The 119,671-nt window shown below is 39.9% G+C and overlaps 3 protein-coding genes across 8 annotated transcripts; all 3 read left to right on the top strand.

Moving 5' to 3' along the window:
- Window positions 1–8,095: 8,095 nt before the first annotated feature.
- On the top strand, window positions 8,096–68,518 carry kif6 (kinesin family member 6). 6 transcript variants are annotated; one of them, XM_028566654.1, is made up of 23 exons: window positions 8,096–8,268; window positions 10,201–10,310; window positions 11,422–11,496; window positions 16,494–16,641; window positions 16,867–16,976; window positions 18,753–18,882; window positions 22,039–22,245; window positions 22,865–23,008; window positions 23,457–23,543; window positions 31,021–31,124; window positions 32,850–32,955; window positions 35,528–35,687; window positions 43,371–43,565; window positions 49,713–49,815; window positions 51,886–51,941; window positions 59,820–59,870; window positions 61,428–61,512; window positions 61,667–61,802; window positions 62,940–63,016; window positions 65,063–65,149; window positions 65,272–65,376; window positions 66,663–66,778; window positions 67,962–68,518. In XM_028566654.1, exons 1-23 carry the CDS (start codon window positions 8,209–8,211, stop codon window positions 67,976–67,978), a joined length of 2,469 nt encoding a protein of 822 aa, XP_028422455.1. In that variant the 5' UTR covers window positions 8,096–8,208; the 3' UTR covers window positions 67,979–68,518. The 6 variants fall into 6 exon arrangements, 5 of the variants coding, with proteins under 5 accessions (XP_028422455.1, XP_028422454.1, XP_028422458.1 ...); XM_028566653.1 differs by having other exon boundaries at window positions 16,494–16,655; window positions 18,761–18,882; XM_028566655.1 differs by lacking the exons at window positions 8,096–8,268; window positions 10,201–10,310 and having other exon boundaries at window positions 11,431–11,496; window positions 18,761–18,882.
- A 3,847-nt stretch (window positions 68,519–72,365) lies between these two features.
- On the top strand, window positions 72,366–82,680 carry kcnk17 (potassium channel, subfamily K, member 17). Its single transcript, XM_028566310.1, has 5 exons — window positions 72,366–72,578; window positions 75,030–75,144; window positions 75,781–75,947; window positions 76,429–76,601; window positions 82,362–82,680. The coding sequence occupies exons 1-5, from the start codon at window positions 72,366–72,368 to the stop codon at window positions 82,621–82,623; spliced, it is 930 nt and encodes a 309-aa protein (XP_028422111.1). The 3' UTR covers window positions 82,624–82,680.
- Window positions 82,681–103,064: 20,384 nt separating this feature from the next.
- kcnk5a (potassium channel, subfamily K, member 5a) lies at window positions 103,065–117,720 on the top strand. Its single transcript, XM_028566775.1, has 5 exons — window positions 103,065–103,606; window positions 113,806–113,917; window positions 114,282–114,448; window positions 114,558–114,726; window positions 114,847–117,720. The coding sequence occupies exons 1-5, from the start codon at window positions 103,421–103,423 to the stop codon at window positions 115,794–115,796; spliced, it is 1,584 nt and encodes a 527-aa protein (XP_028422576.1). The 5' UTR covers window positions 103,065–103,420; the 3' UTR covers window positions 115,797–117,720.
- The last annotated feature ends 1,951 nt before the right edge of the window (window positions 117,721–119,671 follow it).

Below are 119,671 nucleotides of genomic sequence, written 5' to 3'. Positions count from 1 at the left end.
ATACACCTTCAGGAACACACCACACTATACTGTGTAATCCTAAATTCTCCTCAACTGGCAATTCATTAAATTCTCCTGTGTAATTCATCAAGGTCTCCCGAATCTTCTCCACATTTTGAAATGAGTTGTGCTGCTCCTGAGTTTTTCCTTAACACCTGGAACTATGTTTTGCAAAATGCAAAGCAAAGATACTGGTAGGAAATGTGGCGTTAAAATGTATCAGTTAATTTTGGTAATATTGCCATTTAATACTGACAAGAAAATGTGTCAAGTTCAAGCATTTCTTTTTGCACTTCCTTTTTATTTCATCTTTCCCTATGTGACCCCTTTGACAAACAATTACTTGGCAAAGGCATTGCCATGTTATGGGATGTTATTAAATATAAAATAAGCCTTTCTCGTCCTACTCTGGATTGCATTTTACATTAAGATTGCCTCGTGGAAATAGAAAATGCTATTCTGCCTGCAGTGAAACAGGACTCATTCAGAGTGCAGGAAACACGACACAGCAAAGCATTTGTAAACAAATCATTCAAAAGCATATACTTCTCCATTTCATATTTGCTTGACTGTTCTTTATACTGACAGGAAAACAAATATGCTGACAGATAAAAAAAAAAAAAAAAAAAAAAAAAAAATCCATCCCACAATGTTACTTGGTCTTTGACTCTTGGAAAATCATAAACAGTATTTGAGGAATGCAGACTGAAGTTTGATATGCCTGGTTCTAGCTAGCATAACAGAGGGCAGAAGCCTCAGAGAATAACACATAACCAAAGCCCTAAAGAATTCCCCGGGACACAGCTAGTGACCAGAGAGCTGTGCCCTGGCGGGGAAGGCAGGAGAGCTGCTGAAACCTCAGACGTAAATAGCATGGACACCACTGCTGACTGCCTGAGATAGACACTCAGCACTTTGGTTAGCGCTGCTTCTGGCCATAACTGAAATTAGATTAAAATATAACTATATGCACTTATACTGAAAGCGATATACAGTACAGGCCAAAAGTTTGGACACACCTTCATTCAATGTGTTTCTTTATTTTCATGACTATTTACATTGTAGATTCTCACTGAACGCATCACAACTATGAATGAACACATATGGAATTATGTACTTAACAAAAAAGTGTGAAATAACTGAAAACATGTCTTATATTTTAGATTCTTCAAAGTAGCCACCCTTTGCTTTTTTTGATAGCGCTGCAAACCCTTGGTGTTCTCTCAATGAGCTTCATAAGGTAGTCACCTGAAATGGTTTTCACTTCACAGGTGTGCTTTGTCAGGGTTAGTTAGTGGAATTTTTTTCCTTATTAATAAAAAAGCAAAGGGTGGCTACTTTGAAGAATCTAAAATATAAGACACGTTTTCAGTTATTTCACACTTTTTTGTTAAGTACATAATTCCATATGTGTTCATTCATAGTTTTGATGCCTTCAGTGAGAATCTACAATGTAAATAGTCATGAAAATAAAAAGGAAACGCATTAATACAGTAATCAATATTTTGTTCTGTAGTGAAACAAATGACATAGGGCCCTATTTTAACGATCTAAGCGCACTGTGTGAAGCGCATGGCGCAGGTGCGTTTAGGGCGTGTCCAAATCCACTTTTACTACTTTGACAGCGGAAAAAAGGGTCCGTGCGCCGGGCACATGGGTCAAAAGGGTTGTACTTAATGTGTCTTCATTAATTCATAGGTGGGTTTTGGGCGTAACATGCAGTAAACCGATCAGAGTGTCATCTCCCATTCCCTTTAAAAGCCAGACGCATTTGGACCTTGGAGCATTGCTATCATGATGGCGCATAGGCACCGTAATATTTTTATTTATCTTTTGCATGTTTGTGTGCTGCTGCGCTTCCCTGTGTGTGTGTAACAAGCATAGACTTTGTAACAAGCACAATGTGCACAAGCCTAGGCGCATTTTACTAATGCACTGTTAAAATAACAATGAAATGCTGTGCTATTGATTTGAGCATTGAGCAATCACTTCCCGCTGCCTCAAGATAGCAATACGCCAAGAATGCACCTGAACACACCTCCGTGTAAGACCAGCACGCCCAAGGGAACAAAGATGGGCCCAGGTGCATTTGCTATTTAAACGATGTGGGCGCTGGATGGGAAATTGACAACTGCGTCGGTCTTAAACTAGCAAAGTCACTTGTGTCGGGATTCGGGCTTCGTGCTTTGGGCTGCGCTGCGCCGGGTGCGAGATAGGGCCCTATGTGTAATTATGTGAGAGGAATCATTAGAGATAAACCCACAGCGATATGTCATTAACTCTGTAGTTGCCCTGAGCTCTACAGTCCATTTTAGCATCTTTCAGCTCGTTGTTTTTATTTAGCGGCCCGCAACTTTTCTGTTTTGATTGAGTCTCACAGCTCTCATTAACCCTGCTCCAAGACACAGCAGAAAGGGAACGATCTATGCTTTTAACTCATTCAACATTTTATTGATGACAATAATACCCCCCAACTACTAATATTGTCAACATTGTTATAATTATTACGAGAGAATATCTCCTTTTTTTGTCAATTATTTTATCGTATAAATTCCAGTCCAATCTCTTTTATTTTTTTACTTCATATTATAATTTAATATAATGATTTGACTTGACTTATTGTTTTGCTCTGTTGGCTACTGGAAAGCATGTTATTTTTTGTTTCTAATATAGCAAAATAATTCACTTCACTTCTCTTCACCAATCATTTGCTCTTCGTGTGAAAAATAAAAGTCAAAAGTATGGGCACTGGAACGTATTGCTTCTATGTGAAACATTTAACACCAGTGGTGACATGGTAAAAATAGAACACATACACTCTAACTTACATGTGCAGGTCATTGTATGTGCTGACCCACTTTCACCACAGCTACTATAACAGTTATTCACTCTGAAAATAACTTTCTTACAACCATTCCTTCTCTGACTCAAGCACTTTGCAAATGCCCTGGTGTTAAAAATTAACCTTTCCCAGGCTGACTCAATATAGCTACGTAAATGTTGTGTATGCCGATGTAACTGCAGCCATCTCCAATGCAGTTGAGATGGTAAGAACTGAATATGAAGGTGGCGTTATGCGTATGCATCTTTTTTATGGTAACTCTGTTTGTTATTCTTGCAGTCAACATGGTGACCACGTTCCCAGTGTTCAAAACATGATTTTCCATCCACCTTTAGGAATGAATATGTGTATGCATTAGGGGTGTGCAAAAAAATAATCAAGCTCTACCGATTCCAAATCAATCCATAGAATTTTTCGTTTTGTAATGGCGTGTATATTGTCCCTGAAATGAGTTTAGCTCGAAGATATAAAGTAATATCGAACTAAATTTCATTTGTTGTTTCTTTTCTTTTAAATGGTATGTCTACTGCAATCACACAGGAAAAGTAACTACATTTACATACTGTTAATCGCTTTTTAACCGAGAATTGTGCACCCCTAGTATGTATATTTTGTGTATGTGTGTGTGTGCATGTGTGTGTGTGAGATGACACTCAGTGGCTTACAGTATAAGCAAGGTATCAAAGCAGCAAAAGCTTGTCTCTAATCGTCCTTTTGGTTAAAGGAGCATCTTGGCATTCTACCACTAAGCCTCTGTGGCCACCCTCAAACAGAACACACACACACACACACACACACACACACACACACACACACACACACACACACACACACACACACACACACACACACACACACACACATATACAGAGCAACATATCATCCTATGGAATCTATTTAACCTCAACCACTAAGCCACAGAGAGGCAGCTACTTAACTGAAGCATCATCTTCCCCTACTCTGTAATAATGGCCTGGCCAAATCTAAACCATTCTGTTTGAAAGCAACGCCAAGATGCTTTCCTAAGGGATTGATTGGCCAGGAGCTGTGAAGGGTACAGTGTTTACAGCTTGGTAGACTTGGGTTTTCTGTTCATACCCACACGCGCATATAAATGATGGCACACATGCAGAGAAACACAAATACTCCCATAAACTGCTTGTGTACTGCTCTACTTGGTTGGCAGGCTACTATTGGTGCTGTAAGCAAGTAGTGGCAAGTACTGTTAGTGTACTGATTTATCAAATGGGGCTGGAGATGAAGAAGATGACAAGTAAAAATGCATGCTGAATGTTATTCAGGGGTGACTGGGTAATGTGACGGCAACATGTGTGACATCTGTACAGAAATGACAAATGTTCCTTCTTCTATCTGCTTTTCCTGTTATGATCATTTTCAGATCGCCACCGCATGACACTTTGGCATACTGCAGCACGTTTGATCCTGTTGTAATAATCCAAACAAAATCACAACCATGAGCTAAACCGAGCAGTCTGTCCGGAGAGCGCTGCACGCACCCGCACACAGGCTGAAATCCTCTGACACTGAGCACACCTTTTTGATTAACTGCCAGGCCAGCGTTTAGAGACAAAGGTGTCAATTGTTGGTAAAGATGACTGAAAAAACTGGTTTTTGTCTTTGCTGCCGGAGCACAAGTTGTTTTTGCCTTTACGGTTCTACAAGTTTTGAAATGTAGTTAAAGCAAGGAACGTCAACCTGTATCTGTATCCACAGTATTTACTGTAGCTCGCTCCTTTTTAGAGTTAATGAAGCATGTATTGTGTGATGTGTGTGTCTGAGTGTGTGCATGCATGCATGCTTGCACATGCCATCATGTGTAATCATCATGGTGACATTTCCATTGTGACAATTACTTTTTTCACCTGATCTTCCTGTGAACCCTACACCGAAGATAGGACAGATTAAAGAGGAACAAGTGTCAGAATAACGAGAAATCATTCTTTTCATTTCATTTGCTTTGCCAGAGGAAAGAATTCAGTGTGGTTTGCATGCATGCACAACTTTGTCACAAGAGTAAAAATGTCCTGCATCCAGATTTTGAGCTGTTTCCGTGTGTTGGACTCATGCAGTACAGTTGGTTGCCTCCTTTGGGGTAAAACCACAACTATGTCAGCTACAGCTAAAGACAACACTTGGACCAAAACAGGATATTAAAAGAAAGTTCACAGCTCTCTAACAAGCCTAGTCCAGCCCTTGGTTGGTGTTTACTGCATGCACTTTTCGGTCAAGGAAACAGATTTAACTACACTGTATAATTGTTTTGTAGAAAGCGGACGTGGCTGCCTCCTCCTTGGAACTCATGGGCTCAAAGGTTGCATTTTGTATGCTTATGCACGGCTTACACCATGTGATACAATCTTTAAAAAAAGATAATGTCAGCACAGGGTTGTCTAACTAACACCACTGTGCAATATTCCAGATGGCATACTGTCACATCACTACCTCCAGTGTCCACAAGTGCAAGAAGTACTCTATTTGGACCCGCTGTAATGCACGTGGTTCATACTATGGAGCCGGTTGAGTTATTGGCAACCATATGACATATGGAACATATAGCGACAGTACTCCTTTCTGAAGGACTTTCTGTGTAAAGAATAGACAATACAGAGGATACTTAAATTCATATGCAATATCAAAAACAAAAAAACACAAAGATATTGGACAGAGACCATGGCTGAATACATTTAATAACCTATTCGATTAAACTGAAAAGCATCTGTTTTCACATTTAGATTACGTGGCACCATAATACTTTTTGCTCTCGGCTCCAAGGTTCTGCCAGTTGTAGCTTGAAAAGTCAGGTAAGCCTGAAAAAAAAAACGCTTTTACTACTGTAGTTCTATTCTCTGAAAATTACCTACAGCATATTTGTCTTAACATGCATCTGGTAATAGCTGGTGTGCAAAGCTGATGTGTATCAACATGGGTTGCAACGAAACTGAACTGGAGTCTGTTTTTAGACAGTTTAGTCTAGTTAGTTGTTCATATTATGCGTTGCCCACGAGCTGCGGATCTCCAATGTGGTTGCACAGAGGGTGTGTTACAGCCTGCGAAAGCCCTGTGAAGATGTTGCCTCTATCAAGTTGTTTTACTGCTCCAGGGCTCTACTAACACAGCTTTTGTTCAGCCATGCAAGGCTAGCAGTACCTGCCCGATGGCTGCTCGAACCAAACGTGAACACCAACATGTCAGCAACAATCCTCTGAAAGAATGCACTGCTTACAGAGCCCCCGTCCATTGCAACTATCCCAAACACACACAGTCTAACCTGAAGGGATGCAGGACCATGTAAAACACATCCTCTCATGAAACCGTTTTTGTTGTCCAAATAAGTTATTTGTGGACTTTATACCTCATTTTAAAAGTAATAAAAATGTTTTGCTCTGGGTATAGGACAGGTAAGTATTAGGATAGACGTAGGGGACAAGGCTTTCATTTGGAGTATTTAGATTTTTTTTTTTATCTTGGCTATTCATAATTGTGGTCTACATTACACATTTAGATGTTGACAAGCGACAAGAGTAATACTGTAGAGGCAACCACAGATTGTATAATGCCACACATTCTTAATAGCAAACTTGGTATATGATTATGTACACATTTAAATCAAACTGTCAACACACACACACACGCACGCACGCACACACGCACACACACACACACACACACACACACACGCACACACGCTCACACACACGCACATAGCACACACACACACACACACACACACACACACACGGACAACAAGAAACCACACAAGAAGTATTTTCTGTGGCACCAAGGAATGCACTGAAACAAACATGATACATTCTCCTGAATGCCACCGTGAAACCATGCAGTCTTCCCGGTACGCTGTTTGGTGTCCAGCTTGGGAGTAGGCCTCCTGGTCGGCTATATTTGGGACACATACAGGGTTCAGGTGAAATACCAGAAACAGAAATTGGAGATAGGGTCAAAGCCACCCACCAACCCCCCTCCCCTCCTCCCTCATTCCCAAATACATGACATGGCTCTGTTGAAATCAGCTTATCAGATTAGTGCATTTCTGTTCCATATGAGAGAGAGAGAGAGAGAGAGAGAGAGAGAGCATGTTGTGCTTTTTCCTGGTGGATGCTTGCACTTTTATTTTTTGGGGCTTTTCCGCCTTTAATTTGATAGGACAGCTTGGTGAAAAAAGGGGAGCGAGAGGGGGAAAACATGCAGGAAATCGTCCCAGGTCAGACTCAAACCCTGGACCTATGCGTCGGGGCATAAACCTCTCAGTACATGTGTGCCTGCTCTACCCACTGAGCCAACCCAGCCACAGATGCCTGCACTTTTATATAGCCTCTGCCAGTGTTCTTTGTAAGCATCATACTGTGCAGGTAAGAGGTAATATATGTGGTATTATTAAAAAAAAACTGGCAAAGTCAACTTCAACCACAACAGTGAAAGTTGAAGCTGTGCATCAACAGGTGCAATATTACAGTATTATTTGCTGCGTTTCTGTGTCCATGAATGCAAACTTGCTCGTAGATTGAAAGACTACTGCATTCCACCTCTTTTAGCCTCACATCATGCACAAAACACACACACACACACACACACACACACACACACACACACACACACACAATGCTGCAGTATGGTTTCTCTTATTTCTCATTTTAACACACTCTGGTTTCTCTAATCTTTCATTTCCTAAACAGAATTTGGGCTTGTGGTGGATCAAAGGAAATGGTTTGCTGCTGCTCATGTTTTTAGTTTATGTTTAAAGGTTTTTATGCAACATCTAGCTACTGTACCTACAGACACAGCCATATATCTACAATGTCGATTGTGGTTGCACCTATTATGAGAAACTGCCCTTATTAAGCCAGACAGTAACCTGCCCTTACAGTATGTGTGGGGAGTGCCTACAGTACTGCTGAAAACACTTGTGAATGAGTCACTGAACCCGCAGTGACCTTTTCTCTTAGACATACAAAACAACTGCTTGGTTACATCAGAAGAACATAGAACAGCTATGAATCCCTGTTTTATTTTTTAACCTCCAGCTATTTCTTGCTATTCACATATGCTCCATCCTTCACACACTCGTACCTGGACATCTCTGAACTGGCTCTGACTCCTACCATCAGTCATTTGTGAAAAAAAGAGAGAATGAGAAGGATAGAAGGAAAGGTTGCTTTACTCTGATGAACCATCTTCAGAAATAGAGACGATCTTTGTCAGTGGAGGGGACCGCTGTCACCTAGCAACCGACTACAACAAACATCAAAGAGCCCAGCGCCGACACCAGCGAGCTACAAGGGACACCAGCAAACACGCTTAGCAACTTCCTTTCCATTTCCAGCCTTAAAAAAATGGTTAAACAGACGATACAGATATATGGTCGCATTAAACCCACCGGGAAAACGACAACGGTAAGTTAACAACTAAAACGACATTTAAACTCAACCCAGTGAATAACGATATAGTATTAAGCTAGCTAGCTAATGTTGGCGTTTTTACTAACCACGTAAAATAAATACGGTAGTTATCCCATTTTAGAACGGCATTTTATCACAAAACAACAGGTTTGGCCTGCTAAAAAACACACCTGTCTCGACATAATACTACTCAAGTTGCGTTGACGTTATATTTTCTACAATTATCATAATGTTTCCACAACAGACATGCCATTGCAGGATAAATCATTCAAGTAATCAGTGGACATTTTTCACAGCAGACATTTTTGACTTGTCATAGTAGGAAAAGCACAGCTGAACTTGATAACCTTAACGATGGCTCAGTTCCATCAAGTGTCCCAGTAAGCTATTTCAGTGAGTCAGCATGCACAATACCAGGGCCTCTCCTAAGTGGAATGCAGCCATCATTAATGGGTTTGAATACACCTGTGCTTTTCCTACTATGACATGTCAACATGTCTGCATAAGGTCTATAACTTACAATATACAGTACCAGGCAGGGCCCTGGAACTTGCACACCTGAATGGAATGCAATCAATGTTTTTACTTGCACCTGTGCTTTTCTTTCTATGAGGTGCCGAAATATCATCACTTTAAATTCCGAAACATGGTTAAGTGACCATACTTTATGTATCTACTGCTAAATGGGTCTTTTGGAGTCAAAAACGTATTATGTGCTAAATCAAACGTTTTTCTTTGTTTCACCCTCCATTTTATTTCTGGAAAATGGAGATGCCATTTTCAGACCATATTTGATATTTGATTAAAGTGGTTGTATTAGGTTCAGTTCAAGAAGTTCCCAGTGACTACCAATGCAGGGTTATCCACATAATGAATGTGTATTCTGTAAAGTGCATCACAGTCATCCAGTTGAAACATACTCAGCCAGTATCAGATTTTAAATGTAGGGCTGGTGTCAAATAGTGGCAAGCTTATACAATAATATCAACCAACCAAAGTTTTTTTTGCAATGAAGTACACGCATGCATACTAATGTTCAGTTACGATCAGATAAGGGCCCTCTTCATTGGATGCATGTATAAAAAAGTTCATTTCCATAGCAGCACTATTCCCCTCCTTAAACCCCAGTTTGTTGTCTGAGCACAACAGCTGATGGAAGAGGGTTTCTGTGGCACTTTAGCTTGAGCTGACAATATCCAGTAAAATTAAATGAGCACAGCTACCTCCTTGGGGCTTTTTTCTATTTATTTTTTTTTAGATCTGACAACAGAACAGTTCAGTAGGCGATACTGCTGACTGAGTGACAGTTTAAAACAATCCAATCATTTTTTAAATCTTTTATTCCTTGTACCCTGGGGACTTGTAATTGCATCAGTGTCCATCGGAAACATATGCCAGAACATATGTCGAGAGTGTAGTTGTTTACATTGACCCAGCCAGCCTTACTTTAAATGTCCTCCACAGTTAGAGCTCTTTCTATATTGGTTTAATGTTCTACAGTCTCCCCTGAGGCTTTGGGGAGCGGAGGTTAAATTGCAGAGCTTGCCTACAATGCACACTGATCGTGGTTGCTTGTTTCTATTGCGTTCCGCGGGATATACTTCGTAAACTCCAGCTTTTTCATTTCCAAACCACAAGTAGCCAAACTTATATTCTAGACCTAACATAATGTATTGTTTTTTTGTGTTTAAATTGGGCTGCATGTATGGTACCACATACCCTAACAGCATACAAGTCAAACAACATAGGAGAACTCTTTGAGAAGAGTAGATGGATGCCTGTACAGTATATGGCTACCCTGAAATACTTCACAAATGATCTCTTGCTGTGAATTAACCCTCTACTTTGCCCTGTGATAATAAACAGCAGCCTGTAAGCCTTGCTCCAATGTAGGACTGACTGTACTGTTGTCTCTGGCTCCCTCAGGTGTACTCTGTGGACAATGATGAGAAGACAGGTGCTTCTTTGGAGTTTGTGGTGCCCAAGGACTTGGCTGATGGCTTTGTTAACAACAAGAGGGAGTGCTACAAGTTCAGGTAGAGTGTTAGGTAGCTGTATTTGTATCTATAAAACCTTCCATATGCTTCAGTTCTCAAATTAGCCAACTAATTCGGCCTAAGTAAATTTAACTGGTGGGGTCTTTAAATTCCACTATAATAATGTTCTCTATCTACAAATGGCCGTATATTTGCTGTTCTAAATACCTTGGACGGTGTTTCACTTTTCTGTGACCAATTTCCGATCTGTTTAGTCTTTAACGTAAAAACAGCAGCAGTTTCTTTTATAGAAATGAAAATAACATCAATAAGAATTTGAACTGCATTCACTCTACATGCAGTGGCTTTATAATGTCAGTATATTTAGCTACAGTCATAAGTGAGTGCAGAATTCCCAATTAATGGCCTTCTCTTGTGTATGCTAAAATTGTAAAAAGCAAGAGTCTTGTAGATGACCACTTCAGCTCTTGATTTTCAATTATGCTTAAGCTAGAATCTGCAAGAGTGGTGTAACTGTAGAGTTGGGAATAAATAAAAATAGCATACAACATCGAGGATGGTGTGTTGCCCAACAGAATCTACGCTCTCAAAGTTGCATGAAAACTTTTCCCATGAATAATTCATCCACCAGTTCTGTCAGTGCAGAGCCAGAACATCTGTTTAACGCTGGTGGTGAAAGCTGCAGCCTTATATACCCTCTGGGCAGGGCCCATGCCACGCTTCCAAGCCCTAAATTCACAGTTAAGGAGTCAGAAAGCATTGGACACTGAGAGCCTTTTAAAAAACCACATAGTCTTATAATAGCCTGTGGAGGTTCCCTTGTGCCCTTATAGAAATACAATTTCCACATTTAACAATCTTCCTGGGCGGATTTCTCATCTTTTGGTGGGATAAAACATGATCGACTTAGGCTGCGTTAGAAAATGAATGACTAAACTCCTCCTCATCCTCTTTGGGAATTAAATAGACTGCTTTTTGTGCTTATTCAGTACTGCTGTGGTTAATTGTGTTTTAGCCTTGGATGTTTGAGATAAACCAGCAACATATACTTAATTTATAGTATGGTAGTAAATTAAATAATAGATATTCTGACCTGTTCTGTCAAATGTGTCATGGTGGTACTGTCTTTGTTCCTTTCACTTTTGTCCAGGTTCTTAAAGTTATTTGATCAAGCTGCCAAACAAGAAGAGATCTTTGAAAACATTGCCAAACCAGTTGCAGACAGGTAAAATCTTACTGTCATTGTGTTTCTTAAAATGACACATTTTAATAAATGTTTGTATTAATGCAATTTTGAAAGCTTTTATAATTGCTTCAAACTCTTTGTCAACCCTTAAAACTACAACTTCTGATTTATCCCATTCACAAATCACTGCACACCTGTTCCCGGCACTGCTCTTCTCTCCATGTCGTGGTCAGGCCACACAGGCTTGACGACAGGAAGTCCGTAAAGCTCAGCTTTCTTTAAGATGGAAATGGAGGGTGTCTGTGACTTTTGGCGTGCTTTACATCCTTAAACCACTAAGTGGACTGAGCTGGCAGGCAAGATGGCACGCTGTGCCATCGTGAGTGTGAGAACATTTTCAAGCCACAACACAGAACTATACTGTAGCTGCTCACTCATTTTGAGCTGTGGTTTAATTTGTCATGTATGAGAAACATATTCATTAGAGTAACCTGCTAAAGAATCTGGCCCTGGAGATCAACAGTACAAGTCATTTTTCAGTACTATTCAACTGAATGGGGAGGGATTCACCTGGGCCGGTCTTTAAATGCAAAATGTATTTTAAACATTGATAGGCCCAGTATGTCTGGCTGATTTGATTTGTTAGGGTCTAGTACATAAGCATGTGTTCTCAATTATTATCACTATAATAGACAGGACCACAGTCAATTTTTAGCCAATAGAGCCACTTTCGATAAAGTTGATATTTAAATAATGGTTGATGACTGATGATTGAAGGAAGCAGATTGTGACTATCAGGACTTTACAGTTAAGTGTAAGGATCCACCTGCTTTAGAAAAAACACTGTGAGAACTAAGATGGTTGATCAGGTGTTCTAATATACAACTCCACTGCTGAAAGTGGAAGCTCTACAATTGGACATCAGCATAAATGTCACGTCATGCATGGTTTTTAATTCTTGATTTGAATGTAGTTAGATTCTACACTTTCATGAAATAAACTCAAAACAATATGTTGCATTAACATTTCGTTCTTCCATCTTCAAATTTGCAGAATTGTGAAATTCAGTTCCTTGCTTCTTTACCTCTAAGATACCTCAACACACAATTTTGACTCCGTTTTAACAAAGGGGAACTCCTAAGTCTCATTTCCATCAAGAAGTTACTGGTCATTTTTGTCACTGGAACTGCACAGATTAGGCAAATTAGGAAAACCAACATGGCATGGTGCGAGGGCTGCTGGTGGTCGAAAGGGTAAACACACTCTGCAGCTTGCAGTTCGGCTTTTTTTGGGGCTTTTCCGCCTTTCATTTTTTTGACAGGACAGCTAGGTGAGAAAGGGGGGAGAGAGAGGGGGAAGACATGCAGGAAATCGTCACAGGTCAGATTCGAACCCTGGACCTCTGCATCGAGGCATGAACCTCTCAGTATATTTGCGCCTGCTCTACCCCCCTTTTCATCTAAAAAACATGTTGGAAAATAAAAAAACCTTAGGTATTGTCTTACTGCAACGACCTTTCATCTTTCTTACTTACTTTAATTTATGGCTGCACTTGGATGTAATGAATGAAATGCAGATGAGGAAAATTAAACGAAGAGCTTCTGTCTCCACCGTAAATCACCTGCTGATCATGGTTATTTGTTTGTGCTTTAGAACGTAATCGTTAAAATATTATTTTATTTCTCTTATTTGCACCACCATGCTCTCTCTCTCTCTCTCTCTTTCTCTTTCTAGCTCGCCTGAGCTCGTCACACTAGACTCTGCAGCCTGCAGTTCAGTGCGATTGCATCTTTCTTTTTCAAAGCCTAACTTTACTTCTTTTTTTGTTCTTCTTTTCTTCCAAAAGAGATATCGGCCAAGGCGAGAGGGATCTCACTTGGAATTTCCTGTGATTACATATTGGTTGTGTTGTTACATTACTTGAACAAAGTTCTTCCTCTCCTCCTCCAAACTCCGTCCTCCTGGCTCAGTTTTGCCCTACCACCTCCATTCCTCCCAGGCTTCTTAGTCACAGCAAAAGGGGCTATTTTTGGAGTCCTACAAGTGCTACGCATTATCTTTGCTATTAGAAGACATATAAACAACATGGTGAGACGTCTGGATTGTCTGACTTAGGACGTAGATGTATTTGATCTGACTCACACGAGTTCGCTAGCTTGGACCTTTGCTTGGAATCTTTTAACTGTTCACCCTTTGTTGTGGCAGATGGTAAGCATCAGATTAAAAAGCTCCACTCATAACCAGCCTATGTCTTGCCATATCAATTTGAGCGATATGACTATAATGTCTGCAGCCCAGAGGACACTGGTTATCCTGTCTAGCCATGAACAATCTGTCTCCCCAATCAGACATTTTCAAGTCCACTGTCAGTTCCTTGTCCCCTCTGCAAGATGCCTGTTTACACACTGAATGTTCTGAATTCCACAAAGTTTGAACCTTTTAAATCCAGTCTCACCACACTGACTAAAAGAAAGGAGGGGATAAAGGGAATAATTCTGCCTGTTCAGCCCCTATTTCCTATTGAAATATGTTGCCTTCAAACACAATCACAGGAATAGGCAAACTCAGGCCTCATATCCTTGCTACAAAAAGAATTGAAAGATACTGAAAGGCACTTTAGCTGGGTCTGATGTAGACTAAGCTATGTGAAGCCCAGTTAGTGTGCAGATAACTATAAAGCTTATGTTGATGCTGACATGTTCCCAGTTAGGGCAGCACAATAAAAAAAATTGTTTGTCATTGCAATATCAACTTGCGCAATAAACACATCACAATAGACTTTTTTGAGTTAGCTGAAAGAATATCAGTAAAAAACTGCAGTTGTTACTATCAACCTTTTTTTAAAAATTGTTTTCAGTTCAACGTTCATTTTGTTAAAAAAAAATTCCTTTCAGTTTTTTTTTTGTATTCAATAGTTTGTTGTATTTTAGTGTTATACTGAAAGCAACCGAAAGGCAAAACTGAGTACATTTTAATATCTGTTTTGTTTATCGCATATGATATCGTTATCGCAATATTCAACAACGTTATCGCAGATTAGGAGGAGGAGTCCCTTTTGAATCGCAGCAGTTTCACTGTCGCCACACTAAAACTCAGTTTCATGCGTGCAGGCGACCATCCTCTAAACTAACAATATCTGCCAGGTTGATGTTTTAGTTGGTACTCTGTCATACTTGGCGCACATCAAGTTTAGCCAAGAGCTCTAACTCGTTTACTTGCACACTAGTCTCCGTCTCTGCTGTGGTGTAACCGAAACCAGTCATTTCAACCCCAACACAGTAGTTTAAAAAACAAACCAGCATTAATAGCTCCAGTAGAGGAAGAGCCAACATAATGATGTTGGGCTGGCAAGGCAAACCCTCTACGTGCAGAGTAATCCCATTTCACAAGGCTGTGAAACCTGTAGCCCAAGTTCAAAGAAGAATGATGGTCCGTTCAGTTTTATCCTTAACCCCATTACCTCAAAAGATTGGACTTTTAAAAAGAACAGGAAGAACACTCATCTTCTGGACGACGAGTTGCCAATCTCCAGGAAAGCTGAGGTGTAAACAGGAACAAGCATTGGGAAACGCCCAAGCCTCAGCGGCAGGGCCGAGGCCGCATCATTAGCACTGACATTAAACTAAACACAGAGCCTGTGTCTTTTTTCTCCCCACTGCCAATCACTGCCATGACTCACGCCAGATTAAATGGACGCCCAATGGCTGTCCAACCAACCACCATTTTTAGTGGACCAAGTGTTTTATATAAACTGACATGCAGCTTTTTCCTTTACCCTTCTCATGCAGGGTGTGGAATTGTACAGTACACAAGAATGGAAACCCACACACTGCTCTAACACTGGGTTGGCAATTCCATTAGAATAAGTGAGAGGCTTAAGTTAGTTTATAATTCATCTTGAAAAATATAGTGTCAAGATATCCTTTTCCTTGCAGTGCACAGAGTTTATCCTCACCTTTGATCCAAGCTCGGGTGTCAGAGGCCCCTATGTCATTTTACTATTTCTTCCTGGTTTATTTCCAAGACTACAGAACAGACGCTTTTTTGCCAATTTCTCCTACCTCATATGAGTACCACTATTTTGGATTTTTTCATTCAAACAGAACTAGATACTATTGGTTTCCATGGCCATGTGCATGTGCAGAAGGGCAGTTCAGTGCCAAACCAAAATTTACCAGGCCCTGCTTAGTTGAGTGGGTTTGGGCCTTTTCCTTCACTCATACTCTGAGACATTCCTCCCTCACCGGCAGATGTCTGTCGCCATTGCAGTACTCTGGTCACTGCCATCTTTTCCTGTGGATTTAACGTGTCAGATTCAATTCACTCACACTTTTTGTGTCTGCTTCGGGATATACTTGACAGTTCCTTTGCACTCTTGCAAATAAAGATAGTGATATTATAGGAGGCACACAATGCATTATTTACACACCAACCGATGCATTCTGCTTTTTGCAAGTCATAACACGTTTATGTCAGTAAGACTGTATTTCTAAAGAAAAAATAGCTCTACTTTCTAATGTTAGCAATCAATTATTGGTAGGCCCATTTTGTTGTTTGGTTCCGTATATGTAGCCTTCTAGAGTACAGAAGTGACGATAGTGTAGACAGACAACTGTTTATTATCAGCTCCGACAGCGATGCTGGTATTAGTTTCACCTTGTGAGTCTATGTGTGTGTGCCATCATGGCAAAAAGGGTCCTGGAGACACCTACCATACCGGAACCTACCATAGAGGCGGTTTTGAGTACTGTGCCAGTTGTCTGTGTCAACATTGAACACTGAATTAAATGTAAAAGGCACCACTAAAAAAGAATGAAAGTTACATTTTAAAGTGCAATATTCTACTGATATTTTCTTTCAACTAACTCAAAAAAATCTCTGTTTTTCGAGATATGTCGCAGCCTTTCGTGATGTGTTTATTGCGCCAGTTGATATTGTGATGACGAAAAAGATATTGTGCAGCCGTAGTGCATATACCTTGAAAGGTTTAGTAAATATCGACCTTTTGTGTTTGTTTTGTGTATGCGTGTGTGCAGTGTGTTGGCTGGCTATAATGGCACCATATTTGCCTATGGCCAGACAGGAAGTGGGAAGACCTTTACCATCACAGGAGGGGCCGAGCGCTACAGTGATCGTGGCATCATTCCCCGCACCCTCTCCTACCTATATGAATGCTTCACCCAGGTCAGCACAGCAGGGTTAGCTTGTTTTCTCATTCATTTAAGGTTTCAGTTTCACTGGTACAATAAGGCCACACACATTGATACAAGAAAAATGTAAAATAGTACCCTACTGTCTCTCTCTGCCATCATTCATTTCCCTGTGCTGCAAAGCATCTAAATTAAACACTAAGATTTCCATCCTTATGCACCCAGTCCAATTTTACAAGCTCTATTTTATGCTCCACAGGACAGCAGTATGGTTTATACCACACACGTCTCCTACTTGGAGATTTACAACGAGATCGGATATGACCTTCTGGATTCTCGACATGAAGGATCTCGACTGGAGGACCTACCGTCAGTGTTCTTTTTATTACTCTAACTTTTACTACGCTGATGCTACCGACATCCACTTACATTTGAAAATGTCAGCAATTACAAAAGTCTTAAAGTCTATATTTAGCCTTAAGGACATGCACTCATAAGTGATAGATATACTTTGTTTGAGGTTAAAAAGACCAACCACCTCTAGTTCTATTATTCTCCTAAAAACTTGAGGGTTTAGCCGAGCCTTATTCCTGAACGGACAATTGTCAGCCTGGCCTGGAGTCGTTGTGTGGTGAAATATGGAGACTCTAGTATTTACCACCTCACTACGAACTGCCAACTGACATGAGACTATGGGACAGCAATGGATGTGGTCAACCTGTGGCAGACTCTGCCACTGGAGTGGAGAGCAAGAAGGTCATGTGGAGAAATTGTTTTTCGCAGCTAGTCACTGCTGCAGCTAGTCTCAGGGAAATTCTTTTGTGTGTCCATCTACAGTACCTATTTTTCTCACTCTCTCTTTGTGGTCATTTTGTTACTTCCCTCTTTGCCATGCCCTGTCTTTGAAACTGTGTCTCTTCCACACTGTTCAATCCGTTTCATCCTGCTTCATTTCTACTTTGTTTGTGTCCATCTTTCTTTGTAATTATAAATTCCATCTGTCTGGAGGTTTGTCTGTGTATGTTCTTATTTTCTTTTTTTGTCATACTCAATACTTTTTCATCTCAAACTAGACTTTGGTCTTCCAGGCTCAACATCGTCTTTGTACATCATTTTGGTGTTTGTCTTGTATTTTCTTGTACAAGTTCCATTTAAGTTTCTTCCCTCCTTTCGCAGAGGATCCAGCTCAAGGTTTAAATACCCACAAATCACAGTCTTCTTGAAATAGACAGTGCCCGTTGTTAACCATGCTGTGGCCACACTTGCTGATTCAAGAAGAAGCTGTGGCACTGACACATTTCTCTCTTTAACTGTTGGTCTGCTTCTGTCTTTCACTGCCTACCCCTTGTCGTCTTTCGTCATTCTTTTACTTGTTTTACTTCTTCTTGTCTCCATTTGTGCATTATTTTCATCATGCATTCAGCAATCACGGTCTCATTGAAATTACTAAACTAAATTACATCTTAAAAATCTGTAAATTATCTTGTAAATTAATTCAACAACTACATCATTTTTTTTTGTGTAAAATACAACAATCAAACCTATGAGTCAGTGGGACTGTTTAGGAAAGTAGCTGCCACAGTACAGAACTTTAATCACATTAAGATTGATACTGTTTTATCAAACAGCCTCAATTACCTACACATGTTAAAATAATTATCCACATGTGTTCTCCAGTCATTCCACCCTCTTTGACATCTTAATCCAGTAGCCGTACTGTCACAACCCTGGTGGTGTGATGGAAATGATCTGGTAAGATCATTGGAGTCATTTGAGCGCCCCGTCTGTCCAAGCACACTGTGTTTCAGAGGGCTTGATGTGGGCAAGAACCAATCACCTGTTTTTAGAAGCAAGCCCTGTCTGTTATCAAGTTATTAACCCCTGATAGGTCGCAGCCCATGATGACTTGCAGATGTGGTTTGTTTGGATTTAGAGCTGGGCAAGGGCAATGGGAGGGAAATGGATGACATAACTGACATAATTAGTTTTTCGTAATTGCTTCAGTGTTGGATCATTTGGGGTTTGACAGGAGTCGTCCCGCTTTTTTTTTTTTTTTTTTATCAATTATTCCAAGTTAATTTATTATGCTGGATTTTCCTGCAACGTTTTTTTCTTTCTTTCTGTTTCTTCTTCTTCTTTTCTTAGAAAAGTAGTGATTATGGAAGATCCAGATCAGAACATCCATCTCAGGAACCTGTCACTGCAACAGTCTGCGAATGAGGAGGAGGCTCTGAATCTGCTTTTCCTGGGTGACACCAATCGTATGATTGCAGAGGTAAGAATGAGGGAAACGCATGCTTTCACAGCGATTCTCTACGAACAGAAATGTATGGTGTTACGTCCACCTTTGAATTCATACACCACACATGCAGTGTTCTTAGTCCGTATGCAAAAATACACTGGGACCACTCCCAGGGTAAGTTGCATGAATTGTTTTTTGTAGTCCACAAATGCATTATGCACTCTAAAGACCCTTCTAAAATATTATTTTGGTCCCCTGTGGCCCTTTTTTACCACGTTTCTTCCAAATAAAACTAAGCATTCTCTCTGTAATTTCTGTTTATGTTGCGGTGGTTCTTTTCTACACTCAGACACCCAGACTCCCCATGCTGATGAGACCTGTGGTGGGTCAGCTTTTGCTTTGCAACCTGAGGTTTAAAGCAAAGGGCTGATCTCACCTTGTTTACTCTTGTTGCTAGTTTGTAAGTAAATAAGAGACAGTAAAAGTGAACTGGATAATCAGGTTTCAATCAGACTTGCTTTTGATTTTTGACAAGTATTTGAAAGTCAGTTTTTGATGTAACTGGGAGTTGTCCACGAAACAAAAGACTCATCCAAATGAAATAGTTATGGGAACCAAGATGGAATTTCTCCGAATCGTGGAAATGGGTTCACTAGCTAGCACAGTCACATAACTTCTGTAGTGTACGAGAAAACGTGTCTACCAAGTACTACACGTATTCCATTGAACATAGCCCATTGCCAAAACAATAACACATTTTTGTTTTTTAATCTACCTTGAGGACACACTCCCCGTGTCCCCTGCTGTAAAACCTTGGGGTACGTTTCAGTGAAAACACATTCTCGGATGTTACATTAGTCTGTTGATCACTCCAATCAAGGCGTTTCACAGTTTAGTGGGGAGGCCACAGTACAGTCCACCCACACAGAGACGTTTTGTGAAATTATCCTCTCTGTAACTTCTTCGCAAGAAGATTTCTCTTGAGCCCAGAGCAAACAAAGAACCGACAACAACAGAGTCAATTTGTCCCTGCCAGAATCATCCCAGAAGTCCTTGGTCCACATATACTTCAAATAAAGTTAACACTAATGCTTTTCTTCTTCTCTTGCTCCCAGCCATGTGGATAAAAGATGACACATCCATTCAAGCTACACTCTGAAGTGAACTCATGAGCTCACTCGCTTTGAGACTTGGCAATCCCCTCTACACTTTTATTGGACAGGAAATAAAATGCACCTTCGCAACTCCTCACCCTTCCTTCAACCTCACCAGGAAACGTTTCCTCTCATCTGGTCTTTTTTTTCTGCGTTGTTTCACTTCCCTTTACATGTGGGGATTCAGGGCCTGGAGCTCTCTCCCTTTTTACATCCTAACTGCCTCTTGAACTTGTGAGGGTGAGTTGGATGCATAGCAGGTGGTCCGAATGAAACTTCACTTTTAATCTTTTGAATCAGCGATCTCTAAGTGTTTCAGGGTTTGTAGCACCAGATTGCCCCTTTATGCTGACCTACTGCAGCACTGTGTGTGGTCGGTATGTGGTGCATGATAGATCAACATGTGGTCAATTGAGAACAGAAGAATAAAGGAAGTGTCTCCAGTGAGATGGCATTGTCCTGCTGTTTGGACACCTTTTCCTCTGTGGCCATGAACACGCAGTCTGTAACCCTTGAAATATACATGCTGTGCGTGATGTGCTGTTGTCCATACTCTTTTATGCTGAGACTTTTTCTAAGACTAAAAAAGAAACCTTTATGTCTGGTGATATCTAAATGAAGTTATCGCACACAATGCATGCACACAACTTGGTTGGGATCACTCCGAGATAAGAGCCAACAGTCACTTCTTATCTATGGAGAGCTGCTAGTGTAATGCTTCTAACTGTCTTCCATGAGTGCTGGTATCTATTTCCGCTGTATTACTTGCATTAACAGTCACTTATATGTCACACTTAGCTAAAAAATGAATTCAGCCTCACACAACATTGAAACATTGATATAAATGGGGGGAACACAACAATAGAAACACCTGTCAGTAAAAATGAATACAGTTTAACAGCAACACTATATGTGGCAGCCAGTAGCCTAAACCTGCAGGAAAAGCCATGACCTGGAGCACATCTTTCCACTGACAACATGTCTGGAATTTCTTACAAACTGTATGGGCTACTTGTCAAGGTTAACCTGAATTTGGTTTGTGCTGGCATAGACATAGCTGTCAGTGGCGATACTGTAAAACTGATTTCAACACCCTTGACCCTTTTATTCAATCCTATTAGGTATGTGATCCCTTGTCAACATCTGTTTCAAGGGCTGTTTCATATTACTTTAAGGGAAACCCTGAGGAGCAAACATGGCCGTGTGCAGAGTGAAGGGAATTTGGACTGAGGAAAGAGATGACAGCGGTGGGTTAAGATAGTGAAAGATCTGTTGTGAGCTGTCACGACCCTAACAGGTGGGTGTTGGCACATTTACGCCAACAACAAGTCAGGGTCAGAGGACCTTTTTAAAATGACTGACCTGGTATGTCTCTGATGATGTTTTCGAGTAGAGAGAAAAAGTAAGTCATGACTGTGTCTTAGATCAATCACCCATTTCACAAAAGAGAAAGAATCTCAGCCTTGATCAGAGGCTAATTCAAGGCAAGAATGTACTATATCATCAGGAGAACCCTTCGTAGCTGTTCTTTCAAACCACCATCATGTGTCCTAGCTGCGTAAAAGAAAACAAAAAAGATGTCTCTGATCAGCACTATGTCAGTGAATGTCTATTTCCTCTATCCTCTCATCGAGGACCCTATGAGTAACGCCTCTAGTTAATAAAGCTTGTTTGTGCAGAGTGACTCATACTCTATTTCTGTCTCCTCCTGGTCTCAACCTGACTTCTGCTGGGACCATCTGAAAGTCAACCTCAGCTTTTGTAAAGCTGCCACCATGTGTTTACTGCTCATCGGATACACATGGTGTGCCTTTTGATCTTCAAACCAGCATGAGCAAGACAAAATAAGAATCAAAGGAAACATGTTTTTTGTTGTTTCAATATGGAAAGTACGGCAGATGGAGAATAAAATTCCCCATTTTTCCTTTTTTTTCATGTGTAACAATTTGAGAGGATTCAGAATACTCTCAAGCACACCTTAGAATATTACAGGATTTTCAAAATGTTCCGTCACCTTTTCTTCTCTCATCTTCAGACTCCGATGAACCAGGCATCCACACGTTCCCACTGCATTTTCACGGTGCACTTGTGCAGACGTGAGCCGGGCTCGGCCACCCTTCGGCGCTCCAAGCTCCACCTGGTGGACTTGGCTGGATCGGATCGAGTTAGCAAGACTGGCCTGAATGGGCAGCTGCTCACTGAGGCCAAGTACATCAACCTCTCCCTCCACTACTTGGAGCAGGTACCCACCTCTGAAACATATTTTTTTATTTAAAATAATGTATTGTACAAACAATTTAAAGATTTTTTGGGCATTTTGGTCTTTAATTAGGAGAATAGGAAAGGACAACTGTAGACAGGAAAGTGTGTGTGTGTGTGTGTGGGGGGGGAAGGGGAAGACATGCAGCAAAGAGCCACAGGTCAGATTCCAACCCTGGGCCGCTGCGGTAAGGACTGAGCCTTGGTACATGGGGTGCATGCTCCACCAGGTGAGCCACCAGGGCACCCCTTGTACAAACAATTTAATATTAAATACATTTTATATAAATAATTAAATGAATTTTCTTTGTGATTTAGCACAGCAAGTTGATTGCTTTCCACCATGAGAAAACAATTGTGTATTCTGCTGATTCAGGCTTCTTAATTTGTTCAGTTTACTAGAAGTCTCATCATAATTCATTTTAGGGCAGACATTTGACATTGATTAATGGCCATCTTGCAGCTACTGTATGAACAGTAATGGCCCACACTGTTGGAAAGAGTAAGGACATTTTCTTTATGTTACGATCAGGCATTTAATTTGCTACCTCCATCTCAGTCTTGATTTACATATTGAGACTTTTCACTGCTCTCGTCTTCAGGTGATCATAGCTTTGTCAGAGAAGAACCGCTCCCACATTCCCTACAGGAACTCCATGTTGACATCTGTGCTGAGGGACAGCCTTGGGGGCAACTGCATGACTACCATGATTGCCACTATGGCAGTGGACAAGAGGAACATTGATGTAAGGATCGACTGCCTACTGTAAGCCAGAATATTCTGATAGATTGCTCAAAAAGGGTGAAGAAACAAGGTTATTAGGTGAAATGTTACAGGCCCTTTGGCCTTGCGAGCTAGCTCTGTCAGTAGTGAATATACATTTTCTTTTCTGAAACATTATCTGGATTCTCTTGGTGTTCAAACTAAGCAATAGCAATATTTTGTTATATTTTTTAATACATATACAACTTACCGTATGTACAGTATATTCTGCTTCATAGAAATGTAAAAAAGCTTTGTTTTGTGAAGAAAGAATAGATTATTTAACATTTTGCCATCTTTGTTGAGTCCTTGCAAGCACTTCTTGAGTAAATGTATCAAATGAGTACTACATTAACAGGGAGTAATTAAGGGTAACATTCTTTCGTCAGGCAGCAAACATTAAAATATATTTTTTACACTGTTTTTTTCAGGAGTCCATCTCTACGTGTCGTTTTGCTCAGCGCGTGTCTCTCATCAAGAACGAGGCGATTTTGAATGAAGAACTGGATCCAGCCCTGGTGAGACAGCCAGACACTCACATCACTTCCCCAGTCCCTACAAATACCATAGCTTAGCCACACAATCACACCACAGAAGCATGACTGAATGTGCTGTTTCATTTTGGCCAGACCCTCCTCATAGCTTCCAGACCTTAAATTGATCAGCCAATGAGTTGTAGTGAGAGTCAAGCTTCTAAATGCAACTAGATGTAACCCACCGTGTGCCTAAGTGTCCTCTTTAAGTTTCCAGTACCAAATTAGTTTTTCTAGTGCCACATGTCATTCTGAAAGAAGTAGTTTTCCACCTTCAACACGTGGACGCCTGTCCGTCTTGTGGTATTAGACTGCTCACAGTTCCTGTTTGCATTATCTCACTGTCTTGTTTGATGCCTCCAATTCTGTTCTGGCACATTTGATTCCAATACCTTACAACCACCTAAGAAAGCCTCCAGTTGGAGACTGGTGTGTATATTGTATATGTCTTTACACACATTCATGCGAGGAAGCACAAATTGCACGCATTCCTGCCCGGATGTTGTACATCTGAGGACAAAGTGTAACATTTAAAAAAAGAGAGTGGGCAGTCTGTTTACTTTCAGTTTTTTTTTTTAATAAGTTAGAAAAGGGGCCAGAGTAGGAGATGGAGAGCAGGGAAAGTTTGAATGATAATAAGTCATTGGATTGTTGCAACATATATAGTTACAGTGGCCACTACATTTTTTACATTTCCGCCTTTTGTTACATATTCATATACATTATAAAATGGGTAGCTTAATTCTAGCAATCTGATCGGTTCACATTAACCATATACCACGGCTACGGCGTCTAATTCCTTTGCACACTAAGTATTACTCTGTGTCTAAAAAAAAAAGGTTATACTAACAAACTGATAGCTGCTGCCACGGAGAGAAGCTGTTCATCTGCACGTACACTGCCTTGACACAGAGCTGGTTTTAAATCATGCTAGTTGCTTGTGTAGGCTAACATTACCTGTGCTATATTATATAGAAGCCACCTCGGTATGTGCAGGCAGTCAGCATAGGAGCACCTATTTTATTGTGAAAATGATTATTATCATAATTTTTAAATCTATTTACATTGGAATGTGACTATAACTTATATATTGCCATACTTGATGACCTTTAAAAAAAAAAAAAATAGCAGTAGCTCACGACTCATGTATATTGTGATTATATCACAGCTAAGGGCCGTTGTTCATCCCGACAAGTAATAGAAAATCGCATGAGATCTTGACGATGACGATGGTTTTCCCTCCTTCACTCTTTCCTTTTATTTTTTTTTACTTTTTATTATTCTTTTTTTCTTTTCAAACAAAAATCTGACAGAGCAGCAATAGTTTGCATCTTATACAGACAATGTATCATGCAATTCCAAAGAACCAATCAAACAAGCCAAGATGTAAGCAACAATGCTAAAACAGACAGACAAAACAATAACAACAAGAAAGAAAGAAAGAAAGAAAGAAAGAAAGAAAGAAATAAAATGACAATGACATAACTTAGGGAGAGAGATTTTTTTATAGAAAAACAAATGGGTTGGTCTATGCTGTAGCAAGTGGTGATGTGCATTAGTGCAAACTACAGTACAGGCCAAAAGTTTGGACACACCTTCTCATTCAATGTGTTTCTTTGTTTTCACGACTATTTACATTGTAGATTCTCACTGAAGGCATCAAAACTATGAATGAACACATATGGAATTATGTACTTAACAAGAAAGTGTGAAATAACTGAAAACCTGTCTTATATTTTAGATTCTCCAAAGTAGCCACCCTTTGCTTTTTTGATAACTCTGCAAACCCTTGGTGTTCTCTCAATGAGCTTCATGAGGTAGTCACCTGAAATGGTTTTCACTTCACAGGTCTGCTTTGTCACGGTTAATTACTGGAATTTCTTCCCTTATTAATAAAAAAGCTAAAGGTGGCTACTTTGAAGAATCTAAAATATAAGACACGTTTTCAGTTATTTCACACTTTTTTGTTAAGTACATAATTCCATATGTGTTCATTCATAGTTTTGATGCCTTCAGTGAGAATCTACAATGTAAATAGTCATGAAAATAAAAAGGAAACGCATTGAATGAGAAAGTGTGTCCAAACTTTTGGCCTGTACTGTACATGTTTAATTGAGAAACAACGCTTTAATTTGTTAACTATATCGTCTGTTGTCTGCTGCTAACAAAGGTGACCATATTAAATTATTCTCATCTTCATTTAAGTGTGTGGAGCACTGCTTTCTCTCCATTTACAAAAAAATCAGCTTTTTGGCAACAGAAAAGGAATCCACTTATGATTATGTTGATTAAGCAATCTTGATAGAACCCCTATTATACAGAGTACAGGTTGAATACAAGTTTTTGTCACATAACAGATTTTTCTGTTCAAACTTCAGCCCAACTTCACTTTCTCCTTTTACAATACTTGTCACACCTTCCCCTGCTGCAGTACGCCAGGAAGCAGACCTGGTAGTTGTTGTAAAGGCCCCTTGGGAGATATACAGTAAGTCTAAGTAAGTTATCACAGCTATATCCGCTTCCTCAACTCCCACCCAGATCTGCCTGAGGATCAACTGCTACTGTATTACTGCTAGTAGGACTTGTCTGGCCACTTGCAAACCCTACAGAGGTATTTTTAAGAGAGTCTGCGGTCAGCCCAGTAATTGTGACAGTGTCTGGCTGCTCCCAATTGGGTCCGGCACAGTTACAGCTCAAGGCAAACCCAAACTCTGCAGGCAAACTTGTCTCTGTTTATGGCTTTTTAGTGTGTTTCCCATTTTGTTCGTTGCTCCCGTCTCTGTCTCTCCCTCTATCTCTCTGCCTGTTTTACTGAGGAAAAGAAAGTTAAGCCAACAGTGCAGTTTTCAGATTAGAATGAAGTCACTTATCGTGGTTTGGGATTGACACTCAGACTCCCATTTTTGGCCTGCCCCCGTATGAAGGCACGCTGTCAATTGGACATGCCGGCTGTGGCAATTGATTTGAACCCTGTATTTTGCTTTTCACAATCTTGCAGACACTGTTTGGTACATCGTTCAGACCACACGCTGCTTAATGATCCTATACTGTAACCTACAGGCTACAAAATACACTTCCTCAAAGCCTGAACAGCAGGAAACCAGCCAGACCAGACCAAACATTTAACAAGTCTCGTGGACAGGAAAAAGAATGAGGTGTTGAAAGTGACCTGTGATCGTAGTTCGCCACAGTGACCACACCATATAAGGTTGGCTCTGTTGGTCTCTCTAAAAGCACTAAGGTCAGTCCTGATCCTCCATTTAGACCAGGCTGATCCTGGTCTGCATTCAGATGAAATTGTCAACAGTTAATGGATCTTCCATCATGTTTCTAATTTTTATTTCAAGTGTGTACTTAAGGTAAACTTAAGCATTATGTGCAGGGGGTGCTTAGTTTGAATTGAACTGAATTGCCATCAAACTTCTTTCTGTAATTCTTTAGGGTCAGAAAAGGTGATCTTAAGGTGTTGTTATGCAGCTAAGCGGAGGGCAATAGGAGGCTGAGTGACCCTCCTGAACCTGGACTCTCCCTTCACTTAAAGATACATACAACATCTTGCTTGAGCAGACAGCTCTGATTAGCGCATACCTGTGAGTCAAACAGAATCCTGCTTATAGCCCACCAGAGACATGTTTGGGAAGCGGGTGTGAAAATTCCTGCGGGTGGTTGCTCTCCCTACATAGGTCTATCTCGTCTAAGGACAGAAGAGAGTTTGTATGTAGGGGTGTGGTTCTGTACAGTGCTCCTTGCCTTGGTCTAAAATGCCTAAGTGGTGCCATGCATGGAACACAGCCCATGTGTTATCATTTTGTTGTGGCGGTCAAAGACCTTTCTCATGATAGGTGTAGTGGGAAACTATGACTCCTTTATAAATAGCAGGATGTTTACTGTATAATACATATGCATCTGAGATGTAAGCTGTGGTTATGGTGAACTGCTTACAGTTACTGTGGGTGGTTTTTCTGCATAGATTAGAAGAAGAAGAAGTATTTAAAGGTAGGACATTTGTACAAGTCAGTTTAATGTTTCAAACTTAATTGTGTAGAATGTTTGTCAGCACATATACAGAAACACACATGTAGTGTTGATTTTTTCATCACCAGAACAATCTGCATGTCGCATTATTGCACTGACTTGGGTTTCCATAGGATATGCTGGCATCATCAGTCACATGGCCTGAGTCAGTTTTTATTCAGAGTGTATGGAAGCCTGCCGTGGTGCTGTGGTACCAATGTGGGCTCGGCGCTCTGAAATAGACTGCACGATTCCGCTGACCAACAACAGGCGGTCAGTTTTTTCAGGATGCAGCTGGGAGAGAATTACATCAGACCAAGGTTTCAAAAAAAGAGATACAGGGAGCGGCTCTGGTGAGGGATAGCCAGCTATGATGTTAAAAAATATGATATGGGGTGGATTTGGGGTGATATGTTCATTTAGCTAAGTGGCACCTACCCAAAACCACACTGCAGGTCTGTTTTTTCTCAAGAGCATCTTAAGTTGACAATGTCTGACTGGTTTTGACTTTCCAGTTAGAAGATGTGTTTGCTCGAAGTGGCAATGCTTTGCTAAACTATATGACTCAGTCTGACTTTTGACCTTTTTTCACTGAACTTTCGTGCTGCCTAGCAACTTTATGTGAAGAGTGTCACTGTGTGACCCTAGCACACAGTTGCATCTTTCTGTTTTATTTGCTCTTTTCCACTGAGACTGTTCCAGCCTTTCATTCTGCTTTAGTATTTTGAGGTGTGGTCAAATTCAGTGGCGATAGTTAAGTGGGATTTATACTGAAGAATGAAACTCGGTCATGTGAATTTTTTTTTTTAGGTGGTTAAGTGTGAGTTGTTTTGTGGTGTGATTTGTGCAGACTTCTTATTACAACTGGTCTGGCTTCCTTTCAATAACTACACCATCCTTTGATTTTGGTGCTGGCCTACTGTCCCTACCATTAACATGTAATTATACGTCTGTGTTTAGATATAATGTAGAAAGGGTCATCCTCTTCATTCCCCCTTTTCAAGGGATTTTGCATAGAATAAATGACCAGGTAACATCTCGTACAATTAGCTAATGAGAAATCAAGCTGTAGGTTTTATTAGACTAATCTGCTCTAATGTTCTGTCTGTTATGTATGTGGCCCTAACCCCACAAGTTACGGCACACTGCTAATAACTAGCCTCGCGAGACCGTCCTGATCTCGCGAGCTCCAGTTTTCCACTCGCAGATCAGTCTGGCATCTTGAGGCAGAGAAAATTTGGAGCCGTTAGCCAAACGACCGGGCCAATCAGCGTTGGTTTCGAGGTGGGTTAGGTGGTGATAGACCGATGGTTTATCCAATCAGCTAACCAGTATTATCAGCCAGCGGTAGCCCTAATTCTGTTAGCCGCTCGCTAATGCTTTTTTTCTCTTGGATCTTTCTTTTGGAATATGGTCCGGGAACCTGAAATGGTGCCTTTTATTCCTAAATTCTCGTTACACAAATGGCAAATATCCTTTACCGACATGTTGCTTGCATGCTGAGCTTACGAGCTATGCTTTGCCTGCAGCAGCAGCAGGGCTTGTGTTTGCATTTTCATACGCTTCGTGGATCTGATTGGTTGATTTTGCCCGTCTATCACTAACATAGGTGATAGACAGATGGTTCATCCAATCAAATAACCAGTATTCCGCCCCTTCCCAAAAGTTCTCCAACGGAAAGTTCCCAGATGGATATGCCGAGCAAATGCGAAGCAATCCATCTGGCGGAGTCAGGTTAGCTAATAACTGCTCATCATCAAAATAGGGCACATGTCAAGTGGGCTCACCTCTAACCTCTTGCTCCTGGTGCGGACCAGGAGATTTAGGATTTAATCCCATTTAACAGGTCTGTTGCACGAACAACAAAGAATTAAGTAGGAAAAGCTCTGTTAGTAATGTAGAGAACTGAGTGCTTGCCAGGTGTAGAAGTAATGGCATTACAATCAGTAGGTGATACATCCGTTTAATTCATCAGCATTCAATTTCTTAAACAAATACCATTTGTTTTATAACTTTGCAGCTCCTGTTTGAGTAAATCATACGGATGCCCAGTTGATTACTCAGTCAATCCAAATTGTACACATCTTATTGTCAATGGAGCATTAAAACACAGAAAAGCCCATACACCAACTTGGCCAATACACCGACTTGCAATGGTTCCGTCTCATCAGAAGAGCTATAATTGTCAAAATCAATTCTTTATGGCTACTCCTGAGTACATGTAATGCCACTTCATTAATGACCTGAACTCACTAATCCTTTAGGTGCTAGGTAGCTAGACGCTGCTAATCCCTGCTTAGACTGACATGAGGCCACTTAAAGTGAACTCTGTAGGCATGGACCCTTTAAGCAAGGAAGAACAGAGAGCCATGCTTATCTCCAAAGATTAAAGGTTATATGTCAACAAGGCCAGGGCCTGTATTTTGGTGGATTCTCCTTTCCTGCCTTAAAGCTTTAGAGCGTAACTTTTTGATATTAATGAACGTCTGTTACATTCAAGCCATTGCCAAATGAGTTGCTACAAAGCTAATTAAGACTATCAGCTCCACACAACTCTCTCTGGATTTCTCAGTATGCCTATGTTCAGAAGATTGTGGCGTCCGACGACTTTTACGCGCAGAAACTCGAGTCAAGATAATGACTTCTTCTGACGCGCCGACAGTTTTGTTGTCATTACTTAGAATTCCTCATGGTGTGACATAAACATACACACTATAGCTTTAAATTGCTTTTTTATCAAATACAGTATACTGTTTGATTAAAAAAAAATCCTTCCTGTGCTCAGCAGGTGGAGAAACCGGTACCTGGGGTACACAGATTAGACAACATATTGCTGTCAGTATTAATCCATGGAATGATGCTTAAGCTGTTATTAAAAACAATACCTTAGTCCCTTCACACGGTCCCTCCTCTGATCATGATTTTTGACATTCTTACTGTTTTGTTTTTTTTACAAAGATTACTATCTAAGTTCTTATTTAAGAAGCTATGTCTGGTCTTGGTGAGATATTTTGCCTTTATATATATATATACAGTAACCAGACCCGGACAGCGGTTACTAACAGCAGCCACCCCGTTGGCTCAGTGTGCAAGGCCTTAACCAAACACGTGCAGACAGACAGCAGCAGAAGGTTTTATGTGTCCTTTTTTTTTTTTTTTGCCACCGTAGCCTTTTAATGCTAATTTATGTTTTGCTTCCTGCATCCAGTTGTCTGGAATCACTTAAGTTTGTCCTCAAAATGCATCAGCAAGATAAGCCGCAAAACCACCAAGGATTGTCTCATCAGTTGGCAGCAGTGAAATAACCCCTGTCTGTGTGCGTTTTGTGCGTGAGTGTGTGTCTTTGTTTTGTACTGTAGGTGCAAACGTGCACTGCTTTACATTGTGTGTATGTGCACATACTATATAGAAGACCTTTTAACCCTGCTTTTTTGTGTGTGTATTTCAGCTAATAGCCCGTTTGAAGAGGGAAGTCCAGTCTCTGAAGGAAGATCTGGCTATGGTGACAGGAGAACAGAGAGATGACCAGCTTACTGTGGAGGAGATCCAGAAGTATGTCACCTCCTGTTTCTTGATTCCCTGTCCCTTCAACCCAGTCAGTCTCCTCTGCATATAACCTAGCCAATATGGCCTGTGATGCTTTCTTTAGATTTACAGATACCAGATGAGGGGAGGTAACACACTCTGTCTGAGTTAAATAAGAATGTTCTAAGGAGCTCACAGGAGGCCTTTTGCCACGGGATCACAGGTTGTACAATATATGTGTGTGTGTATAATAATGTGACCTGTGAGCCAGTCATCTCAGGACAGTGCAGACGTGTAATGCTGCGTTGGCCCTGTCAGCCTTCTAGGATGTTTACAGTGCGCCAGACTCAGGGAAGAGACCAGATGGTCTTTTTTTGGACTCTCATTTGTATTTGTTATGCTCATAACCCCCGAAGTTCTTGAGAAAATATGTTTCACAATTTATAAGTATTTGGGGTTAGCCTAAAGTGCCTACATAACTTATGCTGTTGGCTATGCATTGGTGCTGAGTTGAAACCTCATTCACTGAGGCTTAACCAGATCTAATGGAGTTTCCCAGGGCTCTGCTCCAGCTAGGACTGCTTTAGTTCTGCTCCTATGCTCAAATGGCAGAGGGACCCAGTCAGTCAGGGCCAGAGTTCAAGCCAGAGGTTCCCTCCAGGACTTAGCGCATCGCTGCTCCCGTGCTGATTAATTTACCGCTCCTCAGTCCGCTATCCAATATCCAAGTGATTATCCTCGATTTCCCCGTTTGTGGTCAAACTCACACAGGGAATAATGTCTGTTGTGACCACATTCACTGGACATGCTGACTTTTTTGTTGCGGTTTGTTTGTTGTTTATGCCTTGACTCATCCCCATTAGTGATTGCGCATATCTCAGCTTATTTGTTGTCACATTTCCAAACGCTCATATATCCTCAGGCATACGGATTTTTACCTTTTCCAGAAGAATATTTTGCTCCGTTCAGTGCTTTCTTAAGTTCAGTATCAATCCATTTCCATACAAGCTGAAGTCAATTTCAATTTGTTTACTAAATACAATATTAGTTTGCTCCATTGGCTACATAACATATCACCTTACGCCTTGGAAAAACAATTTGGAAACTATCAAATTCTGGTGTTTGACAGATGCTGTTTGTTCTCTTACAAAATATTGTACATGGCATTAAAGGGCATTCCCCAGAATTATTGTATCGCAAAACCACTGATGTCTCGCAGGGCCCTGAAAGAAGACCACTACGTTTGTTTTAAGTCCTTTGTCATGTAAACCTAGCGTGTCTCAGTGCTGAACATGTTACAGTGGAAAATAAAAACCACACGTTATCGTGCCTACATTGGATACGTCTGGACGGTTGCCTGTTGGTCTTTTCCAGCGGCCCGTTCCAGAGCTTGAAGAACCAATGTTTGGACTATCATCCAGTGATAGTTTATCAACAGACCGGCCCAGTGGAGCTGGAACACACATTTAAGTAAATAGTTTTCTTTGACCAGACCCACATTTTAAACATTAGAAGCACTCCTTAGGTTTACGTATTAACTGTTTGAGTGCCGGTTGAGCCTGTACTAAGTGTGATGGAGAAGGATTGACACGTGGAATGTGGCATCGGTTTAAGATTTGGTATTACGTGTGTGTGTGTGTGTGTGTGTGTGTGTGTGTGTGTGTGTGTGTGTGTGTGTGTGTGTGTGTGTGTGTGTGTGTGTGTGTGTGTGTGTGTGTGTGTGTGTGTGTGTGTGTGTGTGTGTGTGTGTAGGTTGGAAGAGTTAGTCAAGGCCTTTCTGAATGACTCTGATCCAGATGTGACACTGTCATTGGGACCAGATATGAGGAAAATCCAGTTCTGTTTCTCCCTGCTGAAGGTAATATATTTACAGTGGTCTCTTCATGTACAGTATCTGCATGCATGTCTCCCTGTGTAATCCCCTATCTGTGTCTGTTCTCTCTATCCATCCATCATTTCCCCTCTCCTTTCCATGACGAGGTCCAGGGGACAGCACCATGCCTGTGTGGCAGCAGAAGATATTTTCAGTTCAGTTTGCAACGCTAGTTCATTGAAATAAACATTTGAATTCTGTTAGTTGGTTTTAGAGCTTGAGGTTTATCTTCACTGTAACAGTGAATGGCCAGAAGACAAAGATATAGAACACATTTGATCAGTAAGGTGACATTCCCCTGCATACATCAGCTCAGCAGTGACCAGCTGACCAATCACCTCTTCTAAATAGCTCCCTCTACTGTCTTCTGCCGGAAAAATGCTTTACTTTTCAATTAACTAAAATGTACTTTCCTATTTTAATGTGGGTAATACTAACCCTAGCACAGGTAAAATGTACTTATCTGATAAAGCTGATGTTTAACATGATCTTATTCTAAGCCTAACCATAACCTAACTGGAAATGATATGCTTAATTCTTGAGGACATGGCTAGAAAGTGAAAACATTTTCAGATCCAATGATCCCAATTTTTCCAGTGCTGTTGATTTTCCTACAGCCTTACTCAAGTCTAGACGCTTGGCGTTTCGCACTTATTTGCCATCTCATTAGAGGCCAGGTGCTATGTAAGATAGGGTGAGGAACTCAGACTTCCGGAGGGAGCTCAGAGTAGAGTCGCTACTCCTTCGTGTTGAAAGAGGCCAGTTGAAATGGTTCAGGCATTTTTATCAGGATGCCTCCTTGAAGTTACCTGGCACATCCAGTGGAAAAGAGGCCCCGGGTAGACCCAGAACACGCTGGGGAGATTATATGTTGAATGATAAGATGATACGCGGAGCAATTATCTATCAGTCAAATGGAAGCTGTCCACTTGGGCCCTTGGGCTCTGCTCAGAACTAATTTCTGATATTTTGCAGACTAAACACTAGACTGAACCATAATTAAAAAAAGACTAATTCAATAATGAATTTGATACTAAAAGCACTCCTAGTGAGAGTAAGCTCATGTATTTATGAATGGGTCAGTGAACATATTTACCCATCATTATTTAACATTTAGGGTTCCAAATATTTTTTGTTTCAATGAATGTCATTGTGTTTCCTGTGTATTTTATTTATTTATTTATTTTTTAAAGTAGGGTATGGGCATCATTTTGGTTTTGGCTTTATGCCCAATCCACAGACAATTTGTCATGCAGACTGCCGTGGAAAAAGTTTGCAATTGCATGTTGTTTGCCAAATGTTGGTAGAAACAGAAATTCTTCAAAGTTCTTCTTTTGGTTATAGACTGTATTCAACATTTCTCAAACAGCAGCCGATGGCCCAGTGCTGCTTAACGAGCTTAGGGAAAACACTGCGTTGCTCACACTGTTCCTGCGCTCTGGTTCTGTTGGAGTTGGAGCAGTCACCAGAAGCAGTTCCAGATCCCACTTGAATGTCTGTTTATCTCTCCCTCAGTTTGTTATGATCCACAAACTCTATCTCCTGTTCAGTTTACATTCTTCTGAGCATCACCCCAGTCACACATTCCAGTGATTCTGTAGGAATTTGGATCTGGTTTGAATTTGATTTCTTTCTTCTTTGTTCTCAACACTGGCTAGCTCCTTCATGCTCAACACGCGTGTCCTTGTTTTAGGGTGACGTTCAAGCACAGTGCGTATCTGCAGTTTTATCTTTTCAGCACTGTTAGCATAGATGTGCAGTTTGACCTCAGTGATTTAGCACTGTAGGTATGTTGTCACAGTGGTGGCATGATGTTGGAAAGTCATTTTACAAAACTGCGGAACCTCAGCCCAATCCAAATCAACTATCTTCTTCAGTGGGCTTCCATATAGCGTATGTCCCCAAAACTGTCCGGGACCAGCCTCCCCCCTCATCTGTACTTTTCTCTTCTACTGTGTCTTCTCCAAGTGGAAAAAGCTCCAATCCTTTAACATGTTTACCACCTGTCTTTAAGCCTGGTGTATCATTGGAATTATGTTATGAGTTATGTTACAGACAGGGAAAAGAGGGAAATTTAATTCATGTTTAAGGAATATCACAGAATTTAGAAGAGCACCACTTTCCAGTGTTGTTGAATTTCTGGTTGATTCTATAGGGATTATGGGATAGGATAGGCTAAAATAGGCCTTGGCTTTAGCCTATTCCTTGTTCCATGTTAACTGAAATAAAATGATTCATCATCATCATTATTGATTCCACAATGTATTTTCCAGCTCGTTTTCATTCATGGCATTAGATGGTTGTTTATGTATAAGTATAAACAGTATATATAAGTATATTGCAAACCCAAGTGTAGTAGATAGTAGGCTGGCTTTTCCTGTAGACGTTAATTTATCTAAAAATAAAAAAAATGATTTCAGGTCATGGAAACCCCCTGAATGCATGAATGCAATTCTTAACAACCAGATTATGTAATATTAAAGAAAACAAATAGCCATTCTCTTAACTACCATTAAAGGTCAACAATCTTTTTATGTTTTTTTTTTTTTTTTTAAAGAAAATGATCATGAACAAGCAAGGTGGAGGAAATAGGCACAGTGATGGGCGAGCGTCACCAGCAGCAACAGTGAGGGAAGCGGTAATTGAAGACAGCGACCACTCTGCCGCAGAAATGACCAGATTAAAGGAGATGATGGTGCAACGTGATAATGAGATAAGTATCCTTTGACCCGGTGCAGCCATCTTAGGTTTTCTTCTATGGTTTGTAGATAATTTGTCTAACACAAACAATAAATCTGTGTTAATTGTTAAAAATCTGATAATAAGGCTATAAAACATCTTGTAGTCTGGCAAAATTTGATCACTTAAAATTTGTCTAGCAGGAGATTTCTGCCACAGAAATTACATTACTTTTGATAAATAGGATAAATGTTTGAACCATAGAAATAGATGGTCAGAGCCGTGGCCATTTTTATGTGTAACTTTGCCATTGCAAAGAACTGTGACTTCTGCAGAAACTTCCGTACAAACTGACTTGGGGAAAGTCGCGGACTCACTGAGGTGAGGTGTTGCAACAAACGAGCACTGGAGTAGTGCGGAGCATGGAGAGGCGTCTTTTGTGCACTATGTCCGTTGCCTTGCTGCTAGAGAGGAATTGAGGACTGCTGGATTTAATTGCTTCATATTTCTAGTGGTGAGTCATCAAATTCTATTCATTAAAGGTCCAGTGTGTAACGTGTTTAGTTGTTCAATATCAAACTCTGTGTTGCCCGTTCACAAACTTGTCCTTTTTCATGAATATTTACCACCACCGTCAATTCCAAGTATTCCTTTTGGCTTGAAATTTTACATTTGCATTCGCATGAACTGGGGTAGACGCTCCATATTCATGCGCCATCTTGAAATACATTAGCCGGTAAGGGACATACAGGACATACTGCTCCGCCTTTTCGCGTTTTCGCTGTCACATGATAAACTCACAGGTGCTGCTTACGATACCCATTAGGGTATCGTAGCTTCCCGGCAAGCTTGAAGAAGGAAACACGGAGGACCACATGTATTCAAAATCCAAATTTCAGGAACAGGAGTCTTCTTCTTTGCCCAGAAAAAGAAAAAGGAGATTGAAAAGAGCAAGAGACCAGCTTTTTGAAGCGTTAAGGCTACCGTAGCTGTAATACATACTTTGAACTGCGTGGCGCGAGAGAGAGGATTGCGATATATGATCTCAATGCTAGATGGGAGAAATTCCTACACATTGGCCCTTTAAATGATAAAACTAGTGACTGTGAGACACTTTACTGCACCACTGACGTGTGTTGTCACCATAACAACCAACAACAATCACCATTTTTTGTTGAACTAATTAAATGACCGTTCAATGTCTGGTCTACTCTCATTCTGTTTCTATAGTTTTAACATTCCCATAAACACATCTGTTAAGTTTAGATTCTTAATATTAGAAGTGCTCATTTTAACAATGCACGTCTAAGATAATTCTAGAATCCCCAACTGTTATACTGGATGCATTATGCGGTCTCGGTTTTTCATCTTGCTATGCTTACTAAGACTGAGCCTGCAGGGTGGCACTACATTGTTTCCAGAACAGCTTTAACTACTTTCATTGATTTGCTATACCTGTTCTGGATTGGTTCAGATCTCCCTTATTGCTGCTGAAGTGTATGGGGAACAACATAGTTGCTGGTTGGGCAGCGGTTCAGGTGTAAAGTTCCTATTCACTACCAGAGAGACCCTAGGCTTTGATTCCCTGTCGCAGTACCTTAGGCTTGTTTGTGCAAATGTAAGACGGCGAGAGTCCTTGTCATGTTGTCACCTGTGACAACATGGTTGGTGGGGGTGCCTGCACATTGGAACAAAAGGGGATGGCATGAAAGTGAAAAGGTAAAAGTTTAAAAGAGGCAGCTGGCAACTGCGAGTATCGAAAGGGAAGCACATTGCAGTCTATACAGAGGGTATAGACTGCAGTGTGCATTTCAGGAATTTGCATTCCAAATTGATAGCCAATGGGGAAAAATCAGCAAAAATAAATTGAGTAGAGTCGGTTTCAACTCTTTGTGTCTGCGTCCAGCCTCGCGCTTTAATCACTTACTGTTGATAGTCAAATCTTCATTAGCAGAAGGGTATTTATCCTAAAGTAAATCTGCCTGTGTTATTGCATGGTTGGATTACAGTGCTTCTCCAAGCACATCAATTATGAAATGAAAGTAGTCCTGCATTCATCACCAGTGCCCCAAAATACACATGAAATGTTGTTTTAATGTGTATGTTCAGATAGATCTTCATCTAATTACTGCAGTTAATCATAATTACTATAAATCATAATGATAGTATTTGCATTTGAATATGCTATTTCTAATAGCTTTATGGGATTATTCTTCCCTGAACTCCTCTTGCTTGTCATTAGATCACAGCACATTAGTTGGAAAATTGAGACGTCTGCTTGATTACTTAGCCACAAAAACCTCAGCTCTCCAAAATAAATAGAATATTATCATTTCACCATAGTATTTCTTGGACCAAGTGTGTGTAATGTGAAATCCTCTCCTTTTTGTAGATTTTCCCTCTCAAAATGTCATACTCTGGTTTTCCACATAATGCAAATGTAATTGCCAAAATTAGTATTGTGCGTGTTTGAAAGCACATATTTGGGCCAGTAATGCACACGCACTACCGCCCATATTGTCCTCATGTTCTTTCACTGTGAAGTTTGTATATACGCAGTAGCCTAAACTGTCAACCCCTCAGTCAGGGTGGTCTGTCTGCAGCATGTAACGCTATAGTTTGGGTTTCTACCCGGTAGAGGTGACATCATTTCTAGCCAGAGCCCTAATAGCTATCTAAATTCAGACACCATTTCTACAACTTAAGCTTGTATCCGCTAGCTAATCACCATGCTTTCCATGTCTGTATAAATGTCCCTCCCACTTCTCTGCTAAAACAGTTACTGGGAGCCATCGGTTCCTGTGCTACAGGCTTATTGTTCCCAGACTGACGCTGAGTCCTCCCAGGGTTAATTATGGCCCCTGTAAAACAAAAGGTTGTATCTTTACCCACTGCCCCTGTGTGTTCCAATGCATGGTTGACTCTGCATGTTAGTGGGGCACCTGGTAATGCTTAGTTGACTCTGCCAGAGGTATGACACATCCACCACTAACATGATGACAGAGCAACAAGGACAACTAACAAACACTGCTTAATTTAAAAAGCAACATTGCACACACATTTGTAATGCCACGTAGAAATGCCAGGTAGCAGTCAGAATTTTCCAAATTTTGTCACTGTGGTAAAATGTTGTTGTACAGTCAAGTCTCTAAAGTGTGTCTTGAAGCTGTACTTGCAAGTTTTTTTGTAAACCTGTGCTAGCAATCTACAGAAAATACACATACCTCTAAATAAGACCCCATACATTTATATTATCCTTACTACATTGGCCCAAATCTATTCTTAACAACAGATCACTTTTAGTAAATCACTGCAGACCACTTTTTAGGCAAACTATGCCTCCTGAGATTGATCCCCTATCTTCCAGGTAGCCATTGCTTTCAGGTCATGCCAGTATGATATGAAAATAACTTGTAACTGGCTTGAAATAGGCAAATTAATTATAATTAAGTGAACATTGTTTACATTGTTTTTTTGTTGGTTACTTGTGAAAACTTGGTGGAAGGGTGTAGCGTGGGCCAAGGAAGAACCCATTAAAATATTGGAGCAGATCTGAATCATGGGGAAGATACACAAATAATTTTTCACTTTCATTAACATTGCATTATATGGAGGTCTGTGCTCTCCGAGTGCCCTTCTAGTTAAAAATAGAACCTGGAGGCACACATGTTTTTAAAATAATGACATTAATTTAGTAGTTGCTTTCATTAAACAGGTTGTTATTTAGCAGCAAACTCTTGAACTCTTGGTCTTAGAGGTTCTCATAGGTGTAAATATTGTCAACGGGCAGTGATCCAGAGACATAAAGTGACAACACTTTCAGGTAGAAACAATCACCGCAGTATATACAACTAGCAGATTATTCAGTTTTATTTTCTCTTGGCTCACATGCTGTTAAATGCATCCAAAAAAAGATACTAAATCATAATTGCAACAGTTATAGAGACACAGAAGTTATCTCATATTGTTTTAACTGCATTGGTAAGGGTTTCCTGGATTCCCTAAACAACTCTGACCATTGTGCCGTATGATTTGTAACATTAAGACATTAGTGCTCCAAATTCCACTCATTCAAAAATAATGCTGTACAATTTATTGCTCAAAGACTCTACTGTCTTCTCTACCTCTGCTGAAAACAAATCTCTGGGTCTCATAGCTGTAGTAGATTATGTACTGGGCTAGTGATGTTTAGTTTCTTATTTTTAGCCACTCTAGTAGCATGGCTCTATGGACTTTGGTTAGCCGGTAAAATATGTGGACATTTACCTGATGGATGGGCACAGACGTTTGTCCCAGACGATGCATCCTAATTACTTTGGTGATCCCCTGACTTTTTATCCAGTGCCACCAGCAGGTTGACATGTGCTGCTTTATTGGTGAAAAAAAGGCTGTGGAAAAAATAAGGACAGCAGGTATAAGAACCTTGCTTTGGGTTCTGCTTCAGTGCCGAATGAGAAAACAATCAAGTATATTTAATTCACTTTTGAAAAGGGAATTTTATCCTGACATTTCAACACATTTTGGTATTTTGGACATTGCAGTTTAAAAGTTGTATTTGTATACTCCTGGGTATGATGAAAGATGGACTCATCAAGCTTGATATGTAATTATCATTACCTGCTGGTTCCTGTCACTTAATTGTGACTTTGTCAGCTGTGTAGCTCATCCAGAACTCTGTGCCCATAAAGCAACATACATAATTTAAAGTTGTCAAACAGAGATGCAGCCAAGAGTTTAGGTTTGCTGCCAGCTGCATACTGTTTTAGCATATATGTAAATGAGTGCTGATTGAATGAAATTACCTAAATCAGTGCTATTGCAGATAGACCATGTTTGCCTGGTCTTCAATTAAACTGATTATAACTAAATTAACTTGTGTTTAAGTGATCTTAGTCAGGGTAGGGCTGAAAACAGTGTTAGTGAATAATTGATGATATTGCTTTTGTTGTAAGCACACTCACCACTTAATGCTCTGTTGACAGAGGAGTTGCCATTAGCATTGGCAAGTCTTTGGTGTCTTTTGGACAACTGGCTCCAGTTTAGTGTTTGATCTCTTTGCACTGCACATTGTAAAAGTAACTGACGCTGAGACTCTGATGGTGTTTTTACATCCAAATCCCAATTATGCTCCTTTGTCTTTGAAATAATATAGTAATATAGAGCATATACTTTTGAAGTATTTACATGAGCGTTTTTTTGGGCTTCATTGACCTAATCTCTCATTTTTCATTTAGTTCCGGTCTTCATGCATCCTGTCACTAATAGACCAAACACAGGCAGCATCACAGAATTGCAAATTGTTTTTGTTTTTATTATGCTCCTCAACACTTGGATGCAAGGATTATTTCTAACTTTATAGTGTATTATGCATCTTTTAAAGGTGCAAAGAAAATCTAATCGCTTCATCATACTGTAGCTTTTGAAAGCAGAAAGACTATATTAGCAGTGTGGATGGATCTTAGTCAAACTTTCCTTCTTTATCTAAATTCAATAGGTTAAGATTATATTTACTAGAAAATAACAATTTATTAGGATTTGCTATTGGTAGCTTCAGTCTAGTTTTTTTTTTGAGACACCCATAATGCTCAAACCTTCCTCTACTATACTACTGTAATTATAATCTAGAATCTTTAGAAGATTTGTCATACTTGTATTGCTTGGTACACTGAAAAGGGAGAAATTTGTGGCACCAGTGAGATTGGCACTGCACCTTTGCTAGCTGTGGTAAGTTTAAAGGCATTTTCTTTATTTCCTGTGATGTCTGCTTTATTGGACCGTATAATAGAGAGTGACAAGAAAGATGAGAAGGAGAGATGGAATGCACATTATGAGCTGAGTTTGACCACACTTTGAGTGCATGGCATGTGAAGCAGCCCACAGATCTAACGTGCAACCCCCAAGAGAATTTTTCATCCTATACTAGAAGTCTATGGTAGTGTTCAGCATAAATGAAGATATCAGACGCCAGAGATCTCAATAATGGAAAAACCTGGTGAACAACAGTCTGAAGTAATGACTTGTATGAAACAATGACATAGGACCCACAGAAACAGTCACATTTCTCTGTAAAACTTGGCTTCTATAGGTCATTTGGAACTGTGTCGGGTTTAGATGTTGGCAGTTTTGAGAGGAGTGCATGGTTGGTTTCATTGGAAACTGTAATTGGAGACTTGGTTCCTTCGTGTTATTGTTCCCACTGACATCCCCTTTGTATTGGCTGACAGGAATATAAATTAACGTCTCCAGCTCCTTCAAAACTACGTCCATTCATCATCCAAAATAATGACATTCTTTGAACATCCCAAATTATCTGCTGACCACCACAGTTTCAGTCTGGCCACAAGTAGATGTCTGCTAATCTCATGATAGGACCATGCTCGAAGAACAGACTAATGTGTTGTCTCTAAATTATGGGTTGTGATTAGGCCATCAAGCACACTTCCATTTATAGTGGAAAAACAGGCACACAAGGTAGGAGCTGAATGAATATTCTATGAGACTAAAATGTTTTATTCATGTAGGTAATGTAAGGGATCAAAACAAAAGGTTAAGCAGGCTTTTTTTCCATAAGCATACTTCTTATAGAATAACTTTAGCTAAGCTTTTCCCCGATACCTGCTAACACATGACAAGCTTTGATTTCTTGCTTTCTGTTGACATCTTAAAAGCAATCTTGGCAACTTTCTGTAAATTGGCGTGATCACGTTTTTCTGTAAATAGTTTTCCCATGCACTTTTAGTTCATACAATTACAGTTTTCCCTTCATCAGCAATTCTGATTGCAGAACAATTGCCTATGCTAGCACCGTCCTGTCCTTTCTCACCAGTTGTGGAAACAGCAGTGTACTGTTATACAGTAAACGTAGCTCCACAAGTCATGAAGCATAGCATAGCAGCCAGGCGTCAATTTGATAATCCCATATGATAGTGCAGAACGAATCAGTGCTCTGCTGTGTGCGTTATTATTCAAAAAAATATATGTGAGGCCAGCTGAAAGCAGTTTGAGCAGGAGGCAGTTGATCAAATACAGTAATACTATAACAATGGAGTTGGAAGCAAACACAGTACATGGAACAGAGGAAACGATTACAGTAAATTTTCCTAATGCATAGAGACATTGCATATGGAGAAGTGAAACGTGTCATGGCAATAAAAATGTGAACAGGATCTAAGCGGCAATTCTTGCCTTTCAGCCTCCTCATGCAGCCACTCCGTTACTCTCTGACACACTCACATATGCACACCCAGATGTACAAACACATCTACACTTGGATTCAAGTAGACAAACGCACACATAGTACAACCTCATCAGTGGGAGAAGATGTTGTGGAATGTTGGTAGAGTGTGTGCAGCCTCTCTGGCTCCTCTTCTCACCGCTGATTCATCCCAGACCATGACATCTTCCCGAGCCTGGAAGGTAAGACGCTGAGCACATGTCTGCCAATATTAAAAGCCTACAATGAAGCCCACTGCCTTTTAGAAAATCACTATGGATGCTTCCCTTTTACTGTATATTGTCAACTCAGTCATTCTGTTTGTTTTGAATATTTGGATAAACTGTCTACCCGTATCCTCAAAGAAGTCTCCATGTATATTTGTACATCAAATTCTAAACACTCAACATGAGTTAAAATTGGTACGTTTGAGTGAAAGATCTCTTTTTCCATCCTGTTCTTTTTTCCAAAAGAAAGAGAGTTTGAGCCCTTAACTCAGTGCCTACAGGTATCCTTGTTAAGATGTTGAAGAAGGAAAAAAAAAGGGCCCAGGATGCTGCTGCTCAGCTTGCTAACATCACCAATGGTCAGAGCCTTGCCTCCCAGAGTGCCTCGAAGGTAGTGACAATGCCACTGTTGAGGGAAGGAAGCACGGACACCATCTCGGACCATGAAGGACGTGCTATACAGTACATGAAAAGAGGTACTTTTACTCTTTACAAAGCAAATATTTACATTTAGTATTGTCAAGATTTAAGATCATGTTTGCAGCCTCCAGATGTGGTGTGATACGGAAAGGGTGTAACAAAACGGGGTCCAAAATGAACCGTGACATAGTTTGGATACATGGTGCTGCTATTTGCTTTGTTATGCCCAGCTCGTTTAAGAGCATAACAAAGAAGGGAGGTCCTCACAACGAGTTAAATAAACAGGTACATTTATTATGATCAGTAATCAGTATTGTATTGTGGGCGGTAGATGCTATGGAAGTGTAAATGCTCACACTGAACAGGGGTTCAACTTAACACAATAAAACCAAACAAAAAACCAAGTTTGGTGCCAGTACGGCACCAGCCTGCCCAGAGGGAGAGTGAGACCAGAACTCATGGAATCACCCAGCTTTATAGACTCCCAGCAGCTGAGGCCTGAGGTCTTTTATTTCCCTGGGTGGCATTGCCTCCATCCCAGTTCTAATGAAAGCTGTCCACAGTGATGTGGGCTATCAAGAGTAACCGGGACACTGTCTCTGGAAAATTGGAATGTTTTAGATGTCTTTTTCCCTGCTGTAAGCTCCACAAATAACATTGCACTCTTTATTGTATTGCTTTGGTGTCATAATTCTCAGAGATGGATATCTCACAATCTTGGTTAAATACTTTATTTTATTTTATGTTTTGTTTGTTGTTATTGTTTGTAATTTGGGTGAACCAACCCTTTATGATTTATGCACTACTTTAGCAGCATGGTGGCTCTGTGGTTTTCATTGTCTCACAGCAAGAATGTTGTAGGTTTGAACCCTACCGGGCAAACTATGGCCTTTCTGTGTAAAGAGTATATTCTCTCTGTGTTTGTGTGGGTGTCCTCAGATACTCCTCAGAAATGGAGTTGGTCCTCAGCGCTACACTGTGGCTGCTCACAGCTACTAAAAGTAAGAATGGGTCGAAAGTATCAGTACTGTATTCAATTCAACACATTTTCACTGACTCCATTTAACATGACAGTCAGTCTCTGACCCAGCAGAAGCAAGGACTTGGTAATAAATTAGGCGCTAAGAGTACAGACAGGTGATCTCTCTCGATTGGAATGTGGGCAGCTCTCTGTGGTCATGCTGATTTTCAGTGTGTCTGTGGGGCATGACAAATCCTTGATTTCTGGATTTTACTGCACAGAGTAAGAGTCTGACATCCCAGAGCTCCCTTATTTCTAAACAATGTCATCACTGGGATTGCATGTAATTAGTAGTTTCCTTTTAGAGGTCATTCAAGTGGCCCAGTGTAAGCTTGTCAGCAACATTAGACAGTACAGTATATTAAACCTGTAATTTGTTGCTGATGAAAAGCTGATGAGTTGAAAACCTACTGTATGGTACTTACTGGAACCTGAAGCAGAGACCAGTGGCCAAGAATGCGGCAATGTAAACACAAGAGACACTAATCAGAGAAAACGTCTAAATTCCTAAATGCCTAATTCTTACTTTCTTTTATTCTAATACAAGGATATATCTCATTTAGGTAAACATGCTAGAGGATATTTACGATGTCGTCGTCCCCCAAATATATACATTGAAATCTTGCAAATGATCTAAATTAAACGGAAGCACTTTTTTTTCAGTTACAGTAACTGCAGATTACTCTTACATGTGGTTTTGAATTGAGTGTCATTACAGTGTTGCAGTTGATTAGGTTATCTCCATGTAGTTTGGCCATGGCATGTTCCTTCAGAGGGAAATTAAAGAATAATGAAGACTCAGAGATGGCAGAATAAGTAGCAGAGACTTCAAACTGCAACTCCTCTTGGATTTTCAGTCTACTTGTAACCTTTTCAGACATGGCCTTGGTTTAAATGTAACAGGGATGTGGAGGTTGCTGAAAGTCAGGCCAATCAAGCTTTGAGATATGTTACCTAGCCAGCGGCGGCATTTATTTGGCCTTTCCTGTTTAATTTTGGTTAAGTGGAGCCTTAAGTGTGATGATAAAGCTGAGCCCTTATAACGAGCTTGGTCATAGCCATCGGGCACTGGGGTATGAGCCAGCAACTCATCACACTGAGGCTGCGCTCCTGTCTGTGCTAACCACAGCTCCCTCATCCTTTTCGACATGTATGTGTAATGGTGCCCAGTGGGGTAAAAGGCCAGCAAAGAGGTAATTACAAACAGGGTCTCTGAAAGAAGAGCCTATTAAAAAACAAACTCGGCCCAGTCAGAAGTAGTAAGCGAATCAGTTGTTCATCGAAGGGACAATGAGGAGCACTGTGATGGATGGCTGTACAGCTGTGGTTTATAAAACCACTGATAAATGATGTGCCATATGAATTAGTCTCTCAGAATTGTATGTTATCTAATACGGAGCGTGCATGATCATTTGGGTCATCTCACCAGAGGATTTGCTTTCACCTGGACGTGATGAGCTCCATGGGTTCCACTTCCATTGGGTTGAACTGTGGCTGTGTGGCATCTGCTGCTTTACAACCACACACCACACACCACTCAGGGTCTAAAGTTTTCCATAATGGGAGATATTGAAATCCATAAGCTGAAAAGTTATCATTCTGAATGGCATTGCCATAGTCTGGAGTGTCATCAGTTATGGTTCTGTAGTTTTAACTTCTCCACAGTAATGTCAAAATCTATAGCAGAGATGTTTTCCATTGGCCTACAGTGTATTAGGAAACAGGCTGGAACTGTAATGGATCTTTCTCCTGTGTTTCTGTTTAAGAATAAATACACTTCTCTTCATTTTAACGCTTGAAAGGGTGCCAGTATACCACTTTTACACATCCTGACTCATTGACCTGTGAAGTGAGTGAATCACTCGAGGGTGCTTACATTTGCCATTGTTGTTTTAAGTGTGTATCTTCTCATTTCCCACCTACAAAAATGTCTGTCGGTTCTTGGGAAAAATGCAAGATAATCAGCTTGACTAATTTTAACATTGCATCGGAGTCACGAACTGCGATTGTGTTAGCTGATTACATCACTGTTACAGGCAGACTATACAATGACTAAATGAGGTACTTTTGCCAAAAATATTGGTGCTCTATATTACTGTCCATTTGGTTGTGAAAAAGTTGCTTCATGAGAAATTTCTCATGAAGTCTCTTTCTGCTCTGTTTGCAACCAACACTGGGAGCAGAACTGACTCCATCAGCTGTTAACCAGCAGGGGAAGCTTAATGTTATCCAGAAAGACTGCACTTTGGGAAGCAAACACTTTAAGAACACATTGAGCAGTTCCAGAAGGATCAGATAGGACACCTCTCACACTTTAGTATTTCTGACTTTCCTAATGTGGAATCCTGGAGCACACCTGGTGTCAGGGATTTCTTAAAGAACCAGTTAAATCTACAGTGTAAAATGTTTTTGCAGGAGGCCATTATATTGTTACATGTTGAGTTCCTTTTTAAATACGTACACAGACAGTGCAAAGAATTAGAAACACACAATTGACAGTTCTTTTATACAGTGCACTGTTCTACATCTTATGCTTCACATCTGGAGTGTCTATTTCCCATGGCCCACTTTGGAGACCCATAACCAAACTATATGCACATTAGATCATTGTTCTTTACTCTGTCCTAATTCAAAACAAATGCACTGCACTTATACTTTCCTCATGTTCCATGGGTCACTTAATGTTTATGTATGTTTTAATTTAGGTTTAATCTGAGGGTTCTGGGTTCTGGTGCTGTAACCAACAGCCTCTATGGTTACGGCGAGGGTAATTACTGTCCCCTGAAGATTAACTGTAAATGTAATGATGATGACCTTTCCATGGAAATCATTCATGCTGATTGAATGGCATATAATCGACTCTTTCCATAATGCACTCTTCTGTACTGGGCTCTTAGCTTTGCCAGCATAGAATAAAACATGAAAATTAGGAAGTTTTATTTTCTTTCCTTCTGACGACCACTGTCTTTTGGGTTCCTCGAAGAACAGGATTTCTACTATGTGCACTGAAATTGCAAACTGGACTACTCTGAGATGCCTCTGTGTTTTTCTGAAGTAAATTTATTCTTATTCAGGTACAGATGTACCATGTCTTCTTCTTGTGCTCTTATGGTGTAAAAGGTTCTCTAATGGATGGGCAAGGTGTTTCTGTTGTAGTTCAGGCTGGTCACAGAAAGTGGAGGGAGACTTGGGACTTTAAGGGAGAATTAGATCTTACTGTAAATCCTGCTAGCGTGTAATGAGACGCTGATGATTCTTCCAGGCCCTCCACACTGTTCTATCATCAAAGCAGTAGCCTAAGACAACAGGACACCTCAGTGAGTCAAATACTACTATCCCCTGCAGGAGGACACAGTAGGAACACACAGTGTACCAGAAATGTTGTTTTTCTATCAAGCACACTCTGTTTTTTTCTACAAACATATAACAGTTGCTGTCAGAGATTTGTTTCCTTTTATATATTGATGGAACAGTACAGTCATACTTCACTATGCTGGTATTTCATTTCTAAAAAATTGTTGAAACAGCAATAATAGTCACAACACATTCCATCCATGTAAAAACCTCTGTGGTTTGTCAGCACTTGAAGCACGGAAAAGAAGAATTGGGAAAGTTGGCCTATGGTCCATGTGATCTCATTAGCCCACAAATTATTCTGGTACAACACATTATGATGTCATATCACTCTTAGATATTCCTGGAATGTTGCTTTTTACAAGAGTCGAATGGAGTGCATTTCCCTCACGAAAACCCTTAAACTGATTTGTTGAGGTTGGCTCTTTCAACATACTGTATGACTGTGAGATGCCTGCTGGTTTCAATCAGGACTTTCCAAAAATAAAGAAACAAAATGTCTCACTGTCCTACAATTAATCCCACATGAGTTACTGTCCTGTGTATGTCTTTGGTTAGAACAGCTTTGTCACAAAGATCAACACATTTTAACAAGGGTGAGTTGGAAATCCCTGTGAAGCATTGGGTTTGCCATGGAAATTTTGCGAAATAATGCTTGTTTGTGTTCTATTATAAGATTTGATCATACACAATACAGTGCAGTCTTACAGTACTCACAAGGAAAACATTTCTATTCATGTTTGTTGGAAATACAGACCTTGTTACTGTAAATTGGTCAGATTGAGAGAGAGCTTTGATAGATTGGCAGATATCTGCGATTGAATCTCTTGAGAGGAACTAGAATACACAGTCAAACTTTTATGAGTTTATGTATCACCACAAAGCATGTTTTTGAGTATGTGAAAAGTGACAATGACAACACATACTGATTATGGTATCATAAGTTCTTGATAATTACCTGCCAACATGATTCAGTGTCTACATATCATTTTGGTCTCCTTTAGGAGTAAATAGGCCTTGTTGCTTTTTAACAGCAGGCATTTTCACATAGAAGGAACAGCACAGGTGTTATTAATAATAATCAGCAACATTAATAATGACTTCCTTTTACTGTAGGTGAGCCACTTCTGGCCAAGGCTTACTGGAATTGGACACTTGATGGAAATAGGCCATCATTATTACTGTAATTAGTTACACCTGTGCTTTTCCTGCTAAATATGACATGTCAAAATATATGCTGTGAAAAAGGTCTGTACTCATTTTTTAAAGGGTATACAGCAGTAGGAAATGTTGTCCTTTAAAATGTTATTATTGAATCCACATAGCAGAGGAGCTCAGTGTTGCCTGACACATTTGGCATAATTATTATTATGTTATGTCCTAAATTATATAGATTCCTTTCATGTGGCAAGTTGCCAAAGTTAGGTGGGGGGGCATCTGCCATGTAATGCTGACATGCTCAGAATTGCTGTTTATATTTGTGTTTATGTTCTCTTTAAACAGTGAATGGCAGGCTAATAGTCCTTCAGTTTGTAATTAGTAATAAGTGGGAGGTTAACTATATCGGTGGGGCTCGAGCTCGCATCTGGCTGCCAGATTGTAGTGGAGTACCTGTGGATGTGGGAACATGTACAGCTCAGGTCTCAATGTTCAAATCTGCACAGCAGGACCTGACACAAATTCCATTGTTTGTTTGTTTCTTGTAAGGATAGTACTTTGTTTGGTAGGTTTAGGTTTTTAAGGTTTAGCAAATGTTTTCAGCATGGACCTGGTTGATATGAACTGTAAAATATGACATACGTCTTAGTGCTGGATCTTTTTCTCTCAGGTCCACAGCTGTCCATGGGAAAACAAGAGGCCTTTAAGACCTTCATAAGGGACCATGAAAACCTTCTGACCATTGAAGACAACAAGAAGCAACTCAAACAGAGGTTAGTTACCGGTTAGTCTCGCATTGCCAGACCTTCCTCCACAGCGCTGCGGAGGAGGGTCCGGCTAGTCCACATAGCATTCCGGGATGGGAGAAAAACGTGCTCTGGTTTATTGGAATTTCTTTAAACCAATCACAATCGTCACTAAGCACCGGGCAGAGCCACTGCTATAGACAGTAAAATGAATGGACACAGCGACGCAATAGACTTCGACGGAGACCAGTGAAGTCAATTAGAAGCACTTTTCCGGTGATGGCTGAGCGTACTACGCAGCCTCCAACTGAGCTTGACGATGTAGATGTGACGTGAGCAACCTGTCTGAAAGTTGTAAGTCTTCTGGTAGCTGTGCCAAGAGAAATCTCAATTTGATACTTCGGTATGTGGCAAGTGAATTCATATTAAGTAACCTTCATATGAATTCATTGTGTGGCAAGTGGAATGTACATACATACCAAAGTATTTCCAATCCATCAAAACGTTGCTGAAATATTTTGTTCCGATGCTTTCATTGACTCTGTTTGTTTATTTATTTGATTAGGACAATGCACATTAATGAACATTTCTGTAAATGCGACAGTGTTAGCCAGTCGGCTAATTTTCAACTGTTGTCCTAGTTGCCTAGCATGCATGTCTTTATGGTGGGAAGAAACCGGAGCACCCAGAGAAAATCCACGCAAGCACGGGGAGAACATGCAAACTCCACACAGGAAGGCCTGAGACGACCTGGGTTCAAACCCAGAACCTTCTTGCTGTGAGGCAGAAGCGCCTCAGCTAACCACTGAGCCAATGTGCTGCCTATGGGCTTCTCCCTTGATTGTATGCCTCCACATAGAAATAAACAATGGACAAATATAGTGTTTAAACGCTTCAGATGTGAAGTTATTCTCTGTCAAAGTGACGCCAAAATGAATGGCAGTCAATGGAATACGAGCGGCAGGTGATGGCTTGTTAGCCTTAGAAGCTCCCCATAGGAGGTACGCTTTCCGGATGCTCACTTACCCCCTTGGCCATGGCTCCTCTGCAAAATAGCCTCAGGAAGGAACTTGTTTTGATGGAACATGTGTTCAAAAGTAGTTTTAGTCGTGCAACAGAAAACTCAGATTGGACAGATAGTCTAGCTAGCTGTCTGGATTTACCCTGCAGAGATCTGAGGAGCAGTTAACCGTAGTCCTCGTGAATCCACCAGAGTTTAAAATTACAACGGCGGAAGGTAACGGACTTCCGGCCGAGAAGGGTGAAATCCGGCGGCAACGGATCTTTGAAGTGGAACGTCGTAGTTTCCGGTAGGACAAGTTGTTATACAGTTTTGAGAAATTCATATCATTATGTTGCCCACAGTTCTTGTTCTGCAATATGAGCAATGTGAGCAGTATCATTCATGTGGTATGTATTTATAGCTCTCATTCAATGCTGTTTTCTCATAAATCACAGACGAAACGTGACGGGTCGTTTTAAACCCCTTAGAGACCACACACAGACATAAATGCTTCACATGCATTTAATGTACATGCAACAACATTACTTCCTTATTTGTTGCCCGGCAATAATGTTGTACCTCAGAAAAACTACCTGTTATCAAATGAGTAAAAGCACAATGCAAATTAAAGCAAAACTTGCTAGTTATCTGTCAAAGCATGAACATGCCGTATCTTTGCCATTGAGAAAAACTTATAGTTGGCTATGTTGCATTTCCATTAGGACTATCAGCACCTGCAGAGGCTGCCAGGTTTTGGTTTTCAGTTCAGAGAACCTTTATCTAAAACGAGGGACAGAGAGAGAGAGACAGAGGGAGAAAATAAGACACACACACCAGAGGCACATGTAACAAGTGTCTGTTTATGTTTGAGCTATGTTTTGAGTGACAAACCAACAGAGATATGGTATATAATAGATATTTTGTGCAATACTTTACTACTAATACTTTTGAATTCTTTATTGCCTGCAAAATGAAAAAGATCTTCTTGTATTTGGGCATACTTACTTTGGTATTGTTATTTTAACACATTCAATTCATCAAATGTCTTAGTTTTTGCTACCATTGCCTATTAACACCTGCATTCTTTTGAACAGGTCAGCTGAGGCCAGAGGAATCTGGGAGAAACAGAATGAGGCTAAAAACAGAATAAGTAAGTTGTCTCAACAGATGTAAGTCGCCCTCCGGAAATCACGTTACATTTACAAGCTGTGAAAACATTCAATTCTACATGTCACTCTCATCATCACCATTATCCTAATGGCAAACAGAGGCTATGGTGCAAGCCCTAAAGAACGCTGATAATTTCTGTAAAAAGTTCTCTGGGTCCCAAAAGACGGCAGCCTACCTGCCTGGAAAAACTCTTAATGAACAGATCACTGTTGGGGTTCTGTTTCCCTGGAGTGGGGAAATGTCGCTCAGCGCATTCCTGAACTTTTCCAGGACCCAGAGGCGTTCTGGTTTCCACCTACCTAGTCTTCCAACCTGTGCTTTTTTTTTACTAGCCTGGCTCAGGCTGTTTTATGACGACTCTGTAAGCACACCCCTGTGTTCTTCTCAGCAATGTACTTGACAGATAGCTTTACTATGCCAAAAGGAGGCCTGGCATGAACCTACAGTAAGTCAACCTTCAGTCAATGCTGAGTGATTATGAAGTTTAACTCCAAGTTTATCTGTTGTAAAAAAAAACAACTAAAAAAAGCAGTCTGTACATGTATGTACTACTGTGTGTCAACACTTTGACACCATGGATAGTCCATCAGCGGGGAGGGAAAGAGGACTAGAATATTTTACTGGAATAGAAAGGACTGTTACTTTAAAGAAAGTTTAGTCAAGTAAAAGTAATATGACTTGTGTAAAATGTAGGGTAAATGAAAGTAAAAATTAAGTCAGTTAAAAGTAGTTGACATTAGAGAGTTACTGTTAATAGGTTTGCTGTTGTATTCACCTCTCTGAACAGCAGTCCTCCACAATCTACACTGGGTTAAATTTTTCTCATTCCTTCCCAGTGCATAATATAACCAGTCCACTAAACCTCTTGTCCCGTTGGGCCCCTCAAATGCTTTTCAAGCGCTCGGCAGTCAAAACAGGGATGATCAAAAACAGTAGAACACTGGAGCTGAAGGATCCACCATGAGCATTTAAGCTAGACCCAGCATGCACATGCTGGTCACATTGCATTGTGGGTGTGTTTGATTTGGGTCACTTAGCTTGCTCACCGAGTGGTTGGTGCATTAAAGTTGTGATAAACTGATGTGACTTTTGCTTGCCTCTCACAAAGTACAATAACAGTAACTTTAACCATAACCCATTATGATGTCATTCTTAATCTTATTGCATTGTTGTGCATTTTTTTGTGCTCTTCACAAACTGCTAGGCCTGGCCCAGGAGCAACCGCACCTCCTTACGCACCACCAGTGAACGTTAACATATAGAACATGTATATTTTCCAGAGTGGAACAGCTGAGTGTAGAGCGTCACCTCTCCAGACATGGAGCTCTGTGGAGCGCTGCCGTCCTGTGGCCACAACCACACCAGCAGCTTCTTCTCTGCTGCAGCTTTTGTGACTTTTATTCTTCCTCTGTAATAGATGGAGCTTGAATTATATGGAGGTATAATACTTGAACTTAAAGACCCTTAAGGCAAATTTGGGATTTGAGATATTGGGCTGTATGAATTCAATTATTGTAATACAATAATAAATGAAAAATGAATGAAAAAAAAAACTAAGAAAAAGTAAAGTTACTGATTATTAAAAATACTCAAAAATGTACACAAAAAACAACGTTGTTACAGTAACGAGATTAAAAAGCCGGTTTATACATTCTTCTGTGCCGAAGATGTGTACCCTACGCCGTAGCCTGACATGCATCTCCCCAGAAAAATAACTACACATCACAGCGACGCAGACTGCAACAACTGTAATGGGTCCGCTTGGTATTATCGCATTTACTCATCCATGTCTCTCAGTGGCCGGACAAGCACAGAAAATTCCCCCTCCTTCTGCCTCATTCACACCATCTCCTCCGATGTGATTTCAGTAAAAGTAACTGTTTAACATTTAGAAGCTCTTAAGTCCAACATGATCTGCTCAATCTGATGCAGACACATCAGCGCACAAGTATAAATGCTCCCAGCGGCGTAGGCCACTTGCGTAGCCACGGCGTATGGTCTAGAGCCCATGTATAACTATAAATTAGCCTTAAATGTAATTTGTTCCTATGTTTCCATTTACTTAATTGATTATTAAGTAAAATTTAAAAGATAAAAGATATTGCCTCATACATATTATTATATAGTTGGTTATGAGTCCACATTGACTTTAAGTCACAGTACAAGTAACTTTATTCAGTAATGTATCGTAATGAATTACGCGGGGCTACCTAAAGACAGGTCCTGTCACTAGTGGAAATAAGTTTAAATGATTTCATTGCACTTTGGTTGAATTTTCCAGTAAACCCAAAGCAGTTAAAATTTGTTATTAGGGCTCAGTCTGGTTTGCATTTACTATTGCAAGCTACATTTATGAATTTCCCTGGACTGTGTGTTTGTGGCTCATTTCACATGCCATTGAAATGGATAGGTTTGCCTCACACCAGTGCCTGGCATCATTGCTGCCACAGATCACGCCTGGTGGTTTGGTAGCATTCGGCTGTTACCCTCAAACATGCCAGCGTACACTTATCACCCTTGGAATTTAATATTTTTTTCAGCATTCAGTCCATGAGGTGCTGACACAGCCATCAATCAGACATGTCATACATCACACAGAAATCCGCTATGCCATCATATAGAATATTAACTCTTAAGATTTGTTTTGCAGACATCACTGTGTGGGTTTAGTATAGAGAAACTGGATTTCATAAATTAATGTAGTTTTAAAAAAAGATTTAACATTCTTCAATTTCTTCAAATTTGGAAAAATACCCCAAAAAACGATCTTGGTGCTGTCAGATATTATTACATTGTTAGGTGCATGGGGCTGCATTCTTCCTAGATGAGAGACAGTGTTTTTAGTGGAAGGTGGTTGCCCCTTCGCAATGGAAAGTAGTACCATAATGTTTAGCTTAGTGTGTTTCCCTGCAATCTTGGAAGCCCATCTTGGAAATTTTACACTACCTGTGTCTCATGGTTAATGTAGAACATGGAAACATTTAGCATAATGTAGACAAAAGCTCTGTGCTGCTTTTTTCTGATGGATGTACCCAGCATGAGGGTCAGTAGCAGGGGAGAAAGGGAGAAGCGGTATCCTGTGGAGACATCAGTGTCTAAACATTACCCTAGTTTACAGTATTGTTCTTGGCCACAGTATATTGCTCTGGATTCCAATTCCACTGGAGGAGCATATAAGTTCCAAACCCTTAGGTCCAAAAAGTGCAAGGATATATATTTATTCAGAGGGATCGGCGATGCACATCTTTTACCTCATGAAAGGTGTAAGGCAGCTGAAAATGAGCAGTGTCTCTTGATTTATCTGCCAGATGTGGGGGGATTCATGCAGTACAGTCCACGATGAAGCCTCTGGTATGGTTTGGTATTCCACTTTTATCCTTTGGTCACCTTTGCTGAAGTGACGCAAGTACTTTGAGATAGACTTCAAGGAAGGTCTACTAGAGCCTAAAGCGTATATCATTGCCAAGAAGATTGTTCCAAAGCACTTGGGAAGGAATATAGGAAGAAGAATGAAACTTGATTTCTGCATTGCATGTGGTCTTTGTAAACAACGGCCTATAAATTGTACATGACTACTTGCAGTGCTAATGTTATCAGCTGCTCATTTCAGTGGTTTAGGAAATGTTTCTGGTTAGGTATCAACAACCTTTTCGGTTTCCTTTTTGTGTATGCAACTCTTGTGGTGGTTTATTAGTTAAATATTATCTGTGCACTTAAACATTTTCAAGTTTTTCATGTTACTTTGTGCACTGATTCAATGGTGAATTCTTCATATAGACACCCAGATATTGAGAAGCTGGATAGCATTGTATGATCCTTGGATCTTGAGCTAGCTTGTGGTATTGTGCGGCATATCACATGTAACCTCCAGGCCGCAAAAATCACCAAATATTTATTGAGGCTTGTAGCTTGACACCGGTCCTTTTTAAGACGACTGCACGTCTCCTGACGATGTGGGGGGAAACCCTGCATGGTTTGGAAGAGTTTGTGTTGTTGAGCCCGCAGTCTGGTATTGCAGTAAGCACACCGCACACCACTATTACTTGACACGTATGCAAATGAATCTTCTGTGGAATTTTTCTTGTCATTGAAGTTCAGAAGCTTCAACAGAATGTTCTGACCAAATAGTCTGACGTTTGACACCCCAGTCACCACTGAGATATGTATAGTTTTAATAGCATGGCCAACAGCAACAGAGTTTATTCTCACACCATATTTAAGATTGCTTCAGAAGACTATTGCATATCTGCATTGTATTGGATTGGCAATACATCACTCAGGCATCAAGCACATCCAATTGTACCATGACTCTGACAAATGTAGGTATTCATTTTGTATAACTGCTTGGCCTTGGGTTTTTTAAAAAGCTTTAGTACATGCCATGACTGATGTAAGTGTGCTCTTCATGTTACTGTTATGTGCTTCCTGCACTTCTTCACCCTGTCAACACGGCATACACGTGGCATTAATATTTCTTAATCCTTTTATGTTATTGTAGAAAAAGGAGACTAAACATCCGTTAGTTATGGGTCATGTTCGAGAAAGTTGTGTCTGTTAGAAGACTTGGGCTGCCCACCTGACCACAATGCAAAGCCACAGGGCGTCTCAGCTCATTTACGTTCTCAGCTACTCTAACTACACACGGAAAACACATGGCTTTGTCAGGGCTTCCCAAACCCCGGTTCATGCTCCATAGCATTAGGAAAAACAGTGTCATCATGGGCACAATATGTGTGTCATCTGTAACGTTTCACATCATCCATTCACATCTCCACTGTCTGCTGAACCCCCCCAACAGCGGTCTCCATTTAAAAAAGGGTGTTTGTAAAGAGTTTTGAAAGATGAGCTGGTCTGTGTGTTGCGTGGGCAGATTCCAAACCGTTTTAAAACATTTATCAGTGAAATGCTAAGAGCTGCTGTAAAGCTAAACCTGAAGTCTATAATAATAATATTGTTATACTTTATTAATCCCAGGATCTCTATAAGATACTCCGCTTCCCTTAAAGTCACTACAGCAGGACATGTGTTAGTTTAAAATGCTTTCAGTGTCAGTATCTTCCCTTTGACAAAGTGAGAGCCCCACACCCCTTTTTTTTTCCTTTTTGCCAAACGATACTTCATCTGGATTTCTCGTTTTTTGGAGTTTGGATCTCGGCTTTTAGATTTGCGACAGGATCGTATTACAGAAAGAGCTACAGCACAGCACAGTCTACATGTATATAAGACCGGAGGGATTGTAATGGAAACTCGCACACAGAACGACCCTTCAGTGTCTCTTTTATCTTTTAGTCTGTCTGTTATCCTGCTCATTCACTTAACTCACTATCTGACACATGCTATCAATGTGAAATGACATCCTGTTCTTGTCTTATAGTAAATGTACCTGTGATTATCCCTGATTTAGTGTAAACAGAAATGACCGCAAATATGCGCTTTGCAATGTGCTTCGGTCCATTTACTTTACAGTTGCCCTTTGCCACTAAAGCATTCCCTCGCAAATTCAATATGTTTAATAGGTCAATTAAGTTCGTCAATTAGGGGAAGAGAGACAGCGAAAACAGAAGAACGGACACAAATGACTTATCCATATGTTAACCCAGTATTACAGCCACAAGGGAGGCAGTGACCCAAAAAGCTTCCCTCCTGTTGCTTCACACAGTTCCTTTTGAAGTGTATTATACACAGTATGTCCCATCTTAAGTTAAGATTATCTTCTGCAAACAACTCAATGACAAGTTAATAAATGAAAGAACTATGAATTATGAATGATTTGGACTCAAAGAATTAACACTTTGTTTGTGTAAAGACAACTCAAAGTGTTATGAGTAGTGGTAGTACATAGTGGCTATGGAGGGATCTTTCCAAAGTTTGAAACAATATCCCTGATGATCAGGGTTTTCTCAGCTTGGGCTTGGAGACTTAAAATGTTTGAACCGGAACCACAATTTTAAACAAATCTTAGGTTGCTTTCACACCTACCTTGTTTCGTTCGTTTAAAATGAACCCTGGAGGGTTTGGTCAGATAGTCCGGTTGGTTTGGGCTGGTGTGAAAGCTCATCCAAACTCTGGTGCGGATCAAACAAACAAACTCTGGTCCGCTTAACAAACGGGGTTCTCGGTTCGCTTTCAACTGAACTAGAGTTCGGTTTACTTCAGGTGAGAACACGATCCGACCCAAATACAGGAAGTGAACCAAAAACAGAACATTTACTAGCCTGCAATTTTAACCTTGCACACAATTTACAGACTTAGATATGATTTAAGGGATGATAACTGTCAGATCCATAAGCTGTTCTGAGGACACATCGCTGGTTGTCCGTGTGACATCATCATCATCTCTCCTTCACTCGCTGTCTGTCAGCTGCTCTTTGTTTGCCTTCTTCTAAAATATTAGAAACACTAAAGCAGAACCAGAAAACCCAAGACGTTATAAATTTGGTGTTGCTCCATTATTTCTGGGAGCAGAAGTGTCGGTGAGTTTCAGATATAAAAAGCAACAAAGTGACAAAGTGCAGTGTGAACGCAAACCGAACCAAATGAAACTTCAACCCCAAATCGCACAGAGTCCACCGAACTAGGTTTGAAAGTGCCCTAAGGGATGAAGATTGTTTATATTATCCATCCATCCATCCATCCATCTTCGTCCGCTTATCCGGTGTCAGGTTGCGGGGGGAGCAGCTCCAGCAGGGGACCCCAAACTTCCCTTTCCCGAGCAACATTAACCAGCTCCGACTGGGGGATCCCGAGGCGTTCCCAGGCCAGGTTGGAGATATAATCCCTCCACCTAGTCCTGGGTCTTCCCCCGAGCCTCCTCCCAGCTGGACGTGCCTGGAACACCTCCCTAGGGAGGCGCCCAGGGGGCATCCTTACCAGATGCCCGAACCACCTCAACTGGCTCCTTTCGATGCAAAGGAGCAGCGGCTCTACTCCGAGCTCCTCACGGATGACTGAGCTTCTCACCCTATCTCTAAGGGAGACGCCAGCCACCCTCCTGAGGAAACCCATTTCGGCCGCTTGTACCCTTGTACATATTATTATTATTATTATTATTATTATTATTATATTATGTGTTTATGTAAACAAGTAGTAGATATTGTCCTGCCATTTTGTCATTTACTTAACAAATGGAAATATCAGTTAACAGGACACGAGAAGGTTTTACTAACTGCCTGCAGTAATGATAGCTCTGCTTGTACATTACATATGTGGTCATACATGAAATGTTGAAGAACAGGAACAAACTGAATGGTCACTTTGGTCACTTTATCACTTCATGACATTAAACCAACCAGTCAGTTCCATTGTAGAAGACAATTGTCTATTCTGGACTCAAAGAGAATCAGTTGACACACACTTTCAGCACTTTGAAGTCAATTTACCAATCACATTTAAACCAATTTACCATTCACATATACCGTAGTCTTTGCCAGACCTTCCTCCACAGCGCTGCAAAGAAGGGTCTGGCTAGTCCACACAGCAATCCCGGGATGGGAGAAAAACGTGCTCTGGTTTATCGGCATTTCTTTAAACCAGTCACAATCGTATTGTGCAGTGCTAAGCAGAGCACAGAGCCACGGTGCCGCAGCAAAGTAGTCTCGGGAAGGAACTTGTTTTGGTGGAACGCGTGCACGTTCAAAGGTTGTTTTAGACATGCAACAGAAATCAGATTTCAACTTTTTTTTCAATTTTTTAAATCATTACAGTACGTAGAAGGGATTGGTTAGTTTCAAGTAATTTTGGCGCTGAGTGTAAACATGCACTAATAAAAAAGAAAATATATAATTTGTCTTTTTAATGTAGAAATGGGGGGGTGAAATGTTTTTTAAAGTTGTTTTATTCTCCGCTCTCTCTTTCTCAGAAGAGTTGAAGAAGCAGTTGGAGATGCAGAGGAGGCAGAGGGCAGCTCATGGTAAGATCAAACTGACAATGGATCTTACCACTTTTAAAAACTCTGTGGTTAAAACACTTTCAGTCCTAAACAGCCTCTACCAATACCCTTAACTCTCTAACTGTGTTCTTTGATTTTGTTTGTGAGCAACTAACTGACTAACAGAAGGAGTCAGAAGATTTCACCAGGCTTATTTGTAATTTTTGCAAAACGTTAACCATGTTTTTACAGTAGGACATTATAAAATCAAAAAACAATGCATGCAGGCTTAATTAAATGCAATTAAATGCATCCTATGCAAAACCTCCACATATCACACTCTTGCTTAAGTTCACACTTAAGCCCAGTTCAGACCAAATATTCGCGACGAGACTAAACTGTTTTCGAACGTTGCAGGGAAAAGTTGCAGCAGTCTGAACCGACCCATCTCAGCTCTGCTCAAGCCAGCTGATGGTGTCGCTGCGACTCAGTTGGTCAAGTCTCCAGAGGCTGGTTTTAGAACGTAAGGGACGTCACCTGTTCCAGCAGCCAATAGATAGCGATGTCAGCTTGTAAAGGCAGCTACAAACTATAGAAAGAAAATGATTTTTTCCTATGTTACTGCGAGTGCAGTACGTGGTCGAGCAAGCTAGTGAGTGACTGAAGAGAGGGAGCCGTGAATGAGAGAAATAGAACATTATTTTTGGCGATTCATCACTAGAAATGCAACTGTAGCAAGCATTACTTAGTATCACTAACGTCATCCACATTCATATTCAGACACAACAAATGATATATCCAGCTACAAAAAACCTGAAAGTCTGAAGTTAGAACGGAAGTACAAAGAGTCGTTCCATTGGCGATGATACACCGTCTTGTCGCGTTGGTGTGACCTGGCAGGTTTTAGAACGCTGCAGACTCGTAGTTGCAAGTTTCAACTTGTCTCGTCAGGAATCTTTGGTCTGGACTGGGCTTTAGAATAACTGAGAATCCAGGTTTACACTCTGACTTCAAATTCAGACAGTTGTCTCCTCAAGTATCCACTGAAAAGATATACAAAGCTTTCCCGAATGGAAACTCTGTTCATCATCTTTTTGATATTGAACTCCTTTCCGAGTGGGGCAGGGAAACCTTGTGAATCCATTGTGGGAGCTCTTGTCCTGTACAGTATGTGCAGCAGTGCCCACTTCAAAGCCTTTGCTTTAGTCCTAGCTGACTGAAAGCTGAGTGACCAAAGACTGGGCGTCACAACTCTAAGACTCCTTCATTTACTCTTTTCTGACTGTTTTGATCATTGACACAAAAGCTTTGATGAGGAAATCTGGTTGTAAAGCACACAAACATCTCCCTTCAGTTCAGGCGCCCAAAGGCCTTTCTTGTTGTTTTGTGTCCCGCATCAGAGAACACTTCACAGCAGCCTGGCTTCTATTATCCAGGGCCAAGACTTGAAAACACTGTCTTTGAAAGAAAATGCACCCGCGTGTACACAACACATGCTCACTAGCTTCTGTATTTGTGATTTTATCTACTGTATGTCCACATTTTGTATCCGTCTTTAAAACATTTGCCATGCCTTGTGCCTGTCCAATTCTACCATAGGTGTAATGGGGATTCACTCAGAGGTTGAGGAGGTCGACCTGGTGGAAGAAAACCTGTGCAAACACATTGAGCAAGAAAAAAAGGCGTGAGTGTAGTAAAAGTGCATTTATATGTATTACATACCAAATGTTTTTTTTATAGTTTCTCCCAAGACACTGCAAAGATTGATTAGACACAGCAGATGCTGTGTGTAACGTGGACAAAAGATGAATTTGGTGCTGCTAATATCCCCATGTCAGTTACAAGAGCACCATTGACCGTCTGAAAGCGCTGGCGACAGAGATTGAGCACCTGCAGCTGTTGTCGGAGAGGGTAAAGGTCAAGATCCAGAAAGACTTCCAGAAGTGGTGGAGCCAGGAGGCTTCCAGCACGCAGGTGACGGACCTTCATTTTCTCTACCTATCTATGTGACAACACCACATAAAGCTTCTGTAAGCATGACGTAATGGCAAGGCTACTGTGTCAAAGATATGTTTCTGAAATTAGCCAGGAAGGCAGTGTATGTTCATTTTTTGTCTCTATATTTATGGATGTTTTCTTTCGTGTGTTCTCTGAATATTGGCCTCTACGGACGCGTTAGTGTGTGCGTGTAAGTTGATACGCATGTGTCTCTGACTTTGGAGGCTTTTATGGCACCAGTGTGACCCTTGCAGCCTCTGTTAAGCATCATTCTGAATGGGCCCTGGTGGGAAGATATGTAGGAGGAAAATACATGGAAACTCTATTTTTTTACAGAATTCCATGTGACCCAAACAAGGGCCTGGAGAGCAGCTTAGAGGCAACACAGCAACAGCATCAATACAGTCTCAGCAGTTAGAGCCCTAACAAGTACAACATGTTCATGAGGTTTCTCAGCAACACAGTGGGGGATAAGAAGTGAGTCAGTGTTTATTTCAGTCCCAAATAATAGTTTTGTTGTTTGTGCCTAAATACTCAGAATAATTGTACAGTATAGTGGAAGACACTGTTTGCAAAAGCTTGAAGAGAAAGATGAGTTGAAGATCCCCAAGCTAAGAACACTTGCAGATAACTAAAAGCCTCTGGTCTCACACACTTGATGGCTGCACATTTGAGATGTTAAGCATCCACATCTGACCAGCAGACACTGCTGGCATTTACTCTTTGGTTTTGATCTTATGAATGGAGAACAATATCTTTTGGGAATTTATCACTGAATGACACATGGAAAGAAGAGGAAGTCTGACAGACAGACCTTACATGTGCAGTTTTGGTCTTCCAAGCAGGATACAGGCCGTTCGTTTTCCCCTGCCAGTATACTTGTATCCTACAGATCTGTTCAACCATTTATTGTTCTGTTTTTGGAAAACAGGACACATGTAATGAATCAAACTTTGAGTAAGAGACAACACAAAATACCTGAGGTCTTCTGTTTCCCTCTAGCTGTAAGTTACATATGGCCACATTGTGTTTAACTGTCATCAGTATGGAATGATGTTTTTGCTGAGAAGTGTTCCAGAAATAGTTTAATTATTTCTCAATGATTGTGACTAGGAGTCCGAGGCCACAGCCAGATGTCACACAGGGTCTCCAGCTTCAGAGCCGTCTTCACCTAGCACTCCGGGATTTCGGTGAGACACATTTTGATGATGATGACTGTTTTTTGTCTGTCCTTCCATCCCTCCCAACAGATGAATGTTGGTAAGGGACTTATGTAGATCTATTATGTTTATTTGTAATAATAAATACAAATCACATTGAAGAAATATGACATATTTGAGGGTGTGGTAGCCTGTAATGGCTTATGTGAAAAACCACACCCAAAGGACCTACCAAAGGTAAAATATAGAAATACAAAATCACCAGTACAGTTTTAAGTATCAGTGTTCAAAGGTTTCATATACAATAAGTGTCAAAGTATATTTAACAATAGAAAAGTGAGAGAAATAAATGCAGAGAAACAGAAGTAGTTGCCGTAGTTGCCGTATTTACATGTGCATTTTCATTCCACAAGATAATTCCACGAAATTTAAAAGAAAACTGGCCATGTGAAGTATTAAAAGCGTATTTACTTTTTTAGATGTGGTGGCATTTATTTTGAGTCTCTGCTAAGTTTCAGAAACCAGCCAAGTTTCAAGGAGAAACATCTTCCGATCACTGACTCACTTTTGCTCAATTCATTTGTTATTTTTACCCTGTCACCATCTGTGCTTGAATGGCACTTAGATTAAGAGCCAACAACCTGCAGATGCTCAGTGCTCCTCTCCACAGAACAAATATTGAACACATTTTGAAAGGTACGGTCAGTGTGAATTGTTTCGCTCTACCAACCATGAGGATATTTGTAGGGGAGCTGGTTCACACTATGATGACACAGGTGGTATTTCACATCCCATCATGTCTGCCACAAGTCTGCCATGACAACATTAGGACGTAGATATTGGTGTATAGTCACGAAAAACAATGACCACAATATTTGTCCAGACTTTGGCCATCTTCACCGCAAGACGTGGCATTGTATTGCAAAACATGAGGCTGTGTAACGTTATCTTACATAACAAATGATCTACAGTTATAATATTTCAATTGAAATCAACTCGGTATCTGTGGCTACTGTATTTATCAAATGTATTTATCCAACATGCTACACTCACAGTAGTCATAGTAGTCGTAGTCATGTTCCTGCACCAGCACTGATGCATCAACACACTCCATTCTATCACCCTTCGCTTACGCCACATCACAACCATGTCTTTGTAGCCGTTTGAGTCGGTCGGGGTTTATGTTCTCCCCAGTTATTCCAATTAAATCCAACGACACTTTTACACAATTCAATTGAGTCCCCATTTAGAGTCTAGAGATATGTGTTACCTATAGGGATTGTAAGAAGGTATTAAAAAGGTTTAGTCTTGAATATTTCTTCTTTCCTGCTGTAGTGAGTCAGACATGTTTTTGTATCAGATTGTGAGCTATCAGGAAACGTTACAAGCCTATAGACGAAAAGTTGGATTGTTCATGCAGGAGGTTGAATCCTTTTTGTGGGCTTTCAGTCAGCACTGTCAGACATGAGGCAAACACTGTCGCTACAGCAGCTAACAAGCTCATTGTCTCATAATTAGAAAATGTCAATTAACTGAACTGAACATTTTTAATTCATCAATCCATTTGCTTCCACTTATCTGGGTCCAGCTTTCATTTATACAATTAATTATATCATCGGGCATTATTGTTATATACTGGGAAGTATATATAAGGAAGTAAATGTGATATAATAACAAATCATTATAGACAATATTGTTTCTGCTGGCTTTCTATCATGCTTTCGTACTGAAATAGGTATTAAATTGTGTTCTTTGTGGTATTAAAAAGATCTTAAAAGTCTTAAATGTAACTTGGTCAACCTACAGATACCTTGTGCACAAAATGTTAAGAGTGCAAACTACTTTGCATTGTTGCTCCCTCTTGTGGTTAAGACAAGCACATGTATGTGATGATACTGAGAGACAAAGATAAATGACCAGTGAGATACAGTGAGTACCTAATGTAGATGCACTATAGGTCTATGAGTTTCATATAGGCATCATGCTGTATGGCACCTACAGATCAAGGTACAGATAAACTGTGGAATTATGGTGTAACAAAATATTTCTGAAAAGCTCTACTAACTTGTTATACAGGGCACCTGGTCTGAGCAGCAGTGTTAGAGAGTGTCCAGCAGGCCCAGACCCAAATCCGGACTGTTCCATCGCTGTTCAAGACCTCAGGTCAGCCTAGCTTCACTTAATCTCATATTTGTTTCATATGAGGTACTACCGGATTATGCTGCATGTCAAACTTTGTCTTCGTCATCCTAAAATTGCAGTTTTTGCATTTCTGTGAATTCCAGAAGCTTCCTTCCCAAAAGTGTACCTCCCTTGGTGGCTGTCCCAGCGTGGCGGGATAAGTCCCTGGATGGGAGGGTGACTGACTTCACTCCTTCATCTGAGTGGAGGTACATGGAGGGGTGGCTTGGCATGTGGGAAATTAATCGGTTTCGCATTGCCAGATCTTCCCCCACAGTGCTGTGAAGGAGGGTCTGGCTAGTCCACACAAAAACGTACTCTGGTTTATTGGCATTTCTTTAAACCAATCACAATCATCTTGGGCGGCGCTAAGCGCCAGACGGAGCAACGGCGCCGCTGCAAAATAGCATGTGCTCGTTCAGACGTTGTTAGTCGTTACTCGTGCAACAGAAAACTCAGATTGGACAGATAGTCTAGCTAGCTGTCTGGATTTACCCTGCAGAGATCTAAGGAGCAGTCAACCATAGTCCTCAGAAATCCACCGGAGTTAAAAAATTACAACGGAACAAGCGGAAGGTGCCGGTCATTCCGCGGATTTCCGGCAGTACCTGAACAATGTTTGAAATGAAACGTTGTCTATATAGACTACAAATGAATTGATGGCTTTGGAAACTGAAAACAGATTTAGTTTTTTATGACTTGACCAAATGTGTAGCTCTCTTGGCCTTTCTCTATCTGAAATTCAGCATGTTCGACATGCTGAGGAAACCCCTGCGATGAAGATTTGCAGATCTTTATTTGCAGTTATTATTAGATTAGGCGACATGAAAAAATGGCAGAGCGTAAAAATAGTTAAAACGATAGGTGACTCGTGTATGTCCACCACTATGTGTACATTATGTATTCACAAATGCAACTTTGCTACAGTAGCATGTTCCACATGTTTGCAGTCGCTTTTCAGTCTATACATAGAGCCTGGACCTGCAGATTTTATAGCTGTGCAGTGTTTTCTCTCCACTTATGAACCTGGCCATAACTTTTTTATTTCATTGTGAAGTAATGTCTCCAAACTCTATTAACAAATCAAAGACCTGGGGTCTCGCTTGAATGCTGCTGCTGGAACCAGCGTTTTACAAGCACAGCAAAACACTCAATGAATAACATGTATGCTTTGGTTCATCTCTCCAGCAACCACTTGTAGTACAGAGATACTTTTGTTTTATACCGATGCTCCGTGATATGAGGAGCTGTTACCTGTTAAGGTTTTCAGCTTGTTTTCTTACAGCTTTTGGAACAAGAACGGATCAAACATTTTACAGCGGTGGTGTTCAGAATGGTTAAGGGGCTTTTAAGCTTATGCCCCCCAACACACACATAAAAAACAAAGGATTTAAGGAAGTAAGAAAGAGCAAATAATGTCCTTATTTGTGTTACAGAAACTGTGAAGAACTTGTGCTGATACTGTCAAACTACATTATACACATGTACATTTCAGGGCCCTTTCCAACACAAAGCTTTCAAACTCCTCTATTCCCCTGACTGGAGACCAACAGGCTGATGCTGACATCCTGGCCTTTATAAGAGCCAGGGAAAACCTCCTCAACAGGACAGGTAACACACACGCACGCACACACACACACACAAAGAAAGAAATAATATAGGTAAAAAAGAGAGAGTTATCTGCGCTTCTGCAGACCATAACAATCCGGTGCAACCAAGGCAGGACAAAACAGTGTAAAGTAACAAAAAATTGCCGGTGCAACACAAATGTCTTCTTACTTGATAGTTTTATTTCTTAAGGTGCATAACTGTGACTAATGTTTTGATGTAGGATTACATCTTCAAGGACTCTGATGAAGATGTAATCCTACATTGAAACGTTAGTCACTGTTATGCACCTTAAGAAATAAAACTATCAACTAAGAAGACATCTGTGTTGCAACGAAATAATATACTCACTTAGCTTTCTCACACTATGCATTTTGCATTCAATGCTGCCCTCTGGTGGAGTGATGCCCTACAACACTTTATCATAAATATCTTGTTTTGAGCTTTTCAGAGTTGTTTTAAATTAGTATAAACCACATTATATTTGTTCTGTATTAGAAACTACCTGTAAGATAAAACACTTGATAAAGATACCATGTATTCTTTTGCTCTTATGTGGTTCTTCTCTCTGTTACACTCTCCGCTCTCCTTTGACCCTTGTGTAGCTGCTTACTTTGGCACACAGGAAAGTGGACTTGGCTGTCTTGTGGTTTGCCACTAGATCTCCAGAATGGCTGAGGTCATTTAAACAGACAGAACGATGGCCAAGTGAGCAGAGACACCAGACAGAAAAACTGTGAAGCTTAGGAGCAAATTTACCCCCTGAAGTCTTTATTCCTTTCTTTCCTTCTTTTCTTTTCTTTCCCCACTTTAGGCAAGGAAGACTCATTTCGTGCCTCTTTACCTTCGTACTACTAAGGTGGATAGTGACTGTGTTTTGACAGTAAAGCTCCTCTCCTTGGTTGTTTGGTCCCTTCGATCAAAACACCTTTTATGTCACTAGTGCATTCTGGGAAGTGTAGGGAACCTGGCAAAAAGAAACAGACAGCATGATTTCAGAGTGATTATTGTAATTTAAGTCATAGGTTAGCGATGTTTCATTCAGGGATTGTTACTCTGAAAATAAAAAAAATAATTTTTAGTTCGTCTGACTAAAAAAGACACATTATCTTGTTATATTTCTTGATGGCTTATTTCTCAAATACTACTAGATGTTTAATCAGCCTTGTGTTTTTATGTATTTCAGGTCCACCTCAGCAATAACATGAAGTTCGGATGAAGGCCTGAAGGTAATGTCATCTGACTGCTTGTACAACCTCCACATCTGTCCTAAAAATGTGTATCAAACATTATTGATAGACTGACAATGAACATGTGTGAATAAATTATCTCAACTGGGTCCACAACATACTATATCTCTCATAAAAAAAGACCCCTCTGCCAAACACAAGCCACACACCCTGTCAGATTTGTTCATGCATACACACACTTGTTGGCCTCCTGGACAGTATGTGCCAGTGATATAATGAGCAGCAGTAAAAATCACAGCTAGCGCTGGCCATTTGATCTGAACAAATGTTGTCTCAAGATATCAGAGGAAGGAGCGGAAACCAGCTGGCTCCAGTATTTGTTTAAAGAAGGAATCGTCACAGGAAGTTTCCACATGCAGAATGACAAATGCATTCCATATTTCTGCCTGGTTTCATTTTATTCTCAGTGTAACACATTTTGTGTCAAATGTTGTAAATGTATGTATAATATATGTACAGTATATTTGTTGATTATTTCTGATATTCTGTAACAAAAAAAGTCTGTGCAATATTTCAAAAATAAAGCTACATGATAGCAAAATGCCACAACATTTATTACTGTAGTACTTTACAGTTGATTATGATTTACTTTGCCAGAGTGCTTAGCACTGACAAACACATAGTACCAGTTATTTAGTCCCCCATAACAGCCTATGTGCCTGTCGTGTTAATTTTGGTGACCATCCGGCCCTATTTCAGGAAGGAGGTTTAACAAACTCTGAGTCTAACCCTGATGTCTGAGTTGATTTACCCTGAGATGGGAAACTCTGAGTTTTCGGTTTCAGAACAGCTGATATAAGTTGGTTCAATCAACTCGGAGTATGTTCACACGCGTGCACCACCACAATAAAACGGCAGCATGAATGGAGCCATGATACTACGATTCACCATGGTAACAACCACAAACAAACGGGTCGGAGGAAATACTTATGTGCACATACAGCAATCATTTTTTATAAAAAATTTAAAAAAAAGAACTCAACTTCCTAAATGTGACTATTTTCTAGTTTCCCCACTCCTCCATGACAATAAACTGAATATCTTTGATTAACAAGCAAAACAAGAAATTTAAGGACGTCATCCTGGGCTTTGAAAAACTGACATATTTCACAATTTTCTGACATTTTATAGACCAAACAACTAATCGATTAATCGAGAAAATAATGGATGGATTAATCGGCTATGAAAAGAATAACAATTTTTAGTTACAGCCCTAACTTCTTTCGTATACCTCTTACTCCCTTGCAAATGGCAGTTGTAGTATGGGGGTTCCTCTGGCTAATTTTCCTATGGAATCCAACTGGAAAATGACCCAGGAAATTAGACTTTTAAGCAATTCTTCTCAAATTTCAGCCATGAAGGGTGTAAAGACAACTAAGATGTTTGGTTGCATCATTAGTTAAATATCAATTCATTAGTAGTCAAATTAATTACACATTACACCATTACTGTATACAAGAAACCCACCCTTAGTAACTAAGTAACTAAATGAATACATAAGACACATATGGCCCAGTGCTCCTACATTCACAGTATCCTGACCGTCAACCTCAACTGGTAATCAAAATCAGCCCATCCAGTCACGTCAGAGTTACACACCTTCCCAAACAGAAGACATCCTGTGAACATGGGAGCAACCTGTTTGCATGGCTTTGCGTTGATTTGTTTGACAGATGACAAGCAGCTGCACAATTTGCATCCAGTTGCCTTGGAGAAAGAGCTCTCTTTGGTCAAGTCTTGATATCTGTTACTTCTCTCAGTCCCATCATTGACCTTCTTCATGATGTGTGGATTTAAAGTGCTCATATTATGCTTTTTGGCTTCTCCCCTTTCCTTGATTGTGTTATATATCTTTTTGTACACGTTATAGGTTTACAAAGTGAAAAAGCCCAAAGTCCATCCCAAAGGGACTCCAGAGAAAACACTGTTCACAAACTGCTCCAAACAGCTCTATTGTAGTCCAGCCTTTACTTCAGAGACAAACCTGGTCACTTTGTAACACACGTTATAATGCTCGCCTAGCTGCTAGCATGGCACGCCCTCATACTCTGCAACTGACAAGCTAGCAGTACTTACTGCGCATGTGCGACTCCCAACAAAAATGGTACAGAAGTGAGATGTCTCACTCTGTAGCTAAAACAGAGAGCTCAACACACAGGGTGAAAAGAGGAGCTGCAGCAATGTGCAGTACAACAAATATATGGTGTTTTCTGAAAATTAAACCACATACACCTATTCTGGTACAACCTCTAAATACAATTATGAACTTGAAAATGAGCGTAATATGAGCACTTTAAAGCTATTTTTAATTGACACAAAAATAAACATTCCTACGTCAGACTACATAGCAGTGGTGCATAACTATCAAATATATCAAATAGCTTAGCTTAGAAAGCATAGTGTTTCCTTTAATAATGTTTGAGATGACACATGACGCACAGCTCAATACTTCCGCCATGCCACATCATATATCAGACTGTTGTTCAATTGCAAATGTCAACTTAGTTTTCAGCACTCTGGAGTTCAGGTTGATTTGGGCTATTTTGCCAACTTTCTATGCATTTATGTTTTGTCTTTGTTTAACCCTTTTTAAACTGACCTTACACCACATGCATGGTATTTTATTCTAAGCACTAATGCTGCTTTAAGCCTGATGATGTATGAAGCTGCCAGGAACCCAAAATACAATAAAAATTACAAAGGACCCTATAATAATGTACACATCTTTAGTCATAATCACTCAAAATATTATAATAGAACAGTTCTAGTTGTAAGAAGTAATATTTCAATATTTATACAAACAAATACAAGAGAAACATGTAAGAAATAAAACTACAATACAGTCTGTTTACATGTTAAGTGATTTTATTTTGTCTTTTTCATTTAAAGTCCATGTATGCCTCCAAATCAGAAAATATTAAATGGTTTACCGACCGCTACATCATTACTTCTAACTGGTCTTTTCAGCTTGTTTCTACCTGATATATCAATAAAGTTATGTTACTATAAACAATACATGCTCAATGTATTCTCCAATTGATAGACAGACTCCAAAGGGTGTGTTTAACAGTTTTTTCAACATTGGAAATACATATTAGGCTACATCATGTAGTTTAATATGTAGCTATCATAGAAATGTCACTGTTGACTATGTTCTCCACCCCAAAATTATATTCAGGCAGGCAAGCAGTGACTTTGGGAAACTAATCTACCGGAGCAGGACTGACAATTTTTAAATAATAATTATAACTGTAGTTATTGGCATCAACACTAAAGTCTAAGCTTTTCTCACATCTTCTCAGACATTTTTAACATGGCAGGCTATATAGCCCCTTTCACAGATACAAAATCACAAAGTGCTTAACATTAAAAACAGTTACACAATATAAGCTAAAAGACCGAGATAGCAACAATACACATCACAGGGCTGACAAGATTAAAATCACAGCAGCAGCAGCAGCAGCTAAATAAGAGCAGAGACAAAAAAGTTATTAGCTATTTGGATAGGCTAACCAAAAGCCAGTCTGACAAAACATTTTTTTAGTTTTTATTGTTTCACACAAGCATCACAGGAGTCTAGGGATCACATTGATAAGGAGAGAACGTTTCAAAGATTGGGAGCCACAGCTTGAACAGCACGGTCACTTTGAGTTTTATAGTGGGTCTGAGGGACATCCAGTAAATTTAGCTCAGATGATCTAAGATCCTTATTTGGCATGTAAGTTTGGAGGAGGAATTAAATAGGAGGCCAGTGAAGTGAGAATAGAAATGGTTAATTCAGCAAACCAAAATACACTTTCTGGATAAAATGAGTCCCCACAATGCACACTGGTATTGAAAGACTCTCAACAGTCAGCAGTCAGGTCAAATATTAACTTTTGTTCTGCTGACAAGATACTGCCAGCGCTTCTTTATTAGTGGAAACAGTTGAAAGTGTATGTGTGCGTCCAGATGTCGTGCTAATGGAGAAGAGGATTTTGATCGTTACCCAAGCAACCCATAAATCAAAGCCGCAACATCTATGGTACACTGACCAATCAGAGTAAGAGCATTGAGTCAAAATGTTTTACCTTTGGAGGGTTATCCAGTTAGAGCTGTCACACGTTTCTGTGATTTAAAACTGGCTTGAAGAGCACGCGAATAGCTGTCTCGAATTTACTTTAAATTCAACTTTGACTTTGGAGAATGCCCCGACCTGCAGTAATGGAAGCTGTCTTTGGTGGACAACTCATGACATCTTCGCATTTTATCCAGACTTTGATTGTTAGTCTGAAGTGATTAACCTCTTTTCTGAGTTTGAGCATCAGTGTTTGGGTCCATTCCGGTGCTGGAGGAGGTTGATGGCGAGGTTCCAGTCGGTGCGCGTCAAAGTGAGCTGGACAACATTTTTGACTCTGGCCCACTTCACATACCTGCTGGTCGGGGCCACCATCTTCCAGATCCTGGAGCGAGAGGCTGAGAGCAAGAACCGAATACACTTCCAACTGGAGAAGTTGAATTTCTTGGCTAATTACACCTGCCTGGACGGACCAGCCTTGGAGGAGTTTGTTCAGGTTCACAGTCTTCACAGTTCTTTAAGGATTACTTGTTCGTTAATTGTTATTAAGTGCAGTAGACTCATGCTTACATGTCTCGATTTGTGCATGTATAGGTACTGAGCATGTGTGTGTATTTCAGTCCTGGGTGTAATGTGTGTTCTAAAAACAGAGTGAACAAAAAAACATTGTAATTTCCCTTGCGGGATTCTCCATTTTCGTCCGCTAACAACACAAAGTAAAAATTATCATTTATTTATTATTAAGACAGTTGTTGAAACTGACTGAATTAATTAAATTTATTTAGAACAAAAAAGGTCATACAAAAAATAATATTACAAAAATCGTAGAGATACATGAATAACAAATACTTGATTTTCCTCTTTTTTTTGACATGTTCAAGCAGGAGTGGGAAAAAGTATACAATAATTTAATCCCACGCCTTCTCCATAATTTATTGCTGGTTAGTTTTTTATTAAACGCAACCACATTTTTAACTCTAAAAATTAATCTGGATGTTTTTACAGAATTTGTCAGTTCCTTTTAATTTGAATAGTGGTAACATGCTAAAAAACATGGGCTTTTTTTCTCAATTCTTTATTGTACAAAAGTTAATTTACAAAGGTACACACAGATACATAGAATAGACATTACAAAAAAGACAATACCATAAAAAACAAATACATTTACATTTTATAATGCCAGAGCATGTGTCATATCATTTCATAGTATATTCATTTAATAACTTAAAGGTCTTAATGGCTTTTTTATATTAAATATAAGGGTGCTATATAGCTGAAATTGTTTAATAAAGTGCAGGAAAGTTGTAGCCTGGGAAAACCCTGACGAACTTCTGGCAAATTTGAGATTTGCTCTGCAAGTCAGTCTGGCCAAGAGCCCATTCAAGCCAATTTCCAATTTTTCCAAATCGAGGCACCAATCACAACCGTTGAGGTGGGCTTTACACAATGACAATAGCGCAGCGACAGCATGCAACTTTTTGTTTACATTCAACATGACGGCCACCAAAGCACAGCAACCCGTTGATGCCGCTGTCGCTGCGTTGGTCTGATTGGTTGAAGGACTATTCAATTGCGCCCAGATGCATACGAGTGGCGTCCGTTGGTGACGCCCCTTTGGAAATAGGCTGTAAATGAAGCTTGCCCAGACCCACTCTCAGTTACAGCTGAGAAGGGTCTGATGTCAACCAGGCTCGGAAAGTTGGTTTGGTTCTTGACCATTTAAAAAAAAATACATGGGCTGTCTTGATCAAAGTAATGATGATTGACAACAAGTCTGTGCATCTCTGAGGAAATATGATGATAAAAAGAGCTCATCAAATACTGAGTGACAGAGAAATTGAGTGATTAGGTACATAGTAGTCTATATCCTTGACGTTCCACTTCTGGGATTGCTCCAGTGCCGCAGGAAATTCCGCCGGATCCATGTTTTGTCACAGATTTTCCGTTTCCTTCCGCTTTCTTTTTTGTTGGAATTTTAAACTCCGGTGAATTTATGAGGACTATAGTTAACTGCTCCTCAGATCTCTAAAATTGAGTTTTGACACTATGATGGAACTAAACCTGACACTTTATAAGTCACAGTAATAGTGACCAATTTGACACAATGTTCTAACATTCAGCAATTTTAGTTGCTTACATTTCAATTCAGGTTCTAATCTGTGGCATGAAATTGCCAACTTCTTCTCTGGGGACTACCAACGTTAAACTTCACAAGCACACTCCTGCTCTCCCTCTGACAGATTAGATAGAGACTCAGCCAAAGGCGTCAGTCTGGCACAACCACCTCCAAATGGCCAACACTATGTTTCTGTTAATGGTAATTGTTTGTCCTCTAACAGACACGTTCACAAACTCTCTCTTGAAGCACCAAAATTTATAAAAAAAAAAAAGAAAGTTTATAAGTTTTTATTATTATAATTTTTAGGGGCGGTTGAGATGAAATTTAGGGGAGCTCGAGCCCCCCTAAAAAGGGTCTAAAATCGCCCATGTTCCAGCGGGATGTCTGGAGCATCGGCGGCCCAGACAGTGGTTCTCAAACTTTTTTCAACATTGTTCCCCCTTTGAATTGTTTTTTTTTTCAAGCCAGGTAACCCCTGACAAGCACAAAACATTTTTTGGTAGAAAAATAAAAAAAAGAGGTATAATACACTGCTGGCAATGATAGATTTACAACAACCTTGTTACTGAAAACATTTAAATGCTATATTTCAAATGTTTAAGATCCATCACTTAATTCATTCATTATTATAGTGTGATAATTTTAGGAATTATGCATGACATATTTTTAAATGAGCATTTAGCAAAAATCGTAGGTAGCCCCTGCAGTACTCCAAAGTACCCCTAGGGGTACACATACCCCCATTTGAGAAACACTGTCAGGTAAGACTTTTTGAGGTGAGAGTTACCTTATTCTCAGATTTGAATACACTCCTTTGTGTGTTTGCAGGTGATTTTGGAAGCCTGGGAAAAGGGAGTGAATCCCTCAGGCAACTCAACAAACCCCAGCAACTGGGACTTCAGTAGCTCCTTCTTTTTTGCAGGCACAGTAGTCACAACTATAGGTGAGCATCTTTACATATTCATACATATGCTTTTTAACTTGTCTGATTTGTAGGGCTGCCCCCTTGCAAAATTACAAATCCCACTATGGCCACGCCAAGACCCACTTGGCGTGGCCATAGTGATCGATTGGTTGGGGTTAGGCATTTGACTTTGAGTGGTTAAGGTTAGGATACTCGATTGGTCAGGGGATAGGACTTGAACAAATCAGGTTACGTTACCTTGCGTAAGCATGGACGTCTTGCCAATAGTAGCTGTTGAAGGGCGGGTATTGTGGCCATAGTGGGGAGAAAACTATCGCTGCCCCCTCTTAGTCGATTAGTCGTTGATTGGTCATTTTGATCTTAGTCGACTAAGATTTCTTTAGTCGAACCATTTTTTATGCTTTTTTTTCATGCTGAATGACTTATTTCCAAGAAACTTATGAGCAAATCTCTAGTAAACGCAAGATTTAAAGTGGTCATTTTGCATGATTCTTTGTGGAGGAACTCAGTTTTACAGATCTGTCAATTGAATCAACAATTTGATTAGTGGACACAATCATATGAGCGTAAGTCCACTAAGAATTTCTTTAGTCGAGGACAGCCCTGCTGGTTTGATAAAATAATCATTATCACAAATCATTGGCTTGTCCACAGGCTACGGCAACCTCTCCCCCAGCACGGTATCTGGTCAAGTGTTTTGTGTGTTTTACGCACTGTGTGGAATCCCCCTGAACCTGGCCTTCCTCAAACAGCTGGGGAAGTGTCTCACTATCCACCTGGGTCGCCTGGAGAGGGGAATGGTCTCAGTTGTTCCACACAAGGTACTGACACATTAGACATTATTTGCTGCAAAAAGCACCTGAGATATGCTTTCTAGACATATCTATGCTCATTTTTGCTTTGCTTTTTCTAGCCATCACTGTAGAGATCAAACCTAGAAGTAGGGCTGGGCAATATATCGATATTAAATTGATATATGAGGTTACATATCGTCTCACATTTTGGATATTGATATAGGGTTGTCTTTTACTGGTTTTAAAGGCTGCATTACAGTAAAGTTTCCTTATTTGCCCTTAACAACTTTGTCAATATATCCCATTACTGACGATTACTTATCAAAAATGTCATTGTGTGAATAATTTGTGAAAGCACCAATAGTCAAACCTTCATTGTTGCCGCAATATCAACATCGATGTATTTGGATTTTCTCCATGTGGGCCAGCTCTACCTATAAGACATGCCAAGAAAAGGCCACTTTGTCATGCCTAACTGATGCCAATGTTTCCGCTGTTTCTTTCCTAGCAAACAGTTGAGGCTCTGGCAGTGAGCTTGTTCTTCATCACAGGCAGCCTCCTGTTTTTGGTCATCCCTCCTCTGCTGTTTAGTTACGTGGAAGGCTGGACGTTTGGCGAGGGCTTCTATTTCACCTTCATTACCCTCAGCACCATTGGTTTTGGAGATTACGTAGTGGGTGAGTAGAGAGAGCAAACAAGCACTTATGTGCTGGAAAGGCCACAGCGGTCACATCTGTTAGATAAAGAAAATGCTTTGAGACAATTATTGTGTTTTAATTTGAATGTTTAAAGCAATAAAATCAACATGCTGTCCCGATGTTTCATGTCGATTCTTGTAGGGACTGACCCAGGCAAGCAGTACATCTCTCTGTACCGAAGCCTTGCAGGCATATGGATCATCTTTGCCTTGGCTTGGCTTGCTCTTATCCTCAACATGGGAGCCAGAATAATGGCGCATGCGATTGGCCTGACTCATCCAGGCTTTAAAAAACAAGAGGACGATGAGAACGTGCCATCCACTAAACTAGAAGACACGTCAAAAATCTGACGGTGGACTTTAGACGGGACTATCTACAGTACATGTAATATTCAATTAGTGTAACTGTTCTCTGTACATATTATCATACATGGTACACTAAGAAAACATGAGCAGCTTTTTGAAAAAACTGTTTCTGTTAGATATTTGCCTCAGAATATTTATTCCTCTTTAAATGCTTTGTTTTTTATGTTTCGCCTGGTTGAGAATTGATTTTGTATATTACACAATAAGCTGGGAAAACATTACAGGTTTTTTGTTTGACAATTCTACCTCAACCAAGCTAAAGAGTCAGTACAGTAGATCAGGGCCCGTATTTATCAAACGTCTAAGAATTACACAGAGTTTAAAATATATCCGCTGAGTGGGAGCAATAAGAGACATTTATAAATTCCTACAGGCAATGTAGTACAGGAGCAACCTTTGATAGCAACTCACAAGTGATCGTGTGATTAATCACGTGTGCGCTAAATAGGCAATTAGAAACAAGGATTTAAACTACATCTGCCTAATTTTTCATTCTTTAAACAAGATTTGATCGAGATGTTATTAAATATTATAAAGTCTCAATATGAAAATGTGTTTTGCATCAGGTAACAATCCTGTTATGTTTTTCCACCCTACCAACAGGTAAAATTATTAATACCTGCTAAACTATGAATCTGTTTTTTTGTACTATTGTTTATGTAATTGTTTTTTGTGTATGTTAACCAACTGCAACTCCAATTATTAGAATGTGTGTGTGTGTGTGTGTGTGTGTGTGTGTGTGTGTGTGTGTGTGTGCGTGCGTGCGTGCGTGCCTGCGTGCGTGCGTGCCTGCGTGTGATCATGTGAGTCCACATCTGTGTTTGTGTACTGATGGTAAACTGTGGTAAATTCAGCACGGAGGGCTATCTTAAACAAACACATTAATCAAGATGGTGGTGTGAGGTGACCTGAGAGCACAGAGGACTGATCCCAGAAGGGCAGCTGGGATACACCATTTTTTATATGTTCATTCAAACTGGCCAGAACTGTTAGCAGAACAAGAACTGTCACTTTCTGTCTCAAACTGCCGGCATGAAGAATCACATGCAAACGTAATTGAAACTGAAATATAGTCTGATAAATAGTGCGCTGTGGTTATTTTGCTCAGTCCTAGATATTGTGCAGTGCATCTAGAAATCACATACCAACTGTAACTGGTCTTAAATTGTCCCCTGCCATGAAGAAGCAAACTCCACGACCTCATAGACAATGGCTCATTTTGGCCAGAAACCTATAGTTATCACCTAGAGCCAAACCTGTGCTGCTGTCTCTCCCTCTTCAGATTTTTTTCCACCAGATTTGCATGCCAGGCCATTGGAGTGATTTAAACAGTAGTGCAGATGGAGGTTCATTTGCCTGCAATACAGGGAAAAACACGAAGCCAAGCAGGTAAACCCTCACTCCTCTCTGTCCCCGGCTGCTGAGGTTGAGACGCTGAGCTTTCCTGGATCCAAAAGTTCTACCAGGAAGCCGAGATGGGAATAAAAGAAATGCTCAACTTGGCCCGGGTGCCCTCCATCCTCATGCTCGGGGTGGTTTACGTGGCCTATGTGCTGATCGGCGGAGTGGTTTTCTGGAAGTTGGAGGGAGATCTCGGACAGAAGGACATCAGTCTTTTACTGCTGAACAAAGAACAGGTGCTCAACACATACAAATGTCTGAACCAAGAAGGCCTGGAGTCAGTGGCTCAGGTGAGGCTCGGGGCATCAAAAGAGGCCGGTTAATGAGATAGAATCCGACATGGAGAGTGTTTTATAGCAGCAATATAGGCAACACAGTTACAGATGTCGGCACATTACACTCAGGCACTCAGGAATTCTAACATGCAAATGTGATGGGAGTATTTTACAGTGACGCAGCTAATATCTGCTCGTATCCATATCTGTATGTTTTGTATATGTCAACCTGTGGGTTTTACAGAGACCACTGGATTTAGATCTGGACCACAATCCTATTCCTTTTGCATTTTCATATTTCTGAATGGAGAAATGCCATCGTCATTAAAAGACTCACGCATACTTAAATGAACAGTTCTGTCCCTCGCTTTCACAAAGTATAATGTTTTCCATTACGCTTTACATCAAGTATACAGTTGATACATTGTACACTCAGTATTTGACTGCAGTTGCCAAAACAGACACTTTTACGGAATTAAAATACATGTGAGACAGATATTTTTCAGTTAAGTGTTTTTCTGTTTTTACCTTCACTTTCAATAAAGTGAAGGTAATTAGCAACAGTAGTAGAATAAAAGTTCAACAGTAGTAGGACCATTCACCAATACAGATTTGGGCCTTTAAACAAGAACAACACAAATCTGCCACTGGAAACTGTTCCAAGCAATGGAGGGCCATTATGTGGCAAAGAGGCAACTTCTTCTATGCAAATACCAGCTCCTCCAGCCTTTCAGCCATGCACATTCTACATTGCCTTTGTGTCTTGCTTTGACTTGATTTACAGCAGCGAAGTTGTGTAATCTTTTCCTTGGAAACTTTACCTTTACCAATCAAATTAATTCTGTAGAAAAGCAAAAGTTAGGTTGCACACAATTTGCAGCGTAAGAAAAACAACTGTTGATCATTCTAAAACTGAAATCAAAGCAGGCCATACAGGCGGTATGGTGCACCCTAAGTATACAGTAAGGCATGAAGAAGATACAATTTAAATAAAGTCTGTTTTCAAGAATAAGCCAACACTTTGAGTTATAACATCTTTTTAGGATGAGGAACTCATCACACTAGATAAGAAGGCCACAGGTCTCAGTGTTATGTAATTCTTTTGGAGGAATTTTCCATGCTGGTGATGAACTTTTATGTAACCTACTGTGTCATTGACATATCTGCTCTACCTGACACAGAGGGTCTTCTCTATGTCATGCACACAACTGTACTATATTGGCCTAAAAACCCAGTTTTGGATCAATACATACATGAGTTACATAACAGTGAGTCATAAGATCTGACCCATAAAATACGCCATTCCTTCAAGAGTTTGAACAGTTTAACCCAGTTTGTAACTTTAATGTGTTTCAGGTTGTTCAAGCTGCATCTAAGGTGGGCCTAAGTTTGAAAGACAACAATACTTCGGACGGCTTCTGGAAATTCACCAGCTCAGCTGTGTTTGCTGCCACCGTGGTCACAACTATAGGTTAGACTACACAGGATTAAATCCAAGAGCTTTTTAATCACGCCCCATAGCAAGTCTAGTCAATGTTTGGGCAACCTAAACGCCGATGATTTGATTATATCAGACTTATAACCTGGTCAGTGACCCGTATGACCACTTTTAATCATTTGTTGGAGTAACTGAAATAGGATTTGACACTGTTTTTCAATGTTTAACATATTGACCAATCTTAGACCCTAACAATTGTATTTCTGTCAGTATAAATACACCATTTCATACTACATACATTATTGTCTATGTATTTCTGAAGATGTCTGAGCAGAAGATGACATTTACTTCTTTCACGTGGCACTTTGCAAAAGTGCACCTCTTTAATTTTTTTCATTGTATATTTATAGCAAGGTGACACTTGTTTGTTAATGAACCTTAGGGGGCAGGATTTATTATGATAATTAATTAACCCTGAATAAGGGTTATAAAAACTACTATCAATAAGCACTGGAAACTTATGTGTATTTGCCCTAATCCTGACCCTAATTTTGTATTATTGTAATAATCTAAAACCTAAATATAATAATTTGGTTGGTAAAACTCTGTAGAGATTATATATTAGGGACAGCTGCTGTGTTCCAGAACCCTTCCAACGGGTTGCCGCAGTAGTGGGTACAGCAAACCAGTTGTTATCCAGTTCCGGCTCCGGAACGTGAAACGACATTGCGGCTGGGTGAGTCAGTTTAACACAGTACAACCCCTCTTAGGTAGGAAAGTACACTCATCCAGGCCAGCTCAGATCTCATTCTCTTGTTAAATGCAAACATGCAGGGATAGGAGACAACAAATGTTACGAGCTAGATTAGCCTTTAGTAGCTGTGTGCCTTTTTTCTACACACCGGTGCTAGCTTAGCGGTGTAACAGGCTACACCATCAACAACCTGTTGGAATGTTTCTCGAACACCATATCCATCTCCTTAAACCATCGCTGCTTTAATTGTGCATTCCATTTACCTCAGAACTCAGAACGGATTGACGTCACACCCGAGTTGAATGCGTTTCATTTACAAGTGGGATTTTTCATTGTGGGGTTAGTTCTAGCCAGCTTAGCCTTTGTTAGCAATACCAGTTGATAACAACATGCAACATATTACGCTGGTTTATGTGCATACAAACAGCGTAACAACATGTCCACAGATAGAAGTTGGACAGGACTGTGTGTACAACTGACTTAGTAAGACACAAATAGGACAGAAGTGCTAATAACTGTATGTTATTACAGCTTTCACTACTGTTGATGCACGGGGCAGCCATGTTGGATTTTGAGCTCGGGCTACTGGGAGGTTGTCAGAGTTCCAAGTCCGGAAATCCGAGGTCAAGGGGCGTCTTTCCGACTTTGATCTTTGAAAATCTGACTTCTGAGTACAAATGGAACGCACTAAAAGTCCCTTTTTTGTGGGAGCAAGAGCCAACTGAGAGGCTCATCCCTGAGCAAGAAAGTCTCTTTGGAGTATAGGTGATAAGAACGTATTGAGTGAGAAAGTGATTAAAACACATATTGAACAATTAAATGAGAAGAAAAAGGTCTTACAGTTCTTCTTTTACTTCCACCACAGTAAGATCACACACTAACAACTTACAGTTTTGCAGGTTATGGGAACATAAGTCCAAGGTCTACTGCTGGCCAGATCTTCTGTGTGTTCTTCGCACTATTTGGTATCCCGCTCAACATGGTGGTGCTCAACAGAGTGGGCAAGTACATGCTTGTTATTGAGAGGAACATCTCCGACTTCCTCGAGGGGAAGACCGGGCGAAGGGTGAGAAGAGCTTTAATCACCATAGTGTAATAATGAAGTACGTTTCACATCACTCTTAAAATGTTTGTCTCACACATTTCAAGTGGAAAAGTAATTCTTTGGAACATGACTTACTTCACCCTCCCGCAGAGGTGTACCCGCTTTTTTGTCCACCTGGTGTCTTACCTGTCTGGAACAGTGCTCTTCTTTGTTGTGCCCATGATTGTGTTCCAACTGCAAGAGGGCTGGACATTGTCCCAGGCCATTTACTACTGCTTCATCACCCTCAGTACTATCGGCTTTGGAGACTTCGTGGCAGGTAAAGCACAGTAATAACACTGCGCTACTAATCGTCAACAGAAAGTAGACACATTGTAATCCTGAGTGGCAAGACCATGATTTCTTAGGTTTTTATCAACGCACTATACTTTGCTTTATTAATTAAGTCTTTTCCTTCACAGACAGTAATCCCGACAAAGTATACCCACAGTGGTACAGTGTCCTCATGGCCTCGTGGATCTTCTTCGGCCTGGCCTGGCTGGCCCTCCTCATCAACCACTCCATGGACATCCTGGAGCGGCTCAACGCCCACTTAAAACAGCTCTGGGGTGGACGGGAGCAGGAGGAAGCGCCTGGCAGTGCAGAGGTTGACGACCCAGACACACAGGTGGAGGAGGAAGATGAGATCAAGAAGCCTCCAGTAACTCAGGAAACTGAAGTAATGTGAAGATATCAGCAAGCTGACCTAGTTATAGATTGATCTGTCTCTCAACAAAGACATAGAGTGTGGAGATGTGTGTGTGTGTGTGTGTGTGTGTGTGTGTGTGTGTGTGTGTGTGTGTGTGTGTGTGTGTGTATAATTGTAATAAGACTGCAAATATTGAGAGTCTGTGATGATTTATTATGTGACCGAACATTGATTTTATTCCTTTCTGCCCTGAAATATTGACAATTTTTTGTTGAGTCACGTTTGTTTGTTTGACGACATGCACCATCTACGTGCTGTTTTGTCTGTTAGCACTCTTCACTCCTGTGATGGTTAATCTAATTTGTTTAAAAAAAAGTCCTTTGAGATTAAATTCTGGAAAAGATACCGGGTCAACACTTACTCTGCCCCATGTATCTATCTATCTATGGGTTAGTGGTCAGTAGAAAACGGCAGTCAGTCAGTCTGTGGCTCTGTGGCCTCTCAGTGTGTTGCTCACCACACTGCCCACAAACCAACCAGGGGCATTTTGCATTCACTGGCTGAGCCACAATCAACTGGAAATACATGTGATTTGCTTTGCATATTAAAATGTACTTAAATGACATTGAAGCCATTAAGCTGTCTCTCGGTTTACTGTACCATGACCTGTTGAAAGTAACATTCAACTATACGAGAATCAGAGATTTATTATCAATGTATTTTAATGAAAGCTAATTGGGCTAAACATTCTTTTATATATATACATATATTTATATACATTATATAATTTCAGATAAGACAAGTTTATTTATGTTGCACATTTACTTTTTTTTCCTTCCATTTCAAAATAATATGAAATTGTAAAAAATAAAGATAGTAATATGAAATCAGTTGTAGACGACACTCAACACAATAATAACATGCTAACAACTAATATCTAAATAAACTAAATATTATTATACTATAATTTTAATACTGGAGACATTTTATATTACTACAACTTTTATTTTGAATGTTTACTTTAAAAAGCCTTTAGGAAAGCATAGCTCATCTATGTTGAAGTTAGCTTTGTATCCACTAGGTGGTGGTACGGTACTGACACTGGAGAAATGACCCACTCAAACCAGAGGCAGGGAAGCAAATACTCTATTACTTATAAATACTATATATTGAATAATCTTGTAATCATATACCCTAACCATATTGATCACATCCTCACAGTCAGTATATTCCACTTCATATTATTATGTCCCAGGTCAAAAGGATGTACCAACCCAAATCACATTCTATAAAGAAATTTCCATCAAATGTAATTTGTTGTCCTTATTTCATAATTAAATAAATATGTACAGTTGTGATTTCATTATGTGGTTGCTTTGGATTTTTATTTTTTTTTTCATTTTTTTGCTGCATATTTTTCTTGACATTGGCCTTTAATAAAACAATGCAGGACATAGAGGCACAGACGCCTCTTGAGGCTCATTTATCACAGAGCAAGTCAGGCAACACTGAGGAGGAGTGAATGACAAAGACAGCCGGCAGGCAGCAGGGATGAGAGAGTGGAAAATGAGAGTGCTGGGGACACGGACAGTAAAAGACAAGAAAAATGTTTGGTTGATGAAGAAAGGGAGATATTTGAGGGAAAGTGCAAAATTCCAGACAGCAAAAGGGAAGAAGGATTTCTGCTTTATTCTCTGCACGGACAGTGGGAAGTGTGAGGGGGAATTTGAGTTAGAGTGACAGGACTGTGACCATTGCACAACAAAACGCCACATACCTGTTTGGCCACGGTTCAATGAGGACTCAGCATGTGTAAAAAGACTGGTGCCTCTTACTTATTCTGTACATTTGACCAGTGGTTTAGCCTGCACACTGTCCACAGTGAGACCAAGGCTCTGAAATTGAGGTTCCAACTATGTCTGCTTTGAATTTTTGTCCCTATCATCATCATCATCATCATCATCATCATCATCGATCTTTATTTGATTTACCAAAGGATCATTGTCTCCTAGCACCGGGTCAGACTGCAAATATACACTATTATGTACATCGGGCTTGTGTCAGGACTAATACTGGTACCAGGTTACTTTACTTTGCTATTTATATTTCTGGAAACTTTTGCTTTTACTCCACTGCATTTCCCAAATAAAATGTAAACTTTTACTCCGATACATTTCTCATAATTATCTAAAGATGTTAAACACCTGTGGCGGTATTTGCAAGAAATGTTTTCATATGGCTCTTGGAGTGAAAGATTCTTCCTCACAAAAAAAAAAAAAAAAAAAAATCTGTTTCTGTTTTTCTCTTTGCTGATGTCAGCTCCCTCAAGATATGCAGTGTTTGGTCCTTTAACTTGGGAGCCACAATAAAGTTTATAATCAAGGATATTTTTAGGGCCCGAGCGCCGGCGGCGGCGAAGGTCCTATTGACACTGGAGGAATAATTATTACGGCAAATGAATCGCCTTTTTGAGAGGCTTATCATACTTAAAAACTCACTAAAATTGGCGGTTGCATCAAGTCTGGTGAAAATTTACATATTTTAAGGGTTTCGGGAATAGGCGCACAAAAATGGCTCGCTAGCGCCCCCTACAAAATTTGAGCCCCTGCAGTACGTTTAACGTAGACTCACGAAACTTGGTGCACATATGTAGCATGTCAAGACGTACAAAAAAACGTCATTGGAGTAATACCTGAAACCCAACAGGAAATCCGCCATTTTGAATTGAAAGTTCGAAATTAGTGCGTTTTGGGCCATTTCCACATGTCGTACTTTAACGAACTCCTCCTATAGATTTCATCCGATCGACTTCAAATTTGGTCCGTGCCATCTTACTTACTTTTACTTTTAATATCAGAAAGTTACTTTTGATACTTAAATACATTAAATATCACATACTTTAAGGGGGCTTTCACACCTGAAAGTCCAAGAACCAAGGTCTGGACCAAGGGTCATGTTTTCTGCATTTGATCCGGTAAGTTTTGGTTTCACACTGCAGTTATGGAAGCGCACTAAAGATCTGTAGGTGACAAAACTACATCCTGCCGTCATCCCATATGTGAGCTGCGTCTCCTGATACTTCTAATTGATTGGTTTGTAGACTCGTAGGCCTACCCTTCCCTGACCGCTGCTCTCCCCTACTGCCTTTTTGTTGTGTTGTGATGTTGAGAAGCAAGACACGGGAACTTTTTTTCTGCATCACTTATTCAGAGACAAACGGAAACCTACACTGTACATTTACTACCACTTCACGAGTAAACTGCTGACCGGGCGAGGTTTCACACCTCTCATTTTGGTTCGGGTCAAACTGAAAAGTCCGAAGGTCTGGACCAAACAAGGTAGGTGTGAAAGCCCCCTAAGACTTTTACTGAAGGTGACTTTAAATTCTAAGTCATTTTCTGCTAAGATAGTAGGCCTACTTGTACTTTTACGCAAGTATTGCTTTCAAGGCTACTTTATACAAGACTGACTGGGAGCCTGAGTGAACTTGTGACTGTGTGATGTGTTCACATGTTTTGGATCTCACAAGAAATCTACCTGCTAACTAACGAAATCTTATATAAAGTGTGATCCTTAAAGGTCCCATATGTAAGTTGCAATGCAAACAGTGGTGTGACACTTCTATCATGTAAGTAAATATTAGGTTGTAGTGGTAGCCTATTGTAGATGGGCGTATAAGCAGCTACCTGGGTTTACCTGCTGCATTCTCATACGGTACAAATCATTGGTATGTTCATCATTTAACCATGATCATGAGCTATAACCTTCACCACATGGTTTTAGCTGACTAACCTTGAAAGATATGTTTAGCAATATTCCATATTTTAATTACAGTATTTTAAGATTCTATTTTAGGGCTTTTTCTTATATTAGACCTGCCATGGCTGAAGAAAAGTCCACCCAAAATGCAATTTCCTCCTCTCTGTTAAAAACGTTGTTTTTTTTTATAATGCAACAATATGCTTGTGACCTGTTATTACAGATTTTTTTATGTTCAGTAGTAGCGTACAGGCTTGGTGGTGAGTGCCACACAGGCTAGAGAAGTCAGAGAAAAGACAGAATATTGGCATTAGTCTTTCCATAGAAGTTGTGGACAATAGGAAAAACTCCTTCTTTCGGACAGATGCTCTTTCACGTGTTATTACTGAATGGTAGATGATTTTCTACATCCTCAAGGTGAGTTCAGTTACAGCTGCTAGGATTTTTCTCAAGGAGCCAGAACAACAAACAAGGCTTATCTGAATGACAGACTTTGTTTTTATAACATCATTTTGTACAGCACTTTGTTCAGCTTAGGTCGGTTTTAAACGTGCTTTATAAATAAATTGACTTGACTTGACAGAAACAACGGCATGTTCAAATATTTAATAGCAACCCCAGTTATAACTAGTAAAAACATTGCAAAATGGTTTTCAACTTGCACAACAAATCAACAAACAAACGAACAAAAAAACAATGCTGGTGTCATGAGACTTCACATGTGTGTATGCACAACAGCACATCAGCAACTGAGTGTGTTATATTGTTTCCTCTGGATACATTTTGGATGCACCCAGAGGACCATAGAGTAAGTGTCATGCTGATACACACACACACACACACACACACACAAACACACACATTCATCAATAAACGTCAAAAACACGCTGCAGGCACACAACACAAATCCTTATTTGCACATACAGTACGCAAAGCTCTGTGTATGTTCTTTAGCTCATCTGCACCCATGGGAGCAGCAGACAGGTCACATGAAATGCATCCCTTCCTACACAGATGTGCTTTAAAGGTTTTGTGTGTGAGTGCTGTTCTGTCTGACCTACCCAGCAATTCAAAAAACAGTATTAAGTGATATGGTTTTTTTACTTTATAAACACAGACCAAATAATACTTCCAACCTTCCATTGAGACTTTCAGCATAACTTTTTTTATTTATATAGAAAACTTGCCAGACGGCTTAAACATTGTGCAGACTTCCCATTTGATTGACATTTTAATGTTGAACAAATATTTTACTGTATGCTTTAGCATTAGTGACTTAAGCCTGCCTGTGCTTTATTTGCTTTCCTTTGCTTACCACAGAGTGCAAATGAGGCCAAGGCCTGTACTATAAACTACATTCATATGGGATTAACATTAAAGAGCAATGTTTAGTTCAGAATATAAAAACACATCTATTTGCTACTATTGACATAATTTGTTTCTCTAAGCTGTAAGGAACTTAGGGTGGCTAGTGGCACACAGGAAGTGACATGTCTTACAACACTAGCTCTGTTTCCATATTCACAAAGCTAAATGCTCTAAATCAATTAAACTATTCTTAATTAAAATGGATACGTTGAGTCTCTTACTGTAAATTGGTAACAAATAAGAAAGGCATTTCAATAACTAAGATCTACTCAGAACAATTTAATTACACTTAGTCTGTAAGTCTTTCACCTTTTCATTTTTTTTTTATTTAAATTATTATTTTCCTTTTATATTATGTCATATGTATTTGTATACGTAAAATTTAGGTTTACAAACTGAGATGACTGACAGTGTGTAAATTGAATTCTAGAAAAAAGAAAGCTACAGGTGCTTCTGACAGTCTGGAATGGCAAATATTTAACATTGGCATCCTGAAGTCTCTGTTCAACAGGTTTAGGGGTTAGTGTACTGTAGATCAGTTTATCCAGATTCAATGGAGTGCTATTAAAGGACAAATCCGGTGCAAAATGAACCTAGGGGTTAATAACACATGTGTACCGAGTTCGACCATTCTCAGGGATATGTTTTCATGCTAATCGAATGTGGCCAGTTTTAGCGCAAACCGCTAATTAGCTTATAAAGCTAGTCGTGGGGCCATGGGTATAGTAAAAAGAAATCGCTATTTCTACACTACTAACAAGGCTCAAAATAGCACCACACTTCCACGGTAGCATAATGAGGGTCCCTACATGTTAACCAAAGCATTGAGATCTTTATAAATGTACAGACAGTTTATTAAAAAGATATATATACAGGCCGGCGCCATCTTGGGAAAACAGTCGTTCGACTGGTCGTGACTGTTTTCCCAAGATGGCGCCTACCTTTATATGTGAACGCTACTGTCTTTATAAACTATCTTTTGTGTGGTGCTACTTTGAGCCTTGTTAGCGGTGTAGAAATAGCGATTTCGTTTTACTTTACCCTCTGCTCCGACGACTAGCGCTATAAGCTAATTAGCGGTTTGCGCTAAAACTGGTCACATTCAATTAGCATGAAAACATATCCCAGAGAACGGTCGACTCGGTACACATGTGTTATTAACCCCTAGGTTCATTTTGCGCCGGATTTCTCCTTTAAGGTCAATACATATTAGCATCTATATTAGCAGGTCATGTTTTATAAAAAAGAAAGAAAAAGTCTGTGTTTTATCCGCTGGCTTCGAAGATGTTAAGCAAATACAAACATAAGTGACCTTTATACTCCTACCCTTGTGGTTAACTGCAGTCTCAATAGAAATATTCAGTTTGACCCAAATTAACACCTTGTTAGCCGCACCCAGTTTCATAATCACATTTATGTGGTTATAATCCTTGACAAGCAAAACATCTGTTCTGATCATGCTGCTGAAAGAGAAACAGCTACACTGAGATAACCGTGGAAGACTAAGCTATATTGGGACTGCAATCAAAAATATATTACTGCCGTAAATGCTTTAGTGATAAGTCTGAAGTTGAGAGTGATAACAACATTATTGACCCGACCGAGAGAATTGTTGCTGGGCTCATAATTGATGACGTGCAGATACAGTGCTGTCCAAATCTCTTGAGGGAACAAATAATCAATAATCACATTCTTACACAACATCCATAAGGTATTTACTGCACTTATCTTTGCTCTTTTTTTATTCCAGCTTCCCATCAATTTTTGTCTTTCACATTCGTTTCCAGTATTAGTCAACTGATATGTTTGCCTTATGCGTGTCCCTCTCCATCCCACTCATTGGAACTAAACTCCCTGTTCTGAGCCAATGGGAGGACAACATACACACCGTGCCTCTTAAGTCCTGTGTGCATTTTTTTGTGTTGTGCTGTGTCTCCCTGTGACACGGTTAACGTTCTGAGTTAACCCTCCTTAAACTCCCCCATCTCTGACCGCTTAACCTTTGTGTCTGTGTGAATCTTTGAACCTGACCGTCCTTGTTTACTTTCCTGTATGAGGCATCGGCTGCCCTTCATACAAACCCCACTATTACTGTAATCGGATGAGTGGACAGACATAGGCTTGTGCTGAGTTGACAACGGTAGGCAAGCGCTGCCACAAACGGAAAGATGTAGCAGGAGAGGATAGCATGAGGGCAGACAAGCTGATGCCAAACAGACCCGATGGCTTATCTTGAGTTGAACAAGGGGGGAGGGGAGAAATAAAATCTAAAGTTGAACATTTCTTTCACTTGCATCATCCCAAACTATTCCACCACACAATTCCTAGCCTTCTCCATCATCCTCTAATAAGTCACCTGCAGCTATGATACACTTTGACACATAAGTGAATGTCTAGAGGTTGAGAGGAGGCTAGTCGAAATCCACGACGTTTCACTTCCGGGATTGCTCCGTTGCCGCCGAATGTCACTCTTATCGGCCGGATGTCCGTTACCTTCCGCTTTCTTTGTGTTGGAATTTTAGATTCCGGTGGATTTCTGAGGACTATGGTTAACTGCTCCTCAGACCTCTGCAGGGTAAATCCAGACAGATAGCTAGACTATCTGTCCAATCTGAGTTTTCTGTTGCATGACTAAAACAACTTTTGAACGTACACATGTTCCACCAAAACAAGTTCCTTCCCCGAGGCTATTTTGCAGGTCTGGCAATGCGAGACTAAGGGGAGGCACACTAAGTACTGAAAAAAAAAAAAAAAAATACGTTTGTGGGCTGGGTCACTGAAAAGAAAGACGTAAATCTACCTGGCACGTGTTTGTCTGGTGAGGGTCGCTGACATGCGAGCAGCACCACCCCTCTGCTCAGCTGTGTTTTTGTCTTTACGCTTACGTCAGAGCGCCTAAACAAGGCTGTGTGCAAAACGTGTGATGTTGAACACAACAAGAGCAGGATATCTGCCAGCAAAAAAAAAAAAAAAAAAAAGACCAAGGCCACTCTCAAAGTGTCTCACTAACAACAGGGCAGAGCCGACAACAGATAATAATCCCAGGCCATGGTGACCTGCCCAAAACACTATGAAAGTTCACCTTCCCCTAACTACTCATTAACAGCACACTCATGCCAAAACACGTCTGGATGTATACATGATGAGGTCAATGCCATCCATGCAGCTTTTATTGTACCTGTACACTCCTGGCTGTTAAGGGAACTTTTTGCCACAAGGATACTTGAAGGCCTTTAATATGTGCATGTGTATAAATTATGTCTTGCATCATATGTTTAGATAAGCACATGAATCTAATATCCTTATTTATTTAGCCTAATATTTCTGTTTGTTAGTAGCCTTTAACAAACACCATTTCCCATAAGCCCAAGACCGGAAAGCAGCAGGAGAGGAGAGGAGGAGTGAACACTGTTAAAAGAGCAGTTTGATAACAGCAGAGACTGCAACTTTAAAAATAGCTGTAGAAGAAAGTTTTAGTCAATTTTATAGATATGGATGACACCAAATTACGATGATATACTGTGCTGTGCCGGTAAGTGTTCATAGGAGCTGTTGTTTTTTTTCTGTGCTCACAATGTAATCATTGTTTAACTGTTAAAATCATCGTTTAACTGTTCTAATAGTGTGTGTAGTGTTGTAGTGGATGCCGAATCGCCTTAGAGCATGGAAAATAAACCCCAGGGACACACTTCTATTTACAATCAAATAAAAAAAAATTTCTATAGTGCTCCTACCTTCAACAGAACATTTCAGAACAGAGACGTGCTTGTGACAAACAACAGACTATAATGTGTACATTACAGAACATAAAAGTTGACCTTGATTTTACCTTTTGGGCAACATTTGGGCCATACATTTCAACATTTTCCCGGTTTAATTGAGCTGAAACAGTGGTCTGTTTGCATACTCCCTGATAACAACTACAGAGATTCAGTGTCACTTAAGGGGCCTTGCGGCGTGGACACAAAATGACTATTGTCTGTGTGTTTAGTGTGTCTGTCTGAGTTTGTCCAAGTGAACCTGTGAGCATGTTTGCATAATCTGTGTTTGACTATAGAGTGCACTTAGAATAGGTCGAATAAAAAGACCACAGGTCAGTGATAACCTGAAATGCAATCCTATAGTATAACCACAATTAGACACATTGTAATATTGTACGATTAGACCTTGCAGCTTATGCTACAGACTGCATTTAATAAAGAATGCATTCCAATTCATTCAGACTGAATGTTAAACATTCCAAATAAAACAGACTAAATGCATTTTAATGTAACTGTTTACGGAGCTGTCATGAACTGTTGTGGGTGCATTCTTGTTGACAGTCAATATAGCAGAGATATCTGTCTCTCTGCATAGCTATGGAGTCTAAACATGTTCTTTTCTGGCTACCTGGGAAGTGGTCGTTGACTTCAGGACCTTCTTTCGTGTTAACATAGAGATGAATGTTTTTTGGGGCTTGGTTAGTAGAGGGCGCGCCCTTATGTATAGGTTTATTCCTGGACTCGGATTCCCAGGGTTCAAATCTGACCTGTGGTGATTTCTTGCATGTCTTCCCCCTCTCTGTCTCTCTCTTTTCATATCTAAGCTGTCCCAATGATTAAAGGTGGAAATGACCCAAAAATAATCTTAAAACCAAAGATTTTAGTATCTCAAGAGGAGGGAGGGTCTTGGTTATTCAAAAAAGCTGAAAAAGATCTCAAGCGTTTGTACATCAGCCCTGCGTCATACTGAGTCAACCCCTAAAACTGCTATAATTGCAAGTTGGTCACCAGGGTGCAAAAGACATGGTGCAGTACAGGCTGACTGTTCCACTGGGATTCTTAAGAATAAGAATACACGTGAGAGGGCAAAACAACACAAAGAAGGATAACATGACCTTGTGATAGCGTGAACTCCATGTACAGGCGTCTGTCTTGTAGTACAGTATGCACCATAAAGTCATGTCACACCAGCTGATTCTTCAAATGTCATTAAACTGAGGTAAATTGAGGTCCCATAACCACCCTGGTTCCAAGAAACAATCAAAAACCCATACGATTGAGTAAAAGGTTTTATTAGTGAGAGTTTATTGTTATAACACGAGCAAACTGTTTTATTGGGCCTGCTGATAAAAAGTTAAAGCAACTGAATAAACAAGGGGGGAGCTAATGGGTTACAGAGGGTACAGTCCTGTTAAGTTATGATTCTGTCACTGCTCTCACCCCCATTGAACTCCTGTCACAGAACTCTTTTATGCCCTAGATAGAACATAACGTAGCATTAATGTCTGCCCATCAAAAGATCAAGGCCTCAAATACACTATATATATATATATATATATATATATATTATATACAGACAGTACATCCTAATGTGTTCCTTAGGCTAAAGATTGTTAAGGTTGTAAACTTGTGACTGAGGCTGTAATAAAATGGGTATGGTCAGTGTTGAATGAAAGCTTTGTATCATGTTTTTGTGACTTCCCAAAAAAAAAAAAATCACTTAATTCATGGACATGATTTAACATTTTACAACGAGAGCATTTCATAATTCCAGGAGGTGAAAGAAGAATGTCATCTTTCAGTTAGAATACATTTCAAATAAAACTGGAGACAGGTTTTGGTGACGGGGGTTATGTTTATTTCTGAATTATTGGTGCGGTTATCTTGTCATTAAATGATATAGGTGAGATAAAGTTTCTTGATAATGGAAGTAAACTTTGAACACCCATATGACTTGAAGTGTTTTGATTTTGCGAGCTTGTTCCAGGACTTCTGTGCCTCTCATACACTGGGAACACACATCTCGTTTCAAGAACTGTGGTAGTAAAATCACTGATATACCAGGAAGTTGGATATTGCACCACCAGCCAGTGACATGCCCATAGAAATTACATGGAATAAATGAAAAAAAAATGATATGGGCATGCCCTTGCTCCTCCCACAGCATTTCCTCTCTGGTTTATACACTTTGCAGCTCAGACAAGCCGGTACACGAGAAGAGAGCGCAACATAAACAACCTGTGGCGTTTACTCAGCAGCTCTGCTCGCCTGTTTCAACCTTTGCCGGACTGCCTTTTGGAGGGCATGCTTAAAACTGGAGCAATGAATCCATTAACCCAATCGAACAACTATAAGGAACTTGAGAAGACTTGTCACAGGAGACCTTGTGATAATCAAACATTTTTAATGGGTCAATATTGATGTTTGAAAAGCATACTCCAGAGCAACACCTTATCCTTATCAGATTTTCCTTAGAGCACATGTGTGAAATGACATGATTTTTCCACTGCATATTGTTGAAGGAAATGGCACAGCCTGGTTTTTGGGTAAATCTATCAGTACTTCATTCACTGACCATTCGTGTCCTGTTACAACACAACACTTGTCCTACAACCGACCAGAATTTATGGATTAACATGTGATACTGTATACTTCTAAATCCAATTTTAGTTGGACCTCATCATTGCCATTTAAGATAATTTTCAACATCTTAGACTTTCTTTTGATATTTGACTCTATAAGCCTTTGACCCAGATCAGATCCTATTTGCTACTCAGTGCACTACACTTACCTTCACCATTTTATTTAAGTGTTCAAATTCTGAGTGTGAAATTGATACACCATATAGTGGCCTCAAGAATTACCACAATGGAACAAAAAAGTATTGTATAATGTTTGATGGATGCAAAAATTCCAGTCATGTAACACTTGTTAACAATGAAACAAACTCATTGTAGAAGAGGCCAAGATATCCAGACTTTTGATGCCTAGTATTGGTCAAACTACAAAAACACTTCCCATGATGCAACTTTATACAGTATAGCATCTCTTAGTTAGGCCTTCTATGCCTGGTAAATGACCATGACTTTCAGTTTCCACTAGAGCTGTCAATCATGCCTGTGCAAAATTCAGAATTTCAGAATTGGCCTCCATTCAATTCATGAATTGGAATTTGAATTGAATTGACTCCGCCCCACAGGAAGTTGAATTTGAATTGGAATTGGAATGACAGGAAGTGGAATTAAATTCATGGCAATTCTAAGAATTGCTTACTGTTATAAGTTACCCATTATAAATATAGATTACTTTATTTGGATTACTTTATCAATGCAAAGCCATTTCCTTTTAATTTGATTAGTAACTAATTGAATTAGATTTTACCTCAGTAATACAACTAAATACAATTACATTAATTGTGTAATTTCATAACATAATTTCATTACATGTAACTAGTCACTCCTCAACCCTGCACACATTTTGTTCCAAAATATAGATCACTCTTTAAGAGAACAAATATTTCTATTAATTCCACAAGAATTGTTTTCTTGATTTACAATAAGTAATAAGTAAAAAGTGTGCTCGCGTGCTTTAAAACACATATGATATCCAGTGTTGGGGGTAACTCCTTACGAAGTAATGCCATAATATAATCACATTTGGCTGTAACTGAGTAATGTAACACATTAATGTTACTGTTACTGTTGTGTTGTGAGTTGAAGGAGTGTTTAAGCCCTTTTAAATCAAACTTAATTATTTGTTCTGTGACTAGAGCTTTTAACATTCATTGCTGGGGGAAAACATATCCTGTTAATGTAATCTATACAAGTAGTTCAAACTAATATCATTCATAGAATATGTAATGCAATCATATCTGACATATATTGTAAAGCTTCACTGTTAAACACTTCACTTAAATTATGTATATGAATTTCTTTGAATTTTGATTGAACTGCAATTCTGCTTCCTTTAATTCAAATTCAAAATTGTAATTCTAGATCCTGTTTTTGACATCAATTTAAATTCAATTCAAATTCAAGAATTTAATTGGAATTTAGGAGTCATTCTCAATTAAATTACATACCTTTCAGTAACAGTTCTAGACTGGGTAAACCTGTACGTTTATCTATCCTGCTTCTATTACAAATTTGCGGGAACCAATCACAAACTGGCTTATCCACCTGGCACGCTATTGGCGGGTTTAACACGATGATGATAGAGAAGCGAAGGCAAGCAGCATCTTGTTTACATTCAACATGGCGGCCACCGAAGCGCAGCAACCCGTTGATGCCGCTGTCGCTGCTATTTTAAAAGATTTCAAAGGCAAGTTTTCTCTGAAAACGGAACAGAAACTTGCCCTTTTTTTTTTTTACTACCGACCGGCTTTCGCTCTGCCTTGCTCTGCAAAGTACGTCACCCGGATCGTTGGTCTGATTGGTTGAAGGACTATCCAATTGCGTACAGAGTCATTTGAACTATGCTTGTTCAGTAGAAATACAGAGCAGACTCCCCAAACTAATGTTGTACTTTTTGCCATTATTGTTCTTTCTCCAAAGTATTTTCTGTATATTCAACGTATACAGCCATGACTTACAACAGTAGAGTCAGACCATCTGCTTCCTCTTTACCACGGCACGCACATGCCCAGTGTGTGAATGGTCATGTGATATGCGTTGTCATATGGACAGAGATTAGTTTTTAATTAATTAATTGTTTAAAAATTAAAATGTAGTAGTGTGGAAGTACCCTAAGTGAGCAGCACTATCAGAATGAATTAGTCAGTTTGTATCATTAATGTCACAAAGGTTATTAAAATAGAGATTGTCTCACCACATTCTACTATAATTGAGTATGGGTTCTGCATTACAGTTGTAGACAGTATATTGGTTAGTACTACCTGAAAACGCTGTGGGACCAATGGTTGGCATTTTAACGCTGCCAAAGTGCTTGCTTGATACGTATGCGGGACCAAAGATAACAAGTTTTAAATGCAAAGTATTCAAATGGTTTTACTATTCCTGTAGCATAAAATCATTCAGGCAGTGGTGGCCTAGGTGTTAAGGAAGCAAGTTTGGGACAAGTGAAAGTGAAAGTGTAGCGCTTGTCCCTCCCTCATTACCACCACTGAAGTGCCCTTGAGCAAGGTCCTTAACCCCAACTGCTTAGTGGCCAGCAGATCAGACTGTGTTGTACTGGGCAGCTTCCAGGTATGAATGTGGAACAGGTTTTGCAGTTTAGACCTCCACAGTGCAATAACTGACAGAATTAAATTACTTTCTATCTATCTGTAATTTACGTTTGACTCAATGTAGTTGCTATAACCTGCCTTCTATCATTTTCAAAAAATATGCCTATCCGTAAACTATAAGTTTATGCTTTCTTTTTTTGCACTAGTGCATAATGTACTTTAAAGAGAGACACAGATTAAAGAGACTGTTAATGTTATTCATTATGATTGAAATGTCCGGTTGAACCAAAACAAATTATATCAGTGCGTGTTCAAATAAACCAGTCTATGACACGTTTTTTTTCTAAATGTATTTTTGACAGAGAGCGTGGACTAGAAAAGTACTTAAACTGATTCTGTCTTTGGGTCCTCTGAATTGGGAAGTTTGGGAACACATACTATCAAGATGCATGCTCAAAGAAACACATACCAACAAGACGCTAATTAGCCGGCTGATTGTGCAGGTTTCCTTCCCACCGAGAAGCTCGGAAAAAAACACAACGTAAACATAAAACAATGGGACTAGGAAGGGGTTCTTCAGTCGTTCTATGTGCTCAAATCCCTGTACACACCTACAAACGCTAAAAATAATCCTTTACAAAGGGATGGAATACTAACAAACAGGAAACACATACTATAAACACTAGAGAAAACTGAATGGCTATTTAAATAATGGGTATTATCAATGGAATCACTAATCACGGGATTCTTTTTAAGTGACAATTGACCAATTATTAAACTTACTACAGCATCAATTATTTATTGCCATAGTAATAAGAAGATATGCAATTGTATTGCTACCTGTAAGGTCAGAGGTCAGTCCAAGCTACTACTGCACCACCTTAGCTGTCTGATCTAACATTAACAGGGCAGATGCTCATCATGTTGAACGCGAGTAACCTCATTGAGTAATACTCTGATAAGAAAATGACATGACATGTCGCTGACCCAGAAATGCTGCAGATAGGTTTTCAAAGTGAAATTAATACACAGCTCTCCAAATGCCCCAAATGAGACCTTTTCAATGCATTGTAAACTAGAGGATTGTTTTCATGGAGGTAAGTTTTTGGTTTAGATCAGTCATGTTCTCATTTTTCTAGAATGTGACTTTTGCAAAATTTGCTGCAATTATATCAGTATATCAACACTGTATCAGTGCTATAGTCTTGTCTAGTAGGACAGTTGTGTTTGCGTGCTACCTAAAAAATAGGATGGTAACTGAAATAAGCACATCACACATTCTTGCTTCAAGATAACAATCTAAATGTGACAAATAAGGCAGGGATGACTGTGATGACCATGAAATACATTGAGGATGACTTTGATTTTGATATAAACATGCAACAGCATTGCAACAATATTTATCATTCTTGCCCGGTAATGCGGGTTGCAGGTCAAAGTCTGAGTAGAAAGCTCTGGGCTTTCCAAGATTTCCGAAAAAGATTCTGTCCTCTTGAGACTTCTGGTCACCAAATAAAACATTGTGTTATTGTGGACAGTGCATACTGTGTTATCTGATGCGGCTCTTCTTGTCTTATCTGGCCTGCCTGAAACTCCGGACGTCCCCTTGTATCCCAAAGGACTTTTCACCAGACCACTATGGTGGCCTTTACCAGCTCTACAGCTCAGTATGTGGCACCTCTAGCCTAGAAATCTAGACGCACCCTAGCGGCAGCAAATGTAAGCCGTTGGCTTGCGAGCTGGAAAAAACAAATTCTGGCCAGGCCACTCACACAGTGCTTAATTTGTAAAATGGGAGGTCCCGGAGTGCAGAGGGGGGGTGGATCTGGCGACTAACAAAAAACGGTAACAAAAAATGACACTGCCTACTAGGGGTGTAAGAAAAACTCGATACACTTAAGTATCGCGATATTTTATTTTGCAATACTGTATCGATTTTCAAAAAGGCAATATTGATTTATTTTTTAATAAATCTTTTTTTTTATTAATTTTTTTTTTTTTAAACGTTCAAAAATATTCATGTAAGACAATGGTTCATGTTGATGTTGTGTTTAAACCCCCTACCGCTAGATGGCTATGCTGAGACGCACCACTAGTGTCTTTGCCTAACAGTGCCTAACGGTACCTAACAGTGCCTAGCAGTACCTGACTTTTTGCTAGAAGCTAACAACGTAGCTATGGCTGAACTTTGGCCTACTTTAGCATATAAACATTAGCTCACTAAGAACCTGTTCAACCACAATCCCAAACTGGCAGCTTGATTTTCTGTGTACTGAATTGTTTACCTAAAGTAAACTTCTTTGACTTTTATGAACATCATGTCTTTTTTTTTAATATTAGTTTTTCTAAAATTATACTAATATAAAAAATCCCAATATATCGCCTTACGCACGGTATCAAAATATATTGCAATATAATGAATCGTGACCCATGTATCGTATCGCCAAATTCTTGCCAATACACAGCCCCACTGCCTACGTAGCTTCTCTGATTAAAAAAGCCTAAACAATGCTGTGTGTACATCAGGGCAACGTTTATTTTAATTTCAGAACATGCACTGCATGGGTACGAAATGTAATGTCTCCACATTCTTGATCGACGGAAAAGATTTTTGCTTGTTTGGGATCCGACTGGCCAGCGTATTTGAACAAGTTAAGCAGACTTTGTTGTCTTTTTGACATTTTTCCCTTGAGTGAAACGAGGCTAACAGCGATCTCAACCAGCACAAGCGCATGTGTCACTTGAAGTGCCTCCCCTCCCTCCGTCCCTCTCCCCCCTCTGTCTTACCCTGAAAATTTACCTCAAAACGCATCGGAAATGCAAACACAAGATTTTTGTGGAACTTCAATGGGGGAATAAAGACTAACAGAGACAGATAACAATTGAACACTACACAAACAGTAGTTTATTTTTTTTATTTAGGCGATTCATTTTTCATAGTGACACAGAAGGTGCCGGATCCAATAAAAAAGATTTCGGATCCAACGTCGGAGATGCCGGAACATGTTCCAGCATGTTCCGGCTCAAATTAAGCCCTGCAATCACATTGTGTATAGAGTCGGTGGGCGGGCTTCACATAAGGGTGGCAGAGTTGTGACGCTTCCACGTGAATTCCTTGCTACTTGAAAACAAAGAAGATGGCTGCTGCTGCTGCTGGTGAACAGCGGTTTTTCAAATTGGCTTTGGCCGCGACTCTGGAAGACTTGGAGTTAAGCACTGAAGTCATTCTTAAAAAAGGATGTGTTCGGAGTTTTGCCGACCGGATACGGCAAAAGTGTAATCTATCAACTAGCGTTGCTCTGGTTGGCTATGACTGCAGAGGGAATTTGAAAGACAACCGTTTATCCCGCCCCTCGGATTGAGCCCTGCCAATGGTGAGTTCCCAGATCCAACATCTTGATGTGGGTCTGGCTTGTCAGGCTATGGCACCTCTGGACATATGCCGATATTTGGCCTTAGACTGCATAAATTGACTAGCCTGGTTGACACCAGACCCTTCTCAGTTGTAACTGAGAGTGGGTCTGGGAAAGGTTCATTTCCAAAGGGGCATCACCAACGGACGCCGCTCAAATGCCTCTGGGCGCATTGGATAGTCCTTCAACCAATCCGACCAACGATCCAGGTGATGCTGTGCTTCGGTAGCCGCCATGTTGAATGTAAACAAAAACGTAAACAAAAAATGTTTTCTCTTTTCTCTTCACTTTGTTGTAACGTGTTAAAGTGCTCATATTATGCTCATTTTCAGGTTCATAATTGTATTTAGAGGTTGTACCAGAACAGGTTTACATGGTTTCATTTTCAAAAAACACCATATTTTTGTTGTACTGCACATTGCTGCAGCTCCTCTTTTCACCCTGTGTGTTGAGCTCTCTGTTTTAGCTACAGAGTGAGACATCTCACTTCTATTACATCTTTGCTGGGAGTCGCACATGCGCAGTAGCTGGGTAAGGACTACTAGCTAGAAGCTAGCGCTGCTAGCAGTTAGCTACCTCGTTTTTGTTCTCTCTGAAGGCAGGACACATTCAGAAACCCGTATCTCACTCAAAACAGCATGGATGGGTTTTTTCAAGTTTGTATGTTTTTTTTTTCATAATATGGGCACTTTTATACTCCCTAAGATGGTTAAGTAATGTACATCTGATTAACATGGCTATGGTATAAAATCATTATATACTAACCCAAATAATGAGTGTTAAGTTACAGAAATAGAGGAGGATATCAATGGAAACTATTTCCTGGTTGCATTGTGGCGTGATTTTACCCTATAGGTAAGATGGCCGGGTTTTCCATTTGGTGATGATACAACAAATAAGTAATTATTTTTATGTAAAATGTGTGTGTGTCAGGACCTTGTGCTAAGCGTCTCACTGTTCATCTCTGATCCCTGTCACACTACAGAGACACCAGCAGATCTGCCTCCCTGCGCTCCTGGAACCAGCACACAGCAGAGTCAGCTGATGTAAAAAGTGCATGCGTTTGCATAACTCTATGCGGCCATATTTTTATCTGTTTGCGCTACATTGCATATTGGTGTTGAATAAGCATGTCTTAATTATATAATATCTGAAGGCCGTTCCCTGATTTGCTTTCTTGCCAAGAGTGAGATGATAAGATCAACGCGGTAAATATGTATCTGAAGCCAGTAGCTGGTTAGTTACCTTAGCAAAAAAAAATGGAAACAGGTAACACAATCCGTCTGTAAGGTTGCATTCACACTAAATCAGGCCCTGCAGCAGTTAGATCAAGGTGTGGCGGTCTCTCTCTCTCTCTCCAGCTGGCCTAGGCAGATGGCTGCCCACCTAGAGTGCGATTCTGTTTGAGGTTTATGCCTGTCAAAAAAGGAAGTAAAAAAGTGTATAAAAGGAAGTTTCCTTCCGTCCATTGGCCACTGTTGCACCCAATGCATTTCTCTTGGAGGAATTGTTAGGTCTCTGTAAATTATAAAGTGTGGTCTAGACCTATCTACCTGTAAAGTGTCCTGAGATGTCTGTTATGATTTGACGCTATAAATAAAATTGAATTGAAATTTAAATAAATGTGTAGAAGATGACAGTCTGAAGAGCCAGCAGAGCCTGCAGACATGAAAGCAAGATCTTATCATGAACACATAAAAATGTTTAAAGAACAGGTTAACACCTGCACTAACACAACCTGCAGAGCTAGTAACTGTAACTGTACATATATACAGTACAGGCCAAAAGTTTGGACACACCTTCTCATTCAATGCGTTTCCTTTTTATTTTCATGACTATTTACATTGTAGATTCTCACTGAAGGCATCAAAACTATGAATGAACACATATGGAATTATGTACTTAACAAAAAAATGTGAAATAACTGAAAACATGTCTTATATTTTAGATTCTTCAAAGTAGCCACCCTTTGCTTTATTGTTAATAAGGGAAAAAATTCCCTTATTAACCCTGACAAAGCACAGCTGTGAAGTGAAAACCATTTCAGGTGACTACCTCATGAAGCTCATTGAGAGAACACCAAGAGTTTGCAGAGTTATCAAAAAAAGCAAAGGGTGGCTACTCTGAGGAATCTAAAATATAAGACATGTTTTCAGTTATTTCACACTTTTTTGTTAAGTACATAATTCCATATGTGTTCATTCATAGTTTTGATGCCTTCAGTGAGAATCTACAATGTAAATAGTCATGAAAATAAAGAAACACATTGAATGAGAAGGTGTGTCCAAACTTTTGGCCTGTACTGTATACATAACATGGTTTATTGTCTGTGGTGGCATTCTTTGAAGTTATGACATCAATTTGCAACCATGTGCTTATAAAGTCTCACAATGACTTACTATGACAGCAGGCAGATTCATTCTAATGAACAAAACCTACATGTGTTGCAGGGAGATTGAGATTCAGTGACACTGCTAAACTCAATTTTGGCTCATTTACGTAATAACAATAAACAACATAAATTAAAAAAAAATTTGGCTGGAGTTTTGAGGCTAGAAAAGCAATGCAATACATGGCAGATGGTGCTAATTTCATTAGCAGATATTAGGCTTTTACTTGTATGCATTCATTTACACTATCGTCTGCCGAAGTAACAATGGTTGGGCTTAAAAATTCTTAGACAAATTGGTTGATTTTTAGGACTAAACAACTTAGCTTTGTACTTTTGTTTGTAGCAAATTCCTAAAAGTACTTGGGAAAAAAAAAGTGAGAAACATATCAACTTTGTGGAATTACAGTATATTAAATGTGTGGTCGGCTACAGTTTTACCATAAAACAAACAAAAAAAAAAACACTGTTTTTGTTGAGACACTTTCTAAAGTTTTGCGTTTAACGTACTTTGGACTGCCACAGCTGTAAGTTACACCTGTAACCAAAAAAACGGAACATACTTCACAGAGTAGGTGACACCCCCCCCCCCCTCCTTGCTTTGTTTCCTGGGCGGATCTTCGTTGCTCTTCTCCACTCCACTGCTCACAGCTCGGACTTCAGCTCACTATTTCTGTGGCTACGCACGTGGAGACGAGAGTACTATTGCAGCCACGGTTCCACGCGCGCTCAGCCGCCGCTTTATGACTGCTTTTACCCTGTTACGTCTCGAGCCCAATGCTGCCAGCGGCGGCACGTTTCGTGCATTTTTTTACACCCCTCGCGCGGAAGAAGAAACATTTCGTAAACAAAAAGACTTGCTGAGAATGAGTCCCGCGTAACTTCGGGTATTGTTGTCATCTACCCCCCTCCTTTTTCCCCCCTGTCCCGCGCTCTCCAAGTTGAGTCATTGTACATAAGTATGGTAGATAAAGGCCCCTTGTTGACTTCTGCCATAATTTTTTACCTGTCCATTGGGGCAGCAATTTTTCAAGTCCTGGAGGAACCTAATTGGAAGCAGGCTGCAATGCAGTATAATGCCCAGAAGGATAAAATACTTGAGGACTATCCCTGTCTGACCAAGGATGATTTGGACAGAATATTAGAGGTATGGAAACGTTCTTAAACTGATATTTATGTCTATTGACTTTGTGAAATACATACTGTAAACCGGTCAAACGCTGCATGCCTTTTATTGGCAGTCCAAAAGTGAATAATCTAATCAGTGTTAAAATATGGTATTGCTGCTGTTATTTCTGACTTTGAAAGTGTTGACACATGAGGGCTTAATGAGCCTTAATCAGCTTTCTCCAAACACTGACGCAACTATCTTTGGTGGGGTCCTTGTGTCCATGCCAAAAGATGATTATTAACCTATTTTACTACCTGATGCAGTTCATTTGCTTTTCTAAAGATGCCACACAGTCTGTCTGGAGCAGTGATTATGATACTGGGTGTGTGGGGGGGCATCTTTAACCGCAGCCATTAAAAGCTGCAGGCCATGGTGTTCCATTGGCAGTTTCTTGTTAAAAAGGCAATTCCTTAACCAGTAGTAAAGCTGGTGCCATTGACCTCTGTTATTACCGTCGGCACTAAATGCAAGTCAACACTTGTGTGATGTCACAGGTGTTTGTCCCATGACATGTTGTTTGTTCACTTCCTTGATATGTGGAGGCTTTACGACCTCAATTCTTTCTGTTGGGTGTTTGAGCATAACAAGAAGATATGATCTTAATAAGTCAGGGGGGGAAATCCTTCACTGAAGAAGAGTGCAGAAACAAGGCTTGATTTATGTGTTTGCAGTGTAAACAGCAGTGCAACATACCATCTCAGGGGGATCCTTTTCTGCACTTGTAACACTGACAGTGGTTCCTTTCTGTCGAGACAAGGGAATTGGGCATTGTTCCAATGCCTATTTTTGTGTTGTTTTTTTTTTTGGGGGGGCACTTGCAAGTATAACCAGAAACATGTCTCAACCTGTCCCCCTTTTTGGGCCCACCTCAGTATTAGGGAGATTTATTATCCCACCATCCCCCCCCTTCTGCTTCCTTCTGCTTTTTGTGTTTGGGGGGAATGAAAGGGATATGCCCATGGACCTCCCCCATTTGTAACATCTTTTGTAACAACCAAATTCCTACAGTGGCCAAATCTGCTTCTTAATGTATTCAGGAATATTATAGTTGAGACATTTTGGACATTTTCTTTTGGCAGTTGGCAGCTGAAAGAGCTGCGATTTGGTTGAACTCTGAGCGGCCGCTCGACTGAAACATTTCCTGCTTCTGTGTCCGCTCTCTGTGGGACAAAGGCTATATAATGTCATCCTTGGGGTTTCAAGGCACTTTCAAAAGATAATAATAAAATAAAATTGCATGTTTGACTTTTGAACCCTTTCCCCAGTTGCACAGGCATGTGTCCTGTCATCTTATCATCATCATCATCATCATCATCATCATCATCATCATCATCATCATCATCATCATTCTATGTGTAGTTAACCACTTTTTTTCCCTCTGTTGGTGTTTGCTAAGACACCTGCTGCAAACGCTTTGGAAACAGTATATTAAAACGGATAAACATATATATATCGCCCTTAAGTTTCCTTTATCCACTTCATCTGTGTCAGGAGCAGATCTTCTCTAAGGTTTCCATTGTGGAAACTTTGCACAGCTTGTTAACAATTAAAATATAAAAGCAGGCTTAACAAGAGAAGGCGACACTCTTCTTGTAAAAAAAAAAAAAAAAAAAAAAAAGCAAGTCTTCTCTGTTTTATTAACAAGGAGTTTACTATTAACTATAGGACCCTTGAAGTGGTCACGGCTTACAGATTGGATTTTATGGCCCATCAATGTTGGCTCTTGAGAAGCTGTTATAAAAGTTCAGTGAAGGTGGGGGGGGGGGGCTGCATGTTATCTCTACTGCAAATGAGAATTGGAAAAAAGAACTGTGGGCATAGACGGGAGAAGAAGGCATTATGAAGTTGACAGCATTGCACATACTTTTTGAAACTATTCTTGAATGCATTTATGTATATCTCAGTCATTAAAGTAGTGCATGTTTTCATAGCTCCTTCTAATTTTCTCAGTTTTAGTCTTCGGTGCTTGCAAGATTACAGCCCCCAAACTTTTACATTTAGCAATTATTTAAACTCATTTAAAAAACATAGGAATTCCAAATTGTATCTATTCTCTTGGAATACTAGATGCAGAGATTAAGCTATAGATAACAATGAATGTTTCTTACTATAACAGTCAGGCTGACCTTAAGGAAAGACCCTTTCACACACAGAACTTGTCATTGTTTATGTAATTAATTAGCAGCATGTAAATAGCAATTTCATGCCTCAAAAGTAGATCTGCTTATCATCAATTTAATCGTTTAGTCCATGAAATTTAAAAATATTATGAAGAAATGGCATTCACAATTTCTTAAAGCCCACAGTGATGACCTCAGTCGGTTTTTCCGACCAACCTTCCAAAACAGTCCAAAAGATGTTCAGTTGACTACTGTTTACTGTCTATGACAAAGAATACTAGCAAATCCTCACATTTGAGTTAGTCTTGCATTGCCAGACCTATCTTCACAGCACTGTGTCAGACTCAGCCCTCAATGGTCTGGCTACACCGCCTTTCTATTCTGGGATAGCGCAAAAAAAAATACTCTGACTTGTTTGTATTTCTTTAAACCAATCACAACCGTGGGTGACGTTAAAGGTGCCGTAGGTAGGATTGCGAAGATCCAGGACTTAGCCAAGAAATGTGAACATTGACAACTTCCCCCCCCCTTTCCGCTAAAGCCCCTCCTACCCACGTGTGTGTGTGTGTGTGTGTGTGTGTGTGTGTGTGTGTGTGTGTGTGTGTGTGTGTGTGTGTGTGTGTGTGTGTGTGTGTGTGTGTGTGTGTGTGTGTGTGTGTGTGTGTGTGTGTGTGTGTGTGTGTGTGTGTGTGTGTGTGTGTGTGTGTGTGTGTGTGTAAAATAAAATGGATATGTATAAAATTAAGGTTTGCCTCTTTTTTTTTTTTTTTTCTTAGTCTAGAATACTAAGATCAAGAGTTGACTGTGATGAGTCAAAACTGTGACCACTGATGCGAACTTTAAATGTGCCTTTCCTCAGTGCAGCTTTGGTTTGCACTTGTTGCGTATTGACTCGCCAGTGTCTTGGATAGTCTTTACACTTGACTTAAAGATTACATTAAGATTACACAAGATTATGGTTTTTGTTGCAAAACAGGAAGTTTGCAATGCACTGCTCAACACACTACTGTCACATGCATGAAGTGAAACATGGCCCCTCATCAGAATGAAAAAGCACAATGAAGAAGTGCTCTGTTTTCGGGGATAGCTGACTTTGTCATGTGCCTAAGGGTGCTGTCTAGGGCCGCTGGCTTGCAATAGCCAAGTTTTTCTTCCCCTTTTTAAAAGGAAGAAGAATTACACAAGTCATGGAAGGTAGCATTGTATTTTAAATGTCATCTCTGTATTTGCCTTGTATGCCTATTTTGATTATTGATCCAGAGGGCTACACGCGCCACATATTGCCAGTACAAAGTGAGAATTAATTTACATCAAAATACCAGTTGTAACCAATCTACGCTGTTCTGGAGGATGACCTGGTTTAGCAATGATCCTGCAAAGTTTTATCAGCCCAACAAATAAAAATGAGGAATAAATAAAAATGCCATATGTTGTCTTAATGAATATCGATATTGTACGAGATTTTGGATATCGTAATTTTCAATGTCTTTTCCTGGTTTTAAAATTTATGTGATGTACTTTTCTGTCTCCTGCAGTGTTAACAGACATAAGTGTCTTTTCCTGGTTTTAAAGGCTGCATGTGATGTACTTTTTCTGAACTTACCAGACTGTTCTAGCTGTTCTTTATTTATCTAAAATCTAAGTGAAGATTTAAAGCAAATGTCAACATTCACCGAATATGTACATGGTGTATATATGATATCTGCTTTTCAACAGATGAAAATAAAAGCGCTTTAAAGAAAAATTTTACAATTTAAAACGTTTCAAACTTATGGTTTGATTTCAAAAAGTTACTCCTGTTGTTATTTTTTATGTTCAGCATTGAACCAGGTGAAGAAACTTTTATTATTTATTCATTTGCCTTTGACTGAACATTTTGGGTCTTTATGACTTTTGGTCCACCCTAGTACATGGTGTAAATATAGAAAAAGCTTGCCTTTTTGGGTCTTTACTAAATATAGAAAAAGCTGTAAAATGGACATACGTTGTCTGTACTGTATCAGTCATAAGTGCATTAATTAGTATTTGTTTTATCTACATTAATTTGTGAAGACAAGATTGGTTTGTGCAATGGAAAAAATAAATCACACAACGGTGGATCTTTTGATTAGTGCGCACCGTGAACTCTCTGCATTGTTTCTCGAATACTTTGTTTGCAACCCATCCACTTCTGTATCGGAATTAATACGTAAAGACATGGAAGAGTTTGAGTGACTTCACTGTTAGTAAGGTGGTCAATCCTGCCCAGAAGTGAGCAGCTGTTGTGCTCATGTGCTGGAAGTGGAAAAATACCTAGGAGCTGAAGTGGTATGCTGGGCCAGCTGTCCCGATAACAGTTGGAGTTTGTCATTGTGGTTTTTACTTTCCTTTTGCTTATCAGTGAGCTAGTGGCAGATGCCTACAGTTTGGCAATATTTTCAGTTCCACAAAAGTGAAAAAAAAAAAAAATCCTTTTAGAGTGTGTATGGCCCCACATTGTGATTTTTAAAGGCAACTTAATGTATTTCATATCAAGCTTTTTTTCACAACTTATGTGTAATCCTTTTATTATGAATGTCTGACTTTAATGAGAGGCAAAGATTGTTTATAGCCTAACCGTTGATTTGTTTCAGTATAACCATATCCCAAAATATTTATGCTCAATGAGTAAATTAGTATTGCTGTAAGTATTGGTTTGTTTCAGTAAATATCATAAACATCCAGTCCAGCGATCTTGCAGAAATGTAAAAGACTGTTCTTGCGTCCACCCTGCATGCTTTTTCTCTGATGCTGTTTACTGCAGCTGACAGCTTAAAGGTTTTGGCACAATGTTTGGCATTTCTCACCATATTTGCAGAAAATGGTTCAAAAAGGTTGCTCAGTGTAAGTGGCTGGGATTTTCATTGAGGTGTGTGTGTAGTATTTTGTGGCTGGACATTTAGGGAAGTGCTGAGTTATTACACAGCTTTGGTGAATACTCAATTCTGATTACGGCATTCACCGTTCTGATCATAGATTCTGGAGGACCATTTTTAATTGTTGTGTATTTGTTTGTACTTGTACTATGTACTGTTATTTAACTTTTGTAAAAGCAAGGACATCTTGCTGCCATGTTATATCTTAATAATGCAGTGTACCAACCACACTTGAGTGAGTCAGTGTTACGTTATTCATTAATGAGCCTAGGCAGTATTTTGTTTTGCTTTATTTAATACATTTTCAGATATGTTCCCACCTGATTTCATTTTAATGAGTAGAGACAAGTGAATGAAGTAAAGATGAATGTTTATTATTACGGATGATATGTGATATTTAGGTCTTGGTAGAAGGTCTTTGGTGCTTAGACTCTACAGGAAGACTTGTAATAGAGGGGCGTCTGCCCTGAGCAGCAGCAGGATAAATCCCCAGCATGAATGCACTACAGGCAGAGAGAGAATCATATTTTAACAGATACAGCAGCAGAATGATAGGCTAACAATGTAGGTGTGTCACTGAGCTATTGGATGGATGAGATCAGCTGATGTGACCAGCTGTTTGTGAACAGCTGATAAGATAATTGACAGCCACGGACAGGATGGCAAGGATTAATGAGAATGCAGATGCGTGATCAATAAATCTACAGGTCTAAGCATGCAAAGTATAGTCTTCCTGACTGAACTTTTACTATAGCTTCCTTAGTCAGGTGTGCCACATTGCAAAATGTAATTTTGGTGAAAACCATTTGTAGAGATTTATAAATGCAAACATTCTTTTAACCAAGATTGCTGTTTTTTTTTCTTTTTTCCAAGAACCAACTTTGGCATTTACAGAAGAAACATTGTTTTAGATAAGCATCTTCTGCAAATGGTATTTCCTAAGCTCATGATAGGTTTTCCAAAACTGTGTTGGGGTCTACTTAGCTCTTTAAAAAACTTCATCCAGGCAGATCCATGTGGGTAGCCTGATATCCAGTTGTCTAGTGGTCAGGCTTGTAAAGAAGCCAGTTTAATAACATCCTCTTAAGCTGGTATGGGCTCAGTATGACACAAAGTGTCTTTTATCTTTCTCCCCAGATGCGTGTGCCTTTTGACTTCTTCTCAGGGTTATTTGTGACCATGAGTTGACCAGTAGTTGACTTTATAACCTTTTTATAAGAACCTTGCAAACCTCATTGCAAAGCCTGTTCAGTCATGTTTGACTATCTTTCGTTAGCCTAGTTAGTGTTTTATTTGTACCTTTTTTTTTTTTTTTTTTTTTTTTTTTTTTTTTGTAACACAATGGCAGCAATACAGAATATTTCCAAATTTGCATTATCAGTGAACATGTTAACATCTAAAGTCTGCCTTTTTAAAGGTTATCTTCCTTATCCTCTATATGAGTGACATAAATTGAGGGCACGGTGCTCACTCTAGTGATTTAACTTGCACTCTGCCCTCACTGAATTCCTGTGAATCAGCGTTTTGTACGAAATCTTCAGCACTTTTTATACGGAAGACGGACTGTGAACATGTACACTCATTAGGCTAGTATAAGGTACAGAGCTAAGCGCGCGCACGCACGCACACACACACACACACACACACACACACACACGGCTCACAAATAGAGCCCGACTGATGAAGTCAGTAATATATCACCAATATTTGGTGATTTAAAAATCCGATATATCGGCAGATATACAGTACTGTGCGAAAGTCTTATGCAGGCATGTAAAAATGCTGTAAACTAAGAATGCTTTCAAAAATATAAATAATTTGTTTATTTTTATCAATTTACAAAATGCAAAGTAAGCGACCAAAAAACATCTAAATCACATTAATATTTGGTGTTACTACCATTTGCCTTCAAACAAGCATCAATTCTTATAGGTACACTTGTAAAAACTCATGGAACGTTGAGAATCGTAGACGCAGTGGTCGGCCAAGGAAACTTAGTGCAGCAGATGAAAAACTCATCAACCTTATTTCCCTTCGAAATCGGAAGATGTCCAGCAGTGCCATCAGGCAACAGTGAAGCATCGTGGAGGTTCCTTGCAAGTTTGGGGCTGCATTTCTGCAAATGGAGTTGGAGATTTGGTCAGGATTAATGGTGTCCTCAATGCTGAGAAATACAGGCAGATACTTATCCATCATGCAATACCATCATGGAGGCGTGTGATTGGCCCCAAATTTATTCTGCAGCAGGACAACGACCCCAAACATTAAGGTCATTAAGAACTATCTTCAGCGTAAAGAACAAGAAGTCCTGGAAGTGATGGCATGGCCCCCACAGAGCCCTGATCTCAGCATCATCGAGTCTGTCTGGGATAACATGAAGAGACAGAAGGATTTGAGGAGGCCTACATTCACAGAAGATCTGTGGTTAGTTCTCCAAGATGTTTAGAACAACCTACCAGCCGAGTTCCTTCAAAAACTTTGTGCAATTGTACCTAGAAGAATTGATGCGGTCTTGACACCAAATATTGATTTGATTTAGATTTATCTTCTGTTCATTCACTGCATTTTGTTAGTTGATGAAAATAAACTTTAACACTTCCATTTTTGAAAGCATTCTTAGTTTTTTTTTCATACCTGCCTAAAACTTTTGCACAGTACTGTATTTTAAAAATAATCCAGAAACACATTAAAAAACATAAAAAGATTTCCCTAACATTAGTTATTGTAGTTATTTATGAGTCTCCACTAAAATAATATGATAATGCAGTTTAAAAATAAACTTAAAAGTTCTGATAAATAAAATGTATAAAAATACAAACTTAAGATATGAAACTTAAAGTCCTTTTGAGAAAAAACACTAACAGACAGCGACAAACGACAACACACAACATGGTTGAAGTGTGTTTCGTCCGTTTTTATTTTATTTATTTCATTTATTTTAAATATTCATTTATCGGCCATTATGAATTCCAATACCGATATTTTGGAAAATGCCTAATATCGGCCCGCCGATATATCGGTCGGGCTCTACTCCCAAACATAACATCTGTCACTTTTTCATAGCAAACAAACCTCAAACTATTACAGCCCTAGCTAGTGGGGTACAATTTTAATATTGGCTGCAACAGAAGAATGAATAAATGGTTGTTTTGGGGGTTTTACCAAAAGTCTGTCATTAAAATTTCATGAATTTAAAATCTTTCATTTCACTTTCCATTAGTACAAGCCACAGTGCTGGAAACCTATAGTACTGTGATGCCCTTTGTCTATGGGCAGATTTGAAGAATGAACATGCATGTTTATCAAGTTACCAGAATAACCTGCTTTTGGTTTGATACATTCTTCTGTGGTGTCTCTTCTTGTTCCTGTAGTGTTTTCATCATTTGTACAAAAGATTTTGTGACAGGAACATTTTGATATTAAAAAAATACATTGCACAGATTACAATAGATTGCCTTTCCTTTGCATGTTAGATGTAGCCGATTCTACACCGATTGTTGCGTAAATGCAGCCCAACGTTTTCTTTTTTTCTTTTTACAGGTAAACTGTCATATCTACAGGACTGTAGTGCTACCTGGTTCATTAGGTCAACAGGGATATGGAGTTGTGGAGTATCAAAGGTTTTTGTAATCAGCTTAAGCAAATAAGATTTTAGCCTGAACGTGGCCCATAACAAGGTTACCCCATGCATATAAATGTAACCAGTTATTACAGATGCTGTGGGCTCAAGAGGACTGTCAAATGTAAAAGGGCGTGAAGGAGGTTTTTCCTCTTTAATTTCTAGTCATGGTTCGAACACAAACTCGGTCATCGCTGCTGTCATCCTAAAGCCCAACGGAGAAACTCTGTTGTTTCAGCAGACAAAAGAATTGCCTCCCCTTGTTCTGGTAATTACAGAGTAGAACTGTCACAGACCGGTTATTATTAAAGAACCAAGCATCTTCCAGGGCTTTAGGGCTTATATGAATTTTGCCAACCCCTGCATATTTTACCCCTAAAATCACATTTGGAAAAAGAAGAACTTTGCTGTGGGGGGTAGAGCATTGTCCCACCACACATGACTGGGTGTTTGCGAATACCCCACAGGGGGAATCTAGTTTCTGTAGTCTGTTAAGCACACATGTGGTTGGGAATGATTGATTAAGCATTTTCTTTCTCCTTTCGATGTCAACACTGAAAGTTCCTTGCAAGAGTGATCTGATGTTTGCCATGATCTAGGTGGTTAGAGACCAAATATTGCCTGTGGATTGAGCACAAAAAAAGTCTATATCGACGACGATTAATTTCCAGGATTGTTCAGGTGCCACCGGAAATTCCGCCGAATGTTCCTCATTTTCGGCTGGATGTCCCTCACTTTCCACTGTCTTTGTGTTTGTATTCTAAACTCCGGTGGATTTATGAAGACTAGGGTTGACTGCTCCTCAGATCTCTGCAGGGTAAATCCAGACAGCTAGCTAGACTATCTGTCCAATCTGAGTTTTCTGTTGCACGACTAAAACAACTTTTGAACGTGCACGTTCCACCAAAACAAGTTCCTTCCCGAGGCTATTTTGCAGAGGCACCATTACGGCGTCCTGCGCTAAGTGCTGCCCAAGATGATAATGATTGGTTTAAAGAAATGCCAATAATCAAGAGCACATTTTTCTCCCATCCCGAAATGCTGTGTGGACTAGCCAGACCTGGCTCTGCAGCGCTGTGGAGGAAGGTCTGGCAATGCAAGACCAAGCACAAAATAATACCTTTTTTGTCTTGAAAAATGTATCGTAGGGCAACTTTGGATCTTGAAAAAGAAAAACAAACCACTGAAGAACCACCTAATGAGCTTTTAATCCATGCATCATCATGGTATTACGAAACAGCTGTTTAGACCTTCCTGTTTCTCTACCAATATAAGCAGTGGTCGGAACTATGAAGCCCACATGGCGGCGGTGATTCTCCAGGGTGCCTGAGTGTCATTTCAGCTCTCCAGTACCACTGGAGATACCATCGACATATCACAGGAAGGATGTGCTGGAAGACATGGAGCTTACACACAACCAAACTTCCAGCCTTCTCTTCTTCTTTTTTTTTTATAACTGCCAATTAATAGCATCCATTAATTTCTCTCTTTTAAGTTGAATTCAAGCCTATGTACTCAATTGTGCTTCTTCTTTGTCCTTAGGCGGTGTCTGATGCTGCAGGCCAAGGGATCACTATAACTGGCAGTAAGACCTTCAACAACTGGAACTGGCCAAATGCTGTTATTTTTGCTGCCACTGTTATCACCACTATCGGTAAGTACTTTTGTAGATTCAACAGTGACAGATCAGTGTATTTCTGATGGGGGGGAGAGGTTTTTTTGTCAAACCTAATTTGGATGTTTAAGAGTAATGTTACAGTCAAGCAGACTTTTAGAACTATTTTACTTTGTTCCATTGGGACAAACTCGAATGCAGTCAACTGCTGGATGTTTTGCCAAAGTGTGTATAAATCAAATGTACAGGACACATATAAGATGGACTTGGATTAAGACAACCCGTATTGGGGCATGGTTTTATAATTCCCTTGTCCTCTTGTAAAGCCATGCTAAAAAGACGTGAATAGGTATACATGGTTAACACATCCTTACCCTAACCACTCACTTTCAATTTTTTAAAGGGTATGGGAACATTGCCCCTAAAACGTCAGCAGGCCGTGTATTTTGCATCCTTTACGGTCTGTTTGGTGTGCCTTTATGTCTTACTTGGATCAGTGAGCTGGGAAAGTTCTTCGGTGGCAGGGCTAAGCACATGGGCCAGTATCTAACCAAGAAAGGATTTTCACTGGTAGGTTGATATAAGCTTTTATTCCACTTCTGCAAGAATAACTTGCATCTCTCTGTGGCATCACAAAACTTGCACCTGAAGTAACGTTTGTTTTCTGTTTGTTTTCCAGAGAAAGGCTCAGTTTACCTGCACGGCTATATTTCTTCTCTGGGGTGTGCTGGTCCATTTAGTCCTTCCACCTTTTGTATTTATGTCCCAAGAGGGTTGGACATATATTGAAGGCTTGTACTTCTCATTTGTCACCTTGACCACGATTGGTTTTGGGGACTTGGTAGCAGGTAAGCTGAGAAATAAATAAGAAATCAACAAATCACATTATTTTGATTGAACCAGTCAAATTAAACCAGGCCAGAATTTTGGAATTAAATGACCCTTGATTATTTTATTTGTCCTTGCAGGTGTGGAACCAAATAAAGAATACCCAACTCTGTACCGTTACTTTGTGGAAGTGTGGATTTATCTGGGGTTGGCCTGGCTTTCTTTGTTTTTCAACTGGAAAGTGCGGATGGTGATTGAGGCCCACAAGGCACTGAAGAAACGCCGCAAGCTGCGCAAGCTATCTCTTGATGAGCTCCGGCACTACAAAGAGACTCAGAAAGCCGCCCTTCGTTTGCCACCCACTCCTAATGACGTCAACATCTTCAGCTTCCTGTCCAAGAAGCAGGAAGGCTACAATGACTTAATTAAGCAGATTGGCACCAAAAAAGATAGCAGCAGAAGCAACAGCAGTAGTTCCAACACCATTAATAACTCCAAAGAGATTGGTCGTTCCAAGAGTTGCAATGACGCTCCCGTGTTTAATGGTCACACCATCCTTAGTCTGGACCATTCACCACGCCAAAAGAGACGCTATAGTTTAAGTGAGCGTGTCACTGTTGCTTTTTCAAAGTCTAAGAACTACCTCCTGGGCTCAGACAGTGGTTTGCTGCTAACAGAGGACCAAGTAGAGGGTGACCTAGAACTGGACCAGGGCCAAATGTATGAGAACCAGCTTGACAAGGACGCTGACCTAGAGAATGGAGGGGTGGGAGATTGTGGAGCAGGTGGTCGAAGGACATGGGACTCTAAGGAGTACCATCCCTTAACATTCCAAAATGCAAACATTACTTTTATAGATGAGGAGAACTTTCTTGGCAATAACTTGGAAGAGGAGGATGATGATGAAGATGATGATTCTAAATTAAAACTATCCATTACTACATGTGATGAAAACATTGAAAGAAACTCCAAGGAGGAGCAGAGTTCTGAATCTGAAGGGTCTGTGTTCACTAATGACGGTTCAGAGCACAGCCACTCCTATGAGAAACTTGTAGAGGAATATGCAAAGGAAGAAAATACAGAATGTTGAGATATCAGAGTCTTAACTATGTGAAGTTGTCACATCTGCGTGGTCCTCTGTTGTTAGTTCTTGGTTGGCATTGCAGTATATGCATTCTAATGTGAATTGTTTGAACATCAGAAGTTCCATTGCACTTTTGGGGGTCTAATAATGAAAGACTGCAAAACCAAGATCAAATTTCAAATGAATGCTCTGTTCATAGCTGAGAAATGAAAATCTACATCATGTTGACTATTAAGCAGGTGAGCTATCTATAGACTCTTGAAACCTCTTCATGGAAAAAGACTGCAGAGCATGACCTATAACCCCATGAGTATTTAAGATCTGCTCTATTTATATCTTTTTATATGGTTTGAGAAATTATATGCCACACATTTATTGTAATGTTGAAACTAAGAACTATTTACCATGAGTGCATTTTTTTCTACTCATAGGCTGATAAGAAGTTATATGTGGAAATGTATTTGATCTCCATAGTTTTTCTATGCATATTCACCATATTGGTGTTTTTAGAATATTTATTAAAATGAAGGACAGTAGCTTTTATTCAATGGCTACATGGATTTATGTTTCCCATTGCACAATTCCACCAAATGAGGACAGTTCGGAGTCCATTTCTGTGCAGACTGTATTTTTTTTTTTTTTAAACCTGAGCCAAACTTTATATCCTTAAAGAAAATGAAGGTGGTTAGGGGCCAAATCTCCTCCTTTTTTCTTATTTCACTTGTTTTTTATGTGAAGTCCTTAACTTGTGTCTGAGATTTTTGTTTTATTTTGACTGAAAGCAATATAATTGTGACTGCACTAGAGGTTATCAGCGATGAATAGCCACATTGGATGTCTAGAACCAGCTGAGCGTAAACTTGAAAATGCTTAATTTTATGAACAGTGAAGCATTTACAGTACATCTTAATATCCTGCCAGAGAGACACTCTAAACTAAGATTTGTTTGCCTTTTTTAAATTTTGATTTGCATTGCAGATGATCCTCCCATTGTGACATACAGTAGATGCCTCTCAGAATACCCTCAAATTGTTTGAGTAAACACGGTTTTTATTGTTTTGCTGCTGACAGCATGTCAAATGTCATTCTGTGGCTTCTGGCAGTGCATAATGAGAACAAAACATTTACAGCAACAGTATTCTCACTTTTTGTCTCTTTAGCACCCTTTCACTTCATTTTATTTGCCATGTAAATATTGGCTAAAAGCCCATCATTAGACCCAACCACAGCTCTGCTCAGGACATGGCCTTGCTGTTCATGTTTGCCTTTGGGGGCTCGCACTGGTATGAAAGACTCAAGTACTGCTTATGACAGCCATTCAAGGTTAACTTGTAACGGATCAATGCTCTTTTGACACATGTTTCAGCCATGAGACGCAGAGTCAGCAGTATTTGTGCTCTGTTGTTCCCCCTTGTTTCAAAACTGTAAACTCGAGGGACCAAAATATAATGTCCAGTGCTTCTCACAGTCTCCCTTTTAAAAGGGCCCCTTTGTTACCCTGCTTACCCGCTGCCATTTTTGCACACATTAACTTGCACGAAAAAAACTTGAAATAGTGTTACGGTGAATAGTAAGATGGCAGTGTCAGATAGAGCTACTTTGAATTTTGAACTCCCAATTGGATAATATACTGTAAATATAGTCCAATATTTGTAGCTCTTTTTGTGAACACGTGTACCGCACCAACTGTACTACTAACTCTGCCTTACATATGACTATCAGGTGAAAATGCCTTAAATCCACTGCAAAGCAGAGGATTTACAGCACAATGTAACACCTATTGAATGTACTTACAATTCACTGAAAATATTACATCTTTCACACTAGGTGTTTTGATTGTTTGGTTGCAGGGCCACCACATTATTCTGTGCCCATATTTTTTTCTCTCTCTTTCTCTTACATTTTCACTGGTTTTCCTTATTGTGGTAGTTCAACATTGTTCCACAGCCATGGTACTTGTCCGAACTGATTTTCAAGCTTGTCTCTAAATTATTGACAAAGAACAGGTTAGACTGGGTTAACCCATTTACCCCAGCTTTTCTCTTAATGTTGCTTCATTGTTTTAAAACTCTGGTAAAATTGTGTTTTTAGGCGTCTTTTTTTATGATTAAATTATTCATGTTTGTTTAAAGGTTTGCATGTGAATTCTGAACAAAATGTATATTTCATGTAAATAAACGTTTAATAAAACTTTTGACTTTTTGTGATCATTAGGTTACATTAAAGGAGCACTCCAATGATTTTACACCTGAAGTTGAGTTATAGCATAGATCATACTTCAGCACAGACACGCTTCTATTCTACAGTGTGGGGGTCTGCATTACAGACACGTTCCATATATGCACACTAGACAACATGATGCTGACCTTCTGACAGCAAGAAGAGCACCTTTGCATTTGTCTGAACATGAAAAAGAGAATATATAGGACCAAGGATGGTGAATACAGTGCACAGGTCTGTATGATTTAGAGATGTTTATGTATCACTTCGCTCAGGCTTCTCCTTTAGTATCGCACATGTATTCTAGGAATACATGTGGGGATTAAGGAATTTTACTTACTTTTACTAAGTGTACCATAATAGAAACACTTGCACAACACATCATTCAGTTCTTGTACAAAATTTGCATGGTGTATTAAAGTAACTATATGTAACTTTTAAAGGTCCCATGGCATGAAAATTTCAGTTCATGAGTTTTTTTTTAACATTAATATGAGTTCCCCCAGCCTGCCTATGGTCCCCCAGAGGCTAGAAATGGTGATAGGTGTAAACCGAGCCTTGGGTATCCTGCTCTGCCTTTGAGAAAATGAAAGCTCAGATGGGCCAATCTGGAATCTTCCCTTTATGACATCATAAGGGGAAAGGTTACCTCCCCTTTCTCTGCTTTGCCCGCCCATGAGAAAGAGAGAGACATCGTGGCTTGCAAACGAGCAAAGCACGGCAGTTGGTCAAGGCCACACCCTCCATCTTGCCCCACCCTCTCTCCTCCTCAATAGCATTTAAAGCTAGAGACACAGAAATGGCACATCCTAAGGAAAGGTCATTGTGGGACTGGCTCTAGTGGCTGTAATTCTGCACCAAGGCTGAATTTCGGGAAAGAGACTTCAGATACAGTATTAGGGGACCACTAAGGCCTATATAAAAGCATCCGAAAAGCAGCATGTCATAGGACCTTTAAATGTTTCTGAAACTGTGTAGCTTTTCATCTAATGATCATAAATGACCTGTAACAGCAAACGAGACTAACAGTGAAAGGAAGGCTATTTTTATAGTTCTTATTAATGCCTTTGCCCGGTCTGATTTTTTTCCTGTGAAGTCACAAATCGATTATTCTGACGGGTCATAGATTTCCGTTTAATACCGGAAAAGCTTGTGTTAGTGAGTGTGCAGGTAAAAGGTAGCAGGAGATCTCTTTATGTAGGCCTAATTGTATTAACATTTCATTTTAGAAGTTATCTGTTGTAGTTATGGCTGATACTGGGGCAGGGCTTTCACAGAAAAAAAAAGAAATTAAACAAAGAACAACTAAAAGCTAAAAAAGAGTGTGACAGGTGAAAACCCGAGTCAATCTAGTTCAGGCTTTCAACAGATGGAGACAATTACGGGATTGTAAATGATTCAAAACCGACCCCCAATTGACCCTCATGTATGTAATATGTCTATTTCATTCATAAAATAACTACAATGCGAGACTTAGTTGTATGTCAGTAGTCAACATTAAATTATGCCCCCCCTTCCATTTAGTGCTCGCTTTTTATTTATTTTGAGTCCGTGTTTGTGTTGGCCTATTTTCTTTTTGTCCCCCTGTACTTGTGTAAAGCGTCCATGGGTTTCATAAAAGGCGCTATATAAATCTAAGTTGTTATTATTATTACGTTGGT

This window comes from Perca flavescens, chromosome 20 (genome assembly GCF_004354835.1).
Source record: "Perca flavescens isolate YP-PL-M2 chromosome 20, PFLA_1.0, whole genome shotgun sequence".
NCBI lineage: Eukaryota > Metazoa > Chordata > Actinopteri > Perciformes > Percidae > Perca > Perca flavescens.
Note: the sequence above shows the minus strand (reverse complement) of the source record. Positions and strands in the feature narration are given on the sequence as shown.

Excerpts from the sequence above, each read along its gene's own strand:
- kcnk5a (XM_028566775.1), top strand. The coding sequence starts at position 103,421 with ATGGTAGATAAAGGCCCCTTGTTGACTTCTGCCATAATTTTTTACCTG. Across the intron at positions 103,607-113,805 it reads ATTTGGACAGAATATTAGAG|GCGGTGTCTGATGCTGCAGG; the intron begins GTATGGAAACGT and ends CTTTGTCCTTAG. Across the intron at positions 114,449-114,557 it reads CCAAGAAAGGATTTTCACTG|AGAAAGGCTCAGTTTACCTG; the intron begins GTAGGTTGATAT and ends TTTGTTTTCCAG.
- kif6 (XM_028566653.1), top strand. The coding sequence starts at position 8,209 with ATGGTTAAACAGACGATACAGATATATGGTCGCATTAAACCCACCGGG. Across the intron at positions 23,009-23,456 it reads TGGACAAGAGGAACATTGAT|GAGTCCATCTCTACGTGTCG; the intron begins GTAAGGATCGAC and ends TGTTTTTTTCAG. Across the intron at positions 51,942-59,819 it reads TGAGGCTAAAAACAGAATAA|AAGAGTTGAAGAAGCAGTTG; the intron begins GTAAGTTGTCTC and ends TCTCTTTCTCAG.
- kcnk17 (XM_028566310.1), top strand. The coding sequence starts at position 72,366 with ATGGCGAGGTTCCAGTCGGTGCGCGTCAAAGTGAGCTGGACAACATTT. Across the intron at positions 72,579-75,029 it reads CCTTGGAGGAGTTTGTTCAG|GTGATTTTGGAAGCCTGGGA; the intron begins GTTCACAGTCTT and ends GTGTGTTTGCAG. Across the intron at positions 75,145-75,780 it reads CACAGTAGTCACAACTATAG|GCTACGGCAACCTCTCCCCC; the intron begins GTGAGCATCTTT and ends GCTTGTCCACAG.